At 41.3% G+C, this 144,179-nt stretch overlaps 2 protein-coding genes across 3 annotated transcripts in view; one reads left to right on the top strand and one right to left on the bottom strand.

Moving 5' to 3' along the window:
• Nucleotides 1-69,823: 69,823 nt before the first annotated feature.
• Nucleotides 69,824-126,126, top strand: fam210b (family with sequence similarity 210 member B). The gene is made up of 3 exons (XM_059980459.1): nucleotides 69,824-70,227; nucleotides 113,721-113,902; nucleotides 124,398-126,126. The coding sequence occupies exons 1-3, from the start codon at nucleotides 70,006-70,008 to the stop codon at nucleotides 124,612-124,614; spliced, it is 621 nt and encodes a 206-aa protein (XP_059836442.1). The 5' UTR covers nucleotides 69,824-70,005; the 3' UTR covers nucleotides 124,615-126,126.
• A 9,795-nt stretch (nucleotides 126,127-135,921) lies between these two features.
• Nucleotides 135,922-144,179, bottom strand: part of aurka (aurora kinase A) — a 25,339-nt gene continuing 17,081 nt past the window's right edge. For both annotated transcript variants that reach the window (XM_059978740.1, XM_059978741.1), the window contains 5 exons: nucleotides 143,083-143,274; nucleotides 141,306-141,444; nucleotides 138,338-138,486; nucleotides 137,453-137,627; nucleotides 135,922-136,845 (listed from right to left, as the gene is read on the bottom strand). In XM_059978740.1, coding sequence (XP_059834723.1) covers nucleotides 136,657-136,845; nucleotides 137,453-137,627; nucleotides 138,338-138,486; nucleotides 141,306-141,444; nucleotides 143,083-143,274 — 844 coding nt within the window. In that variant the 3' untranslated portion in view covers nucleotides 135,922-136,656. The remainder of the gene's footprint in view (nucleotides 136,846-137,452; nucleotides 137,628-138,337; nucleotides 138,487-141,305; nucleotides 141,445-143,082; nucleotides 143,275-144,179) is intronic.

Raw genomic sequence — 144,179 nt, 5'->3', positions numbered from 1 at the left:
AGGAGAAGAAGGCTAGCTAGAAGGTGATAGGTGAAGCCAAGTGAGTAGGAAAGGTCAAGGGCTGGAGAGAGAGGAATTTGATAGGAGAGGAGAGTTGACCATAGGAGAAAGGGAAAGAGGTGGGGACCCAGAGGGAAATGATAGGTAGGTGAGAATAGGTAAGAGGACAGAGTGGGGATTAGACAAAGGGGGGAGGGTGGTGGAACTTTTTTTTACCTTAAGGAGAGATCAATCTTTAGGCCATCAGGTTGCAGGATACCCAAATGGAATATAAAGTGTTGCTCTTCCACCCTGAGGATGGCCTTGTCGTGACACGAGGAGGCCATAGACGTTTTCAATTTTCTTTGCTTTAATCCACAAGCAGGATCAGCGAATTTGGGATTTTAGACTAATTTATGAGTAGCAGACATACATTTTAGAAGAAGATGTGAAGGGATGGTAAAATTGTGGTGAATATAGTTAAAGTAAAACTCCAATAATCCAGAAGCAATTGATCGGAAATCCTGATGGTCCAGCATCTGGTTTACTCACTAATCTGAAATGAAGCCTGGAGTCCAGAATACAGAGGATTTGTGGACAGAGTTAGTGAGGAGTGTGGACTGAGTGTGCGGCTAGAACCAGGGCTACAATCCGGGAAACCAGCGTTTAGGTTTGTGGTTGGGCAGTGTTGTAGTTCCCATTCTCCTTAAACCCACAGGCACATTGTCATCCCACTGCGCAACATGTAACAAAATGAAATAAAAGGATATTTGGGTATTAATAAAAATCACATCCTATTGTATGGCAGATGCACTGCCATTATCTTCAGTGTACCTAATTAACATAGTTCTATTGTAGTTCAGAAATGCAACAGATGAAAGATGTACAGTGGTTGACGGTCACTTCCTGTAGAAAGCACCAGACTGTTAATATTAAGATTCACTTCAAAGTCACCACACACTTCTCTAAAAACAGAGACCAGTTAGGAGACAAATCTCAAGGCTGCATAATCAATACATACTTTGATAATAAATGCACATTGAACTTTGAGCAGCTTCTTTCTCACACCTCTAAGAGAACCACAACCTTGCCGTGGTTCTCCGTTTTTAGAGATGACTTGGGGAGATACGTTGGCTGGATTTAGGGCTTAATGCTTTGGCTCTTGGTAGGGTCATCCAAGGCAAAGGTCAAAGGGTAGAAGACAGATTAAGAGTGGTCCACTGGTCCTCCAAGATTGGGGAGTCAGCTCAGAGCTAACAACCCTGACTGGTAAAACAAAGTTGTTACGGAAACAGCAATGCAGAATCCTTCTAAATCAGAATGCGACGGTATTCCAGAGTCTCCACCCAGCCCTTGCTTGACTGACTGTAGTGAAAACTGAGAGGAAGCTACTGACATGATGAAGGAAGCCCTGAACACCGCCAGAGATGGAGGACCTTCATTGCTGCCCTGAACGCCGGTAGCGTAACAGGCAGTATGTAAGTTCTTTTTCACAGGAGGTGTTTTCTTCTTTCTTACAGGAGGCATTTCTTTCTCACAGGAGATGATCAAGTACAGATGGTTATGTGCGAGTTCCATTTCAGAGAACTGGTACGTAAACCAATTTTTCAGAAAGTCACAAGCATCCGTTTTCAATATCTAGCCATATCGCATCTCATTTGGTACCCATAGCTACACATATATTCCATAATTCTTTTATTGAATGGCTTCTATATTCATTCAAATACCACAATAAATTTATAATTACTATCTTGAAATATTGTTTAAAATTAATGGGAGAATTTGTTTAAGGCCTCCAGTGTTCCAGGGAGCTCCTGTATAAACATTTCAGTTTACTCAAATGCAGATAGCAGAGGGTGCAGGATTGATTCACAGAAGGGAATCGAGCTCTCTTTGAGTTCTGGGGACATAGAACATAGAAATCTACAGCACATTACAGGCCCTTCGGCCCACAATGTTCTGCCCAGCATGTAACCTGCCTAGAAACTGCCTAGAATTTCCTACAGCATAGCCCACTATTTTTCTAAGCTCCATGTACTTATCTAAGAGTCTCTTAAAAGACTCTATTGTATCCACCTCTATCATTGTCACTGATAGCACTTTCCATGCACCCAACAGTCTCTGCGTGAAAAACTTAGCTCTGACATCCCCCTTCTACCTACTTTCAAGCGTCGTAAAAATTGCCCCCTATAACTATTCACGAATATACATTAAGACTATACATGAATGAACTTAGCATAACAGACTTCACAATGTATTATACCAATAACTAACATTTCTTTTACATCTTATCTCCTGCTGGGAAACTCAAGAGCACAAGAAACAATGTGCAGAAGTAGAGGTAAATTTTACACAACACACACAAAATGCTGGTGGAACGCAGCAGGCCAGGCAGCATCTATAGGAAGAAACGCTGTCGATGTTTCGGGCCAAGACCCTTCATCAGGACTAACTGAAAGGAAAGATAGTAAGAGATTTGAAAGTAGAAGGGGGAGGGGGGAATGCGAAATGCTAGGAGAAGACCGGAGGGGGTGGAATGAAGCTAAGAGCTGGAAAGGTGATTGGTAAAAGTGATACCGAGCTGGAGAAGGGAAAGGATCATGGGACGAGAGGCCTCGGGAGAAAGAAGGAGGGGGGGGGGGAAGCACCAGAGGGAGATGGAGAACAGGCAAACAAACTAAATATGTCAGGGATGAGGTAAGAAGGGCAGGAGGGGCATTAACAGAAGTTAGAGAAGTCAATGTTCATGCCATCAGGTTGGAGGCTACCCAGCCGGTATATAAGGTGTTGTTTCTCCAACCTGAGTATGAATTCATTTTGACAGTAGAGGAGGCCATGGATAGACATATCAGAATGGGAATGGGACGTGGAATTAAAATGTTTGGCCACTGGGAGATCCTGCTTTCTCTGGCGGACAGAGCATAGGTGTTCAGTGAAACGGTCTCCCAGTCTGCGTCAGGTCTCACCAATATATAGAAGGCCACACCGGGAGCACCGGACGCAGTATACCACACCAGTATACCACACACAGGTGAAGTGTTGCCTCTTGGAAGAACTGTCTGGGGCCCTGAATGGTGGTGAGGGAGGAAGTGTAAGGGCAGGTGTAGCACTTGTTCCGCTTACAAGGATAAGTGCCAGGAGGGAGATCGGTGGGAAGGGATGGGGAGGACGAGTGGACAAGGGAGTCGCGTAGGGAGCGATCCCTGAGGAAAGCAGAAAGAGGAGGGGAGGGAAAGATGTGCTTAGTAGTGGGATCCCGTTGGAGGTGGCGGAAGTTACGGAGAATTATGTGTTGGACCTGGAGGGTGGTAGGTAAGGACAAGGGGACCACTATCCCGAGTGGGGTGGCGGGCGGAAGGGGCGAGGGCAGATTTGCGGGAAATGGTAGAGATGCGTTTGAGAGCAGAGTTGATGGTGGAAGAAGGGAAGCCCCTTTGTTTAAAAAAGGAAGACATCTCCTTCGTCCTGGAATGAAAAGCCTCATCCTGAGAGCAGATGTGGTGGAGACAGAGGAATTGTGAGAAGGGGATAGCATTTTTGCAAAAAACAGGGTGGAAAGGGGAATGGTCCAGGTAGCTGTGAGAGTCCGTAGGCTTATAGTAGATATCAGTCTCCAGAGATGGAGACAGAAAGATCAAGAAAGGGGAGGGAGGTGTCGGAAATGGACCAGGTAAATTTGAGGGTAGGGTGAAAGTTGGAGGCAAAGTTAATGAAGTCAATGAGCTCAGCATGTGTGCAGGAGGCAGCACCAATGCAGTCGTCGATGTAGCGAAGAAAAAGAGGGGGACGGATACCCATGTAGACTTGGAACATGGACTATTCTACAAAGCCAACAAAAATGCAGACATAACTGGGATCCATACGGGTGCCCATGGCTACACCCTTGGTTTGGAGGAAGTGGGAGGAGCCAAAGGAGAAATTATTGAGAGTAAAAACTAATTCCACTAGACGGAGGAGAGTGGTGGTAGAGGGGAATTGGTTAGGTCTGGAATCCAAAGAGAAGTGAAGAGCTTTGAGACTGTCTGGGTGGGGGAAGGAGGTATATAGGGACTGGACGTCCATGGTGAAAATAAGACAGTGGGAGCCAGGGAACTTAAAATCATAGAAAAAATTCAAAGCGTGAGAAGTGTCACGAATGTAGGTGGGAAGAGATTGAACAAGTGGGGATAAGACAGTGTTAAGGTATGCAGAAATGAGTCCAGTGGGGCAGGAGCAAGCTGAGACAATAGGTCTACCTGGACAGGCAGGTTTGTGGATCTTGGGTAGGAGGTAGAAACCGTAAGTGCCGGGTATGGAAACTATGAGGTTGGTGGCAGTGGATGGGAGATCCCCAGAGCTGATAAGGTTAGTAATGGTATAAGAGACAATGGCCTGGTGCTCCTTAGTGGGGTCATGATCAAGGGGTAAATAAGAGGAGGTATCAGAGAGTTGTCGCTGTGCCTCGGCCAGGTAGAGGTCAGTACACCAGACAACAACAGCTCCCCCCTTATCAGCAGGTTTTATAGTGAGGTTGGGATTGGTGCGGAGCAGAGCGTTCGGAAGGAGTGAGGTTGGAATTGGAACAGGGTGCAGTGAAGTCGAGACGGTTGATGTCCCATCGGCAATTAGCAATAAAGAAATCCAGAGCAGGCAGAAGACCAGAGTGGGGTGTCCATGAAGAGGAGGAGGGTTGAAGACGGGAGAAGGGGTCATTGGTGGGTGTAGGAGAGTCCTTGTCAAAGAAGTTAGCTCGGAGACGGAGCCGGCGGAAGAAGAGTTCAGCGTCATGGCACACGCAGAACTCGCTGAGGTGTGGGCGAAGGGGGACAAAGCTGAGGCCCTTGCTGAGTACAGAGAGCTCTGCCTCAGAGAGTTGAAGGTCGGAGGGAATGGTAAAGACACTTTCGCCTATCACCTTTCCAGCTCTTAGCTTCATCCCACCCCCTCCGGTCTTCTATCGTTTCACATTTCGCCCTCCCCCCACTACTTTCAAATCTCTTACTATCTTTCCTTTCAGTTAGTCCTGGCGAAAGGTCTCGGCCCGAAACGTCGACAGTGCTTCTCCTTATAGGTGCTGCCTGACCTGCTGTGTTCCACCAGCATTTTGTGTGTGTTGTTGTTTGAATTACCAGCATCTGCAGATTTCCTCGTGTTTGCTCGGTAAATTTTACAGGAAGGTTGCACAACCAGTAAATGCCAGCCTAGATTATTCACTGGTGCATAAATTCCTTTATGTAAAGGTGCCTCAACACACAATCTCCTGTCACACAGTTCACAATGCTATCAGCTGCTTGAATCACTACTCACCGCACTTAAGGCTCTTTATGCAATTAGTCAAGAATATTTTCCTGAGTTCTCTATGACCTTGTGTAGAAAATGCTATTATAAACCAAAGAGGTTTTGGGAATAATGCAGTCATCCAGAGACAAGTGGGTTGCCATCGCCTCTGTAAAATGTTAAAAATATCACAAGCACTAAAATGCACAAAGATGAAGAAAACTTTTAAAACAGCAACATTTATAAATAGAGTTTTGGTGATATATCAAAAGGGTATCAGATTCGAGATCTCCCGCATAAAATGTGAATGTTGGTCATGTAAAACATTTAAACAAATTAATCTTCAGCTTTAAACCTATTATCACAACTATGTAAAAATTGTAGCAGTGAACAGTTTTCTCCACCTCTTCATTTTATCTGAAACACTGGTTGCTTGTAATATTTTCCAGATGAACTGAAGACTTTTACTTGAAAGGTTAATTGGTCTGCACTCATCGTAGATGCTGATGGAGTGTTTCTAAAATATTTGGTTTCTGTATTATGACTGTTTGCTTTCGTTTGAGAAAGGGGGTGAGAATGTGGGTTGTACAGTAGAATAGATAGTTCACATGAAAATTGGGTACCGGAAAATTGCTGTAAGGTTACTAAATCTGTCCTGGTACAGTTAGATCATCTATACCAAATTAATAAAGATATTCTTTGTTAAATTTCTCTTGACTGGTTTCCATATCAGTCAACTTTCTCCAGTTTAAAACACAAGCACAATATAAAATAGAGGCCTGTAATTTCAAATCCTGAAACATTTAAGTCAGAAATAACAATGATCAAGTGGCAACTCTCAGGAGACGGACCACTACCTTACTGAAGCCAGGCAACAACTCCCAGACATTTCCTCTTACCTACACCATGAAGAGGACCACACTCTGGACCATCTGAAAGCTGTCTCCAACACCATCACAGACCTCATCAGCTCTAGAGAACTCCCATCGGCTGCCACCAAACTCATAATTCCCTTACGCTGCACTGCTTGATTCTACCTCCTAGGCAAGATCTAAAAACCTAACTGTCTGGGTAGGCCCATTGTCTCCACCTGCTCCTGTCCCACCGAACTCATGTCCTCATACCTCAACTCCATTCTATCCCCCTTGGTTCAGTCCCATCCCACCTACATCCATGACACTTCACATGCTCTCAATTTTCTCAACAACTTTCCATTCCCTGCTGCTGACCACCTCATTTTCACCATGTATATCCAAACCCTACACACTTCTATCCCCCATCAAGAAGGCCTTAAAGCTCTGCACTTCTTTCTCCCTCCTAACTAATCTCACTACCGACACTTTTCCCTGTAATCAGCCAAAGTGCTACGCCTGCCTATTCATCTCCTCCCTCACCTCCATTCAGGGACCCAAACCACCTTCCAGGTGAGGCAACACTTCACCTGTAAACCACTGGGTTTGTCTATTGTATCTAGTGCTCCTAATGCGGCCTCCTCTACATTGGTGAGACCCATCATAAATTGGAGGATCACTTAGTTGAGCGCCACCACCCTACTCACCCTCTCCTCTTCTTCTACCTAAACTCATCTGCCCATCACCTCCCTGGGATCCCCTCCTCCTTCCTTTTCTCCAAATGGTCCACTCTGCTCTCCTATCAGGTTCCTTCATCTCCAGCTCTTTTTCTTTCCCACCCACCTGGCTTTACCTATCACCTTCCAGCTACCCTCCTTCTCCTCCCCCCAGGATTTTTGTTCCAGTACCTTCCCCCCTTCCTTTCCAGTCCTGAAAGAGAACCTCAACCTGAAACATTGACTGTTTGGTCATTTCCACGGCTGCTGCCTGACTTGCAGAGTTATTGCTGCATTTTGTGAATAGTACACGTAGAAATATCTTTTATTGGTAAAGGAAGTCGTTAATAGATTTTGAAACTGCTGATACAAAGAAATGACGAATGTAGATTAAGAAATTTAGTAAATTAGTGAGTTTGATTCCAGACATTCAGGATGATCAATATGTACCAAGTCATAGGCAGACGCTCCGCCCCTTGGTTCCACTACGTAGACTCTGCTAGGAGAGTGACGCAATACCAGTTCTCAGTACGCTGCTCATTAAACAGACAGCAAAATATTTGAAGAGACTTAGATCATAAGACATGGAAGAATCCCTCTGTTTCTCAAAACTGTTAAGAATCCTGCCATTACAACCATAAGACACAAGAGAAGAATTAAGCCATTCAGCCCTTCAGATCTGCTCTGCTATTCTATCATGGCTGATTTATTATCCCTTCCAATCCCATTGCCCTGCCTTCTTCCTGTAATCTTTAACACCCTAACTAATCAAGGAACTATCAACCTCTGTTTAGTCAAGGACTTGGGACTTGGCCTCCATTGCCGTCCGTGACAATGATTCAACAGGCACTGGCTAAAGAAACTCCTCCTCATCTCTGTTCTAAAGGGACATCCCTCTATTCTGAGGCTGGGCCCTCTGGTCCTAGACTCACCCACTATAGGAAACACCCTCTCCACATCCATTCTACCGAGACCTTTCAATATTCTAGTCCTCTCAAAATGAATGCTAATATTGCATTTGCCTTCCTTCCCATTGACTCAACCCACAAGTTAACCTTTCAGGAATTCTGCACAAGGAGTCCCAAACCCTAGTACACCTCTGATTTTTTTTTCCCATTTAGAAAATAATCTATGCCCTTATTCCTTCTATCAAAGTGTATGACCAAAAACGTATACAATATTCCTTCTGCCACTTCTTTACCCATTCCTCCCATCAATCTAAGGCCTTCTGCAGACTCTCTGCTCCCTTAACACCCTTAACACTACTTGTCTCTCCATCTATCATTGTATCTTCCACTAACTTTGCCACAAACTCATCAATTCTTTCATCCAAATGGTTGAGATACACTGTGAAAATGAGTGTCCCAATTCTGACCTCAGTGGAACAGCACTAATCATCAGCAGCCAGCCTGAATAGGCCTCTTTTATTCCCAATCCTTGCCTTCTGCCAGTCTGCCTATTTTCTACTCCTGCATGTATCTCTCCAGGGATACCATGCTTCTTATATTGTTAAGCACCCACATAAAAGATGCCTTGTTGAAACCTCATCCTTAATGATCGATTCTAACATCTTCCCAGCCACTGAAGTTAAGACTTTCTAGACTATAATTTCCCTTCTTCTGCCTCCATCCCTTCTTAAAGGGTAAAGAGACACATGTGACTTTCCAGTCCTCTGACTATGTCCACAGTATTTCGGAAGGGGAGGAGGAGCAGCCAAGTGTCTTGGTACATATTGGTGCCAATGACATTGGAAGTAAAAGCAAAGAGATCCTGAAGAGAGAATTTAGAGAGGTAGGCAGAAAGCTGAGAAGCAGGAACTCCAGGGGAGTAATTTCTGGATTGCTCCCTGTGCCACATGCCAGTGAGGGTCGAAGTAGGGTGATTTGGCAGATCAATGTGTGACCAGAAGCTGGTGCAGGGGGAAGTGCTTCAGGTTCTTGGATCATTGGGATTTCTTCTGGGGGAAGTATGACCAGTACAAAATGGAAAGTTGCATATGAACCTGACAGGAGCCAATATTCTCATGGGCAGATTTCTTAGAGCTGTTGGGGAGGGTTCAAACTAATTTGGAAGGGGAATGAGAACCAGAGTGAAGGGACACAGCATAGGACAGACGGTAAAAAAGTAAAGAGAGCATACAGTCAGATTGTCCGGAAGGGCAGGCAGATGATAGGACAAAATTGCAATCAGCAGGGTGAGTAAAAATGCATTAAGGATGCAAAATCAAAAAGGGCAACAAATATAGTACTCAAAGTGTTATATCTCAGTGCACGGAATATAAGAAGTAAGGTGGATGATCTTTATGGACTTTCACAGATTGTCAGGTATGATGTTGAGGGCATCACTGAATCATGGCTGAAGGATGGTTGTAGTTGGGAGCTGAATGTCTAAGGTTACACATTGTACTGGAGGGAAAAGAAGGTAGGCAGAAGGGGTGGTGTGGCTCTGCTGGTAATGAATAGCATGAAATCATTAGAAAGATGTAACATTGCATCAGAAGATGTTAAAGCCTTGTAGGTTAACTTGAGAAACTGCAAGGGTAAAAGGGCTCTGATGGTGGTTATATACAGGCCTCCAAGCAGTAAGTGGGATGTGGACTACAGCTTATAATGGGAAATAGAAAAGGTGCGTCAAAAGGGCAATGTTATAATAGTCACGGGAGATTTTAACATAAAGGCATATTGAGAAAATTAGGTTGGTAAAGGATCCCAAAAGAATGGATTTATTGAATACCAATGAGATGGCTTTTTAGAGCTGTTTGTCATTAAGCCTACTAGGGGATCAGATATACTGGACTGAGTATTATGTAATGAACTGGAGGAGACTAGGGGATTTAAGGTAAAGGAACACTTAGGAGTCAGTGATTACAATATGATTGAGTTCAACTTAAAATTTGATTTTAAGTCATCCTAAATAAGTCTGACTTAGCAGTATTTTAGTGGAGTAAAGAAAAGTATAGTGGTATGAGAGAGGAGTTGGCCAAAGTAAATTGGAAGGAGATGCTGGCAGAGATGACAGCAGAGCAGCAATGGCTTGAGTTTCTGGGGGAAAAAATGAAAAGATATAGGATAGATGTATTCCAAAAACAAGGAAATGGAAAAAATAGTACAACCGTGACTGACATGCAAAGTCAAAGCTAATGAAAAAGCAAAAGAGAGGGCATACAACAAAGAAAAAATTAGCAGGAAGAGAGAGGATAGGGAAGCTTTTCAAAAGCAACAAAAAGAATCATTAGGAGGGAAAAGATGAAATATGAAAGTAAGCTAGCAAACAATATCAAGGTGGATAGAAAAAGCTTCTTCAAGTATATAAAAAATAAGAGAGAGGTGAGTGTGGATATAGTATCACTAGAAACTGAGAAATAATAATGAGTATCAAGGAGAAGGTAGATGAACTAAATGAGTATTTTGCCAGGTGTTGAAGGGTGTGAGGGAAGAGAAGTGAGTGCAGTTACTTTTACAAGGGAGAAGGAGCTCAAAAAGCTGAAAGACTAAAAGGTGCATTAGTCAACCAGACCAGATGAACTGCACCCTAGGATTCTGAAAGACGTAATATTAGAGATCGTGGAGGCATTAGGAATGATCTTTCAAGAATCGTTGAACTCTGCCACAGGACTGGAAAATTGCAAATGTCACAACACTTTTTAAGAAAGGGGGGAGGCAGCAGAAAGGAAATTATAGACACTTACCTAACCTCAGTGGTTGGGAAGATGTTGGGAGTCAGCTGTTAACGATGAGGTTATAGAGTATTTGATGACACAGCACAAGATAGGGCAAAGTCAGCATGCTTCTCTTGAGGGAAAATTTTGCCTGTCAAACCTGTTGGAATTCTTTGAGGAGATTACAAGTAGGATAGATAAAGGGGATGCCATGGATATTGTATATTTGGATTTTCAGAAGACCTTTGACAAGGTGGCACTCATGACTCTGCTTACCAAACTAAGAGCCCATGGTATTACAGGAAAGTTACTAGCATGGTTAGAATACTGGCTCATTGATAGGAGGCAGTGAGTGGGAAAAAAGGATCCTTTTCTGGTTCACTGCCAGTGACTAGTGGTGTTCCGCCGGGGTCGGTGTTAGGACCACTTCTTTTTATGCTGTATGTCAATGACTTAGATAATGGAATCTTTGTGGCCAAGATTGCAGCTGATATGAGGATGGGTGAAAGGACAAGTAGTGTTGAGGAAACAGGAAGCCTGCAGAAGGACTTAGACGGATTATTAGAATGTGCAGGAAAGTGGCAAATGAAATACAATGTTGTAAAATACATGGTCATGTACTTTGGTAGTAGAAATAATTGTGCAGACTATTTTCTAAAAGGGAAAAAAATCCAAAAACTTGAGATGCAAAGGGTCTTGGGAGTCCTTGTGCAGAACACATTAAAAGTTATCTTGCCTGTGCCGAGGAAGGCAGATACAATGTTAGCATTCATTTCAAGAGGTCTAGAATACAAAAGCAGGGATGTGATTTATAAGGTACCGGTGAGGCCTCTCCTTGAGTACAGTATTGTGAACAGTTTGGGGCTCCTTCAATCAGAAAAGAGGTGCTGGCATTGGCAAGGGTTCAGAGAAGGTTCACAAGGATGATTCCTGGAATGAAAGGGTTATCATATGATGAACGTTGGATGGATCTGGGCCTATACTCAATGGAATTCAGAAGGATGAGGGAGGATCTCATTGAAACCTTTCAAATGTTGAAATGCCTAGACAGAGTAGATGTGGAAAGAATATTTCCCATTCTAGGTGGGGAAGTCTAGGACAAGAGGGCCCAGCCTCAGGATAGAGGGGCATCCATTTAAAACAGAGATGCAGGGAAATTCTTTAGCCAGAGGGTGGTAAATTTATGGAATTAGTTACCACAGGCAGCTGTGAAGGCCAAATCGTTAGTTTGTATTTAAGGCCGAGATAGATCAGTTCTCGATTGGATATGGCATCAAAGGTTATGGGGGGAGGGGGAAGGTCGGGTCGTGGGATTGAGGAGGAGAAAAGAGGTTCAGCCATGATTGAATGGTAAAGCAGCCTGGCCTCATTCTGCTTCTATGTCTTATGGTCTTATGGAACTATTCCAGAATCTACTGATCCTTGAGAGATCGTTACTAATGCCTCCACAATTTCTTCAGTTACCTCTTTTGTCCATCTGGTCCAGGTGACTTACCTACCTTCAGAGCTTTCAGCATCCCAAACACCTTCTCCTTAGCAATAGCAACTAACCTCACTTCTGCCCCTGACACTCTCAAGCATCTGGCATACTGCTAGTGAAGACTGATGCAAAGTAGTTATTAAGTCATATCTTTTCCCCTCATTACTATCTCTCCAGCATCATTTTCCAGCAGTCCAATGTCCATTCTCATCTCTCGTTTACTTTTATATATCTGAAAAAACTTCTGGTATCTTCTATGATATTTTTGGCTCACTTGCCTTCATACTTTGTCTTTTCCTGTTTCATGGCTTTTTATTGCCCTCTGTTTTTTAAAAACTTCCCAATCCTCTAACTTCCCACTATTTTTTGCTATATATTACATGTCCTCTCTTAGCTTTTATCTTTGACTTTGACTTCCCTTGTCAGCCATGGTTGACTCATCCTTCCCTTAGAATACTTCTACATCTTCGGGATGTATCTTCTCTGCACCTTCCAAACTTGCAAATTTGGCCAGCTCCTCTCTCACGCCTCTGTAATTCCCTTTACTCCACTTTAATTATGATACATCTGACTTTATTTTCTCCCCCCTCAAACTGTTGGGTGAATTCTATCATATTATGATCACTGCCTTCTAAGGATTCCTTAGAAGGAATGAAAGGATGAGGGGTCTTTAACTTGAAGCATTGACTGTTTTTTCTTACAGATGTTGGATGGCTTACAATGTGCTTCAAGTATTTTCTGTCCTATTTCATACTTCCAGCATTTGCAATGCTTTGACTTTCCTCTGCTTTGATTGTGTGTGTGTGTATATATATATATATATATATACACACATATGATGATCTTGCAACATGACTTCTCTATGAAACTACACAAAAATACTCTGCAATATTTTGTAGCTTTGAAGGAAATGCTTGTAGACTTTTTTGCAGATATTCATGATCATTTCAAATTTAATCTGTTCACTTGTTTCCTTTAACAGTTTGACTTCCTCCATTTTGCATCGCCTCTGGCACTCCACTCTCTTCAGGAACTTAATTCACTGCTGTCTGTGACTCCTAAACAGCCAATAACACTACCTTGATGGCAGTAACCAGGTAATCATCAAATATTACATCAAACTGGTCTCTTACTATGATCATTTGGTGTGCAAGAGCATTTTGACATGATTACCAGTACAAACCAAGCAACTTGTGGACTGCAAGTTTGAACAATATCACCAAGATTATACTGCTAATTCTCCTACTTACTTACTTACTGATCAGATGATTCCAAGAGTTTCCCTCAATTGCTTTTCCATGGATTATTGCATTTTTGCTCTACTGTTGCCTCTCTGTCTTCCTCTCCATGTTAAGCTGCACCAAGTTCATGAATGTACAAAAATAACTGTACATACTAACTTTGCAGTAGAGATAGTAGTAGATTGTGGGGTCACTCTGTATCTAAACAAAGAGTTAGTTAGTAAATCAGTGATGCTATCCTTGTCATGAGTACTGTACTCCCCTTTTATTGTAAGCATTATTATAATCCTTGAACACTGGCCTCTTCAGGGCTACTTTTGACACATGTACATACAGGGCTGTCTGCTAGCCATGGGAAGGAGGACGTTCAATGCCAAATTATTGCATAATAATTAAATACTGTAATGCAAAGTAAAAGGTGGCCTATCATCGGAGGAGGTTTTGTTGCTGGTCCAAATACAAGAAAGACCCATCTCAACTCTTCAGTGGCACACTGCAGCATCATACAAGTCTGACTTTTGGCCACTTTCAGTGTGCATTGATGAGCACAAGGAAAGGATGCTTGACTTGCATTCTTTGTTACAATCTGTTCATAGATAGATTCCTTCTTCTGACCTTGCACTCTAATGGAACAGCTGTTTAACAGGATACCTGCTGGCAAACCCTAACATTGACTCAACGATTGAGGTTACATAACGCTGTAGTGTTTCTGAACCAAAGCTTTAGGAGTTGTCCTTTGATTCTAGACAGCTGCTATCATCATGGCAAATAAAGCAGAGAATTCCATGGCTTTCTTGGCTGCCAGCTCTTGGAAAATCACTGTCTTATTTGCCAAATAAAATTTGGGGCTTTTTGTAGCAGACAGCTTTTAGTAGATCCCTTTATCTCTCAGAGTATCACAAACCTGTCTCTAAGTGCACAGCCCAAACACTCTTCACAGTTACACTGCTATGAACGGTCTCTGATTGTACTCACTCATGGTTTGATGTTGCATTTTAAACCTTTGTCTTTCTGCTGCCTCAGATGCTGTGGACCAAAGCATTCACTCAACAGTGAAGCACATCTAGAAAAAAGGCCTTTCTCTGAAACTACCCAGATTAGTGAATGTGTGTGATGATTCCATAAGTAATTCAGCTCTCTTGCTTTCTCTCATTACAATATCAATATTCGACCCAAGGCCTTTAAGCCCAACAGTATTATTAATTATAAAACACACTTCCATCAACCAAGTGAAGGGTGCAAATGATTCACATGCTTTGTAAAGGTTGGCTATGAAGCCAGTTTGTGTCTGAGTGATTAACTTCCTCTTTTACCTCCCTAAGTAGACTCACTGTGTTCAAGACGCCTGAGTTTCCAGTTGTATCCCCAATTTTTTCCACTAATTGTAAGCTTACATTATTAATTGAGATACAGCACAGAAGAGGCCCTTCCATTCCTTTGAACTGTACGACCCAGCAACCCCTGACCCCTGACTAACCCTAGCTTAATCCTTGGTCTGTGGGAGGGAACAAGAGCAGCTGCAGAAAACCCACTCAGTCCACAGTGAGGACATGCAGACTCCTTACAGATGACGTCAGAATTGAACTCTGAACTCCGACATCCCAAGCTGTAATGGTGTTGCAGTAACCGCTATGCTACCGATAGATACGCCATCTTCCTTGCCTTCACTACTTCAAAAATCGGTTGGTCCAGCTTTAAGAGTGGCTGCTGCTATTTATATTGAATCTGTTCACTTGCTTCTTTTAATAGTTTGGCTTCTTCCATTTTGTACCACCTGTGGCACTTCACTCTCTTCTGTAACTTGACTCACTGTTGACTGTGATTCCTAAATAGCAATTGATTCTATCCTGATGCCAGTAGTTGAGTAATCATGATATATACAAAACAAAATGGTCTCTCACTATGATTGTTTGGTATGCAAGGGGATTTCTGCACGATTGCCAATACAAACTAAGCAGCTTGTGGACTGTAAGTTTGAACTATATCACCTACTTCCTTTGACTACATAACTTATTTACATAACATATGTATGATCCAAAATTACCTCTTACCAAATACATGCTCTAATTTGTCATCAGAACTTTATAGTTTTTCCCCTTTTAAAGCATAAATCCAGTTCTCTTTCAAAATTTTATTTTTCTTTCACCAGCTCAGGAAATGCTTCCCGATCTGAAGCAAACTGACAACAGAAGCAAAGTTCACCTTGTTTTCAACATATTTGCTCCACAACTCTTGTGTAATGGGTTCAACCCTGACCTCATGTGCTGACAGGGTGGAGCTTGTACATTCCCCTTTTCTCAGTTAGTTACCTCCCACACCCCACAGGCAAGCAGATTGGTAGGTTAACTAGAAGTTCTCAGTACATAGGTGAGCAGGAAAATAGTGGTAAATATGTGGAGAATATAAAAGGGATTCTTGCTGGCTGGCACAAACCTAGTGGGCTTTGCTTTATGTCGTTCGAGTGATTTTTCCAGAATCTTCTTCCCTCCTGAGCGTGTTGCTCTTTTGAAGCGTTAAATTATGATTCAAGTGTGAAAAATAGAAGCCTCATTAAAATGGAGGTGTCAATCTTCCCAAAGCCCCTGAAATTAGGTTGGGTGCTGTCTTTTATTCAGCCTCCATTAAAGATTTTTAACACTTAGCATTTCCATTTCCCATCCAACCCAAACCAACCTTTATTTTGGGAGGAGGGCACAGAATACCAAGAGGGGCCTTCTGAAATTGCCCTGCCGCAATCTATTCAAAGAGAGAACATCAATTTCAAAACAAAAATGATTTACTTTATTCCTTAGTTGGTTGATATGGTAACTTTCTTTTCACACAGTAAAGCTCAGTAATTCAGCATACTCAGAGCTTTGGTGGTGCGTGATAGGTAGATTTTCTGGAAAATTAGGTGATATTCCAACTAATCCTCTGATACATTATTAACTCCCTTGTTTTAGATACAACACAATAGTAAAATAAACTAGAAAACCTAGAAGTGTGGCAAATGGGAGTATTAGTGAGATTAAATGGAGGTTGGGATATAAGACCATAAGACATAGGAGAAGAATTAGGCCATTTTGCACATCGAGTCTGCTCCGCCATTTCATCATGGCAGATCCCTGATCCCATTCAACCCCATACAACTGCCCTCTCACCATATCTCTTGATGCCCCGACCAATTAGAAATCTAACAACTTCCACTTTAAATATACCCAGGGACGTGGCCTCCACCGCAGTCTGTGGCAGAACATTCCACAGATTCACCACTCTTTGGCTAAAAGAATTCCTCCTTAATTTTGTTCTAAAAGGTCACCTCTCAATTTTGAGGCTGTGCCCTCTAGTTCTGGATAACTCCACCAGAGGAAATATCCTCTCCACATCCACCTTATCTAGTCCTTTCAAAATTCAATAGGTTTCAATGCCATTACTGGCATTCTTCTAAATTCCAGTGAGTACAGGCCCAAAGCTGACAATCATTCCTCATATGTTAACCTTTCGTTCCCAGAATCACAGATATGGGGACCTCATGAGTTTAAAGGGAGTAGAGGAGCTGAGACATAGTATATTTAAGGGAGACTGGAAAGCCAGGAGCAAAATCATCAACATATGCAATCAGACAGCAGACTGTCAGAGTTTTACTGACTATCATTATTACAATACAATTGTATAGCAACCTGGACTAAGGTGTGAGATGGAACCAAAGTTTGTAATAAATATTTTCAACTAACCTAGTTTTGACCAACCACAGAAAAGGTGGAAGGCTCTTAAAAGGATCAAATGAAGATATTGCTGCTGTGACAATTTGCGCAGTAAACCCATATAAGGAGATCTGCACGAAATGGCATGGATCCCCTCATCAAGCCAGGCACAAAATAACAACACCGTTATCTACACAAACCTGACAAGGTAATTACTAAATTAAACTCTCTTTTCGTGTGACAGGTTCACTAACTTCCAGCTACACTTGCAACTATTACTTAAAACATACATCACAAAAAAATATTACTGTTGAAGTATGATAGCAATAGCATATGAGGAAATTTCACAGAATCTGCACTGTGCAGGAAACTAGTAGCAGAGTACAAGCTATTTATCCAGTCAGGAATCACAGATTGAATGCAGGTTTATTCACGTGAACCAAGAATATTTTTGCTTAATCCCTTGAATAGCTGAAACAGCAGAAACAATAATCATTGCCAAAAATTCAGAACAACAAACATTGTCCTCAAAGTTCAACATTCCATGCCATCTTGAAACAGCAACTGTTATTTGATTTTGTGTGGCCTGCTACCAATTGAATGTTCCATGGAAGCAAATGGAAGTACAAAGTAGGCTTTCCAATAATTATTAGAGATTATTAGAGATAAATAAAACAGAGGTTTATGCACCTTTTTCATCGCACACTCTTGAATTCTCTCCCTAATCCTTGTAAATAATCACTTTTCTCAGTGCTTAGTTTTCCATCCTGAAGTTTCTTTCTTGGTTCAATATAACTTTTTTTTGCCTGAACACTGCTGCTCTGAAATAATTTGTCATGTTAAAATGTATTATTTCATGCAATAGTTGTTGCTAAATTTATTCAAGCAGTACAATGGCTAAATGGCATTGAATAAGACACTAACATTCCTCGATATCACATTTAACATATTGAAATGCTTGCCTCTGTGCTTAGAACTTCCCATCTGTTTTTGAAGCAACGATCTTCAACAACATTTGTCTCTCACTTCTTCTTAAACCATGGTATTCATTTACAAATAACTACGAAATCCTTAGCATCTGACTTTGCCTCGTTTCAATGGAAGCCCTTATAGTCTGCTGCCTTTCATTACTGGCTCTATTCTTCGTTGGACGTGATCCACTTGGAATAATTAGTCTGCAGTGAGTTCTGATACATACATAAGAAATAGCTCAATAAAAAAAACACTGTTCCCAATCCCTTCTCCTCTGAATAAATTCCAGTACATATGGGAGAACAACTTATCAATCTATTCACAAATGGTTAATTCTGCATCAACAGCTTTTGAAGTTCAATATTTGCACAGAATTTCACTGGACTCACTCCTCCCTTCCTTACGTCTAAGCTCATGGGATGATATATATTCTCAAAACAAGGAAAAACAACTCTGATGTATTTTTCTTCAGTCTTAAGGTTTTTTAAATGTCACAATGACACTAGACATGTAGCTGAAATATCTTTTGAGAAAGTGATAAGTATTCTTCCCGTGTGTCAGATGCTGCAGAAATGATGGTCAGAAATAGTATTATAGATTAATGCCCGCAGGAGTTAATTTGTCCACCTCCTCAGGGTAAATGTCAAGATCAAAATGTGGCTTTAACCATTTCCCAATGATTACAATTCAGATAACAGCAACTTCACACAGTCTCTTTTTTTATTGCCTTCCTCGTGTTTATTATGTATTGCACTGTACTGCTGCCACAAAGACATATGCCAGTGATATTAAACCAGATTCTGAATCTGATATTACCACAGTCATTCACCGTAGACTGCACTGACTATGCAGTCCTTTTGATCTACCCCTTAACAAGGTATCAAGGACAGCACAGAAACAGGCCATTCAACCCATCTAGTCAATGCTGAAACCACTGAACCTGCCTACATCCAACAACCGGCACTGGGACTGTAGTTCTCCATGTCTCTGCTATCCATGTACCTATCCGAACTGTGACAAAAAATCAACGAGGATCTGAATATGATCTTGGAGTTGTAAGATATGTAACATTCAACATTAAGGACTACCGAATTGTCTGGCATTTATCTGGCAGGGGGTTAGTGCAGAGTTTGGAGCTCATCCTTCGCAGTGGTGAAAGGGTTGCCAACCCCATTCATAAACTCGTGAGTCCACGCACAATGCGCTGTCGGAAGACCCACTGCTGCAGCTTCTGTTGCGATGCTCACAGCTGCCACTGTATGTCTGAGAGCTGCACTGGAAGTTCAGTCTGCTGCCAAGCAAGGCCAGTTTACTGACAGGTTGAAGAAAACCAAACTGCTACACTGGTCAATGAATACCCTGTTATCACCGCATTGAGCTATTTGTGGAACCATGCTGTGCATGAATTGGCTGATGTATTTCTAACACAACATCAACGATTGCAGTTCAAACTTTGTAGGCAATACACCACTCTGGGATATCCCCTTCTGTGGTGCTATGGTACCAGCATCAGGCTCTGCAATGAAAATTCATCCTTTATGAAGGCACTAAGCATGTAACACAGGATCAAATGCACAATGAACCCCACTTCTGCAATTTGAATTTCACATAACATGTTTAACACAAAGAACAGAGGTCAAACATAAACCTCTGTTGGCAAGGCCATCCCATTATGAGGGGCAATGATATTGCTATTGTCAGAAAATGCAGAGAAGGCTTCACCCAAAAGCAGAGCAGCGGAGACAATTTAGCGGTGAACGATGACTTTTAATAACAGACTGCGAAATAATATGCCACGATGGCCACAAAACAAGAGAGAACAGAAACTAAACACAATAGACAACAAGGTAAACTTTAGGCAGTGAGAATGGAAGCTAGAAACAACTGGTTGAGGCCTGCCAGTCCAATGAATGAACAGGGACTGTGGATGAGAAGTGGGGTTAAATAGGTTGCTGGTGATGAGTCTGGAACGGGCAGCAGGTGAGTCATAATAGCTGAGTGGAGACTGAGGTGACTGCATATGCAGGCCTGACACTTACTGCCTTATTATTATTGCATGTACTAAGATACAGTGAAAAGCTTTTGTCTGGGTGCTATTCACAGATCATTCCATACAGAAACATATTGAAGAGTAAAAGAAAAAAAATACAGAGTTCTAAATATAGTGTTATAGTTCAGAGGACGGGGAAGTAAAGACATAGTCAAAGGAGGGGAAGCTGGTTGGAATGATGGGCAAGGTTGAGTTCACAACTCTCTGCAAGTTTCTGCAGTCTTAGACTGAGTATTTGCCATACAAAGCTGCAAAAGGTCAAGATAGGATGCTTTCAATGGTTCATCTATAAAATGGTCAATTTACCTACAGACGCAAGCCTCACTGGGAGGTCTTCAAAAGAGTCCTTAATATGCAGAGGAAAGTCTGAAATGTCTGTGGGTTTGAATCCAGGCACGTTTATAATAGCAAGAAACGTCACACTGATTTTTAGCTTCTCTAACTGAAGTGGTTACTGATGGTGCTTCCGATTGTATGTTAGTACTTATTATTTTGTTTTGCCTCCCTAAAACAAAAGGGCATTGGAAAGGAGCTTTTCTGGGCACTTAATGTGCATGCCAGTCTCTGCTGGAAATCATTTGCAACAAGTCAACTTGGCAAAATAGTAAGAAGCGTGTAATAAAAGAAACTTGGCTGCTGACGTATTAGACTCTCGGGAATCATCCCTCAACTGTCAGCTGGAAGCTATACCTCACACTGTGCTTTCCCATTCATGTAGCTAAACCACATGACACACCTTTGTCTAGATCACTGCTTTGCTCATATTCCTAATGGGATCATCTGCTCTGGTGAAAATTGCAACTGTTACTGCGGGTCCATATGATTAACAGAGCAGCTAGTTAAATGAGTAAAGAGTTTTTTTAAAAAAAACATACAAGATAGTTTCCTTACTTGGGTGAGGCAATGGAAGCATAGAAATGATGTGGCAGGAATGCATCAGCAGGAACACTGCATCCATCTCTGGTCTTAGTATGTCATAGTATTAGAGATCTGTCCAAGAACATCACCAAAAGAGGATAATTTTAGTTACTTAAAAAGACTAATCATATTCTAGCTGTCTTCTGTGGAACTAGAGAGAGACGGAGGATTTAATAAAATCATTCCTAAGCAGAGTGGAAATAGGAAGTCTTTCACTTTTCACCAAGAGTTATTCAACTAGAGAGTTTACATCTGAGGAAGTTCATAATAAATGAAAGGGATCTGAGCTAGGGGTTCCGCTTAGCACCTGAAAGCTTTAAAATTAGAACCCCAAATCACAATTACAATGTACTTGGATAAGCACCTAGTCAACAGATTACGGCCCAAGAGCTGGGGAGGGGGTTAGGCCAAAATTCACCAGTTTTCAAACATAAACTTGCTAGATCCTTCTGGACTGTGCAAGCAAATAAACTTACAAAATATATAACTGTCAGTATATTATGCATGAACAACAATCAAGAAGGTTCGAGTATCTCTCCCGAGGATTACGTACGTATACCATCTAGACTAACAATTTATTGGAATACCTGATTGTTCGGCACTGTCAAAGTTACCTTCTTTCCGACCCTAGCTGAATTTTCAGGTCCACGTAACAGATCCCACAGTTTTATTTTAAAGAATAGTAAGGAATTCCTACATGTGTTTAATCCGATATTTATCCCTCAATCAAGATTTTACTTGATCGCTTGCACATTGCATGTGCTTTGTACAGTGTACATGGTTCACTGAAACAGGGGCAACACTTCAGAGGTATTTCATTGACACAAGAGGAGCAGGAATAGGCCATTTGACCCCTCAAGTCTGCCCCACCGTGCAATATGAACATGCCTGATCTGCCCTCAACTCCTCCTCTGTAACAGATTTCAACAGTCCTCAATCCCCTGATCTTTCAAAAATTCATGCATCTCCGCTTTAAGTGCTTCCAATGATCCAGCCTCCACAACCCTCAGGGGTAAAGAATTCCAGCATATCTCTCTCTTTGGTTTCTACATAGTTTGGCTTCAAATGAGTGGCCTCTTATCTTGAAATTATATAAGACATTCAACAAGCAAAAATATCACATCTACTTTATCATGCCCCCTTAAGATTTTACATATTTCAATAAGCTCACCTCATCCTTTTAAACTACAAAGAATACAACCCATCTCTCACAGGAGACATAAGAATCTGCAGATGCTGTAATCTGAAGCAACAAACAATATGCTGGAGCAACTCAACAGGTCATTCAGAATCTGTGAGAGGAAATATTTCTCAGTATTTTGGAACAAATCCCTGCATAAGGGCTCAGACTGGAAAGACAAAATGGCCAGCATAAAGAGAAGGGAGTGGTGAGAAAGTTTTCTGAAGCAATTAGTAGACTGGGAGGGGTGTGAGATGGCAGGCAGGTAGTGCCAGGCAAGAGAGGTGAGCAGGGGTGGAGTTAGAAAGCTGTGGTAGGTGGAGGCAGACAAAGAAAGAAAAGAAAAAGATCAGATGGAGCAAGGTGGGGGAGGGGAGTGTGAAGATGGGAGAAGGCTGTTGGAAGGAGATAAACAGGAACACAACTGCCTGGAGGAATATTTAAGGTGAAGTGATTTACAAATGGTCGAAGTAGTAAAGAGATTTTGAGATTGAAAGGTTGCAGGAAGCAGACTCAATAACAGCTTTCAACGTGGAGTTGGCTAAGTCTAAGAATCATCATGTTGTGCCATGTTGTATGAAGTGGATGATTGTTGGTGATTTCTATAAAAATGGTTTGCCTTTGCCTTCTTCTGGGTAGTGTCTTTACAAGACAGGTGACTGCATTCATTATCAATACTCTTCAGAGATTGTCTGTCTGGTGTCACCAGCCACCTAACTAGGACTTGTGATGTGCACAAGCTGCTCATAAGGCCATCCACCACCTTGCCCCATGGCTTCACGTGACCCTGATCAGGGAGACTAAGCAGGTTCCTCAAGGGTGACCTACAGGCTAGCAGAGGGAAGGGATGACTTATACCTCCTTTGGTAGAGATGAATCTCCACTGCGTCACCTAAGTATAAGGGGGAAAAAAATTAGGTCTATCCCGAGCAGACAATAAAGTGGGAATCATTAGCCAGCCCTCTCAGAATGTAGAATTAGAGCAGGTAACAGTACAGAACACATGCGATGGAATTGGAGATGACTGAGCTCAAAAAGCTCATGGAAGCTCAAAAATTATTTCACTAATTGTTTGAAGAATTTATAAAATGACATTGGAACTTTGTGGTGAATTAATGGGTGGTGTGGAACTGAGGCACACAGATATGTAAGTAATACCCATTTTTGTACTGAGCTGACTTTGTTTTTCATCTTGGTAGCTGTGGGAAATCCAGTATAGAGCAGGAGTAGGATATTATTCACAGTACACATTCCAATGATGATGATGCCTTGCACAATCATTCCCAGGCGATGTACTCGCATCTCAAAGAGCCTGATGCAGTAAATCTGAAACAAGGTATTTTCAGAAAGACAGTTCACAGCTCCCTTTGCATCTGTAACCAGCAAAGATAATTACAGACTGCAGCAATAGGTTATACTTGTGTCTCATTTCCATAGCTCAGATTTTGGATATTGTGCATTTAAAACTCAACCACAGAATTAAAAAAAACTGTTTCCATGGCATTATTGGCAAGCAGCTTCTTCAACAGTTCGCAGCACAGGTTCATCTACTATCACTTTTTGGTAAGACTTAGGGTTCGCCCCTTTATATCAAGCACAGTGGGAAAGAAAGCACACATGAACTCTCACTTGAAAAAAGAATTATCACTACACTGAGGATGGAGTTTTCAAGTGGGTGGACTTCATGGAACAGCTTATGTGAAAAACTCCGTTGAAGCCGCTCTGTTTGAACCACAAGAGAAAGTTTTTAAAATAAACCTTGTTTCACAGGCTACCAATGAGGTTTTTAAAACACACAATTTGAATAATATTAGTCATTCGACTAAAAAGTAACTGACACATGCAATAATTTTTAGCAAAGGGACAGTACCAAATCAAAGAATGAAGAGCTTCACATTTCACATTAGCTCTACATTATGACATACAACAAGCTGGAGGAACTCGGCAGGTTGGGCGGCATCCGTGGAAATGAGCAGTCAACGTTTTGGGCTGAGATGCTTCATCAGACCCTTCGAAGGGTCTGACTACTCATTTCCACGGTTGCTACCCAACCTGCTGAGTTCCTGCAGTTTGTTGTATGTGTTGATTTGACCACAGCATCTGCAGTGTGCTTTAAGTTAGCTCTACATTATGTGTGTGCTCAACAACCCACGAATCTTTCAACATTAAAAGCCAAAGTCAAAGCACGACGTGGTGGTGATCAGATGTAATGGAAAACAAACACATGACAAACGAGGAGACTGATGCTTCTGCTGAAGCAGTAGTGGTCACTTTATTGTGGCTCATCAGAATGCTGACGTTTGTAGCCTTACTCAATCAGCTTGCAGCATATCAGGCTCGACAAAACTATATCATATAAGAGCAGTTGATGTAAAAGCATTCTGTGCCTCTAGTTCTGGAACTCAGAGATGGTCAGGAATGGAACAAAAACGTGCCATGGACTGAACTTAACTGAGGCCAGCAATTCACTAATAAACCATGTGCAGGCTGCATCTCAGCTCATCATAGGCTTCTGTGCAAATGCTGAAGTCTGAGATAAGCAGGTGGTCAATTGTTAAAGTACCTGGAGTTCTACCCACCAGTAGTCTCACTATCAAGTCAAGGTGTAGAAACTAACGTGCCAGACAAAAAGGATCTGTTTGCATTCTCCAACAGGGAGAGCAGGCATAAGAATCACAACACCATTCCTGAGTTCCCATTCAACTCACTGGGTCTGTTTCCCATGCTCTCTTCAAACTGACAAGAGTCCCACTTCCCATGTTCCCTTTAAACCTGTTGGGTTTGCAAGGAAATAATAGGATGTAGCATCTATAAGTATCAAACTAAATATGTGCTAGTGTATGCATAACATCTAATAGTGTGGAAAAATCTGAAAGTCCAGTACTACCAATATCCCAAACCGCCCAGAAAATCAATTATTTCCTCTTCCTACAATAGACCAGTGCAAGTGAGGTTTGAGGATGGGGAGTGTGAGGTGGACTACTGCAGGTGGTAACTTTAGGCAGTGGAGTAGACCCATGATGAACTGGCCCATGGCAACCTAAACTAATGCAACATAAGCATTTAAGAAATAATTATAGTGTTACAATTCAAGACCAAATTGGTTGAGGTCTAGCAGACTTATTTTCTTAAAAGCAACAACATTTTAAACTATCAAATGAATCATTCCTGAGCTCATGAAATATGGCACCTTAATGCTGTCTCTAAATTTATTGTCTTTGCTTTTACGTTTTCCTCTCTCTGGTATCTCATCTAAACAACCATCCATCATCGGTTAGCCTGGATTTGGATATTAGTAGTCTGTTTGACTGTAAGCATCAAGGCTTTGTCTGTGTTTGCTCAATGATAACTAGTCACTTAAATCCTGTTTGATTTTCTTCTCAAAAACTAATTTATGGCCAAAAGAGAGTATTAAAACCTCAGCTCACATTCCCATCCCCCCAATCGACTGCTACCAGAGCTGAGGCCAACTAACAGTGTAAATCACAGACCAAGGCTAGGATCTACATACCATTTATTTCTGAAACTGAATCGGAATCAGGTTCAAAATCACCGCCATATGTTGTGAAATTTGTTAACTTTATGGCAGCAGCTTAATACATGATGAATACGGAAATAAATTATAGGAAGTATATATATATATTAAGTAGTTAAATTAAAATAAGTAGTGCAAAAACAGAAATAAAAAAGTAGCAAGGTAGTGTTCTAATACATAATTCTTGAGCTTAACATAAATTTGGATATAAATTTGTTAATCATGAGTGCCAACACATTAAATTTGTGATAATGTCCAGTCATGTGCTATAACATTATAATAAATTCAAATAAAATTGCAGTGCCTAATTAATCACGAGAAACTTTGGTTATGTATAAAGTGGGTGCTCTCCCACAGCTGAGAGTAGTTTGGTCATATCTTAATCCTAACTGGATAAGAGTAGAGTCATTTTTTAATGCAGCTTTACTTTGTGTCTGTAAAATGAGGAAAATGTTGTTCAGTTACGTATGGAAACAGAATGTCTGCACCTCTAACCAGGTTCCTCTTTCACTTTGCACCCTCACAACAGGATCTATGGGTTACAAACCACAAGGTTCTGATGTAGTCATCCCAAATGAATTCCTGTTTTAGCTAAGTACAGTTTAAAATTAGTCTTAAAAGTGGTTTCCATTGGGTCTGGTTCCATTTTCAGCAAGCAAAACCCAGATCTTTTCTGTTTACTCCCACATTTTGGGCATTTTCTCTATACTTCCTACAGTGCTTGTCAAGATTTTTTGATGTCATTTCCTGTACACAAGTGTAAAGAGTATTAAATAATTGTTACTCTGTTTCTGATCCAGCACAAAAAAAACATAAAAGATAAAGAAGGAGTAATAATACTTTTAAAACTCAATAAATATGAATACATAAGCATGATAAAGACTGCAAATGCTGGAAATCCAAAGCAATGCAACACAAAATCCTGGAGGAACTCAGCTGGTCAGGCAGCATCTATGAATAAACAGTTGAGCTTTTGGGCCAAGGCACTTCTTCAGAACTGAAAAGGAAGGGGGATGCCAGAATAAAAGGGTGGTGGGAGGGGAAGGAGGATGGCCAGAAGGTGATAGGTGAAGTCAAGTGAGTAGGAAACTTAAAGGGCTGGAGAAGAAGGAATCTGATAGAAGAGGAGAGCAGACCATGGGAGAAAGGGAAGGAAGAAGGGGGACCCAGAGGGAAGTGAAGGCAGGTAAGAAGAAGTAAAAGGCCAGAGTGGGGAACAGATGAAGATGGGAGGGGAGGGGGAAAATTTACCAGAATGAGAAACCAATATTCATACTATAAGTTTGGAGGCAACCTAGGTGGAATATATTGGTAAGAGGAGGCCATGCACAGACATATCAGAATGGGAATGGGAATTGAAATTAAAATGCTTGGCTACTGGGAAGTTCCGCTTTTGGCGGATGGAATGGAGATGCTCGATGAAGCAGCCCCTCCCCCACCAATTTACGATGGGTCTCTCCAACATAGAGGAGGATGCATCAGGAGCACCGAACACAATTGACAACCCTAGCAGATTCACAGTCGAAGTGTTGCTTCATGTGAAAGAACTATTTGGGGCACTGAATGGAGATGAGGGAGGAGGTGATTGGACAGGTGTAGAACTTGGGCCTTTTACAGGGATAAGTGCCGGGGTGGGGGGGCAGAGATTAGTGGGAATGGACAAATGGACAAGGGAATGAACCCTGCAGAAAGTGTGGTGGGGGGGGGGGGTAAGATAAAAGTATATTTAGTGGTAGGGTCACTTTGGTGATACATGAAGTTGTGGAGGACGATGTGTTCAATGTAGAGGCTGTTGCGGTGGTTGGTCAGGACAAGAGGAACTCTATCATTGTTTCATTGGCAGAAAGATGGGGTGACCATGGGTGTTCAGGAAATGGAGAAGATGTGGGTCAGAGCAACATCAATTAGTGGCGAAAGGGAAACACCATTCTTTGAAGGAGGAGAACATTTCTGACATCCTGGAAAGGAAAGTCACATCCTGAGAACAGATGCAGCAGAGGCGAAGGAACTGAGAAAAGGGAACAGCATTTTTACAGGCGACAAGATGGAAAGATGTCTAGTCAAGATAACCATGGGAATCAGTAGGCTTATAAAAGATGTCAGTTGACAGTTTGTCTCCAGAGATGGAGACAAAGAGATCGAGAAAGGGGAGGGAGGTGTCAGAAATGAACCAAGAAAATTTGAGGGCAATATGGAAGTTGGAGGCAAATTAGTCAACAAGCTCAGCACGGGTCCACCAATACAATCGTCAACGTAGCGGAGGAAGGCTTGGGACATGAACAGTTCTATGTAGCCAACCAATAGGCAGGCCCTGCTAGGGCCTTTGTGGATGCCAATGGCTAGACCTCGAGTCAAGAGAAAGTGGGAGAAGCCAAAGGAAATATTTTTTGAGGATGATGACCAGTTCTGCCAGACAATGGAGGGCGGTTGTGAAGGGCAACTAGTTGTTTTTTTCATTGAGAAAGAACTTAAAAGCCTTCTTGATGGGGATAGAAGTGTATAGGGACTGGATATCCATGGGGAAAATGCCATCAGGAAAATGTAAGTTAATAAGGAGATTGAGAGTATGAGAAGTGTCACAGATTAAGGGCAGAGTGGAAGTCAGAGCAAAAGCTGATGTAATTGACGAGCTCAGCATGAGTGCATGAAGCCACGAATGCAGTCCTCAGTGTAGCAGAGGAAGAGTTACAGAGTATTACCGGGAATGGCTTCAAACATGGACCGTTCTATGTAGCCAACAAAGAGTCAGCCATAGCTGAGAGCCATGCAGGTGCCAATAACTACCCCTTAAGTCTGGAGAAAGTGAGACTTAAGGAGCCAAAGGAAAAATTGTTGAAGCTGAGGATATTTCTGCGAGGGTGGCGGTGGAGGGGAATTGGTAGTTCTTCTGTTAAAAAAGTAGCTGAGAGCTTTGAGGCTTTCTTGTTGGAGGCTAGAAGTGTGTAAGTACTGAACACCCATGGTGAAAATGAGGTGGTCAGGGCCTCATTTTCACAATGGATGTTTAGTCCTTATACACTTAATACATAAGGTAGCTTATATACATAGATTGATTGTAGGTCTATAAGGTGATGCTAAGCTGTACTGTACATAAGATGACAGACAGAAAATAATAAAATAATGAAGTTAGTGGGTGGAAGTGTTCATCAGCCTTACAACTTGGGGAAAGTAATTGCTTCTGAGCCTGATTATCCTGGTAAAGATGCTAGGTAACCTCCACCCTGATGTGAGTGGGACATACAGCCCATGAGTAGGGTAGGTGGTGTCCTTCATATTCCTAGACCTTATCCGACATCTTTCTGTATACATGTCCTTGATGTCCTTGACGATGGTGTCAGTGATGCGTTGGACAGTTTCGACAACCTGTCCAGGAGCCCTCGTCTGTGCTACAGTGCATCTTCCATACCGAGCAGTGATGCTCCTTGTTAGGATGCTCTCTGATGCACATCGGCATGGATATGTAAAGTCCAGCTCTCTTCGGCCTCCCCCGAAAGTAGAGGCATTGGTGAGCTTCTTTGACTGTGTTCTGGGACCATGAGAAGATGTGTGTGGTATGAACTCCCAGGAGTTTGAAACTGCTTGCAATACTGTGGTAAACTACATATACCTGTCTGGACATGCCCCTCTGCTGACTGCTCCTGTGGCTCCTCCCACAGTCCCCTGTATAAAGGCGATTGGAGGCACTGCTCCTCCCTCAGTCTCCGAGATGCCGTGCTCCGTTTTGCTGCTAATAAAAGCCTATCGTCCACCTCCCATCTCTGAGAGTTATTGATGGTGCATCAATTTTATTAGCAGCAATTTTAAAACATGCAGAGCATTTTACGACCAGGCCGACTGGATCTCAACCCACAATCCCAGGAAGCCGGCGATGCTTTCAAACTCTGGCTAGCATGCTTCGAATCGTACCTGGAGGAGATTAATGTAACCGACCCTGCCACGATGTGCAGGGTTCTCCTCTCCAGAGTCAGTGCAAGGGTCTACTCCATGATCAGGGACCAAATGGACTACCAGGGTGCGATGGATGCCCTCAAAAGACAATACCGGTGACCAGTGAACACCGTCTACGCAAGACATCGATAGCAACACAGCAGCAGTGGGCGCTGAGCGCTGAGTTTGTCCGGCCCTACAGACACTCGTGCGAGCCTGCGACTGCAGGGGATTGACAGCGGAACAGCATGCAGAGCTGCTAGTAAGAGATGCCTTCGTTACGGGGATCATTTCAGTGTATGTGCACCAGCAGCTGCTGGAACACGCCAATCTTACCTTACATTCGGCGATCGAGCTGGCCGACACACTGGAGGCCGCTCTGCACGATGCTGACGTTGTCCAGGCGCGCGATCTCCCGCTGGCCCCGTGGATGTTGCAGACCCCGCAACCCGCCGGCGAATCGACCTCGGCTGCTGCCAGTCGCGAGTCCGTGAAGTCCCTGCAACCCACCGTTGAGTCAACCACGGCTGCTGCCAGTCGCAAGTCCGCGCAGTGTTACTTCTGCGGACTCGAAAGGCACCCCCGAAAATGCTTCCCGGTCCGAGAAGCTACCTGCTCCAGCTGCGGAAAGAAGGGCCACTTTGCCAAGGCCTGTAAGTCCAAACCACGAGCGGGATCAAGCAGCGCCGTGTGCGAGGCATGGGGGCAGCCATCTTGGTCACCGCCATCTTGCCTGCCCACTGCGTGCAAGGCATGGGGGCAGCCATCTTTGTCGGCGCCACCTCACCCTGCCTCCGACCCACTGGTGCTTACCGGGCACCAAGACGGCAATTCAACTCTGGCCTCCGTGACCCTCGACCAAAGGTCTCCACACCAGCTCGCAAGGTCAATGAAGGACATCTTGGCAGAGGGGCACAGGACTAGCTGCCTGTTTGATACGGACAGCACTGAGTGTTTTATTCACCTGGACACAGTGCAACACTGCCGACTCGTGACACAGCCGATAAGCCAGAAGGTCACCATGGCTTCTGGATCGCATTCCACAGACATCTGTGGTGGGGGGTAGGTTGTGTAGCGACATTGGTGGTGCAGGGCACAGAATATCGGGACTTTGCGTTACTGGTCATGCCTCAAATGTGTGCCCCTGTGCTACTGGGGCTCGACTTCCAGAGCCACCTGAAAAGTGTGACAATGGAGTATGATGGGCCCCTCCCACCAATCATTGTCAGAAATCCTCAGTTTTGTGGGGCTTCGTCATATACCCCGCTACTGACCACACACACACACCCACCCGCATATCCCACCCAGCACCATGCCAACAGTCGCGCTACTGACACCACTTGCAGCCTCTTCACCCTCAAGATCCCTCCCCCACTGCTGTTCGCCAACCTGACCCCCGACTGTAAACCTGTGGCAACTAAAAGCAGGAGGTACAGCATGGGGGACAGGTCCTTCATTAAATCGGAGGTGCAGCAGCTGCTCAGGGAGGGGATCATTGAGCCAAGCACAAGTCCTTAGAGGGCCCAGGTGGTCGTTGTTCAGACAGGGCAGAAAAATAGGATGGTCGTGGACTATAGCCAGACCATCAATAGGTTCACACAGCTTGACGCGTACCCCCTACCCAGCATCGCGGATATGGTCAATCAGATAGCTCAATACAAGGTGTACTCGACCATAGACCTGAAATCCGCTTACCATCAGCTCCCCATCTGCCCAGAGGACCGCCCCTACACCGCCTTCAAGGCGGTAGGCAGGCTCTATCACTTCCTGTGTGTCCCCTTCGGTGTCACGAATGGTGTCTCTGTCTTCCAGAGGGAAATGGACCAGTGCCAACTGAAGGAAACGTTCCCATATCTGGATAACATCACCATCTGCAGTCATGACTGGCAGGATCACAACACCAACCTCCAATGATTTTTCCAAGCGGCCAAAGCTCTTAACCTTACCTATAACAGGGACCAGTGCGTGTTCGGAACCACCTGACTTGCTGTCCTTGGGTATGTCATGGAGAACGGGGTCATTGGCCCTGACCCCGACCGTATGCGCCCCCTGTTGGAACTCCCTCTTCCCTCAGAGCCCTCAAGAGGTGCCTGGGCTTCTTTTCCTATTACGCCCAATGTGTCCCTCACAATGGGTCCCTCAATGGGTCAAGTCTACCGCATTTCCCTCTCAGCCGAGGCCTGCCCGGCCTTCAGCAGCGTTAAAGGTGATATTGCTAAAGCAATGATGCATGCAATGGACGAGACCATTCCCTTCCAAGTAGAGAGTAACGTCTCCAACTTTGCGCTGGCTGCTACCCTCAATCAGGCAGGCAGGCCAGTAGCATTCTTCTCTCATACCCTTCAAGGCCCTGATATTCGGTACTCCACAGTGGAGAAAGAAGCCCAGGCCATAGTGGACGTTATTAGGCACTGGAGGCACTATCTCGCCAGCAAAGGGTTCACCTTGCTGACCGACCAGCGCTCAGTTGCGTTCATGTTTAGCAACCAACAGCGGGGCAAAACCAAAGATGATAAAATTTTGCAGTGGAGAATGGAACTCTCCACCTACAACTATGATATCCTGTACCGGCCTGGAAGGCTCAATGAGCCCCTGATGCCCTATCCCGGGGAGCGTGTGCCAGCGCGCAGCTCAACCGGCTATACGCCCTCCATGCAGATCTTTCCCAAATGGGGGTCACCCGATTTTACCATTTCGTGAAAGCCCAGAACCTGTCTTACTCCCTTGTGGACATCAGGACGATGACTGGGGACTGTCAAGTCTGCGCTGAGTGCAAACCGCACTTCTACCGTCCTGAAAAGGCAGAACTTATCAAGGCCACCCGCCCCTTTGAGCGACTGAGTGTTGACTTTAAGGGCCCCCTTCCCTCCACCGACCACAAAGTCAACTTTCTCAACATAATCAACGAGTACTCATGGTTCCCCTTTGCCATCCCCTGCCCCGACACCACTGCCGCGTCCATCATAAAAGCCCTGCGCCAGCTCTTCACTCTGTTCGGATATCCCTGCTATATCCACAGTGATAGAGGGTCCTCGTTTATGAGTGACGAGCTGTGCCAGTACCTGCTGGCTAGGGGTATTGCTACTAGTAGGACCACGAGCTATAATCCCCGGGGGAATGGACAAGTGGAGAGGGACTATGCCACTGTGTGGAAGGTCACACTCTTAGCCCTTAGGTCAAAGGGATTGCTGGTCTCTCGCTGGCAGGAGGTCCTCCCCGAGGCACTCCTCTCAATCTTATCCCTGTTATGCACATCCACCAATGCAACCCCTCATGAGTGACTCTTTTCTTTTCCTAGGAAGTCTGCCACTGGGACCACCCTACCAGCTTGCCTAACGTCCCCAGGGCCAGTGCTGCTCCGGAAACATGTGAAGAGCAATAAATACTCCCCGATGGTCGAGAGGGTTCACCTACTAAATGCGAACCCCCAGTATGCCTACGTGGTCTTACCTGATGAGCAGGAGGACACGGTTTCCGTCCGCGACCTGGCGTCCACAGGAGCACCAGACCCCTACCCCGAACACTCCACGGTGACTATGAACCCCGTACCCACCGATGTATATACCCACGAGACACCGCGCACACCAAGCCCTACACAGACTCCTCACGACACTCCCATACCGGGCGCCTCGCACACGCATGAGGGATTACTGACACCTAACGGACTGGCACCTCACGTCAGGCCGGAGCCAGCACAACTACCGTCACCGGTGCAATCACCATCGGTGCTACGTAGATCGCAGTGGCAGATTCGACCACCTGATAGACTTAACCTGTAAATATACTTGTAAGAAATTTTGACCCATGAGAACTCTCTTTTAAAACAAAGGGGGGGGATGAATGTGGTGAACTATGTATACCTGCCCCTCCGCTGACTGCTCCTGTGGCTCCTCCCACAGACCCCTGTATAAAGGCGATTGGAGGCACTGCTCTTCCCTCAGTCTGCAGGATGCCATGCTCCGTTTTGCTGTTAATAAAAGCCTATCATTCACCTCCCGTCTCCGAGAGTTATTGATGGTGCATCAAATACCACTGCTGTGTTGTCGATATAAAGGGGGTTGCGAGTGTTGCGAGTTCTCCTGAAGTACATAAGCATCTCCTTTCCTCGTTGACATTAAGGAGAAGGTTATATGCCTGGCACCAGGCCTCGAGTTCTTCCACGTCCTCTTTATAGGCCATTGTTGTTTGTGATGATCCCCCCCCACCCACTGTGGTACCATCAGCAAACTTGATGGTATAATTGGTCAGGTGTTTTGGCTGTGCAATTATAAGTGAACATGTTTATTTTACGTGTGATTTTACAAAGTGTTTTCTTTCTTCCGGCTCCCAGGGTCCCCTTGTTCCTTTCCAAGATGTGATTTAGATGATGATTATTTACTTCCATGACTCAGGGAAACGTCGGCCCGGAGTCTCACAATGCTGCCAAGTGGCTCTTCCACAGATCTTGTTACTTACCCATGATAAGGATTTGCCTTTCACTTCTGCCATCTTCATAGCAGCAGAAACAGATTTTGAGCAGCAATACATGCCAGCAATTGCATTATTTCCTTTCTATTCTGTACTTGTTTGGCAATAATGACATCACTGGAAAATGTTTGGATGTCTTAGGATAACTGTCATTTAGAAGGCCATTGCATCTTGGCATCTGTGGGAAAAACCAGAAGGCAGAGGTGTAAGATACTTGTCAGTAAATCCAATTTGGAATTCAGAGGAAAGCTCACAGAGTGGAATGCATTACCACAGGCAGGAGTTGAGTTGATTAGTCTGATTACCCATTGATATAGTGAGGGAAGCACAGAGAGATTCTGGCTTCTGGCCAGAGGTATCTGGACAGCCGAATGACCTGCTCCAAAGACAATGGTGGATAGAGGGTCTGGGATTGGACACTGCCACAAGGTGTCCCAAGGTGAGATCAGAAAGATCAGAAATCACTTGTGGAACAGAAGGACAAAGACTTACTTCATCCTGCTCCGTAGTATAAACACAGAGAGCCTCAGGATCATTCAACCCTGTTTCGGATTTCACAGAAGGATTTAGGAAAGTTGCAACAAGAGATTGTGGTGGCCAAGCATTGATAGCCTTCTAATCCATTCACATCAGCTCTTTTTATTATTATGAAGCAGAATTTACAAAGGACTGAATCATTCACCCACTACCAGGAAACGAGAGCTGGGTTTCGATTGTCAACAGGTTAGTTGATGGAAGTCACGTCAGAGACAGTGAAGTATAGATGATTGTGTTGATAATGTATAATGAAAATACCTCTTATGAAGCATAAACAGTGGCATGAACTGACACCTGCGAATTAAATTCTACACAATATATAATCACCTCACCATTTCTCCAGGTAGCGACACATAGAATTACTGTGGTGCCTGCGCAGTTTATCCTCAAATAAATTGAAAATGATTTTGTTGAATAAAGCTATGCAGTAGAAGAAAAGTGGATTACCAATAAAATCCATAGAACTATTTTAGCTATACACGTGGTCCAAAATAGGAAGCATTCAATGGTAATTGATTTTTTAGAGCAGTTTTGGGTGTCACAATTAGTAGAGCTGCTACTTCATAGTTCCAGTGATGGCCATTTGTCTTTGCCCATGTGGACTATGCACACTCTCCTTTCATGGGTTTCTCCTGGGTGCCCAGTTTCCTGCCACATCCAAAAGGCATGGGAAAAAGTATGTCAATCAGTGACTGTATACCACCCCTTGTGAGTAGGTAATTGGTAGAACCTAAGGGAGATGATAGTAACATGGGGAGAATTAAATGGGATTAGTGTAGAATTAAAGCAAATAGGTGCTTGACAGCCAGTGCAAGTTCAATGGGCTGATGGGCCTGTTTCGATGTTCCATTACTCGGTGATTCTATGACTGATACTGAAGGCAAAATTACATTGCACAATCAAGTTGTAGCTGCCATACAACTTGACAGATAAACATCAAACATAGAACAGTACACCACAGGAAAGAGCCCTTTGGCCCAAGATGTTGTGCCATACTAAGTAAACTCGTAATAAATACCAAACTAAACTAGCCCCTTCTGCCTGCACAATGTCCATATCCTTCCATTCTCTGTACATCAATCTCCCTATCTATGAGCCTCTTCCATATTTTCCTACATTTTCACTCTGGGCAGAACATTCCAAGCACCTAAAATTCAGTGTATAAAACTTACCATGCACATCTTCTTTGAACTTACCCCCTTTCACCTTAAAAGCATGCCCTCTTGTATTAGACATTTCAACCCTGGAAAAAAGTGATAAAGGCTGTTTACTCTATCTGTGCCTCTCATAATCTTAAAAGTTTCTATCAGATCTTCCCTCAACCTACACGGCTCCTGATAAAGCAATCCAAGTTTGTCCAACCTTGCTTCGTAGCAGGTGCCCTTTAGTCTAGGCAACATCTGGGTAAAACTCTCCTGCACCCTCTCTAGAGCCTTGACGTCTTTCCTATAATGGGGTGACCTGTCACAGGCTGACCAGTGTTTTTTAAAGCTGCAAATAACTTCCTTACTCTTCAGCTCATCGTAACCTCCTGACTCTTGACTGATAAAGACAAGCATCCCATGTACCTTCTTTACTTCCTTATCAACTAATGCAACCACTTTCAGGGAACTATGGATTTGGACCCCAAGATCCCTCCATGTACCAGTGCTAAGGTCCTGCCATTAAATGCGTAATGTCCAAAAGACCATAAGACATAGGGGAAGAATTGGGCCATTCCCCTCATCAAGTCTGCTCCACCATTACATCATGCCTGATTTATTATCTCTCACAACCCCATTCTTCTGCCTTTTCCCCGTAACTGTCAACCTCCGCTTTAGAGATACCGAATGACTTAGCCTCTACAGCCATCTGATGACGAATCATAGATTCACCACTATCTGGCTAAAGAAACTCCTCCTTATCGCTGTTCTAAAGGGATGTGCTTCTATTCTGAGGCAGTACTTTCTGATCCTAGACTTCCTCACTACAGGAAACATCCTCTTACTACCACTCTATGTCTTTAAATACTAGTAAGTCTCAGTGAGATCTCCCCCTCGTTCTTCCCAACTTTGGCAAGTACAGGCCAGAGCCCTCAAACACTCATACATCATCCCTTTCATTCCTGGGATCATTCTTGTGAATCTCCACTAACTCAACCTGCAAGTCAACTACAACCACTGATATCGCAAAGTGCAACACCTCACACTTGGCCGAGATAAACTCCACCTGTCATCCCTCTGCCAAAATCTGGAACTCATCTATATCCTGTTGAATCCTTTGGCTGTGTCTACAATAGCATCAATCTTTATATCACCTACAAACTTACTAACCCACCCATCCACATTATCATCCCTGTCATTTATAAAACAAACAGCAGAGGTCCCAACAAACACGAGGAAATCTGCAGATGCTGGAAGTTCAAGCAACACACACAAAATGCTGTTGGAACACAGCAGGCCAGGATAGCATCTATAGGGAGAAGCACTGTCGACGTTTCAGACCGAGACCCTTCGTCAGGACCCAGTACAGGTCCTTGTGGAAAACCACTAGTCACAGGCCTCCAGCCAGAATATGTTTTATTATTCAATTACCTTCGTCTTCTAAGGGTAAGCAAATTCCAAGTCCAAATGGCCAAGTCACAGTGGAACCCATGCATCTCAGGACACAGACACACTAAAGCCAAAGTCCACTCTGTAGAGAAAACAAACAGCAGCCAGAGGTCCACACAGCAGTTACAGGTAGGATTATTCTCTGTTTCCTGGATCACCGACAGATCAATCCATACCTGGGCTCACTGGTGTCATTACAAGGTATCAGATTGATCAAGCTTCACCAAGCTTGTAGGGAGGGTCTGTCTCCTGTCACTGAGGTATTCTCACTTCATTGTCCTTCCTGTGGACTGTGGGCGGATCTTGAATTGACATGCAGATGACTTGATGCATGCACTCCACAGCTGAAAATTGCAAGGGTTTGGCACCTTCTGCCGAGATTGCAGGCAGTTTCCCTCAGCGTGATCAACTGTTCCGAAAATATTGCAAAAAATAATTTCAGGTTTAGCAAACATAAAACTGGCTCAAGTCATTATTCTGAGCCGGAGTCTGCGATGTGTGAAGTATTATCAGGTCATGGGCCTGATAGGAAGGCAGCTTGTTATTCAGGATCAAAAGTTGTTTTCCACTGGTAACAGTTCCAATTTTGCACCAGTTATCTTATGTCAAGTAAGAAGATGAGATGAGATAGCAGAAGTGATTCACATTGCCCAGAGCATCTTTATGAATATCATTTTTAGGATGGGGTGCACAGTAACATTACAACTGCTTCCATGATGCAGTCACGCTGAATTTGGCGCAAACAAGAGAGAATTTGTACATTGCGATCTATAATTCATCCATTACATTTAAGAAAAATGTGCAATCAGATGCACATTGTATTTCCCTCATAATCAACTGGATGGTTTTTTAAAGATCTAAAATCATCTGACTTTGCGCCAGCTGTTTTCGATCCTGAGTTTAATTTGTACACCAAACTGATAGTTTTGAAAAGCACACTTGAGAAGTTCAGAGAAACAATTCTAAACTACAAACTTACTAAAATGCAGCTTTGCTACTTGGCAAAGCAGAGCGTATTTTAGATGGTGCTTCATTCTTAAAAAGGATGCTTGACTTTTATCCCATATGGGGCCCTTTGAAAAGGGAGAGCACTTAGATTCAGGCTTATAGACAAACTGGCTAGAAGATCTCATGACTCTTGTACAAAGCAGGTTCTCAACAGGTTCTTGCAGATTCCATTTCTACTATATCATTGGCTTACTGCAGTCAACAAATCCTACTTAGGCAGGTGTCATTCACACCATGTTACTTCAAAGAAGCTTACTGTTAAAGAAATAAAGGTCATGGCACATTCATCTCTGAATCTATACCGGCCTCAACAGGGGCTTGTTATATAAATCAAATGCAAGCCACAACATGCTGAGTCTTGAGGTAAGGAGAGGTGTACTGTGTGTTGATCCATTGTATTCAGTCTGTCCTTACTGATTTCAGTTTTATTGTTACCCAAATTTATATCATTTGTTACATGTTTTCTGAAATTTTACATTCTATTATTAATATTTCTCTAATGTTTACTCCTCTTATACAAATGCCTTTCTGAGACAGAAGCATTGTTCAGTGTTCATTGGCAACCTCTGGTGCTGTATTCATGCATATGTTGTCTTTATACAAGCAAGAATGCTCTTGAAAATCTCTGTAAGATATGATGCTGAAAAATAGCATAAGCATGCTATATGTTTCTAGTCCACAAGCATGCTATGTGTACCTGAAGATGCGTCTCGGCACGAAATGTTGACAGTTTATTCATTTCCATAGATGCTGCCTGATTTGCTGAGTTCCTCCAGCGTTTTGTGTGTGTTACTTGGGATTTCCAGCATCTGCAGTCTTTCTCATGTTTACTAACACCTCTAATTAGGATATTCCTCTGCATCTGAATTCTCTGCAGCAGCATAAAGGAAGAAAATGAAAACAAGGAAGAAATGGAGTGAAAAAAAATAATATTGCCAAAGCAAAGATAATGAGATAACGAGAAGCAGAAGAAGAAACAGAAGGAATTACTAACAGAAAGCTATGCAAAAACTGTTTTAACATTTAGATAGAATGATTGAGACATTACAACAAAACATTAAAACCAAGCATCTCAATTCCAGGAACAATGATATTACTGTAATAGATAGAAACCTAAGACAACAAATGATCTTTCTGCCTTGATGTCCTGACAACTTCTGACTCTAACGTTGCCAGCATCTGCGCCGGCTTCAAGTCATCTGCTGCTGAAGCCCTCACTCACGTACGTCTAACCTTCTGAAATTATTCCAGTGCTTTCTCAGCCGACATCCCAACCGCTAAACTTGAGTTGATACAAATAAAATCTTAGTGACCCTTCCTGACCATCTTGGCTCGTCATGTAAAGATTAATGATGGAGAACACCAACTACCTTATAGATAGAGTTGTTCGATATATACGGTTGTTTTGATCGTGATTAAAACAGACAGCAAACTGAGGTCCTTCCTCTTTGCCTACAACTTTAAGAGACTTATTTATTTATTTGGAGGTCCAGCACAGAACAGGCCCTTCTTATTAGCCTACTAATTGGTGTGTCTTTGAACAGTGGGAGGAAGCTGGAGCACTCGGAGAAATCCCACACAGTCATGGGAAGGATGTACAGACTCCTTACCGACGGTGCCGGAATTGAACTCCGAACTCTGATGCCCCAAGTTGTAATATTGTAACACTAAGAACTAAGCTACCATATTACAAGTCTGTTCCTTTATATAGCTTGAACAGCTTTGCAATTATCCTTAAAACATTTTACATCTTACATTTTCTTCTGCAGAAAAAAATCTGCATACTTATTTTGGTAACTGATTTTCAAACATGAGATGAGTCATAGGCATTCATGAGCGATGTACTCTTCCTACAATGTTCTCTTTTTCAACTACAGTTTACAATGTAAAGACCACTCTGAATGTTAAATGATTTTGGTTAGAATTAAATTAATTTACAGCATTTCACTTGGAACTAATATATTTAACATATGACACAATTTTCCCTAGACACAATCTAATATTCCCCTTGAAATCTTTTCTTTCATTATAATTCAGCACAATCCATCTCAGTATTGTCCATTGTTGTCTAACCTCATCCCTCATTCGGTTAATGTGTCTCACATGCTAATGACAAACAGGCTCAGATGCATGCTCATTAATACAAAGCGTCTTCCATGAAATGAAAAGCAAAATCATGGGAGAATAGGTCTAACCAAAGGCAGATGGTATAATGCCAGAATCAGAAAAGGAGAGGTTGATTTTCTGATAAACTTCATTTTCTCTCCATAAAGACGGCATCAGATTTGGATTTCCATGCTATTAGTCTCCAGAATAAATTTTAGCCTATCTTTAAAAGGGTTTAGAATTATTACTGAATGTAAACAAAAACATAGGAACTAATCTTTACATCAGCCTCCAATGCAAAATGAGGGTGGTTTTTCTCAAACAACCTGGATAAAACAATAGTATGGGCCTGAATTTCAAACATTTCCATTGGAGCTTTGGCTTCTTTCACACAGAATCCTACAACCCAAAAGGAGGAAGGCTACTCAAACTGCACCAATTCTTAATCTAATTAGCTCCATTCCCAAATCAGGCACTCTAACTCTGCAAATATAGTACTGTGAAAAAGTCTTAAGCACGTATATCTATATATATATATATATATATATATGTGTGTGTGTGTGTTTGTCAACGTGGAGCAGAGAGCAGGTTTGTAAATCTACCAGGGGAGATGTGTGGAACAGATGGCAGGGCAGGAGTACCGGGGTGGGAGGGCAAAAACACACCCAGCCTCGAGACACCAGGCAAGGTCATTTGATTCCAAACAATTGGTTTATTGATCATTACAGAATGTCTCTCTGGTGCTTCCTGCTTCCTCCCCTCTCCCTTCCCTTTTTCCCAACCATGATTCCCCTCTCCCTGCTCCCTTCCCACTCTCAGTCCTCAATAGAGACCCAGATCAGAATCAACCAGGTTTACCAACACTCACATATGTCATGAAATTAGTTCATTTTTGCTGCAGCAGCAGTACAGTGCAATACATAAAATTACTACAATACTGTGCTGAAGTCTTAGACACTCTAGCTATATATATAAGTGCCTATATATAGTTAGGATGCCTAAGACTTTTGCACTATACTGTATTTTTTATGGAAGTAACTCCTCAGTCTTTTTGAGGTACCCTTTCAGATAACAAAAACATAAGGCTTGAAAATTGATGAAGACTCCCTTACTACTGCCCGGCGATCTCTAATGGCTGCCTTACTATTCTCTGGTAATTGTGGCCTTCCTCTCACAAATAGATCAGGCATGCTAGTTTGAAATCACTTGAGATTGTGGAAACAAGTTACTTGTGGAGTATAAAGCCAGATTTTAAAAGCAAATGGGGCCTGTTGGCACTTCCTGCAGAGCTTGAGATCGTTTGGTTTATTCAGCATTTGGCAAGTCCAAGGAAGCTGGGCATAAGCGGAGCAGCCATTCTGTGAGTGAGGTAGAGGTAGATTGTGCTACTGAGGCTTTAGTAGTGATTACATGGAGTAGAGTGGAAATACCAAGTCAGTGATGTTTTCCTCATGCAATATGAAAGACATCAGGGAGACCTCCAGCCCCTCTGGTTGTTTGAGCTGCAAGAAGTGCACGAGTGCAGTCCTTACAAACGGTGTTAGAGAAAAGACGCTGGAGCTGGATGACCATTGGTTCATTCAGGAGAAGCTGGATATGAAATTGACTCCAGGATGATATATTGCCTCCCAGATGCCAGAGTCAGGAATGTCCTCTTATAGGTGCACAGCATTCTTAAGAGGGTGGGTAAGCAGCTAGAAGTCGTGGTACATTTTGGAACCAATGACTTAAATGAGGTCCTGAAGAGGGAATAGAGGAAGCTGAAACACAAGACCTCCAGGGGGTGGTTGAAGAATTGGTGTAGGTGGCAGGCTTTCAGATTGGTGGATCATTGGGAGCTCTTCTGGGGAAAGTATGACCTGTTACACCTGAACTCACGTGGGGTCAGTATCCCCACGGGTAGGTTTTCTACAGCTGTTGAGGAGCGTTTAAAATAGTTTGCCAGAGGGGTGAGAACCAGAGTGCTAGGTCAGAGGATGGAGTAGTTGGTGTAAAGGTAGATGCAGTGTGTAGCGAGACTGTGAGGAAGAATAGGCAGTGGATAGGATATAATTGTAGTCAGTTGGATGGGTTGAAATGTGTCTATTTTGATGCAAGAAGTATAAGGAACAAGGCTGATGAACTCAGAGCATCACCCAGTACATGGAACTCCAGCACTGCGGCCATTAGAGAGTTTATGTTCACAAGGGCAGGGATGGCTGCCAGATATTCCACATTTAGATGTTTCAGAAGGGACAAAGAGGGAGGTAAAAGAAGCTAATCTGAGAGTGTATCACCCCTGCAGAGAGAAGATGTCATGAAGGAATTGTCTACTGAGTCACTGTGTGCTGGAAACAATCGCCCTATTGGGAGTATTCTACAGTGCTCCCCTATCCCTCACCAACCACGCCCCCCCCCCCACTTTCCTGAATAAGACAGTGACACCGCAGAGCATATAAGAAGGCAGATTTTGGAAAGGTGCAAAGATAACAGGTCAACTCCCAAACGTTTAGCATAGCCTTGGACAGGGATAGGAGCAGGCAATATGGGAAAGTATTTACTGGGGGAGGACAGATTATGATCCTATTTGGCAAGAAGTTGGTACGGTAAATTGGGAACGGATGTACTTAGTGAAATGCACGACAGAAATGTGCAGGTTATTTCATTTGCATAGGGGTCTGGATAGGTTTGTCCCATTGAGGCAAGGAAAGGGTGATAAGCTGAAGGAAGTATGGATGACAAGAGATGAGGAACACTTAGTCCAAAGGAAGAAAGAAGTGTATGTTCTGTTTAGGAAGTAAGGATCCGACATGGCTGTCAAGAGTTAGAAGGCCAGAAGGAGCTTAAGATTGGACTTAGGAGAGCAAGAAGGAAAAGGCTTTAGTATGTAGGATTAAGAAAAGCCCAAAGACATTCCACACGCATCTGAAAAACAGGAGGATGACAAGAGTGAGAGTAGAACCAATAAGGGATAGAAGAGGAAACGTGTGCCTAGTGTCAAAGGAGGTAGCAGATGGAGCGTGTTCTGCCTAGAGTTCAGTGACTAGTGGTGTTCCACAGGAATCAGTTCTGCAACCTCTGCTCCTTGTGATTTTTATAAATGATATACATGAAGAAGTGGAAGGGGTGGGTTAGTAGGTTTTCAGATGACACAAAAGTTAGTGGAGTTATGGACAGTGTTGAAGAGTGTTGTAGGTTACAATGGGACATTGACAGGAAGGGACATTTGGGCTGATAAGAGGCAGGTGGAGTTCAATCTGGAAAAATGTGAAGTGAAAAATTGGAAGGTAGAGCCAGAAGGTGGAATACAGGGTTAAAAAAAATCTCTATTACAGGGTAAAGAAGTAAACATTCTCCCTGATGACTACATCTGCAGGAAGTGCACCCAACTCCAGCACCTGACCGAGAACGTCGAGGCACTAAAGTGGGAGCTGGATGTACTCAGGACCATCTGGGAGGCTGAAAACCTCAGGGTGAGTCTTTTACTGAGGTGGTCACACCCAGGGTGCAGGATTTAGATAGTAGATGGGTAGATGGGTGACCACCAGGAGAAGTAATGAGAGTATACAGTCGGTGCAGCATTACCCTGTGGCAATTTCTCTCAGTAACAAGCATAGCCCTTTGGCTAATGCTGGGAGAAGAGGGGTTGACCTATCTGGGCAATGCAGCAGTCAAGCCAGTGGCACAGACTCAGCAGGGAGGGGTAAACTCAAGCAGAGCATAAGTGATAGGACACCAGGCTCTGAAGGATGTGTTACCTCCCAGGTACTAGGGTCCAGTATTTCTCAGAGCGGCTGCAGAAGATTCTCAAGAGGGATAGTGAACAGCTTAAGGTTGTGGTGCACATTGGCGCCAATGACATTGGTAGAAAGGGGGAAGAGGTCCCGAGCAGTAAGTGTAGTGAGTCTGGGTTGAAGAGCAGGGCCTCCAAGGTAGTAATCTCTGGATTACACCCAATACCACCTGCCAAACAGGTCAGAAATAGAATGATAGAACAGATGAGTAAGTTGCTGAGGGAGTGGTACAGGGAGCAGGATTTCACAAGGGGTCCAATTTCACAATTCTGGATCATTGGGAGCTCCTCAGGGGAAAGTACAACCTGTACAAAAAGAATGAGTTACACCTGAAAACAAGGTGTCCAATATCCTTGCGGGCAGGTTTACTAGAGCTGTTGCGGAGGATTTAAACTATTTTGGCAAGGGAAATGGAAACTAAGTGATAGGGTGGAGGGTGGGGCATTGTTATACAAGTTGATGCATTATGTAGTGAGACTGAGATGATAGGGCAAAATTACAGAGAGTGAGATGAGTTGAAGCGTAACATGGGGGCAAAACTAAAAAGGGTGATGAAGTTGTTATATTAGAAAGCACACAGTATACATAATAAGGTAGGTGATCTTGTAGCGCAGTTAGAGATTAGCAAGTTTGAAGTTGTGGGCATCACTGAGTCATGGCTGAAAGAAGTTCATAGTTGGAAGATTAACACCTAAGGATACACAATGTATTTAAAGGACAAGCAGGTTGACAGAGGAGGTGGGGTAGCTCTGTTGCTAAAAAAATTAAATCAAAACCTTAGAAAGAGGTGACATAGGATAAGAAGATGCAGAATCCTGTGGGGTAGAGTTAAGAAACTGCAGGAGTAAAGAGACCCTGATGGGAGTGATACACAGGCCTCTGATCAGTTGTTGGGATCTGGGATACAAATTACAATGGGAGACAGAAATTTTTTTTAGAGCAGCTTGTGGTTGAGCTCATTGGAAAAAGCCAATTCTGGATTGGATGTTGTGTAATGAGCAAGAATTAATTAGTGATCTTAAGGTAAAGGAACCCTTAAGAGGCTGCGATCATAATATAAAATAATTCACCTTGCAGTTTGAGAGAGAGAAGATAAAGCCAGATGTACCAGTATTAGAGTGGAATGACGAATATTACAGGGGCATGAGAAAGGGAATGGCCAAAATTGATTGGAAGTGGACACTATCAGGGGTGATGGCCGAACAACAGTGGCTGGAGTCTCTGGGGCAATTCAGAAGAAGCAGGATAGATACAGCCCAAGGATGAAGAAGTATTCTAAAGGGAAGATGTGGCAACAAGGGAAGTCAAAGACAGCATAAAAGCAAAAGAGAGGGCATATAATATGTCAAAAATTACCAGCAAGTTGGAGTATCGTGAAGCTTTTTAAAACCAACAGAAGATAACTAAGATAGCTATAGGGAAAGAAAAGATGGAATATGAAGGTGTGAGTGAGTGAGACCTCCTTTGGTCAGGGTCGACCACGGATGTTGTGTCCTAGCTTTCTAGATATGCAAGCCTGGATAGGATGATAAGGAGAGCAAGCTATTGCCCATGTAGCACGCTCCCCTTCACCACGCATCTGATGAACTCGAAGTAAGGGAACCCAATATAGCTCGGTACCAGCAATAGTGCAGGAATTGCTAGTCAGCATTGAACTCAATGCTGGACTACCTTGGGGGCTCCAGCTCCAGATTTTTCCCTGGGGTTTTACTCCCAAACCATTCCCCATGAGTGGGTATAACCACAAGTCAGTGGAGGATTGGGATCAGAGCTTTCCTTCTCTTAGATCAGCTGCCAACCACGGCTGATGAGCCGCATTGCCTGAAGTGACTGGTTTTAAGATGCCTATAACTCACCTTTGCCTCTTCTCCTGTCAGTAGAAATGGTTCCACCAAGCTTAGTAGCTAAGCCACACATGAAGGCCAGGAGCTGGACTTGGATGTCAGAGGCTATTTGAAGCACAGCCATCGGGACCCTTTAATAGGTAGTGGGAGCTTGTCCCCATTCCCAGCCCTCGCTATAACAACCATCAGGAACTTTAAGGAAATATGAAAGTAAGCTAGCCAAAAACGCTCTTCAGATATACTGTATAGAGTAAAGGGGATGCTGGAGAGGTAATAATGGGTAACAATGAAATAGAAGATGAACTTAACAATCAGTTCATTATTAGTCAGTCTTCACTGTGGAAGACATCAGTAATGGAATTCTTTGAGGAAATAACAAGCAGGATAGACAAAAGCAGAGTCAATGGGTGTTGTTTATTTGGATTTTCAGGAGGCCTTTGACAAATGAAGCTGCTTAACAAGATAAGAGCCCATGATATTACAGGAAAGATACTAGCATGGATGGAAGAGTGGTTGACTGGTAAGGGGCAAAGAGTGGGAATAAAGGAGACCTATCTAGTTGGCTGTTGGTGATTTGTGGTGTTTAGCAAGTGTCAGTATTGAGACCACTACAGGTGCACAATTGAGAGCATCCTGACTGGCCGCATCACTGCCTGCTATGGGAATTGTACTTACCTCAATTGCAGGACACTGCAGAGAGTGGTGCGGACAGCCAAGCACATCTGTAGATGTGAACTTCTCACTATTCAGGACATTTACAAAGAAGGGTGTGTAAAAAGAGTCCAAAGGATCATTGAGGACCAAAGTCACCCCAACCACAAACTTTTTCAGCTGCTACCAACCAGGAAATGGCACCGCAGCATAAAAGCCAGGACCACCAGGCCATCAGTCTTCAGATGATACAAAGATAGGTGGAGGGGCAGGTAGTGTTGAAGAAAGCAGAAACTATGGAGAATTGTGAACACATCTCAGCATATCACAATTGCCAGCCTCCCATTTGTAGACTCTATCTATACTTCTTGGTGGACCAAGGAGAACCGAGCATAATCAAAACCCACCTTAGGCATTCTCTCCTCTCCCATTGTGCCAAAGTCTGAAAGCAATTACCAGCAGGCTCAAGGACAGCTTCGATCTCAGTGCTATCGTACTCCTAAACAGTCCTCATGTATGATAAATGGATTCTTGATCTCACAATCAACCTTGTTATGATCTGTACTTTGTTTATCTGCACTGCACTTTTTCAGTAGTTTTTACAATGTATTCTGCATTGTTATTGGCTTACCTTGTTCTATGTCAATGCACTGTAATGATTCTGATCTATATGAACAGGATGCAAGACAAGCTTTTCACTGTATATTGATATATGTGACAATAATAAACCAGTACCAATTCCTTCCAGTCTTCAGAAACTTCACCACTGGCTAACAATGATACACATATCCTTGCGAGCCACACGAGTTCTTCTCTGGCTCCCCACAAAGCTGGAGGATATATCTGGTCAGGCCCGGGGAATTTATCCACCTTAATGTGCTGTGAGGCGACATGTACCTCCTACCTGGCAATGTAGAGCTCCTCCAAAACATTTCCACTTGCTTCTTTTCTCTCGTGAACAACCAGGACCGACCTCCTCAACATGCAGCAAAGAGAAATATTTGTTAAAAACCCCATCCACCTCCTATAGTTCTACTGATCTCTAATAGGATCTATTCTTCCGGTAGCCACCCTTTTTCACAGCAAATCCATTGAAACCCCTGGGAATTTCCTTTACCTTACCTCACTTTGTCTTCCTGATTTCCCTCGTAAGTGTATTCTTTTTATAGTCATCGAGGGATTCACTCATCCCCAACCTCCTAAAGCCAAAAACTTAAAGAGATTCTGCAGATGCTGCAAATTCAGAGCAACACACACAAAATGCCAGTGGAACTCAGCAGGTCGAGCAGCATCTATGAAGATGGCTTTCTCCCCCTTCTTTTCCAGTCAACTGTTTACTTCTCTCCACATTCTTTTTAGTTAAAAAGCAGGTGTTAACTCCATCATGGACGGTCCTGTTACGTATCCCATAACTGGATAACTTACCAGCAAAGATAGAGAGGACCGTTGAAGTCTGATGTCACTATTTTCAAACATTTTTATTTATAAAGGGGCACAAAAGTAAGGTTAATACAAACATTCAGATAATGCACGTCGTCAATACTCAATCTAAAGCGCGGGTATAGTAATAATCATCATTATGAAATAAGCTCTACTGTTGTCTAGGGGATAATATATTGTCTGTTGGAAATATAAAAGTCACTCAGAAGTCTGCAGGCTTCAGCCTTTTGGGAATCGCTGGGTTTCACGTGGGGCGACAGAGAGAGAGAGAGAGATTGGGGTGAAGAGAAAAGACTTGCCGGGTCTTTATAAAGCTTCCGTTGAATCGGGGGAGCATTGGTTCCCCCTCCCCTATGTTAGTTAAAAGCTGTTTTCCGTGATTCCAGCCACAAATTCCAATCCCGGAATCTAACGCACGTGGCTTCCTTCAGAATGGCTTCCTGCTATGGCGGGATCACTCTCGTGTCTTCTTGGTGCGTCTGAAGGGGCTGTCCCCCTGAGACCCTCCTTTATACTTCCTCACGGGGTCGCAGGTGTCAATCAGGTTGGGATGATGCAATCTCTCTCTCAACCAGCCCACCTTGCCGGAGGGCTTTTCACGTGGTCTCCATGAGACAATAGTCAATGTCGCCTTATTTTGCATCCCGGGTGGAACGTGCTATTCGGCACGTTTCTCTCTCTCCCACTTCCTGGGTCTACTGACCCCACCTCAAGGGGTGCTCTTGCGATTCTCACAAAGGAGGGGGCTGGGTTCATAACAGTCCCAAACCATGCTGTGAAAGGAGGAGAGTTGCGCATGGGGCTAGCAAACCCATCCCACAAAAATCCAGCAGAAGCTCCAAAGCCCTCATCCCTGGGAGAGGAAGGATCTTCACCTAGACTTGAAGATGGGCTACCCCTGGACTTGAAAGATTGGCCCAGGACAGAAGACTATGGCGAGTTGCTGTCTGCAGTAGAGGTGATAGGCTTAAGAAGAAAGAGCAGGTGGCTGCAGTGTAATACTAATCATAAGAGTCAAACAAGCAGAAAGCCCAATGTTCCTTCACCTTTTCTTAAAGTAAATTGATCAGTGTCAACTACTTGTTTCTTTTTTTCGTAAGCCTTCTATGAAATGCAAGGGGCCTAGATATTTTTGATGAAGGAATATTGATAGGTGCTCAGACCAGACTGATGTTCACCTTCAAGGACTCTTAGGTGTTCCCACAGCAACATCTTCCGAGGCCCCAGAGGAATGTCCTACCTGTTATTAACAGGTTTGATGCTTGGCAGTATTTAAGGTTCAAGGTTTCATGTTCATATTATTGTCAAAGTGTGCATGTATGATACATGAGAAATCAAGAGTTCCGGGGCAGCATGTTCCTATTAGAGTGAAGGGTAAACTGGCAAGTTTAGGGAACCTTGCTGATTAGAACTATTGAAGTAGGGTTTCTGTTATTTCAAAAAATACTGCCAAATGATACATCATTCTGCAGTCTCTATATTGCACATCTACGTTGAAATCGGGAAAAGTAATACTACACACATACAAAGTAGCATAAACATTAAATTTACTGGCATCCACAGGTCACTTGTGTCATTCCACTGATCAGAGCAATCAATAAACAAAAGGAATTTGATAGTAGTCTATAAATCCCTGTTTCAAAGATGCCAAGGTAAGCAACCAGTTACTGTAAATGACCCCTCAGTATACTGTAGGTATATGGCAAAATAATCATAAGGGAAGCTGACGAGTACTTGCAAGAAAATACACCATTTTCAGAAATACTGAGGAATAAGTAGAAGGAATGAGACGAACCAGATTACTCTGCAGTGAACTGGCATGGACACAATAGCCTCTTTCTTTATCATAGTAAGTAACCTTGTAGTAATTCACATGTGATGTTCTTACAGCAAAGTGGAAGTGCAAGGTTACAATCTATTGCTACCATAAAAAATATGACTTTTCAGGCTGGCGTTTGAGGATATTTTTGTTTTTATCAGTTGGAATCTGAGTCCTGTCTTTAGTTCAGCAAACACTACATGGCCTTGTTCTTCCTAGTCTTGGTATTATGATCAGTTCCAATCACTGCATTCCTCTCATTCTGACCTGCTCTCATCAGATTTCCTTTGGCCTTCCACTGATGGCCATTTTATCATCTGCCCAGCTCCTATCCTCTGCAAGACCTCCTGAATCTCTTTGCCTAAACCTCTTCTTTTAATAATTCTTTAAAACCTACCACTTCGATCAAGCTTTTGATTATCTAACCCAACATGTCCATTGGCTCTGTGACAATTTATTTACATAATTCCTGGGAAGCGTTCTATCATTATAAAACTACCACACCAAAAAATAAACAAGTTGCTGCTGTTAATCATTATGTTAGAGCAACAGTCAATGATAGAAAAGCACTAGATTATTGTCGTGTTATGAACAACTGAGGTAAGTTCATTAGTTGCACAGGAGGACAGAAATGCGGATGTCTTTATATTAGACTAAACAATGACAAAGCACATTTGGAGCCCCGCGTGCTGTTGCAGGAATGATAACAACTGCATTTACTCCTATCGTTTCTTATGAATCAGGTTTCAAGTCAGAGATGGAATGGTCAAGTTACAGCTTAAAATCAGAATAGGGGATGAAGGTAGAATCCATTCTTCTTGCTCCATGGCATAGTACAAAAACTGCCAGGGAATAACAGAAAACAGAAAGAGGGAAGTAGGTTTTCAACCAGCACTCTCAGCTGATTCAATGGGATCAACTGATTAATGTAAATATAACAAGGTTTCCTGAAAGCTGTTATCCAGCGTCTTGTTTCTACATGTTTCTTCCACTACTGCTGAAGTGAACTCCTCTTATATCGACTTACTGCTCTGATGTTTACTTATTTATGGATGTGGAAGCTAGAATCAATTATTTATATCTAACTGCTCATGAGTAGACTTTGGTGACAAAACTATATTTTGAACTAATGAACACCTCAGTATCTCACCTTGTTCTTATCTTCTACTCTACCAACCTTTATAGAAAATAGATCGCTCTTCCTTCATTATTTATGATCCTGCCAGGTACTTTGTCCCCCGCCTTCTGCTTCATGAAGACTCCCTCTGTTTCACTTCCCAATCACTATCAACATAACTTCCCTTTCCCATGGCAAGCTCCTGTGCAGCCACAAGAAATGCAATATCTACCCCTTTTCCTCCTTCACTTCCACCATCCAGATCCCTACACATGCTTTTCAGGTGAACAAATAATCTAGTTCCATTTCTTTCAATTAAATGTACAATGTCCACTCTCTGCAGTATGGCAAATTGGGTAGTAGTTCCATTCAGTTCACAAATGTGAACTCCAAGCCTTCTGTCACCTGTCATCTTAACCCTACCTTCCATCCTTACTGTCCAAAGTGCTCAGTATTGTTCTAACAAAGCACACACACAAGCACTGAAAAATGTTCCTCACTGTTTCACGGTGTTCCAGGCATTGATCGCGTAGATAGCGTTTTTACCCAGAGCTGTAATGGCTAACACGAGGGGGCATAAGAACATAAGAAATAGGAGCAGGAGCCGGCCAACCAGACCATCAAGCCTGCCCGCCATTCAATAAGATCATAGCTGATCTGTCAGTAAACTCAGCTCCATCTACAAAGTACCTGCCTTTTCCCCATACCCCTTAATTCTCCTACTATGTAAAAATCTATATAACTGTATCTTAAATATACTTAGTGAAGAAGCCTCAACTGCTTCCCTGGGCAGAGAATTCCACAGATTCACCACTCTCTGGGAAAAAGTTTCTCCTCATCTCTGTCCTAAATCTCCTCCCCTGAATCTTGAGGCAATGTCCCCTAGTTCTAGTCTCACCTACCAATGGAAACAACTTTCCTACTTCTATCTTATCTCTTTCAAAATTTTGTATGTTTCTATAAGATCCCCTCTCATTCTTTTGAACTCCAGAGAGTATAGTCCCAGGCGACTCAATCTCTCCTCATAGGTTAACCCCTTCATTTCTGGAATCAACCTGGTGAACCTACTCTGCACTGCCTCCAAAGCCAGTATATCCTTTCTCAAGTATGGAAAACAGAAGCGCACACAGTACTCCAGGTGCGGCCTCACCAGTACCTTGTATAGTTGCAACATGACCTCCCTGCTCTTGAATTCAATCCCTCTAGCAATGAAGGCCAACATTCCATTTGCCTTCTTAATAATCTGTTGTACCTGCAAGCCAACTTTTTGCGATTCATGAACAAGCACTCCCAAGTACAACAGCACAACAGCATGCTGCAATCTTTCACCCTTAAATAATTCCTTTGAAAGTGGATGATCTCGCATTTACCAATATTGTATTCCATCTGCCAGATGTAGTTTTTAGGTGCTTGGAAGTAGATACACAGGGTATGTCAGGGGTAAGTTTTTCACACAGAGAGTGATGGGTGCATAGAGAGACTCTTAGATAGGTACATGGAGTTTAGAGAAATAGAGGGCTATGCGATAGGGAAATTCTAGGCAGTCTATAGAGTAGGTTACATGGTGACCCAACATTGTGGGCTGAAGGGCCTGTAATGTGCTGTAGATTTCTATGGTCTATGTTCTAAGACCACAAAACATGAGAGCATTGTTAGGCAATTCATCCCATTAAATCTGCTCCACCATTCCATTATGGCTAATTTATTATCCCTCTCTCTCAACCCTGTTTTCCTGCCTTCTCCCCATAACCTTTGATGCCCTTACTAATCAGGAACCTATCAACCTCTGCTTTAGAAATATCCAATTAACTGGCCTCCACTGCCATCTCTGGCAATGAATTCCACAGATCTACCACCCTCTGGCTAAAGAAATTTCTCCTCAAGATTAGCTTTTGTTATGGAGAAGACGAGGAACGATCTTCCCCTATCTCTCTCATGGTAAGTTATTTGTTGCTGCTTTTGTTTAGAACCTGAGCATAACCTTCCTGGACTCCAATGTGCAAATGTTATAAAAACTGAAACTTACTTACTTATTGCCTGTACTACCATTGACACTTAGGGCAGCAATGAAGGTCCACCATCTCTGTCGGCGTTCAGAGTTTCTTTCATGTCAGTAGCTTGATCTCAGTTCTCACTACTGTCTGTCATACAAGTCCAATGTGGAGACTCAGGAATACCATCACATTCAAATGTAGAAGGATCCTTCATTGCTGTTTCCATAACAATTTTATTTTACCAGTCAGGATAGTTAGCTCAGAGCTGAACCCCTGAACCTGGAGAACCAGTGGACCACTCTTAGCTTAGCTTTTACCCTTTGACATGTTTGGCATGGGTGACTCTATCAAGAGCCAAGTCACAAAGCCCTGACACCAGCCAACATAGCTCTCCGGGTCATTGAGAAACGCAAGCCTCCAAACCACAGCAAGGTAGTGGTCCACGAGGAGTCACAACTGAGAACCTACAATATAAAGTAACAAAGTATCTGACCCAAACCCAACTCATGCCCTGAACCATTGGCAAAACACCATCTGATCCCTCGATATACAAATTGATCCGTCTAATACACAAATCAATCCAACACTAATCCCAAACTGAAATAAAGCTTTCTACATTTCCAGCTCCCTTCAATTGATAATCCTCCTTATTTCTTTGTGATTTTTATTACATTGTGCCATATTAATAATGCTATAGAAATGAAAGCTGTTACTTCAAAAGCAGATTCAGCTTTCATTGAAACAATGTCAGCTCATTAAAACCTCTTATTACAGTTAAACAGTCTATAACTGTTTGCTATTGAGGGAGTGCAGCGTAGGTTCACAAGGTTAATTCCCGGAATGGCGGGACTGTCATATGTTGAAAGATTGGAGCGACTGGGCTTGTATACACTGAAATTTAGAAGGATGAGAGGGGATCTGATTGAAACATATAAGATTTTTAAGGGATTGGACACACTGGAGGCAGGAAGCATGTTCCCGCTGATGGGTGAGTCCAGAACTAGAGGCCACAGTTTAAGAATAAGGGGTAGGCGATTTAGATCAGAGATGCGGAAAAACTTTTTCACCCAGAGAGTGGTGGATATGTGGAATGCTCTGCCCCAGAAGGCAGTGGAGGCCATGTCTCTGGATGCATTCAAGAGAGAGTTAGATAGAGCTCTTATTGATAGCGGGGTCAAGGGATATGGGGAGAGGGAAGGAACGGGGTACTGATTGTGTATGATCAGCCATGATCACAGTGAATGGTGGTGCTGGCTAGAAGGGCCGAATGGCCTACTCCTGCACCTACTGTCTATTGTCTATATAACAGCACAAGATGGTTGAAAAATATAAGCTCAGTAACCACGATATACATGTCACATAACAAGAATATGCTGCATTAGAGTTGGCTATAAATTTGATATAATAAAATGTTGGCAACTAAGTCGCCTTTATGAATAGAAAAAGTAATACCTGTATGTTATCTAACATGGTTCTGCAACACAAATATTGTATACCTCCCCTAGTGTAAATCCACAACCTCAGAACTAAAACCGGCTTGGAATTGGTGAAACTATTATGTTCAGTTAAACAGAGAAATATTCACATTCTTCAGAACTGGAATTTCTCCTAGTTATATTTATTCTCTCTTATTCGTGCCAAGTTTCATACATAAAATTCACAACAGTATGAAATTAATTCATTGTGATCTACGGTATGGAAATAGAGCTTCAATAATAATTGCACTTCATATGAATCAAAGCAGTGCATTGTGAGAGGTGAGATGAAAAAGGAGCACACTTAGAAACAGAATTAACATGCTAATATATTCATTGAAACATATCTGGCCCTTGAGAAATCACAAAAAGAATGATCTCATTATTGTGAAATTATTTAACACAAAAGAAAATGCTGATTTTTTTTGAATGGGTTGGTCAACAGAATGATTTACATTTACCTCCGTCGAAACCAACAAAAATAATGTTTAACTACATGGTATTCATAGCCACAGCTTATCGAAAGGTAGAGACCAAAGTCTGAACTGTATAAGGAAGTAAGATTTGCTTGGTCATTAATAATAAATTCACTGAGACATAAAGGCCTCTTTGTACAATGACTGACTGGAGCTTTGAGTTTAATCAATGCATGTATCTCCTGGAGAGAATTAACAGTGTTAGAATTATATTTCATATCTTTGGCTGAACATCCTCTCAGTGCTGCCATGAGATTTGAAGAGATTGAGGTCAACAGTTCAATTAGCATTCGACATATGAAGAAATTTGCTATTTAATAAATGAATGAGATTTTAGAATGTGTTCGTCTAAATTTAGTAAGTCAAGCAGAAAAATTATTCTTATCAGCTACTGAAGCAGTTAATGGATTCCAATAAATTACATTGACAGTCCTTCTTAAACCTCCTCCTTTCTTTGGAGTCTTTAATCATTGACCATGAAAACACTTTGAATAATATGAAGGGCTGCTTTGCAATTACACCCCTGATAGTTGACATTTAGTGATAAAGAACGTGATTTTAAAAATCAGATGAGTTAGCTCCTACTCTCTGGGACATACATAGTCCTTAAAAATTGGACAGGCTAAGAATATATGCATATTAATTTAATCAGAATATCAAACAGTAGTGGTTGCCCATCATGCCTGAAGATAACAGGAGACCTGTGGGGGAGAGTTTTTAATGTGGAAAAGCCATTGCACTGGGGCAGTTCCACTCTCTCAACTTCAAGTCCAGTGGTACAAACATGCTTCACAAACTGGGGTCTTCCTTAGTGGCAGTGGGTGATCATGGCTTTCCATGTGCTTTGTCATGCCTTTCGCTCTCTATGGAGCATCGCAGCACCGCCTTCCTAGTTATTGGATCTCATCTGCCCAGTCCGCCAGAGCTGGCTTCGCATGCTGGGACAGGCAGGTCCCTATCTCCCCTCAGCTGGTTTAGCCTGTCTGTCGGTGCAGTGTACCAGGGTGTGTTCACTGTGCCACGCAAGCAGCTACTTGAAGCCACAGGGGAGAGCTAAATATCCATTGGGGGTCAAAGGTGAGTGAGCTGCCCCAGAATGGGCACGACAAGCCCCTTCTACGGAGATGCTACCCTTCAATCGGCATCCCACACACCCCACATTGAACAGTAGAGCATAGGAAAAGGCTCTTATGCTGAACAGTATAAATTAGTAATCAAATGGCCAATGAAACTAGTCCCTTCTGCCTACACTTTGCCTATATCCTCCCATTTCCTGCGTATTCATGAGCCTCTTGAATTCCTCTGTCCTATGTAACTTCAGCACCGCCCTCGGCACCACTTTCCAGGTACCCAACACACTGCCCTGTACATTTCCTTTGAACTTTATCACCTCACACCTTAATTGCATGCCCTCTCATATTAGATGGTAACCCTAGGAATAAGATACTGGCTGTATAGTCTATCTATACCTTTCATAATTTTATAAACCTCCATCAGATCTCCCCTCAGCCTCCAACACGCCAGATAAAACAACCCAGGTTTGTCCAATCATGCTGATTATTCATCATCATGCCTTGACTCTCCAAATAATGGTGGATGCTGCCCCTCAGAATTCCCTCCCAAAAGTTTCCTACTACTAAGACAGGCTCCCCAACTGTGGACCCCCGGCCAGTGGATACTTTGCTTCTTGGAAAATGGAACATTAGCCACCCTCTTCTGAAACGTCACCAGTGACTAACAGTAAAGCAAATATCTCTACAACGGCCTCCGTGATTTCTTCCTTGGCCTCCAAGAAGATCTGAGGTATACTTGATCAGGCTCTGGGGATTTGCCCTTATTAATATGCTTCAGGGCTACAAATACCTCCTTCCTCAAAATATGTGCGCGATTCAGGATCTCACTACTTATTACCCTAATTTCTTTGCCAGCCATAATAGTCTCCTTCATAAATACCAAGGAGAAATAGGTATGAAAAATCTCAGCCATATCCTGCAGCTCTACACACAGGCGGCCCCAATGAACTTCAGGAGGACCTAGTCACCCTTTTGCTGTTATTAGAACTGAAAAACCTCTCAGAATTATCTTTAACCCTGCCTACAAATCTCATATCTTTTTACTTGCCTACCTGATTTCCCTTATAAGCCTTGTGTTAAACATTTGAGATTTACCAAGTGATTCATGTGAACCCAGCTGCCTAGATGCGATGTACAGTACACTCAATTTAATGTTCTGGACAAGCCTTCAATGAGGAGCCTTGTCAAAAACCTTATTAAAATTCATGTAGATAACATCCACAGTTCTACTAATATCACTTCTTCATAACAGCCTTGCACACAAAGCTATGTTGGTGGTCCCTAATTAGACCATGGTTTGCCTGTTGCTCATAATTAATAAGGATCCGTAATAATCCTCTCCAGACATTTCCCTACCACTGGCTTGAGACTCACTGGTCTATAGTTTCCAGGAATATCTCCATCATCCTTCTTAACTAACGGAACAACATTAGCTAGTCCTCTGTTACTCTGCTTGCAGCGAGAGATGACATGAAGATATTGATCAAAGTCCTAAAAAACTTACTTGTCTCCTCTCTTCACTTTCTTCACTTTAGTGTTCTTTAAGAAACTTAACACTACCCCTTTTTATCTTCAAACGACTGAGCATATTAGCATGCTCCACACTTGATGTCCCTATCCTCCATTTTCTTTTTTTTGGTAGCTGTTATCCAACAAAACTCTTATATTTGCCTGCAGCATTTAACGTAGCAAAACCTCCAAATGAGTTTACTATCATTATCTGTCAAGACATGACATTGAACTACCTGTGGAGTTATTAAGGCAATTCACTAAAACTCTAACCGTTAGGTTAAAAACTTGTTGATTTTTATATAATGAATTAAAAAGAAAGGAGATATAGAGAAGCAATGCCATCAGGGATGAAATTGTACTGTTTAAGAAAAGAGATTAAATCTGAGGAGATTAGAATTCACAGAACCAAGCATCTTGCAAAGCTGTGGGGCCAGAGGAATTTACAGTTATTACATAGTGAGCAAGAAAAGACTACGGGAGTAATTTAGAACAAGGGTGAGAATTTTGAAATGTAAAATTCAAGCACAAGGACAATGGGTAAATGGGACTTTAGGTTAGTTGGAGCATTACGAGGTGAGATTTGATAATCTTAGTTTATAGGGGCGTAATTAATTGACCAGAGTGCATTGGATCAGGCAAGATTAGAGGTAACTGATACAGGGAGCAGGGTTTCAATATCAGATGAGCATTCAGAACTAGATTTAGACAATGTTATGAACATAAAACAGCCTTTGGCCAAACAAACAAGGTGAAGAAGGGTAGCACTGAAACAGAAATGGGCATTACCAGAATTGACATGGAAAGTAAAGCTGACTTTTTGGATGTTGACACTGAGAGAAAGCACTTTCATAAGAAGTAGGAAAGGGTCAGGAGTAGATTATTGGGGAACACCAGTGGTAATGCCATTGAAGCAATAAAATGAAAGATTCTAGGGGATTCACAGTCTAAGAACAAAAGGGAAGAGTAGTCCATCCAGTAACAAAGGCAGTAGATGATAATGGTACAGTTAGCAAGTTCAAAGCTACAGACAAGAAATATGAGGAGATTTGGATTACTTTTCTAATTGATACATACTGTACATCTTCATACCTTGGGAATCATTTTGCTATTGTGGCAAATCAGACAGAGATCTAATTGGAGAAAGTCAGTTTAGGTCAGAGCAATATTGTGAGTCAAAGGACCAGTTCCAGCACTGTATTGTTCAATGTTCTAGGCTCAAAACTGAAGCAGGAAACTCTGGGAAAACTTTTTATGAATTTGGAAAGGTATGGCACACCAGGACTGAAGAGGGAGAGAGATATTGGAGATGAGGTGTCAGTTTACTGGAACAGAAAGGTTTGTTTTATGAAGGATGGGTTCTGTGATGACAGGTACATTACCTGAAGAGATCACAATGTTAAGCGGGTGAGGACAGGCAATTGCATCCCTCAACACGCAGAAAATGTTGGAGGAAATTAGTGGGTCAGGAAGCATCTATGGTGGAAAAGGAACTGACAGCATTTCAGGCTTTGGCTGTTAATTTTCCTCCATTGTTGCTGCTTGACTCGCTGAGTTCTTCCAGCATACAGTATGTGTTGATTAAGGCGTCTGCAGTCACTGTTGTACCTCTTTTATATTCCTCATTCCTGAAGAGATGTAAGGCAGAGAAAACTGTGTGTTGCAATAACTATAGAAATAATATTTTCTAGTGTGAAAAGACTCATTTTAACAGCACTTTTGTGTACAGTAGACTGCTACTTTAAATACAGTAAGTTTCTAAAGACTTTGAAATATAGTTTTGCCTTACATATTATTAACATTGCTGAACTTGCAAAACTACATTTCATTCTAACATTTCTTCAAAATTTCCAAGGTTTTAAAATTAAGTGACAGCCTACCAAATATACACGTATGTAGAACCATTTAAAGACAAAGCAATAAACCTCGGCTAATCTTTGAAGGCTACTGTATTGCAAGACTCTAGTTTTCCCCTCAAAATAATAACTGTAAGTACTCACCACCTTTAAATTGTAATACTATCCCAGCATATTCCAGGCATTTATCTTTAGATAGCATCAATGTGATCAAAGTGCTTCCAAAGACTTGGTTGGGGGAAGACAGTACTTCAGAAAATGGATGTCAACATCATTGATCGTTCCGACAGCAAAGTCACACCAGTATTGGGAATTGTCCAGCAAAACTCCCTTGACTTCATAAACAGAAACAGAGATGACAATGACTATAACAATGGTGATATGCATGAACTACAGCTTTCCTCTGAACTAAAGGTAATGTGCAGAAAGAACTGGAAATTCCCCAATCACCTTCACCTTTAGTTGAATGCCATGGTTGCTCCAAGCTCAGTCAGTGAGCTGCACATGATGCTTGTATCCATTAACTGAGCCTGAACTGGAAGCCATCTAACTCATTCACTTAAACACTGAGGAGAAAGGGCCTTTTGTTAAACATTCTATGAGAAAAGGATCCACAACAAAATGTAAGAGTGGATCACATTGAAAGGCCTGGAAGTCACTTCTCAGCAAAGGCAGACATCAACGAGGAAATTCGCCGCCACTCCAAGTGCGCCTTCAGACATTTGAAGAAGGGTGTATGAAGATCAAGGCCTCAATCCAAGCATTAAGCTCACAGTCCACCATGGGGGAGAGCTTCTCACTTTCCTGCATGCTGCCAAGGAACTGATAATCAACAGAGAGCATTGGAAGTGTATCACCAATCATTTCTCTACAAAAGTCTAAATTTTGGCTAACAGACCAATAGTAAGGCAACATCCCAGGTACCTGGGTTTCCATCGTACTCAACCCAGTCCAATAGAGAAGACATAGTCAAGCAAAGTTTATTGTCATTTCGACCATAAACTGCTGGTACAGTACACAGTAAAAACAAAACGATGTTCCTCCGGGACCCTGGTGCTACATGAAACAAAAAAAAACTACACTAGACTATGTGAGACAGCACAAGGCTACACTAGACTACGTAAAACAACATAAAAACTGCACAGGACTACATAAAGTGCAGGGTAGTACAATAATTAATAAACAAGACAATAGGCACAGTAGAGGACAAATTACAATATAATGATAAATGATGCAGATGTCAGTCTAGACTCTGAATATTGAGGAGTCTGATGGCTTGGGGGAAGAAACTGTTGAGAGCCTGAATGCTTCAGTACCTTTTGCCAGATGGCAGGAGGGAGAAGAGTTTGTGTGAGGGGTGCGTAGGGTCCTTCAGAATACTGTCAGCTTTTCGTGTGCAGCGTGTGGAGTAAAAGTAGATACTAGAAACCAATCTCCCAAAGTAAGTATTCTACTCTGTTCAATGATGTCAGAGAAATTGCTCCTGAACTTCCTAAGCATACTTAACATTGTCACTAATGTGAAGCTAATCATAATTGAGAATGATCAGTCACTCTCAGAGAGCTGACAATGGCCAATTCATATGCTGTGAAGACTCCAACAAAAACAAGAAAGTAACAGCAATTGTACTTACATATTGAGCTATCCATTGTCAGGTTCACAATAATGGAGTGAAGCTGGGCTATCAGGAAAACAATCATAAATTTAAATGTTGTAAAGTTAATGTACTCACAGAAAAAAAAACAATGAAAGATGAAGAAGCTATAAACAGCTTCTACAATTTCGGCCAGAAAAGCGAGCAGCTGAGTATTTCCAAAATAATCATTAAGTTTGAGTGACAGGCTGATTATATGATCATTGCAATGTTGAGCGACAGTAGATAATGCAACTGGATCCAGTCTTTCTGGGAAAGATGGATTGCAATGCAAATAGCAGCATATTATTCCTGCAATTACGCATATGATATACTGCATAATAGTTTAAGCTATCAGTTGGAACCTGAGATATGCTGCATATTTTTACAAGAATTTTCCTTTGCCCAAATTACAGTGATTTATTAGGTTACAGCTACACTATGAGTTGCCTGAAGCAAAACCATAATATAGCAGATGAAATATAATAAAGGGAACTCTGAAGAGAAGCATTTTGGTGTCAAGAATAAGAAGAGGAACTGGGTATTAAATTGCTCAGTTCTATAAGGGATGCAGTTAAAGAAACAGGCAGTTCCCCTGTCAGCCATCCTCCCCTGCAACAAAAGGGATTACTAACGTAGCTGACAAGGGAAGTCAAAGACAGCATAAAAGCAAAAGAGAGGGTATATAATACAGCAAAAATTAATGGGAAGCCAGAGCATTAGGAAGTTTTTAAAAATCAACAGAAAACAACTAAAAAATAGTAAGGAAAGAAAAGATGGAATAGGAAGGTAAACTAGCCAATAAAATAAAAGAAGGTACCGGAAGATATTTGAAATATATAAAGAGATGTGCGATAGGTATCAGACTGCTGGAAAATGGTTCTGGAGAGCTAGTAATGGGGGACAAAGAAATGGCGGATGATCTCAAGAAGTATTTTGCGTCAGTCTTCACTATGGAAGACATCAGCAATGGAATTCTTTCAGGAAATAATAGGCAGGACAGACAAAGGCGAGTCAGAGGATGTTGCTTACTTGGATTTTCAGAAGGCCTTTGACCAGGCGCTGCACAGGAAGTTGCTAAATAATCTCAGTATTACAGAAAAGCTACCAGCATGGAAAGACTTGACTGACTGACAGGAGCAACAGTGGGAATAAAAGCAGCCTTTTCTGGTTGGCTGCCAGCGACTAGTGGTGTTCCACAGGGGTCAGTATTGGGACCTATAGTGCAGGAGTTTAGGATCAGAGGGCACGGCCTCAGAACAGAAGGACATCCCTTTAGAACAGAGATGAGCAGGAATTTCCTTAGCCAGAGGGTAGTGAATATATGGAATTCATTGCCACAGCCGTCTGTTGGGGCCAGGCTGCTTGGTATATTTAAAGCAGAGGTACTTGTTTAGTAAGGGCATCAAAGGTCACTGGGTGAAGGCAGGAGAATGGGGTTGAGAAGCATAATAAATCAGCCATGTTGGAGTGGCAGAGCAGACTTGATGGGCTGAATGGCCTAATTATGCTTCTACGTCTTATAGTCTTATGGCTTAGGTACACAAGTATAGAAGAGTTACAAAACCACTTGAAAAGGCTATTAAAAAGGAATATGGACTCCCTAGTAATATAAAGAAAGGTTAATATTTTTACTAAATATCTAATAAAATGCTGTTTACATTCTCGCCCTTGATAAAAGTCAAAACTGGTCACAGTACTTTAAGCAAAATGTTTGACAAGGTTAAAAGAATGTATTGGCAAGATTTCTGGAACGGTAATAGGATACTTTATATAGAGGAGCTCAGTATGTTCTTCTTAGCCCGGAGATCATAATTTGTTGCCTGTTCGTAATCCTGAGACCTTTTGATAGGTTAGATCAGGAGAATTTATTTACAGTGGCTAAGAGCCAGAGATCACACGAAGAATCGTTCTTTTCCATGAGTTGTGATCTGTGATGAACAGCCTGAAGGAATGATGGAAACAGATTCAGTAAAATCTTTCCAAGCAGAGGTGAATAAATACAGTAAGTGAGGATTCACAGAGATAAGAGGAAAGAGCTAGCAAAGGTATGGCGGACAGAACCCCCATTCACATTGCATCATTCTCTACCATATTATCTGGTTTTCCAGTAAGTTTCAAATTTATTGTTTTGAAAACATGTTATTTCCTGCCTTGAAAAAAAGTACTGGATTTTACTAAAAGTGAGGGGAGGTTGCCAGCAGCACACCAAGCAATTCAGTTTTGAATGGAACACCATAGTTTGGCTGATAAGAATGAAATACAGACATGGTTTTGGCTCAGTTCCTGGGAGAATTCCAGCATGCCCACAAACACGTCTGTAATTCAGCCCCTAGCCATCTACAGTTCTTTATCATCAAGGATTAAGGTTATGAAACCAGTCACCAAGATGAACACTAACAAAAGTGGCATGATTGTTGAATATAACACGGGTAAGTGTCAAGATACGTAATTCAATATGCCAAGGCCTTCTAGATGAATACATCAGATGCCCAAATGGAATGTTTACCTTCCCATGCCAATGGATATTTGCATAATGATTAAATGTAGCATTTGGCATTTTGCCTCATTTGGTGCATAGACTAATTTATAATCCCATCAAATCAAATATATGTTTCCTTTTCATTTTACCTCATCCAGAATATACACATTTAATTTCAACCCTTGACCTGATTGATAGATATGCATTTTTATACTGATTATGCATCACAGGTACACTATATGCACTCCACAAGTCACATATGATTCTTGCAGAGCTCTCACACTGATCTTCAAAATTCAAAGTACATTTATTATCAAGTATGCATACATTATACAACCTTGAATTTGTCTTCATACCGGCAGCCACAGAACAAATAAACCTTAAAAGAGTGTATTTAAAAAAAGACTGTCGTCCACCTAATGCACAGAGAAAGACGAAAAAATTGTGCAAACAATAAAAGTAAGCAAATAGGTTCAGAACTGAAGTTTTATGAAAGATACGAAGCCAGGCATCACTGCAGTCAGAGCAGGCCACAGCCTCAGTTCAGCGCGGAGTTGTGTAAACATCACGGAGCAACGAGTAGAACCTGTGGTAACTTTTACTTTACAAAAAGACCACTCGACAACTTGATGACCAAAACAGCATCTTTATCTGGGATGGCAAATGATATTTACAATACAGAGGCTTCCAGGTACCTCGTGTGGCATGGGTGGAGGAACTATATACAATGCATACTGGGAGTAAAAAGAGCGGAAGTAAAGACCCCGCCAACCCCAGATCCTGCCTCTTGCTACCAACAGCTCCCCGATTAGTATTAACTTACTTTTAATAATACTCACATTACAACAGAGCTGGGCAGAAATGGCCCTCACCTCACCTCCTGTCCCGATACCCTGCCCTTTTCAATCAGGTCCAGCACTTAAATCATCCAAGCATCAGGTTGTTCCTCGATATCATACTGATCTTGTAGGCTGAATCCCACCGCCACAATCAGCCTGTATCCGACCTTTCCAGTTCAGTCTGGTGCTTAAATTGATCAGGCATCATTACTTTCCTTGCTCTTGGTGAAGCCATGACTGTGCCTTGACTCTACTGATTGTTATTAATGAGGTACAGTATTCAGTAGTTTTCTTTGTTTTGTATTTTGCTGCTGATAAGTAGTTGCTGACTATCATCAGAACCATCTTAAACACTAACAAGATAATTTTTAGCTACAGGTTAGTAACATTAACTAGTTATCGATGTTAAACAGCCTTTTTCTTTTAAAACGGACTCAGCCCTGAGATCCCAATTCTGCATTCTCCTAATCACTCTGAAAATGTTTTAATTTGCACAAATGTAATTCACATTTCTAAAATGACTTCTTTTGTAGGTAAATGGCAGGGGAAATAAATGAACAAAAGGCTGACATAAAGACAAAATTATTTTTTATTCTTTTCAGATGAATAGCAAGGTTCTTTCAACAGAGGAGGAAAGACTGTTTGGCTTATCAAAGATGCTAAATAAACACAATGTAATTGATTCAATCTGGAGCTAAGTTATCCTACAACGCCCAGCAACCTTGATTACAAATTTCAAATTCAATAACAGAAGCTTTCATTCTCAAAAAGGAGTATTCAAGAGAACACAGTCTTCTCAATTATGATGTCAGGGGCAGATGTTGAGATGAGTATATCCTCTGATAATCAAGCGGTTCAGGGAAGTTACATAACTAACAGAATATCTCTTGCTACATCCAAAGCACAGTTTTGCACCCTTACCCAAGAATTTACAGGGCCTTGTTTAAATATTTAGCCCCAAACCATTTGTTCACATAAATGAGTATTACAACCAGGGATTTTGATTAATTTAACAGAATTTTTATTTGTGAATTGCATGTTCCTTGTTTCACATAGATCTCAAAAACAGGGAGAATTGTAGAGCATGAAATCTAAAACCTGAAAAACTGAAACATCAGCAGCTCAAAAATATTCACCCCCTTTGCTCAGTCCTTAACGGATCCATGTCCTGCAGCTATTATCACCACTAGTCTTCTGTGCTAAGTCTCTATTGGCTTTGGACAACATGATGGAACACGATTTGTCCATTCCTCCTTGAAAAATTGCTCAAGCTCTGCCAGGTTAGTTGGGAAGCGGCAGTGGACAGCAATCTTGAGGTCTCGCCAGAGATGTTCAATCGGACCAAGGTCACTCAGGTGACTGGGCCACTCAGGGGCATCAGTTTTCTTCATTTAAAGCCACTCCATGGTTGTTCTAGCAGTGTGCTTTGGGTCGCTGACTGGCTGAAAGATGAACTTTCTTCCCAGTTTAAGCTTTTTTTAAAATCCAGGATCTCTCTGTGTTTAGCAGCATTCATCTTCCCATCAATCCTGACCAGATTTGCAGTCACTGCTGGTGAAAAGCATCCCCGTAGCATGATGCTGCCTCCAGTATACAGTAGGAGTGGTGTTACCCAGCTAATGTGCAGAGTTAGATTTATGCCACACGTACCTCTTAGTGTTGAGGCCAAAAACATTCCACTTTAGTCTCATCCAACCACAAGACCTTCTGCATCTTTACAGTTTCTTCTAAGGGACTCTTTGCAAAGTCTTTACAGGAAAGGATACACTTTAATTTTTAGCCATTGCATCTTCCTTACAACTTCCATAAATACCTCTTAGTGCAAGGCCCTAAGAGATTTAGCAGCCAAGAACTTCATCTTCAGTTGCAGCCACTGAACTCTACAGTTCACTCAGAGTGACTGTTGGCATCACAGTTGCCTCTCTTACAAGTGCCATTCTCCTCTGGTGACTAAGCTTATGGAGTGCCCTGACCTAGTCAATGTAGCTGTGTTTTCATATTTTTCACTTTTACATGATGGACTACACTGAGCTCCAAGGTATGTTCAGTGCCTTTGAGATGGTCTTGTACCCTTCCCTAGATTTGAGCTTCTCTAACATCATTTCCCTGATTACATTGAATGCTCTTTTGTCTTCATGTTTGGTCTATTGAAAATCTACCATTGGACGTTACAGAGAGAGGGGGTATTTATTTAGGTGATCATTCAATTCTCTACATCAACAAATTGGATGAGCTGTTAAGGTAATATATAGTATTGCACCTGAGGAAAGTTTGTGTAGTAATTACGAAGAGGATGAATACCTTATCAGCCTCACGATTTAGTTTTTTTTAAATTTTAGTAAATTGTGGACAGGTTCTGGATTACTTTCTTTTGATTTGACATGATGGACAATGTTTTGTCAATTAGCTCAAAAAATCCTACTTCAATATATTTTAAATTTAGAAAATGGGACCGTAAAATGTTGATAAAAACACAAAATGCTGGCAGAACTCAGCAGGCCAAACAGCATCTATGGGAGGAGGTAGTGACGACGATTCGGGCCGAAACCCTTTATCAGGATTCACTCATGTTGCCTTTGAATTCACTACTGCGAAGCCTCTTCCAGTGATGCCTACACTGAAGAAGTTCAGATCTTCTCTCTGACAGGAGTTCAGCAAGAGCCTCTCTCTCTGTTCCCAACCTACTATTTCTTTGGCCCTGAAACTTTTGAACTTCACTCCTGATGAAGGGTTTCGGCCCGAAATGTCGTCACTACCTCCTCCCATAGATGCTGTCTGGCCTGCTGAGTTCTGCCAGCATTTTGTGTTTTTATTTATTTCCAGCATCTGCAGATTCACTTGTGTTGCCGTAAAATGTTAAAATAGTTCTGGGGACTGAATAACTTTTCAAGGCACTGTGTATCATGGCATTGGATGTGATTCAAAAAAAGATTCACTAGATCACTTGCTGGAATTAGAGGGGTGTCCTATCCAGAGTAACTGAAGAAAGTAGATGATTTACATTCTCAGGATTTTCGCAGAATTTTCAGTTATTTCGTTGAAACGTACCTCGAGGGTATGACAGTCTGTTCCCACTAGTGGAGGAATCTTGACTGAGGTGACAATAGTTACTAGATTATGGGGTCAATCAATTAAAACTGGCTTGTGTAAGAACTTCTCCCAGAGGGTGTTGAATCTGTGGAATTTTTAACCCAGAAATTTGTAAAGACTGGATAATTGGGGTACTCAGAGAAAGGAGGTACATTTTTAAAATGTACGGTGTTTGGAAAACTGACACAGATGAAGAGGCAGAGCTTGGGGCAGATTAGCCGTGGTCATATGAAAAGGTAAGGCAGGCTAGAGGGGCTAAGTGGCCTGCTCCTACTCCTATTTTTGATATATTTTCTTGCGGCTAAAGAGGTCAAGAGATATGGGGAGAGAGAAGCAGGGTGTTGAATTACAATGATTAGCCTTAATCATATTGAATGATGGAGCAGATTTAGTGATACAACTGGTGTACCCCTGTTCTTAATTTCTATAATTCTATATATCTGTATCTAACTTTGAAGTTACCTGGCTGATGGTTTAACAAGGCAGTCAAGAGGGAGAGAGAGCTCAAAAATGAAGATTAAAAAACTGTGAAATGCAAAGCCTGACACATCAGACCATGCTGTTGGAGAATGAACGGCAGAGTAATATTAGAAATACAGCAGGAAAACCTGCCTCATTTGACACAAGCAGAGAAAGTAAGCTTTTTAAGTTATTAAAATGAAATTGTTGAATGTGATATAGATTGCTGAAGATATCGATGCAGTAGACACGGAGATGTTCCTCAAGCCCTGTTGTAACAGGACAGGAGGCCACAGACAGGTCAGTCAGCATGGAGGTGGGATGAAGTATTAAAGTGGTAGGTAAGAGGAAGCTCAGTGTTGCCACCGTAGACTGAATGTGGGTGTTTGCCAAAGCATTCAGCTGGTCTATGTTTTTTTTCCAACTGTTGGTTATCACACCATGAGCACTGAAAGCAGTATATTAGACTAAAGGATTTCAAATGAATTGGTTATTAAAATGTTAAAGAAATTGAGCATACATTAACAGCCAATTCAGAAGATAAGAAGGCACGCTGCTTCACTTCAGCAGTACAGAACTCCAGGCACTGGGATGTGAGCCAGTTCACAAGGTGCATTCTGTCAGAGCACATACCTCTACTTATTCTGACCCACCTGGCTCAGTACCAAGCCATGTATAACACCGAGCTTCTCAAATTGCATAGGTGAAACTTTTGGCTTAAAGAAAAAAAATGGCTAGTATAGACCTCTACAGATTGAAAATATGGTGCTAATGCAAAATTATGGATTGAATGCCTAGGCTTGCCAAGACTTTACAGTGTGTGAATTCAAACAAACCTTTGAATTTAAAAAATCCAGTCCAAATTGGATGACAACTAATATGCACTTGATTTATATTTTAAAATCATATTTAATACATATTTTACCTTCTTCTTAAGCAGTTCTTCACAGTAAAGAATTCTGAGGTGACAAATGTATTAAGCATCCACGGATGCTGCCTCCTATTGGTGGGGAGTGGATGGTTTGACTTATGCATTCCTTCTGCTATTTCTGCTCGGAGCCTATAACTGCTGTCTTTATGAAGACTCAGAATGTGTTGTCTCTTCCCAGAGCTTCTCTAACAATTTGAATGGGGTCTTGCCAGGAATCCTGTTGAGTCAGTCAGCGGTTATGCATATTTTCCAAGGAGGCTTTGAGGACATCCTTGTTATGTTTCGTTTGTCCCATGGAAATCTCGGGCAGTTCTGTATTGCTGCTCGGTGTGGAGTATCCATTCATATAGATCGATAGTAAGAGGATGATTTGAATACCTGGGCATATTGAAGCTAGTGAACGAGATCAGACCTTGAAGCAGAACGTATTGACCCGAGGGAGGACACTGACACTGATTGCCCAATTTGCATATGTAATTGGAGGAATGAATGGGGTGTAGTGCCGATGATACGGGTCTACTGTTTAGGACAGGGAATTGTCCATATCTCTGAAGATTACAGGGGGACGGCATCACGGCTGTTTTTTGATTGTGCGCTTGAAGTTTGGCTTGCAGTCAGTCCGGCACTTTCCTTCAGATTCCTGCATGGTGTTTTGGTGAACGAGAAGCCGTATTATTTCTGTTCGATGAGCCGGATTAACGTGCAGCCCGCACAAATGACCTAGTTGCAGTAACTGGATTGAATTATTACCTCCGCTGTTAACACGCGGGAAAGGAGAGTGACAGATCCGAGTCGAGAAAAATGTGGCTGAGGCTATTATGTCAGTGCAAAGGGGTTCGTGACCTTTGCTAAAGATTCTTCCAGCAATAACGCTCCGTTGCACTTTAATCTGTGCCATGACGCGACCAATTGTCCTTTACTTCTAAGGTAATCCCTTGCTGTTGTGTAAACACTGCGGTTTGCAGATTTACAGTCGAAAACGCATACTGTTCGGGGTCCGCAAAGTACATTTTAAGAGTAAATAAGCAGACCCGGTGTACGGAATGTAAATACCCCGGTTAACTTGTACTTTTGTTACTGACTCCGTCGGTGCCTTGATCGGGAGTTTGCTGTGAAATGTGCCCACGTCAATCAGCAGAGATCCCGGCCAATGGTGCAGCTGGTTGTAAATTGCTTTGTGGGTGGGAGGAAGAGGCGGAGGCGGGACTGCTGTGCTGTGACAACAGCTGAATCACGCGGAGTGGTGGCACTGAGTGCACAGAGAGAGCGAGAGTGAGCTGTGGCGTCCGAACCGCTCCCTGGGAACGGCACTTATTGTGTCCACATCGAGCAAAGGGGCTGGGCAGGAGGAATAGTTGCGAGTGTGTCCTTAATAGGGTCGCAGATACAATGCCCCCACACTTTCTCCTGCAGTCCAGGCAGACCCTGATGTTGTTGAAGTGTTTGGGGAGAGGAGCCCGCGCCTGGGGAGTCGACGCAGCTGTCAGGAAAGGAGCGTGCACCGCCCGAGGGGATCACAACAGCCGGCTAGCCCGCACCCTGACACCGGGCTGTGCAGTCACGGACAGATGGTCGGACGCTCGCTTCGGTGCATTAAGAGGACTGTGCACGGTGAGAAAAGCGGTGTAACCTTCGGATCATAATCCTTGCGAAGCTCTCGCTATCATAACTCCACCGCGGTAGTGGTCTGCTGGCCACAAAACATAGCGAAGGGTGTCAAACACTTTGCTTAACGTAAGAGAACCCTCGGGTGGAAAGTTTGTTATTTTTATTTTCTAAGCGCTGCCGGATTGATCTTTGAGTAGCAGTCAGACATGTGCTTCCAGCAATTTTCGGTTTGCTTCGAGCTTGTCTTGCGGCTGCTTTAAAAAATAGTATTAAAGCAACAAAAGGCAAAAAAGAAAATATGAAAAAGGTCAGGCTGAATTCTTGGTGTGGTATTTATTAGTTGTAAAATGCTGCGCATTTGCTCGTCCAAGATCAACAGCGAAATACAGTAGTGAGTTATGTGTTCCTAGCGATTTAGAAGAGGTGCACAGATGTCTCTGGACTCCCCTCAGGTCCGTCCACAGTCTGAAGCCTGAAAGAAAGCGAATGGGGAGGTGAGCTGAGGAGCGCTTGTTTGTAAATTAAGGTGTGGTTTAGTTCACTCTGCCTCACTGTTTCAAAATAGAACCAAACTCTTTTGTGAAGGGGAAAAAAATACAACAAACACTCAGGCGTTGTTTGCATCGCATTGGAAAGCAGAAGCACTGCGCGCCATGAAATGTTTGGGTACGGAATTTGTATATACTGTAGTTCAGTACCTAGAATTTCAGATGTTTTCAGGAGGTCTGAAATAAATATCAGCTGTAACTGACTACAGTCTGCAGTCCATCTGTTTATGAAATTCATAGCAGAAACATGAAAAGTATTGTAAACCACCGTCTGATTATGGGGCAAACACGAGGAAATCTGCAGATGCTGGAAATCCAAGCAACACACACAAAATGCTGGTGGAACACAGCAGGCCAGGCAGCATCTATAGGGAGAAGCACTGTCGACGTTTCCGGCCGAGACCCTTCGTCAGGACGAAACATCGACTGTGCTTCTCACAATAGATGCTGCCTGGCCTGCTGTGTTCCACCAGCATTTTGTGTGTGTTGTTGTCTGATTATGGGGATCGTTTTACTTCATGGTAGTGAAATCTAGTGCTTTGGCACAAAAGTTATCTGAAACTCATTTAAGATCCGCGAGTTTACAGATAATACAGTAAGAAAGGAATGCACTGAATGAAATGGTAATGGATTAATTACTGAAGGTTTGCAGATGTGACGTGTTCCTTGTCCCTGGGTAAAAAATGAGCGAGGTGACAGACAGCAGAACGATTATTAAAGGAATTAAAACACATAACTACTTAGTTTTCTCAAAACAGTATGATTCATACTTGACAGAGTCATTGCTTTTTGTTCATCTGATAATAGGTAATTCATAAAACTCTTTAATTTGGCCTGTGAAAGTTACTAATTTGTGTCAGGTTATTAGAAAAAGGGAAATTTGTGTTCTGGTAACAAAGTAAAACAATGAGTTCATAGATTGCCGCAGTGTGCCCCTTGCCACAATAGGTCTACAGCAGCTCAATCTCACTGGCTCTCCACTCGGCCTTGGATCACTTGGACAATAGTAATACTTAGGTCAGGCTGCCTTTTACTGATTACAGCTCAGCATTCAATGCAATCACACCTTCAGTTCTAAACAGCAAACTCCAAAACCTGGGTCTCTGTTTCTCTCTGCAAATGGACCCTTGACTTCCTCGCCAGAAAACTACAGATCAGAAATAACATCACTGACAGTCAACGTGGGTGCATCTCAGGGATGCATACTTAGCCCGCTGCTGTACTCTCTGTACGCCCACAACTGTGTGTCTAGGGACAGCTCAAACGCCATCTATAAACTTGTCTATGACACAACTATTGTTGGCAGAATTTTAGATGGTGACAAGGAGGAGTACAGGAGCAAGGTTGATCAGCCGTTTGAGTGGTGTAGCAGCAACAACATAGCTCTCAATAGTAAGACGACAGAATTGCTTGTGGACTTCAGGAAGGGGAGGTCCACCACAGTCCTCATTGAGGGATCAACAGTTGAGAGGGTGAGCAGTTTCACGATCCTGTGCGTCAGCATCTCTGAAGATCTATCTTGGGCCCAAGGTATTGATGCAGTTACAAAGAAGGCACACCAGTTGTTGTATTTCATTAGGAGTCTGTCACTAAAGGCATTTTCAAATTTCTACAGATGTACTGAGGAGAGCATTCTAACTGTTTGGATCACTACCAGGTATTCAAGGGCCACAACACAGGATCAGAAAATAGCTCAGCCAGCTCCATCATGGGCACTAGCCTCTCCAGCATCGAAGACCCCTTCAAAAGGCAATGATCTAAAAGATGGCATCCATCGTTAAGGTCCCCATCGCCAAGACGTACCTCTTCTCTTTGCTATCATCAAGGAGGAGGTACAGGAGCCCAAGGACACACGCTTTTCAGGAGCAGCTTCTTCCCCTCTACCCAGATTCCTGAATGGACAACGAACCCATGAACACTACTCTTTCCTCTTTTTGCACTACTTATTTAATTTATATAGTATATTTATTTATTGTAATTTATAGCTTTTGTATTATATGTTGCAGTGTACTGCTGCAGAAAACAACAAATTTCATGACTTATATCAGTGATACGAAACATGAATCTGATTCTGATTTTTTTCTTCTGCTGATGACACTTTCTCATTTATTTTTGCTGTCCCAAATTTTCAGAGTCTTTGCATTGATAATTCTGAATGAAATTATTTAACTGAGGGCTGGTAGTTCTATGTGAAACTTGTGACCCATGAAATTGATCTCCCTTGTCATGAAAGTTATGGTCAGAGTGTGGATCTCAAACAGAAACAATTAGACAACCGTGATGTACTGCATCTTGGTAAATCAGAGCAGAGTACTCTGAGTTGAAGCCATCTACAGTTTGGGATGAACTAGATTCTTTAAAACAGATGCCTGCAAGACAGTGGAGGCTAAGTACAGGATGTAAGCATCAGCAAAGTGGAAGCAAGGATCACACCCTGCAGCCCTTAGTACCTTGTACTGTGGGTTTGCTGTCGTTGAATTTAGTGTCTGTTGGGGCTAGGGCAGAGTGAAAGTTTGAATCCTGACTTCAGGTCACCATTTGGTCATAGCTCCTAATACAGGCTGCAGTCACAGAATGCAAATACTGATCCTACAGTATTGGTGATGCCCGATGTAGATTGGGGAACTGCTTTGAACACCTTCGCTCTGTCTGCCTCAACACGTGGGTTCTCTTGGTGGCCACCCATTTTAATTCTACTTCCCATTCCCATTCTGACATGTCGGATTATAGCCTCAGCTACTGCCACGATGAGATCACTCTCAGGTTAGTGGAGCAACACCTCATATTTCATTGATTTCTCTAATTTTCTGCAATTTCTCCTCCTCTACTTGCTTTTTTTTCCATTCCCCGCTCTAGCTCCCCGTTTATCCCTTTTCTTCTCCTCACCTGGCCATCACTTCCCTCTGGTGCCCCTCCTTACCTTTGTCCCATGGTTCATTCTCCTCTCCTATGAGATTGCTTCTTCAGCCCTTTACCTTTTCAGCTTCTCACTTCATCACCCTCCCCTTTACCTATCACCTCCCAGGTTTTGCTACTTCCCTTACCTAACCTTCCTATTCTGGCTTCTTCCCTCTTCCTTTCCAGTCCCGATGAAGGGTCTTGGCCTGAAACATTGAGAGCGTATTGCCCTCCATAGATGCTGACTGACCTACTGAGCTCTTTCAGAATTTTGTGTGTGCGCTCTGGATTTCCACCATCTGCAGAATCTGTTGTGTTTATCATCCTACAGTAACATTCTTTTATTCTCTCCATATTTCATCAACTTCCTTCAGTTTTACCTTTCTCCTGCACACGGGTCAATTTACAGTGGCCAATTAACCTGTCAGCAAGCTCCATATAGTATCAGAGGTCAGGGTTGAACCCAGTCTCTGAAACTGTGAGGCATCAACTCTTAACTGCTGTGTCACTGTGCTGCCCTGATCTGATCTTGTCCTGGCCTGATAACTCAGCACAGTACGTGCTTAGGCAGTGGATCACGGCAGGACAAACAACATGACATATTTCTCAAATTATGGCAGCATTGAGCAAGATAGCTCTATTATTCTGTTGACAATGATGTACCCTACCTAAATTAGAAGCATAGCAAAATTGCATACATGATTTTATTTTCCAGCCTTTGAACACTGGTGCTGGAGGAGCTCAGCAAATCAGGCAGTATCTACGGATGTCTGTATCTGCAGAACTTCTTATGTTTTGGGCACCACAGTAGTGTAGCAGTTAGCACAATGCTATTACAACTCGGCTGCTCTGCATTTCGAACTTCAATTCCAGTGCTGTTCTGTAAAGTCTCTGCATGTCCTCATCTTGGATCACATGGGCTTTCTCTAGGTCCTCTGGTTTCCTCCCACAGTCCAAGCACGTAATAGGTAGATTAACTGTCCTGTATTTAGGTTAGAGGTGCTCGGGATTGTCGGGGGTTGCTGGGCGGTGTGTCTTGATGGGCAAGAAGAGACTACCCTGTGCTGTATTGCTAAATAGAAATAATGATGCATCAATCTATTTTGATGTGGCTAATCAACAAATTTCAAATGCAGGCATTTTTCCCACATCCCATCACTGACTCAGGAGTAGTTTTGGGTATTTATGATGGCTGAAGTAAAAACACTGTTAGACTAAGTGGGACATTTGTTCGGGAATGAGGGGTTTCTCATGCGCCGATGCAGAAAACAAGTTAGCTGGCAGGTTATGTATGGTCGCTGTTTCATTATAGTATGGAAATCCCACAACTGATGTAGCATTCCACATCACATCAGATACTAAGCTATTTGATAAACAGAGTGCTGAAAAATGTATAGCGAAGGTTCTTCCGTGAGAAAAGTTGTCTTGCTGTATTCAGCTAAAACCTGACTTACATTTATAGTACATTTATAGAACATCACTGAAGATGTGTCCAGAGGCATCAGTAGATGTATGTACACAGTAGAGATGTCAAATATCTTAAAAGAGATAACTCAAAAGCAAGCAATTATATCAGAAAGTGTGTAATTATTTTGTAAAATGCTCCATTTGAAGTTAATATTTCCTTACATCGGCACTTTTGTTTTAATGCTGTCATTGTGAAGTTCCTTTTTCTCATGGCAAACATGAGTAAATCTGCAGATGCTGGAAATTAAGGCAACACACACAAAATGCTGGTGGAATACAGCAGGCCAGGCAGCATCTATAGGGAAAAGCGCTGTCGACGTTTCGGGCCAAGACCCTTCGTCAGGAAGGGTCTCCCTATAGATGCTGCCTGGCCCGCTGCGTTCCACCAACATTTTCTGTGTGTTACTTGTTTTTTTTTCATTATAGCTGGAGAGATGTGCTTGATTTGCATCGAGTTTGTTGTGCCTGTATATCCTGATGTAGCTCAGTATGTGGTAACTTTGAGATAAGAAAGCCAATCAGAAGACTTCATTTTTCTATGTTGATTCCTTCTTCCCCCCCCCCCACCCCCCACAGGGGAAAAGTGCCCTTCTTGTTTCATAAGTTTCTTTCCTGTAGTGAGAGTGGCCATTGGTTCTGAGCTTGATATTAAAGCAATTTTGTAAGGCGTCAGCCACTATTTGGGTGCACCACTTTTGCCAGAGTCAAAGGTGATGTGGACCGAAGACGTAACTGAGCTGGTACTCCAGTATACGTTTTGGATTAAACATGAAATTCTACATCTGATATGTGGGTAGATCCCATGACACAGCTCAGAGAAATCACAGCTCTGTGAGATTCATTGGTCTCTTGAATAAGACTTGGAAACTGCATTGGGTTGGTGACGTTATTTTTTTTACGTCAGTGCTTTTTAGATGCAAATTGTCAATTGTGCTGCATTAAAACTGTAACTTGGTGGATGGAACGGGGACTTTCTTGGCTATGAAGTGCTTTAGGACATCCGGAGGCTGTGAAATGAACTATATAAATGGAAGTGTTCTGATGTCAGAAAGAAAGAAATATGTGCACATGTTGCTGTGAAGACTGAATTGCCATAAAAATCTATTTCTTGCATGATGTAGCTGGAGCAATTGGGTATAGGTATGATGTTTACACTTGAGTAAACACAGAAACTGGGTATAGTTGAATCACAAAAGGCCTATATTGAGGGTGGAGATTGGTATGAACTGTCCAACTGATTCATGCTTAGCTATGCGAAAATTGCAAGAATTATTTGCAACCAGTCGCAGATGAGATCACAAATCTTGTCTGCCCTCTCAGTTGGGCACAGAAATTCTGCAGCATCTTTCTGAAGCGGATGGTCTGTTTTCATCTCTCAACCAACTTGACGTAAAATAAGATTACAGATTATCTGTAGGGTGGGTGGGTGGTTATCACATTGGACAAGGGATTTTTATTGCACACAAAATCAGATTTTTGTGTTTCGTATGTTAATTTAAGTAAATTTCAAAGGGGTGTAGAGAGGGTGAGCAAAGATTCAGCACACATATTCCTGAGTTAGCATATGTGGGGAGATTGAGTCATCTTGATCTCCTGTTGTGTAGAGTTGAGAAGAATGAGAGTTGACTTCATTGAAAGGTTAAAAAAAATTCTGCTAGGGCTTGATGGGTTAGATACAAGGACAATGTTTCCTTTGCCGGGTGGTTTCGAAGTGAATGAACAACTTCACGACATGAAGTGGCCCATTTACGGAATAGCTTCATTCACAAGGCAATGAATTTGCTACTCCCTAGGTATGAGAGGTTAAGTTATTGATTGCATGCAAAATGTAGAGATCAGTGGATATTAAAGGATTCTAGGGCACAAAAATGGTGTTGAAGTATAGAGTAGTTATTAGGGATAGCTAATGTGGTATCCCGAGGTCGTGCCTCAAGAGCTTGATTAATTGTTTGAGGAACAAGAAAACATATTGATGAAGTCAGAGCAGTAGATGTGGTGTATATGGATTTTAGTAAAGCAATTAATAAGGCTCCCAATGGTAGGCTCATTCAGGAAGTCATGAAACATGGGATCCAGGGGAATGATGCATGGATATAGATTTGGCTTCCCCAGTGAATGCAGATGGTGGTCGTAGATGGAGAGTATTCTGCCTGCAGGCCAGTGACCTGTGGTGTTCCGCAGTAATCAGTTCTGGGATCCCTGCTCTTTGTGATTTTTATAAATGACTTCGATGAAGAAGTAGAAGGGTGGGCTTGTAATGTTTCTAGATGACACAGAGGTTAATGGCGTGGCTAGTGCAGAAGGTTGCCTTTGGTTACGAAGAGATATTGACAGGATGCAGAGCTGAGCTGAGAAATGGTAGTCCAGAAAAGTGTGAAGTAATTCACTTCAGAAGGTTGAAGGTGAAGGCAGAATACAGGGCTACTGGCAGGATTCTCAGCAGTGTGGAAGAATGGGGGAATTTGGGGTCCGTGTTCATAGATCCCTCAAAGTTACTGCACAGTTTGTTAGGGTTGATAAGGAGTTGGCCATCATTAGTCAGGGAGGGGGAGGTAGGGGGTATTGAATACAAGAGTTGCAAAGTAATATTGCAGCTCTGTAAAATTTTGGTTAGACCACGCTTAAGAGTACTGAGTTCAGATCTGCTCAGCTGATTGTAGAAAGGATGTGGATGCTTTAGAGAGAGTGTAGAGAAGATTTACCAGGGTGCTGCCCGGATTACAGAGCATGTCCCATGAAGATTAGTTCAGCGAGCTGGGGTATCTGTCTTTGGAGAGGAGGAGAATGAGAGGTGACTTGATAGAGGGGTACAAGATGATAAAAAGCTCAGAGTGAACAGCTAGAGATTTTTTCCCCAGGGCATAAATGGCTAATATGAAATTGCCCAACACTACCTCAGTTGTTCTTAAAAATGATTGAATGATGATGCATCAATGGGAATGCTTAAAAAGTATTAACTTGGGATTTAAGGCAAAGTGACCAGTTTGGGAACAGAAGTGTGGCCATGTAGTGAAGATGAGAAAAAAAAGACGCTAGATGAGCTTTTGCACGTTCAGCAAGGAAATCTCCTTGCTGTTGTATGTGACCTGATTTGATCCCACTGGGACCCTGTACAAGACATCATGGAATAAGTTTGAGAATGAGCCTGCTTTGGATTCTGGCAAAGAGCAGTTTGTGACCCAGCATTTGGATAGGACTAATCTGTAAAAGGAAGAATCAGGGTTTACGTGTAGTTTGCGACATGTTACTACAGTTTGCAACTAATGACAGTGCTGTTGCTGTGCTTATGTATTCAACATGACATAGCCTTGTCCACCATCATAACAAATATGTTAACCCATTTTAAGATAAATGCCTGAAATATAATTAAAGATCATATAATTTATCTAATACCAGTGGGGAATTGTGTAGTATCTGCAGTGCTAGGAAATCATAATTAAAAGAAGTAATAGTTCTGAACCTGAGGCTGCCATTGCTAAAATGTTTGTATAGGAAACCGTGGTTGCATCGGTTAGTGAAAGGATCACACTTGTTTCATCATGAAGCACTAAGTCTGATTGTCGTCATTGTTGGTGGTGCTTTTAAGGGGTTGCTTTTCTCGTGAATGTATTTTCCTTTCATGACATCTTCATTTAGCTTCTTGCAGCTGTGTTTACGGGTGATAGAGCAAACAGCTTACCAGGAATCGTTGTTTGCCTGGCTACCCATACAAGGTCACGTTCCCGTATGCGGAGGTTCCTGAATTCTTTTTCATAGAATTTTGACATGTTTGATGTAAAATGAGACAATGAAGTTCGTTATCCATACCTGCTGGCTAAACGTTTAGACTCCTAAGATCAGAATGTGGTGCCGAAGACAATTATATTTGGCACATAATCATCAGCACTGATGAACTGATTATTTATACTATTACCTTGGAGTCATACTGGACAGATATAAAGGTCCTTTGTCCTGCAATTCTCTCCTCGTTCCCATCATCTTCCAACATGTTCTACCAGTCACCTACACAGCAGGAGCGATTTACAATGCCCAGCTAACCAACCAACCCACACATCTTTGGGATGTGAAAGGAAGCCAGAGCACCTGGGAGAAATCCCTGTGGCCACGGGGGTGGGGATGATCATGACTGAACCCCGGTCATTAGAGGCACAAGAGATTCTGCGGACATTGGAAACCTTCAACAGCGCATACAAAATGCTGGAGGAACTCAGCAGGTCAGGCAGCATCTATAGAAGAAAATAACCAGTCGATGTTTCATGAGTCTTGTAAAGTCTCTGCCTGAAATGTTGACTGTTTACTTCCCTCCATAGATGCTGCTTGACAGGCTGAATACTTACAGCAATGTTTTTGTTGTCCTGGTCACTGGCGCTGTGAGGCAGCACCACTGCACTTCTGTGTGGCCCTTCTTATTCTGTGCATGACTGAAAGTCGTATTGTTCACCACTATGTTACAGAATGATATAACGATGTCCTCAGATTTTCCTTCTGTGCATTTCCCTACACAGTCTAGACCAATCTATCATGGAAGAATTCTGCACTGACATGCTTAATAGCTGGAGTTCAAGGTTTTAATGTTCAGTTTATAAATTGCTTTCTGGCACTTAATAATGTATAGTAATTTTTAATGGAACTAGTTATGAGATTTAATATCAGATGCATTCCATGTCCTATCTAATTTATAAGCCTAATGTACACAATTTGATAGCAGCACAGGATGTATATGAATAGTGGTAGAACAAAGGAAGGATATCAGCAGTTCACTGTATGGACTTCACTGTAAGCATTATGTTTTATGAAGCCCAGTTTTATTACAATGCAGCACAACAATTAGTCAGTCAAGAAAAGCTTGTCATAACATTCAAAGCTTTGTTGGACTAAGATCTGGCAAGCTGAAGTCAGGCCTTTCACACTTGGCTGTCCGAATAATAGAGTTAGAATTACTATTAGGTTAATGAGCAGTGTGGATGAATTCCGCTTCATTGTCGTATGATTAGATGCCCTGGAAACGTGCTGGGGGACAAAAAGGAATTCTTTGATATTACTAACTGATTGATACCAACACTGGATCCCAGCAAAGATGGCAGTAACTGAAAAAGCTATTCTTCCGTCTAGTTTTTGAAATGTAAATACTTAAATAACGATGTAATTGCTCCTGTTAAGGGCCATAAACTTGATAAACATTGCAGACTGGTAAAGAAAATATGCAGGAACAGTTTTCAATCAAAGAACAGGGAAAAAAGATGTGCTGATAACTACCAACAACGAATTCTTCTCATGAACAATTAGCCTTCTCAACCAGTATTTCAAGAAAGTTTGGTGATACAAAAACCAAAACTAGTTTTGTAAGAGCAATCATAATTGGCACTAATAAGCATCCTATAGTAACATAGAATACCAGGCTGTTATGGCGAAAAAACCAAATTGGATACAGCAATAAAGAGGAATTTCACAAATATCATGTCACAGCCATTGTAATGATTAGCCACGTGCTGACAATCTTAGCATAAATATTCCACGATGAATCGGGCCAGAACTGTACAAACTGCTTTTGTTTTACAGTGAGAGGGCACTTCCTGGTTCTGTAATGTCCTTGTAAACACCACCTCTCACCTGCCTAGGGATATGCATTGAATATTTTTCAAAAAAGTGGTCTGTTATTTTGTATTTCTAGTGCCCTTTTTAAAAGTGAACATGCATTTTAGTTCAGTGGTGTTATTATTATCAAGGGCTCAAACTGGGATTGCCTACACCTGTTTCATACCACAAAACAAGTTAGTTCAAAAATTAAGCTTTATCAAAATGGGTCAAGAGTACTTTGAGTGATTTATGTTGGCTGATTTCTCCACTGAGAATTTAGGAACCTGCTCACTGATTGCTTGGTGGTTTTCCAAAGTGTGTTGCATTGGTAATTTGAAGGAAACTGTGCATAATGACGAAGCTATCATGGCTGACGTGGAAGTAATTTGTCATTCTCCTCTCAATTAAGTTTGGCAAGTTGCCATAGGCGGTTAAAATCTTTTATGTACATTATTAGCTATTCTTCACATACCTCATCTGAGTAAAGATGTAGCCTTTTAATGGCTTACAATGTTTGCTGTGTGAGTTAGTGTTTGACATAAATTGTATGCATAATCCTAACATAATCCCTTTCGGTGTAGGATTGGTGGGTTTTGTGAATAAAGAAGTATCAACTTTTCAAGGCAAGTTTTAAGTGGGGAGAAGAAGCCACCATTTGAGTTAATGACTTTAAATGATTGCTGATTTTGATAAGGCATAAATAACGACCTAAACCCAAATTTATCTTTCAATATTACAATAACACAGGGTCTAAATAAGGCCACAATTTGAGAATCTATTTTCAAATCTCTTGGTATCTCTCCTTTCAGTTAGTCCTGACAAAGGGTCTCGGCCTAAAACGTCGACAGCGCTTCTCCCTATAGATGCTGCCTGGCCTGCTGTGTTCCACCAGCATTTTGTGTGTGTTGTTTGACAAACGTGTGTAGTTTTGGTGTCCTTACCTTCAAAAAGAGGTACTTCATTCGAGGAAAATGCATTCAAGATTCAGCAGATTAATTCCTGAGATGACAATGTCAGCAGAGAATGAGTTTAGAGGAATAAATAGAGATGCGGTAGTAATGCACAAAGTTCATACAGAGCTTGAGGTTCTGGAACAAAGGTTTGCAGTCATAGAATGTGGGGTAAAATATTTAGGGCTGAGATTGAGATTATAATGAGGGATATATGATCAGTCAATGATTGTATTGAATTGGGCTCCAATGGGCCAATGGCTTGCTCCTCCTATTATCTGTTTTCACAGGGTCCTTTTATGCCTTCCTGAGGGGCAGGCAGGGCTTTAATGTCTCAGCTGACAGATCTTGCCTCTGACAGTACAGCATTCCCTTAGAAACATTACCCTAGTTCATGAGTTTACAACATTTGAAATGGGATTTGAAGCCCTCTCTTAAGAAAGAAAGGCCATCAGAAGTAACCTCATCTCAATGGACTTGGTGCATGTGTTCTCAAGAGCTTGAACTTTCTTTCATCATCCAATATATTCAGCAAAAAAACTCTTTGTGGACTATTTTAATGAATACAAATAAATTGCTGAATAGCATCTTGGCATGGCTTTGATAAAATGTGAAATGTAAATTATTGCTGACCGTGCATGCTTTTAAAAAATTTTAATGCCCATTTATAGTGAATTAAATTGTTCTAAGTTGCATCTAAGGAAATAGTCTTTACATATAGTTACTCCTGGATAAGGAAAAGGCATGGAATTAGCACTGAATGCAGAGATCTATTTGTGAGTCACTCTGGAGACTAATAGAGAATGTTAATTGAATACGCTTGAAAGTAGTGACATTGCAATACTCAAAGATTTATTGGATCTATTTGCAGTGATAGGTACGACATACTGTACCTTGAAGGCTGGCTCATCCTGCATGTAGAAGAGATGTTTTAGATTCTAAAAACGGTCTAGAAGAACATTCTAAAAAACGTAATTGTTGTAACTGCTTGTCTAATAGCTGCAATTAGTGCAGGTTCTCTGTATTATGCTTTGGGAATCTGTAGGATTTTAAAAAGAGGATTAAATTGAATTGACTTTATTTCCTATATGTTTCATATACACAAGGAGTAAAAATCTTTGTTACATTTCTGTCTAAATGTGCAATTTATAGAAGCATAATGTGATAGTCAGTCATGCGAACTTTTGAATATCTTCCTGGGTTTTATGCTTCTTAAATCAGTACAATGTAGGGCATCCTAACTGAATAAGCCTACCTTCAGAAGAAAGAACACGTCTATATTTAAGATATTTCCATTGAAAACAATTACCTTTATCTTATCTTTTATTTTTAATTATCTTAACATTCTGATCAGTTTGCCCTTATTTGAGTCTGCATCATCAATTCCATGAGTAATTAATCTTATGGAACAAATGAAATACTTGTTCAGAGTAGAATTACTGTTTCTACTCTTGTTAAATGTCTCTGAAACTATTGGTTAAAGACAACATAGCTGATCAAAAGTCACCATTGCTAAAGGTGAAAACTGGGGATTGGAATTTCAGTTGCAAGGAATTACTTCCTTTTCCTCCTTAAACAATGAAGAACTCAAAGTGACCTCATTTAGTTTCCTAGATCATGCAGCTAATTGATAGAAGTTTTTAATATATCAAAGAGATAATTGTGTGGAACATATACCAAAACTTTAAATTTTAAATTAAGTAGATTGTGAGAATGTTACCATCCTTAAGAGAAATACAGTTGTGACCACTTTGTTCACCAAGGAAGGTCAATAAAGGTGACATTATAAATGAATTCAGGAGAGAATGTCAGTGGATTAACGAAGGCAGGCAGGTATGTTACACTGAACTACCATCAAGGATTTGTTTTTGCAACAATAGAAAATGTGAACGATTAAGAACTTTGATCCAGAATTAGAATTTTTAGTATCACAAAGATGAATTAAAATCTCTGTTTAATTCACAAGGATAACATGCAGGTAGATGAGTTTTCAATCGTATTTTCATAAGTTACAATGGGACATTGAGGGATGCAGGGCTAAGAAGTGGCCAATGGAGTTAAACTCAAAGAACTGTGAAGTGATTCACTTTGGAAGGTCAAATTTGAAGGGGCAGAATATGGGATTACTGGCAGGATCCTTAGCAGTGTGAAGGAACAGAGAGATCTTGTGTTTCACAAGGTGGTTAAGGAGGTGTCTGGTGTGTTGGCCTTCAGTAGAGGATCAAGAGCTGCAAGGTAATGTTATCCTGTACCTGTGAGGGGTCTTGATAGAGGTTTATGGGATGATAAGAGGCATAGACAGAGTGGATAGCTAGAGTCTTTATCTCATGGTGGAAATGGCTGAGATAAGGGGGCATAACTTGAAGGTGTTGGGAGGTAAGTATACGGAGTATATCAGAGAGGGACGAGTGTGTGGAATGCCCTGTCAGTGATGGTGGTACAGGCAGATACATTAGGGACATTCAAGAGACCCTTAGATGAGAATACGGATGACAGAAGAGTGAAGATCTATGTATTAGGGATTGATTTTAGATAGGTTAAAAGGTCAACATGACATTGTGGGCCAAAGGGCCTGTTTTGTGCTATAGTGTACTGTACTGTGCTCTAAGAAAAAGCAAAATGAGTCTGTTTCAGAACATGGTTGCCTAACTTTCATCTAAATTTACCCCAGCAGCTAATAGATTACTGGGTTCTTTATATGGAAGCCAGCTTCTCTGAGATCAGAGCTGCTAACAGATTCTATGGTGGATCGTGGGCGCAGCCTAACCTCTATACTCATCTGTGTGAGTAGATGCTGGTTGGTGTCGGGAGAGTTTGCCCTCCCCCTTAGAAGATGAAGCAAGACGGAGGAGGGGAATGTGTGTGGGCTTTGGAAATATATGACACATTTCTGTGGGGGTGTAGAATTGTAAGGCAGTTATATATGTCTGGGGGTGGTATATGTGTGTGGGCATGGAATGTGGGAAAGCTGTTACACACCCGATTAGCTCATCGATCATGTATATTGTAACAGAGGTTAATCTGTCACTAGGAACCATGAAGGTGAAGGGCAGAAACAATGAAGCCATTTAGGGAAATCAGATAGGTGGGAAACTTTTTTTAAAACAAATAAAAAGCTATACTGATCCAGCTGTCTTTCTGTGGTGAAGGGGTAGTATAGCTGCACAATATCAAAGTTTTTGTTGTCTTTGTGATGTGGTTATGTATCACGTAAAAAAACCAAAACTGCTGGCCTGCCTTTTAAGATTGAGGTTGTGATAAGGCTTAACAAAACCTTTCCTCCTATCATTTTACGTGGCTCTGCCCACCTGTGAAAGAGGCAGTTTTCTTTTTGTTTAAGCTTCCTGGTACCAATTCTTCCCAGCTGGCTGAAGAAAGCCCAAACCCTGGAGCAATCAGTGAACAGAAATTTAGAAAGCAACAGGTCATTTAAAAAATTTGCTTTGCACTTGATGGGACATTTTGTTGTTTGCCATGTACACCTTGAATGAGAATGACTGTGGGATAATTAAGCAACACATACAAACTGCTGGATGAGCTCAGCTGGTCAGGCAGCATCTATGGAGCAGAATAAACCGTTGATGTTTCAGGCCGAGCCTGACCTGCTGAGTAACTCCAGCATTTTGTGTGTGTTGCTTTGGATTCCAGCAACTACAGAATTTCTCATGTTTATGTAGAATAGTGAAGTTGCTGATGACACGATTGTTGGGGATACCAATGAGGAGAATTGTTGCTAAAGGACCAGAGGACGTAGATCAGCTGGTAAATGGCAGAGTCATGGCAGGTGGAATTTGATCCAGACTAGTGGGAGGTAATGTATTTTGAGTTGTCTAATATTGGCTGGACAGGTATAGTAATCAATAGGCACTTTAGAAGCATCGATGTACAGGGGAACTTCGGGGCCCAAGTTGAACGTGGAGTCACAATCTAAAACTAGAGGACAGCTTGTAGGCAAGAGTGGAAAGACTTATAGAAGATCTGAGGGCTAAGTTTGTCCACCGCAAGAGGGTGTATGGAACAAGCTGCCAGAGGAGGTGATAGAAGCAAGTACAGTCACTATTTTAAAATACATTTGGATTTAAAAAAATGAATAGAGGGATATTGGCCAAATGCAGGAAAATGGGATTAATGTAAATAGGAATCTTAGTCACCGTCAATAAGTCAGACTGATGAGCCTGTTTTAAATCTGTACGTGCCTGATTCTAATTTAGCTGGGGAAAAATACTTAATCTTTATAATGGCACAGGTTTGTTTGTCGTTGGGTGGAGTGGTTGTTATGGGGATGTAGAGAGCAGGGAGGGTGGAGCGAAGGAAAGAGAAAACCAAATGCAGAGTCACTCAGTGTGGGGAAGAAGGCCCTTAGTCCACAGCCATATACATTAGTTTGCTCAATATGTGCCATGTTGTATGACGTGGGTGACCATGGTCTTTCCAGGACCATGATTATCCTTGGCATATTTTTCCACAGAAGTGGTATGCAATTGCCTTCTTCCAGGCAGTGTCTTTACAAGATGGGTGACCCCAGTCATTATCAATACTCTTCAGAGATAATCTGTCTGGCACTATAGTCGCATAACCAGGACTTGTGATATGCAAACACAAGAAAACCTGCAAATACTGGAGATCCAAACAGTACACACAAAATGCTGGAGGAACTCTGCAGGACAGGCAGCATCTATGGAAGAGTAATCCATGTACCCATCCAAATGTATTTTAAAAACAGTGATGGCACCTGCCTCTGTCATCTATGGAAAAGAGTCCTGATGAAGAGTCTCAGCCCAAAATGTCGACTGTTTACTCTTTTCCAGAGATGCTATCTGGCCTGCTGAGTTCCTCCGGCACTTTGTGTGTGTGTATTGCTTGTGATATGCTCATACGACCATCCTGCTCCCATGGTCTCACGTGATCTTGATTGGGAAGGCCTAGCAGATGCTACACCTTGCACAAAGGGTGACCTGCAGGCTGGCGGAGGGAAGGAGCATCTTACACACCCTTTCATAGAGACTTATCTCCACCCCACCACCCATGTTTACTTAAATCCTATATAAATCCCATTTTATTCTCTGCACATTTCCATTTGCTCTCTTGTTGTCCACCTCCACACAGCAGGCAATTTACAGAAGCCAATTAATCTATCAACCTGTGTAAGTTTGCACAATCGAGGCAGCTGGTCACACGGAGAGTGTGCAAAGTCCACATGGACAGCGTCAGAGGACAGGATTGAGCCCAGCCTCCAGAGGAGTGAGGGCAGCAGCTTTATTAGCTCCAGCCTACCCCCTCTCCAAAGATGCACAGCTAGAAATGGTACGTCCTGGTGAATCTCTTCTGCACTCTTTAAAGTGCTGCCACAGCTTGTTCAAAATAGTGTTTATCTTATGATTTTTAATTTTGTTCTATATTGATTTATTTTTACAATCTATGTAAAGCACTTTGAGCCTGCACCTTAATGCATAATAGGTGTTGTACAAATAAAGGTTATTATTATTAAGTCAATGTTCTCCTTTCCATACTGTGGTGACTAGAACCACACACGATATTCAAAGTGTGACTAACCAATGTTCTGATGTGCCGACCTCTTGTACTCTGTAGTCCTGTCTCTGAAGTAAGCAAAAACCACCTTCACTACCCTATCCACCCATTTTTATGAAGCCATGAATTTACACCCCAAAGACAAGCACCAAGCACATTTTGTTTTGGTCCACAAATGAGGTTGTGCTCAAATTCTAATCTAGCCAAAAGCAAACAAGAGCCCAGACGGTATCTGATAACAGGCTCTGCACTATTAGTTCTGAAGTCTTTGAAAATGCTAATTGGCTCAAGCACAGGGCAGTTCAGAAGGCAAGGAATGGGGTGTGGTGACAAATACTTGCTGGAGGCAGACAACACAGGGGAATGTTTGAGGGCTGAGCGATATGAGAGCAGCATGCGGAATAAGTACTAAGCACATGAACTGCCCTCGTTTCCTCGTCCCCACCAATAATACATTCCAACCTGATTGCTAAAACAGATGTAAAACTTTCAGGGACAGGGCTCTTTTGATCATGTTCCAGCATACAAGTTCTTATTTATTTTAAGTATAGGTTACACATCCTTAAAGGCTGTCCATCAAGTAAGAATAGCATGTTAAATTATGTAGAAATAAATTTTGTTACTCTACAACATTACTTTCCCGATTTATTTCCAGTCCTGACTTTCCTCAGATCATTTTGATGAATCTTTGGGAACTTTCTTTTGCTTCTTGCTGCCCCTGACTTTTTTTATATTTCACCCTATATTTCTGTAGCTCAACTCTTTCCTCCTTTTAAGATGCTCCTTAAAATCCCACTCTCGTCAATCACTGCTTAGTTGTCTTTACATTTCTGCTTTTGGCAATTTGTAGGATTTTCATAGCATTTGTGTGAAGTCTTTATCATGTAACTAGCTACCAACATGACAGCCACTCTTATTTTGGGTTTAGTTGACAAGGAACACATTATACTCACAAAGTTCACTACAAATGTCAACACCTCACTATTGATCTGCTTCTGTGCCTGGCATCTGTCATGTGTGCTTCCTGGTTCCTGGTCACATGTCTGCTCTTCAGTCTTGCATCAGCAGGTTTATTCAGGCAGTAAACTGGCTGAAAAACCCAGCACATTTTGCCTAAGTAACTGGATCATAGAAGCGGATAAATAGGGCCTTTGAATTTGCTGTACCATTTAATGCAACTGGTAGTACAACCTCACTCACTGCTCACACCTCTTGAAGTTTTTCATGTCTTGAGAAGTTACTTGGCTTCCATAATGTTTGCTGCTAGAGAAATCCATTAAGTTCATCACCTGACGAAATAGCCCCTCATTAGTGTGCTGAATGTCTCACTACCTATCCTGTGACCAGGCCCCTTTCTCAGCCGGTGAAACATCCTCCGTGCATATGTCTTGGAATTTTGTACTCGTCTATAAGATCACCTCACATTTTTCTGAAGTCTAATGATCAAAGGCCTTGTTTATTAGACTTCTAGATCTAAAGGCATAAGGGACTGCAGATGCTGGGATTTGCAACAAAAAAAAACAACCTGCTGAAAGAATTCAGCTGGCCTGTTAGCATCTGTAGAGGGAAGTTGACATTTTGGGTTGAGATATTTTACAGGACTGTTTTGGATGAAGGGTCTCTACCTGAAGTGAAAAATGTCCATTTCCTGCCATATATGCTAACTGATCACTGAGTTCCTCCAGCAGCTTGTTTTCATCCCAAGGATCTGTCTGGTCACCATCTGTGGTACTCAGTCCACAGCGAATAAATCATTTTTGAGGATCACAGGGAATTTTCTAGGCTGGCTTCCTTAATTTGCCATGGTTTAAATACTATGCTTTCCATTGCTGCTTTTCTCAATGATCTTTATTAAAATCTTTATTAAAATCGCCTTTATATGCAAGATGACCGTACAATGAGAGTACTTTTGTCTTCAGGCCCTGAATACAAACACCTCTCCATTGCTGCTACCCATCACTATTTCTACACCCGACTCTCACTCTCTCCCTCCCTCTCAGGCACAATTTCACCCCTCTTTCTCCCTCTGTATTACCTTCTCTATATATTCCTCTCCAAACATTTGCAATGATTGCAGCCCACCAAAAAGTTCCGAAAGGCCGAGCTGTTTTCAAAATGTGCACTCTCTCTTCCCGCCCCCAACCACCTCTTCCTCCCAATTAGTATTTGTCAGAATTCTGAGGATCTTTATAATAATTACCAACTATTGCAAATATCCTCAGAATTATTACTCATTTTACTGTTTCCCCATTTCACGGTTTCCTTTTTGCTCTCCCTATATTTCCATTGTCTACGCCCTGTACTCCCTTCCGACCGGGAGAGTGTTCGGTGAATTATCCTGCAGCCCCTCTTCTAGCCTCAAGGTTGCCGAAAGCACTTCTTGACTGGTGACTGTAAAAATATAGGAGACTATATTTTAACAAAACTCCTCAATGCTTTTACCATAAAATTAGTACTTTAATTTTTTTGTCAAACATGTCAAAGGCAATCTATGTACATGGCAGACTATGGGAGGTGAAGATATGTCACTACTTTTTGCTGGGATTACCTGCTGACAAAACAGACCAAGTTGAATTCTGTCCCTCTGTGGTTCACAGTTGAGCCTTATAATGTGTGGAGAAAATTCCTAAATGTTCATTATGTCCAGTGTGTTGGTGTTGGGATCCCAAATGTACCTGCTTTTGTGTGGCCCATTTTTGTTCCCTTTCAGCTAATCAAACACTCCTGTACTTTGTTTAGCTGTTTTTCATTTTAGTAATCTTGGAAGTACAGTCGGCCCTCCCTTGTTCGCAGATTCTGTCTGCGTGGATTCAAACAACCACGGATCGGGAAAACCCAGAAGTTCTCAGAAGAACCCAGCACTTGTTGTTTGAACATGTACAGACTATTTTTTCTTGTCATTATTCCCTGAACAATACAGTATAACAACTATTTACTTAGCATTTACATTGTATTAGGTTTTATAAGCAATCTAGAGATGATTTAAAAATACAGGCAGTCCCCGGGTTGTGAACATGTTCCATTCCTGAGTCCGTCTTTAAGTCGGATTTGAAGTCGGAACAGGTACATACGGTATTATTTAGTGTCAGTTAGTCAAACGTTTGTCTTATTATATAATATATATTTTACCTTTCTATGCATATAAAACACTAAAGAAACGTACGTACTTCAATAATTAAACCACTGCATTGCTTAGTAATAATTGTAGCCTTCATCGGGGCAGGGCCTTTCACATGCTCTATTAAAATTGTTCCGATCGTTGACCGACGTAGCCTAACACTTTTCCAATGACCGATGACATTTCAACTCTTTCCAATTACTTTATTACTTCCATTTTATTTTCAATTGTGATCGTGATTATTTTCATGAACAGAAACATTGCGGATTCAGAGCTCCGGCGCCAGGTCCTAATGTCCACCACACTGAGACAGGTTAAATAAGGGACTTGAGCATCCACGGTTTTTGGTATCCGCAGGGTGTCCTGGAACCAATCTCCCACGGATAAGGAGGGCCGACTGTATGTTCAAATGTTAGGTTTTTGTTTTGTCAATGCATTTAACTGTTCTACCTTTCTGCCTCACAACCTAGATATCTTGCTGATTTTTGCTCCAAATCTGTAGCAAATGAGGCTTCAAATTCACTCTGCTGGTTGATTTTTTATAGTTGATTTGGGACCTGGTATTTTTAATGTTGCCTATGTCATCTCTTCCCTCCCCCCAGCTGCCCAGTATTAAAATTCCATCTCAATTGCTTTGAGTAGTGTCCTCGACTGACTCTCAGAAAGTCCCATTATTCTTGGAATACTACTAAAGTACATACTTGGATTCAGGAATGTTTAATGTCAGTTTCGGTACACAAGTGGAAAGTGGAACCTGTGTGCCTACAGCTTTCTTTTAAAAACCTTCAACTTCCACTGGAGTTGCTTGTGATCTGCCCCAATCATGGTCTCTGATACAGTGCTGGAATAATCCACTTAATGTCAGACGATGTCCAGTCCATCTCTCCTGAGATTGTAGAAGTATGAACACTGAGTCCAGGGAGCTGACTGTTCTGTGAGTAATGCCTCCTCAAGAATTATAGTTTGGATATATTCTGCACCACTTGATTCTACACAGATCCCACCTCCTAATCAAACATCAGGGATCCAGTTCAGATTGTATTAGTTCTGTGGTTCCCCTTGAAACCAGCCAACCCTTGTCTCTCAGGGCACACTAAAGTTGATTGAGAATAGAAAACAATCACAAAGTTTTATTCGGATTCCAGCGTTTGATTGCTGAATGTTGCCCATTACGGTCATTATGCACCAATTCACCAGTGGTGTTGGAGTGTTTTTGAGCTGCACCTCTATATGATGACCCACCATGTCTAGACATGGTAATGTCCTGTGGCAACAATTATCTGTATTTTTCTTTAGAACTCCTCTAGCAACTGTAGTTTAAGGTTTCTTTGTTTATTAGAGCTCTCTCTTCAATCACATAGACCCAGTGGCCACTTTATTAGGAATACCTGCACATTTCATTAATCCTTGTATCTAATTAGCCAATCATGTGACAGCAACTCAATGCAAGATTCAGAAATAGTGTCCAGCGAGGAAGATGATCAAAACTTGCAGGTTCTGGACCAACTGGAAAATTTTGCTTAAAAACAGGAGATGGAATTGAACACACAAAATGCTGGTGGAACACAGCAGGCCAGGCAGTATCTATAGGGAGAAGCGCTGTCGACGTTTCAGGCTGAGACCCTTCGTCAGGCCCAAAACGTCGACAGCGCTTCTCCCTATAGATGTTGCCTGGCCTGCTGTGTTCCACCAGCATTTTGTGTGTGGTGGTGTTTGAATTTCCAGCATCTGCAGATTTCCTCGTGTTTGCAGATGGAATTGAATGCAGGCAGGTGCAAGTTGTTCCATTTTGGAAGGGCAAACCAGGGTAGGGCTTACTTGGTGAGCAGTGGGGCTCTGAAAAGTGTGATGGAACAGAATGATCTAGGAATACACATCCAAAATTTCCTTGAAAGTGGCACCACTGACAGGGTCATAGAGAAAGTTTTTGGCACATTGCATTCATAAATCAAAGTATTGAGTACTGAAGTTGGATGTTGTGTTGAAGTGGTATAAGACATTAGTAAGGCCTAATTTGGAGTATTGAGTGCAGTTTTGGTCACCTACCTGCAGGAAAGATATCAATAAGATTGAAAGAGTACAGTCGGCCCTCCTTATCCATGAGGGATTGGTTCCGGGACCCCTCGCGGATACCAAAATTCACGGATGCTCAAGTCCCTTATTTAATCTGGTTTAGTGTGGTGGTCTTTAGGACCCAGCAGAACACCAGACCTTATTTAACCTGTCTCAGTGCGGTGGACATTAGGACCCGGCATCAGAGCTCTGAATCCGCAGTGTTTCTGTTCACGAGAATAATCACGATCACAATTGAAAATAAAGTGGAAATAATAAAGCGATCGGAAAAAGGTGAAATATCATCGGTCATTGGAAAAGTGTTAGGCTACATCAGTCAATGATTGGAACAATTTTAAAGGATAAAGTGAGAAAGGCTCTGCCCCGATGAAAGCTACAATTATTACTAAGCAATGCAGTGGTTTAATTATTGGGTTTTGGGCTTTTGGGTTTTTGATTCTCCACATCAACCCGGCACAGTGGAGAGCGCACTCAGGAGTGGTCTGTCACTGGATCGAACTTGGGAACTTCCCAAGCCCGGTGCTGAAACATTTGTTCTTAAGTGTTTTATATGCATAAAAAGGTAAAATATATACTATATACCAAGACAAACGTTTGACTAACTGATGCTAAATAATACCGGATGTACCTGTTCTGACTTACTTAGTAAGAGAACTTCCTTTTTTTCCATCCTGATCCATGATAACCCACGCACATCCTCCCGTATACTTTAAATCATCTCTAGATTACTTATAATACCTAATGCAATGTAAATGCTCTGTAAAATAGTTGTTATACTGCATTGTTTAGAGAATAATGACAAGAAAAAAAAGTCTGTTACATGCTAGAACAACAAGTGCTGGAAGAGCACTTCCGGGTTTTCGCGATTTGCGGTTGGTTGAATTCGCGCATGCGGAATTCATGGATAAGGAGGACCAACTGTACAGAGAAAATTTACAAGGATGTTACTAGGGTTGAGGATCTGAAATATAGGGATAGGTTGAATAGGTTAGGACTTTATTCCCTGGAGCATAGAAAAATGAGATGAGATTTGAAAGAGGTATACAAAAATATGAGGGGTATAGATAGGGTAAAAGCAAGCAAGCTTTTTCCTCTGCAGTTTTGTGAGACTAGAACTAGGTCATGGGTTAATGGTGAAAGGTGACATGGGGGGAACAACTTCAGAGGGTGGTGAGAGTCTGAAATGAGCTTCCAGCGGAATTGGTAGATATGGGTTCGAGTTCAATATTAAAGCAAAATTTGGATAGGTTCATGGATGGGAGGGGTATGGTGTGGGTGCAAGTCAATGAGACTAGGCAGATTAATAGTCCAGCATGGACTAGGTGGGCCAAAGGGTCTGTTTCTGTGCTGCAGTGTTCAATGACTATAAATTCAATGCCGTCTTCAACTGTCCATTTGGTTTTGTAACAACCATCATTCAATGTTTTTGTCTGGGTCAGTGCTCACAAAGATGCAGGGTTTAGTTTCCGGGAAAGTTCACAGGAACAATAAGCACAGAAGAAGGCCATTCAGCCAGTGTGACAATTCAGCAAGGATACGTGACCTTGATGACATTGCTGGCAATCTCATTTTTGTCAGTCCTGACTCATTGTGTGAATTATCATTGTTGAGAGTCGAACAGACCAAAGATAACATGCGGCAAATGATTACCTTTTAATGCTAACCTTCTCTGTAGCTATAACAAGTTTTGTCCAGGATTGTTCTCCTACAAAGCAGAAATGGTCTAAATGCTGAGCTCAGTCAGTAAGGAAGCTATTGCTTGGGTCAAGAGACACATAAGTAAATATCTACATGTGTAACCAATGTGCACATAAAGTTAATACACAAGTGTAACTTTATTTTTTTTTTGCTGATTTCAAGTTCAGAGTTGGTTCTTAATGTTCCAGCGTAATGTTTTTCAAAACTCTGTGTTGTGAAGAATTTGGCCGTTTTTTTCCCCTGGTGCCATTTAGATAGCATGTTGTCCATATCTGCTCTAAGGCGGTTTACGTGAAAGCTTGTGAGAGTAGATAAGGTGCTTGCTATTTTCCAGTGCAGAAGTGGAACAAGATAAGAGAGCAAATGGCAGACTATGTGCAATACAATGCATTGTTGCTTCATCCAGGCTGTGAGGGTGATGCAGAAAACTACAGGATGAAACGAATGCGAACCAGAACAATTTAGAGAGGAAGACGAGAGTTGCATTAAACTCATCACAAGGAAACCACATCAAGTTCCATACAGTGATTTCTGTTTTTAAGGAAATAAAATGAGGTTTCTGATATTTTGTTTAATTTAAAATATATTTGTATGATTGCTTTTGATGGACCCCAACAGTGCTGATATAAGCCATCATACCCCTAACAGCTCAGTGTCCCACTGGAGCATTCAGTCTCCGTATAGTTGTCCCGTTACACTAATCTCAGTAAAATTGTCCTGGATTATAACAGGTATCCAGTTGCTTTAGACATCAGTTTGGTTGGGATTCTGAACAGCATGTGAGAAGGGTTTCGATGTGGGACTTACAAACGAGAAACAAGTAACGGAGCCCAGGACATCCAGGAATATGGGATAATGTGTGAATTGTTTTTTGTTTCTATTCCTGAGTGGTAAGAAATCAAACTCCTAAAATTTGAAGTCAAGCATATCAAGAGCTGAAAGTTTTCAACTCCTCTTATTATTTGGCTAACTTTGATCAATGTTACACCAGTAACAGTTAGTGCTGCTGTATCACAGCTCTGAGGACTTGGGTTCAATATGCTGCGATCTGTGTGGAATTTCCATGTTTTCTCTGTAGTTATTCAAGTTTCTGCAGGCGGTCAATTTTCCTCCCCCAAGTTTAAAGATGTGTGGTGGATTAGTCAGCAGCAGCACATAACCTTTTTAAAGTAGGCAAGTAGCAGAAAAAAATCAAAGAGAAGTTGATCAGCACGTGAAGCAGTTGTAGAATTACAGAGGGAAAGGGAACTAGGACAGACAGAATTGCTCTGATCATTGCCAGTGTGGTCCCATTAGGATGAATGGCCTCCTGTGCCTTTCAAAATGAAGTAATCCCAAAAGAGTCATTTATAACTAATTTGGTATTGGAAACCTAACTTCATTCACAAAGTTATATTATCAATATTATAAGGAATTGTTTGACTGACCCATATGTCATACCAGCTTTAAGTACACATTTTTGTTTAAAGCCACAAGAATGATGGACTGAATGGCCTCATTCTGCTGTAATACTCAGATTCTATTATCTCTAGGATTTAATCAAGAGGATTAAGTACAGTACCTAGGATTTAATTGAACTGCAGCATTGCAACCTGTAATTTCTATTGCCTGTACAGTGGTGCAGAGAGCAGTTTTGAGTTTGTTTGATTAAGAATACCTTTTCAAGGTAGGTTATGTTCCAGTTTTAGAGCAGATGCATCACTTGGTGTCTTTTGGGATGGTGAGACACGGATGCCCTGCTGATTCTCAGATTACACTGAGACAGGGAGGCCCTCTGTTTAATCCTATTCTATCCTATCAACAGCCTGCTCGCGTCTCCACCTCGTTCTGGCCGATGCACAGTGCAGCAGGCTGGTGCTCTTGGCTGAGCAGCTCTTGCTTTGATAAATTGCCAGGAAGCGACGTTGCCGGGTATGGAGAAGAGCACATACGGGCATCTGGGTCACTGCTGTTCAATGCTAACGGCGGCAGCACTGAATCTGAACTCCCAGTGTAAATTGCTGACAGAAGTCAAACACAGTTTGCAATTATTGTTGCCAACTGTCTTTTATCTATGAACAAAATCCTGCAGGCGATTTCATTTGTAATCTGCATAATTCTTCCTGCTTTCAAATGTCAGCTCAGTGATACTTTTACTAACATTCACAAATGTACTTAAGGTAGAGTTGGATAAATATTTCAGGGAATATTTCAAGGAGGTGAGTCCATGGCCAAATCAGCCATGAATTTATTGACTGGCGGTGCAGGCTTGACAGGCCAGATGGCCTCTTCCTATTTCTTATGTTCTTATGTAAGAATTGCGAATTAAGGGGAATGGATGCAGCGTAAACTAACCATAATCTTGTTGAATGGTGAGGCCGGTTTGAGGGGCTTGATGGTCCAGTGCTGCTCCTTTTCTCTTCTGTTAACAGGTTCTAAAATGGAAACGTGCTGTGCAGCTTAAAACAGCCACAGCGGAAGACCTTGTGGTGTTTGTAATAGGCCAGTTTATGTTCTGCACTGTAAAGTTTAACCACTTCTCCAGTGTTTTTGTCAATGTAGATGGGTGGGTTGGTAAGTTTGCGGGTGATACCAAGATAGGTGGAGTTGTGGATATTGTAGAGGAATGGCAAAGAGTACAGCACAATGTAGATCAGTTGCCGACATGGGCTGAGAAACGGCAGATGGAGTTTAACCCAGATAAATGTGTGGTGTTACACCTTGGTAGGGCAAATGCAAGGAGACAGTGTACTGTTAAGAACAAGGTGCTTAACAATGTTGCTGAGCAGAGAGATCTTGGGATCCAAGATCATAGTTCCTTGAAAGTGGCTACACAGTTCAATAATGTAGTTCAGAAGGTCTGTGGAAGGCTTGCTTTTATTAGTCAAGGCATCGAGTTCAAAAGTCTGGAGGTTATGTTGCAACGTTATGAAACTCTGGTTAGGTGAAATCTGCAGTGTTGCATACAGTTGTGGTTCCCCGCTATAGGAAGGCTTTGGAGAGGATGCAGAAGAGCTTTACCTGGATATTACCTGATTTAGAGGGTATGTGCTAAAATGAGAGACTGGATAAACTTGGGTTGAATTCTCATGAGTGCCGGAGGCTGAGGGGAGATCTGATAGAAGTTTACAAGATTATGAAAGGCATAGATAGAGTGGACAGAGAGTATTTATTTCCCAGGGTTGAGATGCCTAATACCAGAGAACATGCATTGAAGGTGAGAGGGGTTAGGTTCAAGGGGGTGGGGTATGAGGGATAAATATTTCACTCAAGAGTGGTGGACGCCTGGAATGTACTATCTAGTATGGCGGTGGAGGTAAATACACTAGAAGCTTATAAGAGACATTTGGATAGGCACATGGCTGTGAGGAAGATGGAAGGATGTAGATGTGGTGTCTGTAGGAGGGATTAGTGTTTGGGTGTTTTAGATTTGCCTTTTAGCAGGTTCAGCACAACATTCTGGGCCAAATGTTCAGTTCCTGTGCTGTACTGTTATATGAATCATGTTACAGATCGCCCACCAATCTTGCATCTTATCTATTGAAGTGTTGCTTAAATGATACTATTGTAGCTGCCTTAATCACATCATCTAGCAGCTTGTTCCATGTACTCAGCACACTCTGTGAAAAATCACTGCTTTTAAATGCTGAATGCTTTTTTCACCATCCTGTCAACCTATAACACGGCTTTCAGCAAACGGTGGACTTGTACTTGTAGGTCCTGCTGTTCCATTACACTCCCCAGTTTCCCACCATTCATAGTAGAAATCCTATACTGGCTTGACTTTCCAAACTACATCACCTCGCACTTACCAGTAATGAAATCCATTTGCTACTCCTCAGCCCATTTTCTTAACAGATCAAGATCCCCTGTAATCCAAAATACTCGTCTTCACTATTCAAACATTTCCTGGTCATCCACAAAATTACTGATCAAGCTTTGGACATTCACACCAAATCATTCAGAAGTTTCAAAGTTCAAAGTAAATTTATCCAAGAACTGAGAAGTAGATGCCCTCAGTGAGTTCTTGATGTACAATGCAGTATGTATATCTTGGTATGTGAGAAGCTCCTACAAAATGTATGGTATGTCATTCAGACAGACAGACATACTTTATTGATCCCAAGGGAAATTGGGTTTCGTTACAGTTGCACCAACCAAGAATAGAGTAGAAATATAGCAAAATAAAACCATAAATAATTAAATGATAATAAGTAAATTATGCCAAGTGGAAATAAGTCCAGGACCAGCCTGTTGGCTCAGGGTGTCTGACACTCCGAAGGAGGAGTTGTAAAGTTTGATGGCCACAGGCTGAAATGGCTTCCTGTGACGCTCAGTGTTGCATCTCAGTGGAATGAGTCTCTGGCTGAATGTACTCCTGTGCCTAACCAGTACATTATGGAGTGGATTGTCCAAGATGGCATGCAACTTGGACAGCATCATTTAAAAGCTTGTCATAGACTTCCTCAGATTCACCTTGAATACATTTGCAACCAGACAGCAATTATTCATATGAAATTATCCTTAAAAAGACATCAGCCTTGAAGTAGCAATCATTGTTCAGAATCAAGTTTCCAGATGCCACATATGCTTTGAATGTTGTGCCTGTGGGAAATTGGTATCACCAGTGGAAATGGTTCTGGTGATACTGTACGTTATTTTGTCGTCTGTTTCTATAAACTGTTCAGTTTTAAAGGTTGCATTTTTACAAAAGCTGGAATAAGTCCTTGTACATTATACTGAAGATCAGAGTTTAAATATGTTATCCACCGTTTTTAGATTATATGTGTTATGTTTTGTAACTCCAGAAAATAATCAAAAAGAGAAACACGGGAGCCTGGGGTAACTTGTGTACTTAGATTTTTTTTTAGTGAGACACTCAAATATGATTTGGTGTCGTATGGTGTTTGCCATTTCTGATTATTCTGACAGATAATCCGTAATAAATTATGTAAATAACAAAGAATGCTTAATCAAGCAATATATTTAGAATATTACTCAAATATTATTAAAATATTAAATACACAGCACTCCTCCCTGTTCAGCTATAAACACCAACTCAATATAGAATGTACCTCAACTCAAATATGTAATGTGTTGTTCTCTAGGTAATAGTATATACTACAACTACAACTACTATGCAGACATTCACAACATAGTAAATTTTAAATTGTCCCACTCAGGCCTAAACATTTAAACACTGTGGACGATTTCTTACTCTTGTGGGGTAACGTTTTTCCTGACAAAGGGGGAATCACTTTGTTTAGCAGATGAGACTTGTGAATGTGAAACAATGTCAGATACTGGGGCTTCCTCTGTGGAGGTTGTTGGAGATGACGCTGGGACAGCAGAAAGTGTTTCTAACAGCTTTCTTCTGGACGTGACAGGATCCCGAACAATACATGGGAAGCTGCTCGATCTGCTGATTTATCCAGGCCGCTGGGCAAACCTTCAAGCCAATGCTTTCATATTGACCATGCCTAGATGATTGGCGTATAGCTCCTCCAACACTTCAGCTCTCAGCTTGGATGGTACATCAAATCTCAATCCTCACATAAGGCAACTCTCGTCAAGGGAAGGTTCATTCCAGTCCTGGTAAAAATGGGGAAACTGGAATTTCTGCTGCATATTCCAGCCACTTTAGGTGGTCATGTAGACCTGAGAGAGTGTGCTGTCTTTTCTGGTTTCCCTTTGGATCATCCCTGCCGCATTAGGAAGATTGTTGATTTGCATTAGTGAGAATATGACAAGAGGAGTGCCCACTTGAACGGTACAATCCATCAGCATTTCCATGATTAATCATCCTCTTGAATTTGATCTTGTAATTGCATCCTTCACAAAACAGAGCTGCTGTTCATGCTGCTGCTGTTAGTGGAAAAACCTTCTGTGGATTGAAAAATGGACACCAGTGGCTGATGATCAGTAATGAGGGTAAATTCTCTCCCATACAAGTACTGATTGAAACAGTTTACACCCCAAATCAGAGTCAAGGCCTCTGTCAATCTGTGCATAATTTTTCTCTGCAGCGTTAAGGGAGTGTGATACAAAGGCTATTGCGTGTTCACTTCCATCACTTTTAACATGACATGGGTGCACCTATTCAATAAGGTGAGCTTCAACGGATGATGAGATCATAATGAGTGAGTACAGTGTCTAGCATAACCACTTCCTTTGTTTTTTGGAAAACATCCTTACACAGACTTCCCTTTGTTTTGATACCGCTTATGAAAGCCAAATTGTTCTGTAATCAAAAATGGTTTGGGTTCTAAATGTTCCTGTATTACTTTCAAAATATGAGCAAAGCTAATTTCTGCTGGTTTGCTTGGAGTAATCAAACTGCTAGGCAAACTGTGTGCCTTTCTACTTCTTAACTCAGCATCACCAGTACACATTTCATTTACTTCAAAATACTGCTGAATTTATGCAGCATACGTCATCCAGTTAACTGTTGTGCAATCGAATGCATCTATCTCTCCAATGTAGCCAGCCATTTCTTCTTCTTATTTACTTATTATTATCAGCAGGTACTCACTGTATATGAACCTGTGAATTTCATCATTTTTTTTGCCATTTTTAACTCTACCATCTCTCTCCCCTTCCCAAGAAAAAAAACGTGCTGTGCTTCAACATGTAGGTTGTCATTTCAGGCTCATTTTAAAACTTCCTTGTCACCACTGTTATGTTTTGTGACTCCAGAAACGAACTGAAAAGAAAAACTCGGAATCTGGGAAAATTCATGTAGTTTATATTTAGTAAGGCGATTGCATATAATGTGTGGCATAATGATGTATGCCATTCACGTGCTTCTTACGTATAACCCATAATGAATTATGTAAACAACAAAGAATGCTTTATCGGACTCCAGACTGTGTAATGGTTTCTTTCCCCAAGCTATCAGACTCCTCAATACCCAGAGCCTGGACTGACACCTTACTGCCCTATTGTCTTGTTTATTATTTATTGTAATGCCTGCACTGTTTTGTGCACTTTATGCTGTCCTGGGTAGGTCTGTAGTGTAGTTTTTTTTCTGTGCTGTTTTTTATGTAGTTCAGTCTAGTTTTAATGCTGTTTCATGTAACAACATGGTCCTGAAAAAGTCTTGTTTTTACTGTGTACTGTACCAGCAATTATGGTCAAAATGACAATAAAAAGTGACTTGACTATACTGTATTTACAATATTACTCTAATATTAAAAAATGATTACTATAGATTGTGCAATTTTACGTATTGACCCAGGCTTGATGCAAATAGATTTATAGCTATTTATATGATATAGTCTCTCCCACAACATGTATGGCTCCAATCTTCCCTCAGAAAGTTTAAATTCCTTGTGATATAGAAAGCAATTTGATCCATTGAGTCTATGCTAGTTTGTATACTCTTGAATTCAATTTAAGCTCTTCACTACATTAACAAAGAAGCTGAGAATAAATATTTTCTAAAAATCTTACGTGAACCAAATAAATAATTTCCTTGTCTTCAGGATGCCCAGAGTGCATTGTCATCAATGACAGATTTATTAAAAGCAGTACAGCTGAAGATCTTCAGTTTGAAAGCATGCAAATTTTACGAAACATGATTCTTCAGGAAATATTTATGAATATTAACAAGTCAAAATACATTTATTGTATTTAGTTTTTGGAAATGTGGCTATAGTTTCACTGCTTATTTGTTTAAAATGCAAATAGCATTTAAAAATAACTCGGAGAACACAAAAATCACAGCTATTAAAATTGTCATACGTAATAATCCCATTAACTGACAATCCCTAACCAAATAATTGCATCGAGCTATTCTACTATATATGGTTTGTAGGATCTGTTAACAATGCACAACAATGTTAACTTGTTTTAGTAGTTGAATATTAAAGCATGCAGATGCTGGAAATCTGAAGTAAATACTGAATGTATACAGCGCACTCTGCTGGTGAGACAGCATTTATGGGGCGAGAGAACAGATATATTATTTCAGGTTGATGACCTCTGACATATCATTCTGTTTCCTTCTGCGTTATTGCTGCCACAGCTCATGAGTATTTATAATAATTTCAGATTTTATTTCTAATTTACAAGTGGTTGGGGAGTTCATATTAGCCATGAAAGTGACAGGACTTTTCTGCTTAAAAAGACATCCTGGTTGGTAGTACTAACCATGTTATGCAGTAGCAACTATGTATTCTACTTCTTTACCAAAATTCAGTTCCTTGGATGTGATTAAAGCTTAATTTTGGAAGTGGTGTACCATGTGGCTACAGGCTAAGAATAAATTGCCATGCACTCTGCTCCTTTTGAACAACATGAAACATAGAATTGTACAGCACAGGCATACACTCTTTGGTCCATAATGTTGTACTGAGCTAATTAAACTAGTAATCAAAAGTCTAATTACCTCATCCTTTTTGACTACAGAAATATTACCTCTCCATTGTCATATTGCCAGAGGGTGGTGAATTTGTGGAATTTGTTACCACAGGCGGCTGTGGAGGCCAAGAAATTGGGTGTATTTAAGGCCGAGCTTGATAGGTTCTTGATTGGCCATGGTATCAAAGGTTAGGGGGAGAAGGTCAGGGAGTGGGGCTGAGGAGGGGGAAAAAAGGATCAGCTAAGATTGAATGGCAAAGCAGACTCAATGGGCCAAATGGCCTAATTCTGCTCCTCTGACTTATGGTCTTATTGGCTTATATTCATGTGATTCCCTAGAGCTTTCAAACAAGTCATATCATATTTGTCTCCACTACCACTCCTGGCAGCTTATTCCAAGTACCAACCAGTTGCTGTGTAATAAATAAAAAAAAACTTTGCCTTGCATATCTCCTTTGAATTTGCCTCCTCTTATCTAAAATGCATGCCTCTAGTTTTAGATATTTCCATGGAAAATAGATAGTGGCTGTCTGCTTTGTCTATACCCTTCATAATCTTAAAAACTTGTGTTAGGTGTCTCCTCAGCTTCTCTGCACAGAAAACAATACAACCATGTCCATTTTCTCTTCCTAGCACATGACCTGTGATATAGACAAAATCCTGGTAAACTCTTTTGCACCATCTCCAATGCCTCTATGTCTGTCCTATAATGGGGTGACCAGAATTAAATGCAGTGTTCCGGAGGCAGCCTAACCAGAGTTTTATAAAGCTGCAATGTAACTTCCTGACTCTTCAACTCAATGCCTAGACCGGGGGTCGGCAACCTGCGGCTCCCGAGCCATTTGTGGCTCTTTCACCTCTGTGCTGCGGCTCCCTGTGGCTTTGGGAAATAATTGGTCAGTATTTAATTAAAATGTATTTTATGTTAGTTTGTTAGCTTTTGAAATGTAATTCTAAATTTGAAGATTATGGTGATCTTGTACGATCTAAGTGTGGCGACACATTTCCTCACAATTAGCCAGCATTCCGGCTAAGGGAGATAGCCTACGGGGGTTTGTGAGTACGCGTCTTTTGCAGCATCTGCGTCCATGGGGGCTGGGTTGAGGGAGGCTTAAAAGCAAGGCTGTTTAGTTCGAATAAAGTTACCTTTGACTGCAGTCTTTATTTTAGCGCTGCGTGTAGCGCTACACCGCTACAACGTGTTTTTTATCGCTATTAATATACATCACCACTGCCAATGCCTGACACCCGCCAGTGCGCGCTTTCTTTTAATTCTTCGATCCAAGGTAGGCTACCTATGTAGTAACCTTCAACCCAACGTCTTTTTTTCGGAGTTCAAAATGTTTTTGTTGCATGCAGAAATGTAATTTCGTTTTCTCTGCAGGAGTTCATCAATTTCAAAAATGCAACACATTATAGTTTGTTTATACATAGCATAAAGGCAAAAAAAACCCGTTGTATGCAGTGTTATTTCATTTTGTGGCTCCCAGTGTTTTCTTTTCTGTGGGAAATGGGTCCATATTGGCTCTTTTAGTGGTAAACGTTGCCGACCCCTGGCCTAGACTAATAAATGCAACAAAGCTGTATGCTTCTTTACTACCTTATCAACATGTGCAGTTACTTCAGGGAATTATGAACTTGACCGCAAGATCCCTCTATACATCATTCTGTTAAGGGCCCATGTACTGTCCAACATAAAAATGATGCCAGAGCATCTTCCATCATTTGCTAAGGGAGGACAGGATTTTGGTTAATTCCTCATTTGAAAGAGGGCACCTCCAACAGTGTAGAGTTACCCTTGGACTGAATTCAGAAATATTTGGCTGTCCTTCATGGTCAAATTGCAAAAGAAAACCTTAAAGTTGACCAAGTTAATTTTGGCAATTTACCTCCATTAAAACTTGTTCAAGGCAGTCATTAAAACAGTGCAGGGCATTTTCTAAAGTCTGACTTTTGCCCTTATTAACAAACATGCAGAAATTTTCATGATGCTACATTGAGCCTAACAGAGGTCTCTTGGTCATTAATGATTTGGCTTGATCTGCTTTTCTGCTCCAGAGATCAGCAGCATGAAGTCACTGCAGGCAGCTATTAAAACTGCTCTCTTACGCATGGGAGAGCACTTTATCCATGGGTGAGATCTCCCTGAGGCCATTTCAGGCTTTTTACTTAGCCCCTTGTGAAGCAGTTTAAATGGGGTGTTTGCAGGGGGTACTGTGGAGAGGAATAACAACAAATGTATTGGATTTTATTGTCTCCTCATCTTCTAAGTTAAAAGTTGTCTTCCCACCTTAGAAGTTGTGCATCACACATAACAGGGATCATGAGCTTTAATAATATTGAAGCCATTTAGCTATAAGATTCCAAAGGAAAGTTAAAGGTTAAGTATAGACTCACTCTGTGTATTTTGACCTTCTGTTAGCTGTCCTCAGGAGTCCCTACACAGACTCAGTTCTGTATAAACAATATTCCCAAAATACCTTTGGGCGTTTATGGGAGGGGAAATTTTTTGTCCAGTCTGAATAAGTAGAACTCTTAGTCAGGTGTAGGGGCTTGACGGATTTGTAAAGACCAACTTCAGTCTTTAAGTAACATATGTGGAAACTACAAAAATATTTGGATTCCAAATGATTAATATGGGTGGGTGGGGGGGGGAGTCACTCCAAGTTTCTTGTATGTTCATTTTCTTGTTTTATTAAAACAGGAAATGTAGGAAATATTAAGCTAATTAGGTCAGAACTGCTGAGAGAGACATTTTTTGACAATGATCTTTCAGTAATATTTCCTCCACATTTGCTGTAAATTTCTAGAAACTGTAATATTTTTATTTGTGTTGGTTCTGAGATGGGGAATGCAGGGCACTTTTATTTGACTTTGCATTCTAATTGGGTGCTTTGCAGGACCTGTGGAGTGTTACCAACTTCTTGTTTCATTATTCTCCCTGTCCTCACTTAACGCTAGACCTTGAAAGACAGTGCCACTGTGTGGAAATTAAAGCGATCTTAACTGTTAACAGTTTCCTGTGGTTTAAAGACTCACTAAAAATGGTAAGTTAGCACAGTGATGCCATTGTGTAACTTACCTCACTTACGCTCTGAAACCACAGAAATAATTTAACTCCATTTTCAAACAGATGTTGGGGTTTGAAGAATAGGCTCGATCTGTAATGAGACTGATCACATACAAACCTCTTGTCATCCCCTTGAGTCAGATATAGTCAGATCAACCATGATCTCACGCAATGGAATAATAATTCCACATTCCAGTTGCTGACAAGAATCTATCAGATTTTGCCTTGGAAAATTTTTGACTCTGTTCCTATTGCCCTTTGATAAGAAATTTTTCCCATCATTTTTTACAAGACAAAAAAAAACATGTCAGCTTTGTCTAAAGCGAGTGACCCCCGATGTATAAATAGTAACCCCAATTTCTAGGTTCTGCCACAAGAAGAAACAAACTACTCCCCAAAATTTAATATCAGGCTTGAGCAATCCTCCACAGAAGTAAAACAGGATGTCACAATGTTTATAATGTACTAGAATAACACTGAAGTCTATTAAGTTGTACTGTGGTATTCTGTTCCCTAAATTTCAAGGGAACTATAGGGTCCTTTCAAACACAAGCTGTCTGATTACTTACCCATGAAAGGTTAAGCAGGATCTGTGGTATTGCATGTAGCCAATTAGACATCTCCTTGGAGTAGCAAGAGCAACATCTATGTAAGAGCAGGAACCATTGAGAATAAAGTAGGTCTATTGTGTACGAGTTTCACTTGGACCTATAAAAAGAAGTGAGCTTCAAGCAGAGCAGCCTTTTTGGTAGTAGATAGAGTCAGTGTGGGGAACTGGTGCAGGAGGCTTTAGCGGGAAGAGGTGGAGCTAAGGCACTGAAAGCAATATTTGGATTGGTCATTATATGAATCAACCAGTGTAGGAGTGTCTATCTTTGGCTCGAGAAGCTTTGCCAGAGAGGCTTTGCAGGTAAGTACAGGTAAGTTTCTTTTTCATAGTTGTTTACTAAAAATATGCCACCTCACAGCAACTGAAATAGAATAGGGATTCAGAATCAGATGATGTGGGAGCTCCTGGACCCCATTGTGATTCCTGGTGACCACATCTGAGGCAAGAACTGGCTGTTCAAGGAACTCAAGCTCAAAGTTGGGGACAGGAATCTGAGCTTCAAACACTGCAAAGTGTCAGGGAGGGGACGAACTACCGAGTCACTTTGTTTCAGGAGACAGGCACACTGATTCAGTCTGTGGCTAGGGACAAGAGGATGTGAAGTATAAGGATCCAGAAGGTAGTAATGGAGGAGCCTCAGCTCTTGAGATTACCCAACAGGTTTGAGATTGCTCCTCACTGTGAAGATGAGAGTGGAATTGTAGGAAGGGTGAGCAACTGAAGCATGGTTCACGTAGGTATGGGGGAGGGAAGAAAAATGTAGTTGCAATTGGGGATAGTTTAGTCGGGTTAGACACAATATAGGGAAGTTTGTGGTCATGCACACTGGTAGAAGGAATGAAGGCTTAAACAATTTTTGAGACAGAGCAAATCCAGAAACTGGGGAGTCCTAGTGCAGGAATGCCTAAATGCTAGCTTGCAGGTTATGTTGATAGTAAGGAAGGCAAATGCAATGTTAGCATTCATTTTGGGAGGACTAGGGTACAACAATGATTATGTAATGCTGAGATTTTATAAGGCAATGGTCAAACTGCATTTGGAATATGGTGAACTGTTTTGGGGCCTCATAACTATGAAAGGATGTGCTAGCATTGGTGAGGGTTCAGAGGTGGTTTGAGAATTATCTTAGGAATGAAATGATTAACCTATGAGTAGTGTTTGATGGCTCTGGGCCTGTACTCACTGGGGTTTATAAGACTGAGGGGATCTCATTGAAACCTAACTAATATTGACAGGTCTAGATAGAGTGGATATGGAGAGGATGTTTCCTATAGTGGGAGAGTATAAGACCAGAGGACACAACTTCAGAATAGAAGGACATCTCTGTTTAAAAAAAAAGATGGGGATGAATTTCTTTAGTGAGGGGTGGTGGATCTGTGAAATTTAACATAGTTGGCCATGGAGGCATGGGATTGTGTGTATTTATAGCAGAGGTAGATAGGTTCTTGATTAGTAAGGGAGTTAGAGGTTACAGCCAGAGGGCAGGAGAATGGGTTAGAGGTAGAAGTTAAAGCAGCAATGATCAAATGTCAAAGCAGACTCGATGGACTGAACGACTGAATTATGTTGCTCTGTCTTTTGGGCTATGCTTTCAAATTAGGTTGTTGACAGTTAGGTAGCTGACAGGCTGATCAATGTCTTAATAACTTAATTCAATGAGACGTCAGTGCTCTTTAATCCAGCATTAATGAAGCAGTCATGATTTTGTGTGATAGGTTCTATTAAGCTACTCTGCTTTGCTCAACAGAAGTGCAATCCTCCAGTCATTGATAGCTTTCAAATGCAACTCACTTCTGAACTTCTACCTGCAGTGTTCCAATCTTTAGAATTTTCCACCTGTAAAATTAATTTAGCTTAAATCTCTGCAGTGAATCAGAATCAGGTTTATCAACACTGACATACGTTGTGAAATGAGTTGTTTTGTGGCAGCAGTACAATGCAATACATAAGATCATACTACAAGTTACAATACTATAGGAAAGAGTACAAAAGAAAGAAGTAGTGTAAAAAGAGAGCAAAATAGTGAAGTAGTATACATGGATTCATTGACTATTCAGTAATATGATGGCAGAGTGGAAGAAACTATTCCTAAAGTATTGAACATGTGACTTCAAGCTCCTGTACCTCCTGTCTGGTAGTAATGAGAAGAGGGATCATCCTCTGTGGTGGGTGTCCTTATTGTTGCATGCCACCTTCCTGAGGCATTGCCTTTTGAAGATGCTGAGGAGGCTGGTGCCCATGATAGAGCTGACTGAGTTTACAACCCCCTACAGCTTTTTCCTATCCTGTGCATTGGTGCCTTTATACCAGATAATGATGCAAACAGGATGCTGTCTACATCTGTAGAAATTTGCTAGTGTCTTTGTGACATACCAGATCTCCTCAGACTCCTAGTGAAACATAGGTATGCAACACCTTCTTCGTAACTGCATCAACATGTTTGGCCAGGATAGATCTTCAGAGATTTTGACACCCAGGAACATGAAACAGCTCACTCCTGAGGTGTGTCAGAGATCTGCTTCCCATTCAAAGATGATTGCTTCTCATCTGCAGATTTGGTTAAACCATTTGTGAATGGAGAACCAATAGCTGTCCTGTTACAAAAAAAAACTTAAAAAGAACTTCTGCTTCCTTGCGACACAGGAGGTAGTTCAGCCCATTGTGTATAGAGTAGTTCAAAATATAGACCCTTTCGTTGCCTGTCTTGTTATGTACTCTTCCTGTCGTACTCATCAACTTCTTACTGGGAAGATGCATGCATTAGTGTTACTATGTTTATTTTACACAAATAAAGCAGCAGCAGGAATTGAACCTGGGTCACTGGTACTGTAAGCATTGTGTTAACCACTATGCTACACACCACCCAATTAACTTTTTCCTTCAAAAAGTGTAACTTTTACCCTGCTATCTGTCTACACTAAAGCAAAAATTCACAGTGGCCAGGTAATCCTCCATGATATTTAAGAGGAAACTGGAGCACCTAGAGGAAACCCACGTTTCCGGGGAGGTTATGCCACCTCCACACAGACTGTATGTAACATTGGCATGGGATCTATGGCAGTGGAGTGCTGAGGCAGTTGATAGACCACTAATTTAGCTATGTTTACATATTCCCCTAAATTCGTCCAGAATTTTCTTAAAGAACTTAATGTAAGTTAAGTATCCTCCACTGTTGTTGCTTGGGTCTTTGGAGCCTCCATCTTCCTGTCACCCCACCTTATCTGAACACCCTAACCCTCTGCCCTTCTCTGACTCCTCCAACTTTCCTCCCCCCTTCAATCCCAACTCTAATCCCTGCCGTGTTGTTCCGCAAATCTAAGATCGAAATAGAATAGTCATAATGGGTGGATGCTGCAACTAATTGGTTTTGCTTGAACAAATGGACCCAAACTTTATAGTTACTTCAAAACCCACTTTATTGTTAATACAGAGAAGAAATAGAGAGTTGTGAGAAACGTGTTATATTGTACACCACCTACACCACTGATAGGTAGGGCTAACTTAAGCAACCCCTAGTAGTCTGCACTGCCAAATATACTTAGCAACGTCTGTGTGGTTCCTGAAGCAGGCGATCGGCCGTGGGCCGGCTAGGGTGGAAGTCCTTGGCGAGTTCAGCTGCTTGGCCCGAAGGTGGAACCCAGGCAATTGGTCTCCCCAAGAAGGGACTTGCCCATCTTTATAGCACTATTACCACCTCCCAGTCCAGCTGGAAGGGGCTAGGCCTCCAATCCGACGCTTACATGACCCCAACAGCCAGTCCAAGACCTGGTCAGGTATTAAGTCAACATACATCCACCACACCTGCAAGTACCAAGGTCGATGTGACCTTCAACACATGGCCTCTGCCTCCCCGGGGCAATGCATCCTATTAAGCTTACAACCAAACAATGTAAAAAACATTTTTAGAGACAAGGTAATTGATCGCTTTAATGCAAATCAGCACTTTTAGCTTGTTCTCAGGCACGTTATCCGGTAGAACAGGGTCACATATTGTTCTCCCCTTACCTAGTATCAAGGGTCAATCTGCCCAACAACATAACAGGCCCACAAATTCCTAATTGTTAACTATTTCTTTACCGTATCCATTTTCATACCCACTCACCCTACCCATATACTATACACTTACCTATACATGTGCCTTCACCATTCTCCCACTGAACTTGTGTCCTCATACCTTGACTCTATTCTTTCCCCTTTGGTTCAGCCCTAGCCACCTATATCAGCATCACTTCTCATGCTCTTAAAACCTTAAAACCCGTTGCTCTGGGCAGATAGGGCTCATTAACCAGGGATGGTAGCTCATCTAGGAGAGGAGAAAACTCCAATTTCAAACCTACGCTGCCTTATGGCCATACCTTTCACAGGAAAGGCTTTGGGAGTAAGCCCCGAGGGAAAAATCCGGAGTCAGAGACCCGAAGACGACTGACTGCTGTACCCATCACCGGCACAGCAACTCCTACGACGCTGCTGGCACCAAACTGTACCGATTTTCATCGTTCCTTTGGACCTGTCATCAGCATGCGGTGGGTGTCCCACTGCATGGGCAACAGACGGATCTCAATACCAACCCTGCCCTGGCTTGTGCCCTGGAGAAGCCACTCCCAGTGACTACCAGAGGCGCAGTACCCATGGTCGACTGCAACCGACAGAGGCCATGGCTGTTCACAGTGAGATTTTGTAGCCCATGTGGTAATCTTTTCTCCCCTCCGCCCTCTCTCAATAAGGGAGCTGCTGTCACCCACTGGACTTTATCTGAAAGAATTGTACTGACAGCCTGTTCCTCTGGGGCTAATTGCAGTGTATATGCATGACTAATTTCTAGCATTATTTGATTGTGAAGTGTATCTGTGTTCTTCCATTTCCCCAGCTTGGTTGAGTGAATATTGTGCATCCATTATGTTAATCCAGTTTAACAAATTGTTCAGCATGTTGTATGTCACTCTGATATTACGCATTACCTGATCACCTTGCTGTCTCAAATCTAAATTTTGCATTAGATTTGTTGTGCTCATTTTTCTTCATTGACATTAAAGTTGCTTGCTTTTTCTGTGTTGCTTTGATGCCTTGCCAGTACATTTGAGCGTACAGACTCCAGTTAGTCTCCTTTGTTGCACAAGACTTCATGCATATGGTTACTTCGAATAGTTGAATAGTTTATTGAGAGTCAAGATGGAGATTGATGTGTAGCATGCTAACTTGTGACTTGTGGCGGCATTTCTAGTTAATACAGCTTTGTAGAGTTTGGTTAGAACTTCCTCTTTGTCAATGCAGATTTACCATGTATAATCATATACTGATGGCGTGAGCTAGTTTTTTTTTAAACCTTGCCTTCGCACGGAGATTTCTGCTGCTGTTCATTGTTCATGTTTATTTTCAGAAATGCCTTGGGGCATTTTGCTCAATTGAAACACAATACAAGTGCAAGTTGTTAAAAAGTCCCAAATTCTGCTTTCAAAAAAGTTGATTTTTAAATAATTCACAAACACAACAGAAAATATATTGCAGTGTTGTACCGTATTTTTGAAGGTAGGTTACGTTCTTAGTTTTTTTTAACATGAGGAATAAGTTTCTTACTCAAAGTTTTTTTTCTGCTACTTTGATCCTAATGGTGGTGAAAATGTTTAAATGTATGTCTACTGCCCTCACTGTGCATTTGTACACACATATGCAGTGAGCTAAACAAATCCACAAAAATCACCCAAGACAGAAGCTTTCTTCAGGGTTTTTAATGAAATTTCTTCTCTGCAAAACTTCAGAGAGTTAAGTAAAATAAGTATTAAATTCAATACAGATTCTTTACATGCCTGAAAATTTTAATACTGTTGATTATTCTCACAGCAAGTGTTAACCAAGGTAGCGTTTGCAACCCTCCGTAACTGTGCAGTGTAAACAAGAGTAAATTTGTGGCACAACAACAAACTTAACTGTCATACTTCCTTCAAAATATATGTAATGTTTACCAACATTACCAATAACTTAAGACTCACAGAAATTGCTGCTTCAAGGGCAATAAAGAGTGAATGGAGATGTATGTCTTCCCACCTTGTGCTTCAAATAGAATAAAAACTAACTCACACAGGAATTGATACAAAAAAACAGCTTATGTATAGAAAGTAATGTTCAGACAAAATGAACTACTCATCTAGAAGCTAGAACAGTACGTATTTTTTCCAGCAGCAGTTTGGCCTCGAAGCATTGGGTTCATCTGATAGATCTGGAAGCTAAAACGTACTTAGGCTGAAAGAGGGGGAAGAACCAGGAATTAAAGAGTACTAGGAAGAGCAGTCCACCATTTAGAGGATGGGTTGGTGAACAGTGCTTAAAGAACAGATACCTTTCCTACTAAGGCAGGTTACTCTCCCTCGTCTGCACACTGCCTGTCTGGAGTCTGATTAGGAATGGCTCTAGGTTGTCTACAAAGCAGAATAAAATTTATAGGGTCTTGCTGAAAGTTGCGGATATGTTTGCTTTGAACTCTGGTGATGCTGAGTGATTTGTTTTTATGTCCCAGTTAATTGCTTCAAATGTTTATGCTCTCCACAGTTCTGTGTTGTTATTAGATGGTGGATGATTGCTTGAGATCGGGGATGATTCATGTGTTGAGAGTTCAAAGTTGTCCAGTGAAGTCACTGTGAGAGCCGTGGTCTCCTTCACAGATAGGGCAAGTGGGTGGGTAACTTGTCCTGCGGAGGCACACTCTGCTTGCTGCTGACGCATGGTCTCTGTGTACTCCTTAGGAATGACCTCATGAGTCTCAATAGCATTCCCAGTGCTCCTTGTGGTACCTTATGTGCCAAGATGTGGCACTGCGATGTGATCTGGTGTATCTGAAAACTAGACAGGAAGTTGTATTTAAAGTGGCTCATTTTAAAATTCTATTCTCATATTTCTTGAACATCTGCCTATCTGATCAAGTTTTCAATCAAGTAGAAACACAAACACAAGAGCACCAGTAATGATAACAGTGAATGTGGGACATAAATAGCTTACCTGTCCATCTCCAGAGGGAGAAGAGTCAGGTAACCAGGTTTTGAAGAATTATTTTTTTTGTAATCAGCTTGAAATGTTTCCCTGTTTGGATACAAATTTCTCTGCAGGGTGCTTCTGTCACATTCTGCTTTTCAATCATCTAAAAGTACAGAGGGAAATCCTTTGTCCCATCAGATTTATGCCACCTCCTAGAAGTGCATTTCCACTTGTTGCAATCAAACCCAAGCTGCAGAAGCAGTGACTGTTGGAGGTCTTGGCCTCTCCTTATGTGTCATATCGTCTTCGTTTTTCTTTCTCCCTTTCTGAGTTGGTGACTGAAGTCTGCACCGAGCCAGCAAATCCTGAACCAGAATGCTGGAGTCCAAAATATGTTGAGCAGAATATCTTCCGGCCAATTGAAGTACTATTGTGTTATGGATTGAACCTTCACAAGGCTTTCTTCCAATTTCTGAAATCAGGATGTGATCCCTAATTATGTCTTTTTGTTATTCCCCACAGGACAAACTTCCTTCATTTCTGGTGTAATGACTAAATTTGTCTGAGGGAATCTCAATTTAGATGGGGATCCTTGTTGCTTTCTTTCTCTGTTCCAGCAATAACCTTCATTCTCACTCTGTCTCTCCCCCAGACAGTTTGCAGAAACGGAACAAGTGGGAATGAAGTCAGAAGATCTGAGAGCAGTGATTGTAAGAAGCTCAACAAATCCCAGCAGCTGAAACAAATCTTCAAAGAATATGGGGCTGTAGGAGTGGTATTTCACACTGGGATATCGCTGGCTTCACTTGGCATCTTCTATCTAGCTGTTTCAAGGTGAGTCTTACAAAAGATCATCAGACCTTATGAGTTAAAATCGTCTATGAGGGAAACTTCCCACGGCCACACCATGTTGACCTTCAAGTGACCATTTACGTTGGTCCTACTCCGCACTTTATTCTTGATGCATTTACCCCTCCCCACCCCTAATTATTCTCACATACTTACATAAGGAGCAATTCACAGAGGCCTGTCAATCTAACACACACACCTTTGGGATGTGGGGAATCCAGAGAATCCAGGAGGAATCCACAGGGAGAATTGTGTGAATTCCGCACTTATAGCCCCAAAAGTCAGAAAGGAAGCCAGGTTGTTGGAGCTTTGAGTGGAAGCTCTACCAGCTGTACTGCTCCACTGCCTTTGATATTGTGTGTCTACTGAATACAGGCAGCGCTTCAAAAATGTACAAGGATATCTTGGGGGGGGGGGGGGGGTTGTCTTATTTTCTACACCGCACACATTGTCCTACCAGAGAGAGCTTCAGCCCAGATACGCACAATTGATGTTCAAAGCTTCATGTTAAAGTTGAGAGTCTTGATTATTTTTAAGTGAAGTGGGACTAAGGATTTGATACCAGCTGCACTCTCTGTCCTGCCCATTTCAATGTTCCATTGTTTATGCGTTGATAACAACACGGTGGATGAGCGTTTGTGGTACAGAGGAAAAGCTTATACTGACGATTATGGAGGTGTCAGGCAGCAACCACACCGGCTGCGCCATGGGGAATAAATCCCCCATGTGACTCAGATATTGTTAATATCTTTCCATATGTTCCCCTCGCTCCCTTCTCCAATGGCCACTGGTTTGCTGTGGCACTGATGCCAAATAGCTTGGGTAGCCATGCGCAAACTCCTGCAAGCTGCATGTTTGAATATTGTATACACTGAAGTTGAAACTGATCCTACCCTCACCACCGATTACACGGCAGTAATCCTAGCTCTGTTTAGATAATGCAGCTAAGGTAACAGTCTTGTTTTGTTAGGTGTGGTACAACAAGCTGCAGACAGCACCTGTTTGCTTACACAGACACTAGGAAAAGCCAGGTGCTGGCTCAGGTTTTCTGCGGAGACTGAAGCTTCATTTGCAATTGTAGAACGGGGAGGTGACAAGACAGACAGACAGACATACTTTATTGATCCCGAGGGAAATTGGGTTTCATTACAGCCGCACCAACCAAGAAAAGTGTAGAGATATAGCAAAATAAAACCATAAATAATTAAATAATAATAAGTTAATCATGCCAAGTGGAAATAAGTCTAGGACCAGCCTTTTGGCTCAGGGTGTCTGACACTCCAAGGGAGGAGTTGTAAAGTTTGATGGCCAAAGGCAGGAATGACTTCCTATGACGCTCAGTGTTGCATCTCAGTGGAATGAGTCTCTGGCTGAATTTACTCCTGTGCCTAACCAGTACATTATGGAGTGGATGGGAGACATTGACTGTTTATTCCTCTCCATTGATGAAGCCAGATTACAAGAATATTCTTTGAATTTATTTAACTGGTAGGTTATGAGCAGTTAGCTACCAGATTGTCTACAGAACATAACTGATTTCACAGGTAATACAGCAATTGTGACTATTTTTGGAATACATGTTTTTGAAGGTGAATAGGCTTAAAAGGAAAAATTTGTGTTAATACAGTTGTGTAAAGTACTAGTGCCCCATCTCTTGGTTTCACAAGTAAACTTTAGTTGCAAAATATACAGTATGTACAAAAAAAATTGTCATTTATTGGTGTTAATCCTGCTTTTCCCAGTAGCACCATTGTTTCTCGTGGCCCCCTTGGATAACGTATGCTTTCATTGTTTGAGGGGCTTCCTTACTTGAAGTCAGTTTCCACGCCCAGTAGCGGTAGGACCTTAGACTGTCCTCTTTTGCACAGAACATTTGCATTAGCTGCATTAGGTTCAGTACATCTGTCAGTGTGTACTCCTGCAGCTTGGAATATGCTGTTTGGCATCATTCCCTTATGGACATCTTGCAGTCTTGAAAGACCTGCAAGTTTTAGGCAGACCAAGGACTGTTTTTCACTGAGTTAATGATCTTCCAGAATCACTTGACGTCTGCCTTAGGGTGTCCATCTATGCTTACTGTCTCTGTTATAAAATTATCAGTTCACTAGCTTGTTTAAGCACAACAATAATTGTAAAACAAGCTCTAAACATCTGTACTGGAGAGGGAGGGTTAACTTGAAAAGATGCAGTGTTGTTCCAAGGAACTCAGATCTATTTACCAAACCGGTGATATTTTTCCAACTTCCTTCTTGTTGATTCTATCAGTGCAGTTTTGCTGAGCAGAATTTCAGGAAACTGGTGACCATTTTTGGTGGGGGTGGGGATGGTAATTGTCACTTTCCTGTCCTGCTTAATAATGTTGTATGTTGTTGTCTTCACTCAAGCTGTGGAATGATAATGTTTGCCTCCTCAGTCAATCGTGCTTCTGTGTCTTACAGTTTATTTTCTTCAGAGTGGTTAATTCATTGTGTCTATACTTTTTTTACATTTTGGACTTTTTACTACTATTTTAACTTTGATTTTATAATATCTTCCATTTGGCAGACAATGGTTGTTTCACTCCTATCTGTTTACTTCTGTTAAAACAAATGAGGGTTGGTTCTGGTAGGAACATATGATGCTGTGAAATTCTGCTGTTTTGCAGGAAGCCTGATTTAAGTCAAAGGAAGATTTGTATTGTTCCTGGCCATTGTGGTGATTACTGCAATTACTTAAATGTCAGCAAATTTTAATTGCCACTTATAGATTTTAGGTCTCAAAGTATCAAAAATTATTTAATTGGAACAGCATGGTTGCTTATTTTGCCTTCGTAACTTTCGGCTTTTGAGAACATTTCTGCCAATCCTCTGCATTGTTCCTATCTGTTACCAGACCATAAGGGTGGTGCTTGGGAATCATTGCCAGGTGCTTGTCAAAGAACAAAGATTGCTCCCCCTACATTGATAATCCAATTCACATCAATCTGAGTGAGTTCAGGTTATAAACTATATAATCACAAGGCAAACTAAACCCATGTCTATGTGTCTTCTATAGCTTGGGGTCTCAAATCCCATGCTGTCCCGAGTCCATGGCTATCCAGTGATGACTGAGAGAAAAGATGCTCATGCTTATGTAGCGGAAAAAGAAGTAGGACCACTCAAGGATAAAGGGAGAACATTTATCTAGATATGGGTGAGGTTCTTAATGAATGCTTTACATTGACACTTACCAAGGAGAAGGATGTGGAGGATAGGGGGATCAGTGCTGAGTACATTGATGTGCTAAGGCATTTGAGGTAAAGAAGGAGGTAGTGATAGGTCTCTTAAAGAGTGTTAAAGTTGATAAAACCTCAGAGCTGTTGGGATATACCCCACGTTATTTACAGAGGCAAGAGAAGATATTACTGGGGCCTTAGCCAATGTTCTCTGTAGCCACAGGTGAGGTCAGACTGGGGAGTAGCTGATTGATGCACCATCAATAACTCACACTGAGACGTAAGGCGAGATATCGGCTTTTATTGACTGGAAGAAGGAACCAGGAGTGAGTGTCTATCATACAAGGTCTTGGAGACTGAGGCTGAGCGTCAGGCCGCAGATCTCCTTTATACAGGGGCCTGTGGGAGGAGCCACAGGAGCAGTCAGCAGGGGCGTGTCCCGACAGGCACATAGTTCACCACATTGATGTTGTTCCATTATTCATGCAAGAAACCAGAGACAATCCTAGAAACTATAGATTGGTGAGAATCTTGTCACTGATAGGGAAGTTACTGGAGCTTAGGGGTAGGATTTAAAAGCATTTGGAAAACCATGACCTAATTAGGGAGAGCCAGCATGACTTTTTGTAAGGCAAGTCATGTCTTATTAACTTGATTGACTTTTTGGCGAGATGATAAAGGTGATTGATGAAGGCTATATACTGTATATGCCTCAATGGACTTTATTAAAGCAATTGACAAGGTCCCTAATGGGAGGCTCATCCAGAAGATTAAGATGCATGGGATCCATGGCAAATTAGCCATTTGATTCAGAATTAGCTTGCCCATAGAAGACAGAGTGTAGTGGTTGAAGGGACTGTAAGTTTTTGATTACTGATATTTCACAGGGATCTGTACCCTGTGATATATACAAATGATCTGGATGAAAATGTAGATGAGTAGATTAGCAAGCTTGCAGATGATATGAAGATTTGTGGTGTTGTGGATAGCGTAGAAAACTGGCAATGAATACAACAGGATATAGATCACTTGTAGATATGGTGGAGAAATGACAGATGGAGTTTAATCTGGACAAATGTGAAGTGTTGCACCTTGGTTAATGTAAAGAGACAGGACTGTTGAGGGCAAAACCTTTAAGTGTTGAAGAGCATTGGGATCGTGGGGTGCAAGTTCATAGCTCTATGAAATGCCTATGGAGGTTGATAGGGTGGTTAAGAAGGCATATTGCCTGTTTGCCTTTATTTATCAAGGCACTGAGTTCAAAAGTCAGGAAGTTATATTGAACCTTTATAAAACTAGTTTGGCTGCATCTGGAATATTGCAAACAGTTCTGGTTCTCCCATTATAGGAAGGATGTCAAAGCTTTGCAGGGGGTGCAGAATAGTTTACCAGGTTTCTGCATGGATTAAAGGGCATGTGCTATAACAAGAGGTTACACAGACTTGAGTTGTTTTCTCTGGAGCAGTGAAGGTTAAGGGGAGATCCGATAGATGTTTATAAGATTATGAGAGGCCTAGATAGAGTGGACAGACAGTACCTTTTTCTTAGGGTTGAAATGTCTAATACCTGAGGGCATGGATTTAAGGTGAGGGGGGTAGATTCAAAGGAGACGTGAGGGGCAAGTTTTTTTACACAGTGGTGTGTGCCTGGAATGCACTCTGTGAGGTGGTGGTGGAGGCAGATACATTGAGGACTGTTAAGAGATGTTTAGATAAGCACATGCATGTGAGAAAAAAGGAAGGGTGTGAGCATTATGTGGACGGATTAGTCTAATTGGCCATTTGATAATTAATTTAATTGATTCGTCACAACATTGTGGACCAAAGGGTCTATCCTGTGCTGTACTGCTGTGTTCTACTTACAGTCCTCAATGCAGTATTGGCAAAGTATTTTATGTGATTAATTGATGTAAAGTGGAATTGATTGGTTCTTGTATCAGCGAATTCCCATAACAGGCTCATGTTTTTCTCATGTTCTCGCCCATTCTTGTCGCCGATTGGTGGGCTGGCCATTTGGATGATCTGTTAGTTTTTATACAAAGGATTTGTTGGAGATGTTTGGTGCTTGCAAGCTTTTGTTCCTTTTTCTTTTCATGTTTTCATTGAAGATTGATGTCTTTCTTTCAACCACCAATGGTTTTCTGCATTCTCTGGCTATCTGGAGAAGAGTAATTTCTGAGTTGTATTCTGATAATAAAATGAACCTTTGAACCTTGTAACATCATGCAAGCAGCAATAAGATGTGTTTGGTTTTGGGAGGATTATTGAGGTTTTACAAGGTAAAACGGTAACAGAATGGAGAGTAAAGTTTTACAGTACAGAGAAAGTACAAAACAAGCAGGCAGTAAGCTGCAAGGTCACAAAGAAGTAGATTGTGAGCTCAAGAGTTTATCTTGTCATGCTAAGGAAATGTTCAGTGAGATAGAAGCAGCCCTTGACACTAGTGCTTGTGCTTTCAGGGTTTTGTATCTTCAGCTCAGTTGGGGAGGGTGGGATCTTCGATTACGCTAACCACTTTACTGAGGCAGTGAGAAGTGCTGACAGCCCACGGAGGGGATGCTGGCTTTCATGATGTACTGAGGTGCGTACACAACTCTCTACAGCTTCTTACAGAGGAGTTGCCCTACCAAGCTCTGATGCTATTGGATAGGATGCACTGATTGAAAAATGGTTTGGCTCAAATTTGTTCAGCCTCCTTAGGAAATAGAGGCACTGGTGAGCTTTAACTTTCTTGGCAATAACATCAATATGATTGGACCAGATCAGGATATTACTGATATTTATTCCTAGAATCTTGAAGTTCTCAACCTTCTTGACTAAAGCATCATGTTGCATATGGGTCACCCTCTTTCCTGATTTGAATGACTAGCCCTTTTGCTTTGCTTACATTGAGGAAAAGGTTGTTTCCACAACACCCGTGTAGCTAGGCTGTGTATCTCCTAGTGGACTCGTTGTTATCTGAAATATGGCCGACTGTATTGGTATCATCTGAAAACTTGTACTTGGGTGTTAGAGCAGGATCTGGCTGTGCATTCAATAGAGTACAGGGTGTATGGGTGGTGGGGGGGGGGGGGGGGTGCCAGTGTTGAGATTAATCAACGCAGAGGTGCTGCTGCCTGTACTTAATGACTGTAGTCTGTTGGTCAGGAGGTCAAGGAACAAGTTGCAAAGGGAGATGTCAAGTCTCAGGTTCAGGAGATTAGAAATTAATTTGAATGGAATTACAGTATTGAAAGCAAAGCTTTGGTCAATAAACAAGTCTAATATTGGTATCTTTACTGTCCACATGTTCCAGTGTAGGTCTAGGGAGGTGGTGTCAACTGTAAGCCTATTTCAGCGATAGGTGAATTACAGTGGCTCAAGGTTAAAAATTCAAAAGAAATTTATCATTCAAGTACATTTATGTCACCATATGCAACCCTGAGCTTAATTTTCCAGCAGGCATTCACAATAGAACAAAGAAATACAATCACATTGATGAAGGGGCAGCACGGTGGAGTAGTGGTTAGCACAACACTTTACAGTACAGGTGACCCAGGCTCAATTCCCACCACTGCCTGTAAGGAGTTTGCACGTTATCTCCATGATTACATGGGTTCCCTCCGGCTGCTTTGGTTTCCTCCCACAATCCAAAGATGTATCGGTTGGTAGGTTAATTGGTCATTGCAAATTGTCCCGTGATTAGGCTTGGTTTAAAATTGTGGGATTGATGTGTGGCGCGTCTGGAAAAGCCGGTTTCACACCGTGTGTCGATAAATAAATAACTACACACAAAGACTGACAAAACAACCAATGTAAAAGACAAACTGTGCAAATGCTTAAAATATAATAATAAATAAATAATGCTGAGAACATGACTTGTAGATTCCTTGAAAGTGAATCCATGGGTTTAGGAATCTGTTTGGTGTTGCGGTGAGTGAAGTTATCCACGCTGGTTCAGGAGCCTGATGATTGAAGGTAAAAACTGTCTGGAAGGCTGGAGTTAATGTATACCATGACCGGTCCTTTGAAGCACTTCATGATAATGGATGTCAGAGCCACCGGGTGGTAGTCATTAAAGCATGTTTCCTTGTTTTTAAGTACTGAAATGATAATGATAGTTTTAAAACAGATGGTAGACTCAGATTGAAGTGAACAGAGGCTATAAAAGTCTGCATATACCCCTGGCAGCTGATCTGTACAGAATCGAAAAGCACGGCCAGGGACACCATCTGAGCCAGTTGCCTTTCAGTTCACCCTCCAAAGATTGATCTTGCATTTGGAGCAGTGGCTGTGGTTTCAGGTGCATTTGAGGCTGTTGGGGTGGGTGACATTCCAATCCCCTTCTGTTCAAAACACCCATACAATAAATGAAGCTTACTGGGGAGGAATGGGTTGTTGGTGATGCTGCCTGACTGTATTTTGTAGCCCGTTGTAGCACATGCTCTCCATCCGGTTTGGTACTCTAGTTTTCAATGGTAGTTTCTTTTGATATCTTTGAGAGATTTACAGAAGTGGTATCTCATTTTCCTGTAAAGTTCAGGGTCACTTGATTTGAACACCGCAGACCAAAACAACAATAGGGTGTGGATGACAGCAGAATAGCAATGGCTGGTGTTTCTGGGGGAAATTTGGAAGATAGATCCCAAAGATGAAGTATTCTAAAGAGAGGATGAGGCAACTGTGGCTGACAAGGCAGCCTAAAAGCAAAAGAAAAGACATATATAATAGAGCAAAAATTAGTGGGAAGTTAAAGGATTGAGAAGCTTTTTTAAAGACAACTGAAGATAACTAAAAAAGACATGAGGAGAGAAAAGATGAAGTATGAAGGTAAGTTAGTCAATAACATAAGTGGATACCAAAATTATTTTCAAATATTTTCAAAAAATATATATATAAATAAAGAATGGATTATATAAAAGAATGGATATCATACTGCTGGAAAATGACACTGGAGAGGTAGTATGGGGGGGGGGGGGGGAAGGCAGACAAACTTCAGTATTTTGCATCAGTTTTCACTTTGGGGATTAACACTAGTAGAATGCCAGAAGTGCAAGAGTGTCAGGGGGCAGACATGATTGTTGTTGCTATTACCAAGAACGTGCTTGGGAAGCTGACAAGTTTGAAGGTAGCTAAGTCACCTGGACCAGATGGACCACACCACAGGGTTCAAAAAGAGGTAACTCAAGAGATTGTGGAGGCATTAGAGGAAGATCTTGCAGGAATTACTATATTCTGAAATCATTCTGGAAGACTGGAAAATTGCACATTTCACACCACTCTTTGAGAAGAGAGTGAGTCAGAAGAAAGGAAATTAGAGGCCAGTGGTTGAAAAGATGTTGGAGTCCACTGTTAAGGATGACATTTTGGGGCACTTGTGGGTACATGATAAAATAGGCCAAAGACAGCATGGTTTGCTCAAGGGGAAATCTTGCGTGACAAATCTTTAGGAATTCTTTGAGGAAATAACAGGCAGGATAGACAAAGGAGAGTCAATGGATATTGTTCATTTGGATTTTTAGAAGGCAAGATGCCACACAAGAAGCTGCTTAAGGAGAGTCCATGGTATTACAGGAAAGGTATTGGCTTGGATAGAAGATTGGCTGACTGGCAAGAGGCAGAGTGGGAATAAAAGTGCCAGTGACTAGCGGTGTACTGCAGGAATCATTGTTGGGACCCCTTCTTTTCATGTTATATGTCAATGATATGGGTAAAGGATGAAGGCTTTGTGGCCAATGCAGAGATAAGTGGAGTGGCAGGTATTGTTGAGGAAGCAGGGAATCTGCAAAAGACTTAAACAGATTGGGCAAATGAGGAAAGAAATGGCGGGTGGAATATAGTGTAGGGATGTGCATGTATGCACTTTGACGGAAAGAATAAAGGTATGAACTGTTTTCTAAATGGGGAGAAAATTCAAAAATCAGAGGTACAGGGAGGCTTGGGCGTCTTAACCCTGAAAGGTTAACTTGCGGGTTGAGTCAGTGGTAAGGAAAGCAAATGCAATGTTAGCATTCAGCTCGAGAGGACTAGAGCACAAAGCAACGATGTAATGCTGAAGCCTTTAAGGCATTGGTCAGACCGCAATTTGGAGTATGGTGACTAGTTTTGGGCCTGCTAAGAAACGTTGTGCTGGCATTGGAGAGAAAAGGTTCATGAGAATGATCCAAGGAATGAAAAGAGTAACAAATGAGAAGTGCTGGATAGCTCTGGCCTGTATGTACTGGAGTTTAAAAGAATGAGAGGGAACCTCATTGAAACCTAACCAATATTGAAAGGTCTGGATAAAGTGCATGTGGAGAAGATAGTTCCTATAGTAGGGGAGTCTAGGACCAGAGGGCATACCCTCACAGTTGAGCGACATTAACTTAGAATAGAGAATAGAAAAATTTTCTTTAGCCAGAGGGTGATGAATCTATGGAATTCATTGCCACAGACAGCTGTGCAGACCAAGTTATTGTGTATATTTAAAGAGGAGGTTGATAAGTTCTTGGTTAATCAGGGTGGCAAAAATTATAGTGAGAAGGCAGGAGAATAAGGTTGAGAGGGCTAATAAATTAGCCATGATGGAATGAGAGAGATGACTCTGGGCTGAATGGCATAATTTTACTCCTATGTCTTATGGCCTTGTAAAAGATCCTTTAATTTGTTTGAGAAGCTATACATTAAATCTCAGGCCTTTTGGCTATTGTATTCAGAGAAATAAAAATGTTCTATCTGCTGTGTTGTTTTCTCTCAATGATATTTTAGTGATTTCTTATGGATATGTTTCCTTGACATGCTACACGACCGCTTAGCAGCTACTTTTGAATATGTGGGCCTTTATTACTCAGTTGGAGGTCTGTGCAGGTTTTTGTGGACACACAAGATACAAGCGCCATTCCATGATTTCAGCATAACCCAGACTGCAATGCAGTAATGAGGGAGTGCCCCCGTAACTGAGAAGCCGTACTCAGGGGAATGGTTCCTCTCATTACAAGCAGAGGTCTGACAGTAATGTTTAACTTCCAGATCTTATGGGCACTGCATTAATCACTGCCGTGCCAAAATTGGCTCTGAAATTTTCTTGTCACATCTAAGTTAAGGCTGAAAAGATTAGTTAAACATCCAGATAATAAAGCATGCATAAAGGGTAGAACCCTTTGATCAGCCCACGAAGCTGGTAAGCAAAATAAATTAGCTCCAATTCAGATTAATTTAAAATCTATAATGAAAGCACTTGATACTTAATCTTTGTCATAAATGATTACTCATATTTGTGTAGTCCACTGCTTTCAAGCTATTTGTTAATCATCCTTTTATTTCATTTCAGTGGTGTGGATATGACTGCAATCCTTTACAAGATGGGATTTAGCGAAGCAGTGGTGCAGTCCAGGATGGCAGCTGGTACCAGTACCTTTGTAATAGCATATGCTGTTCACAAAGTCTTCGCCCCACTACGAATAAGCATTACTCTGGTTTCAGTGCCTCTTATTGTGAGGTACTTCCGCAAAATGGGTCTTTTTAAAACTTATCCATCAAAACCCTGAAGAAGTACTGAGGATCCTCCTTTAAGGACCCAAGGAGAGATATGAAATATGAAACTTGCCCAGTTGTCACTACTCAAACCTGAGAACTGCTGGTTGTTTGAAGCTTGCTGGCATTAAATGCTGAAATTGTCTTAATTTCCACACGATGCAGAAGGTGCTTTGCAGCAGAACAGTACGCCTAACTTTCAGCAACTGCTGGATAAATTTATTCCTATTGACATTTTTTTTGTGCTGCAATTTTCAGATTATGCTCACAGGGCAATATGGTTTGAGAGCCTATTTTTAAAGTTAAACAAAAGGCACTGTAATGATTACAAACAGCAAAAAGATAATCTTAATGGAGAGAACCAAATTGCTTGCTTTGTCATGATTCTTGAAAGCTAATGAAATCACATTTTGTTGGGTATATAACATTATAACATTTTTAATTCATATTTATTCACATACGCACTAATCAGGATTAGTTAGAACAAAACCATATTACTCATTTGTCCAATAGTAGTTTATCTACTCAAGTACCTCTTACTGATCAGCTGAGTTCATGCTAAACATGCATTTGGACAAGTGGTTGTGACTTTTCTTCGTAATTTTCCTACAGCAAGTTGTTCATGTATCTATGGTACTTAAGGGAAATTAAATGAAGTGGTGTAATTTTCAGAATATCAGGACATCTCAATGTGTCAGGCTGCTTGAAATTCCCAGTTATGTATGGACAAAATTATGTTTGTTGGTTCAAAGTACTAGAGAGCATGGGGGAAATAAAAAACCTAATGTTCTCAAGAGTGCTATCTAGAGATATACTGTATAATCATGTTCCAATAAACCTTTGATTCCAAAAAAAAATTATGAAGAGTTAAATGCTGCTAGCATGAGCAAGCTTTGTACCAGGTCATAGTTTGATTACATTACAGCTTTGTTTCTTAAATGCTCCAAGGAGAATTTTCCAGGAAAGATTTGGCTCTCCCATACAAACCAACTTGAGTAAATAAATTACTTCCTTTCTGTTCAGCTTTGGCATAATGGCACTCTTTGTAATTCCATTGTAGGACAGATTAAATATGAGAAGTTAATTTTAAAGCTCAATCACAAAACCAAATGAGAATGTATTTGGGCAAAAGATGAAATCTTGAAGTACTACATAGCAAAGCACCAATTGAAATAAATGCATTTCCATGAAGAATCCACACAGGCGCCTCACCCAGGTTCCTGTATATGCACCTGTTTTGATATTTTTAATAATCTGAAAGATCTGTAGCTGATTGAGATTTGTAAGAAAACTGTGTGTACAGAATGAGTTAAATTAGCATAACTGAAAATGATGTTTTATGTAATTGTTAACAATTAGTTTCACCACAATTTGGTGGTCTGGAGAAGATTTAATATGTTGCAAATTTCTGGCCCATATGCGCATTTTACTACTGTATATTTGTTTATCCATTGATGTAGAAGAGTGACTGATTAGTTTTATAAATCAGTACCAAAAATAAAATCAGTCAAACACAAATATACTGCCTGATGGAGCTATTCTTAAAATAGATGTCTGTTTAAATTACTGGATTAGCACCTACTATTCTGGACTACTGATCCATAAATAAATAAACCTGAAGCAGACAGGGCTGCTGTTCTGGGAAAGAAACCAAGACCATCCAGTTGGTTGACTCTCTTTCCGTTCAGGGGCAATTAGTGACGGATAACATTGCATCACCTGAACAAAATGTGCCCAATTATTTTAAGGAAGATTAAGCTACTGCAATTGCTAACCCTCAAGGTACAAGTCTTTCAGCTGTTAGTATAAAACCATTGACCTTTTGAAATTTCCCCAAGCTAGACTTCATCTGTTTTATGCATTACCACCCCTAAATATGGAAATATGCCAAGAGAAATTTACAAGGTTGAATGTAAAGCTGGTTAATAGTACATTTATGCTAAATCTTCCTTGTGGGTACCAGCCCGACAAAGGTATAACAAACAAGTAGCATACTGTACTCAAATATTTAACAGACCACAACAGAATCTGCAACATTTCAAATATTGACCTTGAGTTTGCTTTCACTATATACCAAATGCTGTTGCATGACAGAAATTAAGTTCATGCTTGTTGAACATTTCTTCCCCAGGGAAGATGTAAAAAGAAAACTCCACAAAGCAACAGTGCCATGACGTCAGAAAAAGCCTTGCCAAGCTATATTGAACCTTAACATATTTAATGTCTAAGAGTAATAAGGCTTAATCTTAAATGCAAATTAGCAAAAATGTAGCAAAGTCCTTTCAAGTCATTTCCCTCCATAAAATGAATAAAGTACACCCTAATCTGGTAATTGGTTCCAGCATCTAATTGTAAACTGTCCATTCACACTCCCTCACTTTACTATTGCAAACAGCCAACTGCACTAAAGTTCCAAAGTTACAGTACAAATGTTAGCAGTTCAGTGGAAAAACTTAAGGACCCAGAAAACTGTGTCAGCAGCTAATGCATGTATTTAATTGCAATGGTGTTCTGGCTTCAAGTTTTAAGTAGGGACTAATACAGCTGCGGACTGTTCAAATCTTGAAATAGAAACTAAAATCCTTTAAGAACCGTGTATAATTTTACAAGATCTTTACATCGCAATTGAATTAATGCCAAGTACAAGTCAGTATATAAAGAGTTCACCATTCTTTGAAAGAATTCTCATCATTTAATTAACTAACCAGCGTATATAAAGTTTCAAGTGATCTGAGGGACAATTTTTTATTCCCCTCCCCACCAGCTTCTCAGCTGAATATCCAGATGCTCAAGATTTGATCCTATCATTGCTGCTCAGCTCAAACATAATTTCAGCCCACACTACACTAAAGCAAACATTCACAGTAAAAAATTACCATGCTAATATTTGTAGGTCTAAAGCAGCACTAATCAAGTTATTAAACAATGTCATAACATCTAAACTGATTTAATTCATGAGAATAGTTTGTGTAAATTTTGTATTATGAAACTTACAAATCAGAGTGGCTAACCTTTGAAGAGTTTCATTAATTTTGGCATGTTAAATGCTTAGAGCATCAGTCACCAACCATTGGAACCAGATTTCTCACCCACCACCCCATTAGCTTCCACATTCAACACATCAATGTCCGTAACTTTCGCCATCTTCAATGAGGGCATACTACCAAACACATCTTTACTCGTCCCTTCCGCATGGATCTCTCCCTCAGTGGTATCCCCTGTCCACTTATCCCTGCAAGTGGTAGTCCGACTTCCATTCAGGGCCCCAAACAGTCCTTCCAAGTGAGGCATCACTTCACCTGCAAATCAGTTGTGGTCATCCTACTGTATCCGGTGCTCACCGATTTCTACCCCTTTTACATTGGTGAAAGCCCACAAAGATTGGGGGACCATTTTGTTGAAAACCTCCACTCTGCAAAAAAATGAGATTTCCCAGTCGTCAACCATTATAATTCAGGTCCTCATTCCAACATGTTGGCCTATGCCCTTCTCTTCTGCCGTGATGAGGCCACTCACAGTTCAAAGTAAATTTATTATCAAAGTACAGACACGTCACCACATACAAGCCGGAGATTCAATTTCTTGCAGGCATGCACAATAAATCGATTATAGAGTCAATGAAAGGTTGTACCAACTAGGGTGTTCAACCAGTGTGTAAGACAACAAACTGCAAATACAACATTTTTAAAAATAGTAATAATAAATAAGCAATAGAGGAGAGATAAAGAGTCCTGGAAAGTGAGCCCATAAGTGTGGGAATATTTCAAAAAGAGGGCAAGTGAAGATATCCCCTTTGGTTCAAGATCCTGATGGTTGAGGGGTAATAACTGTTACTGAACCTAGTGGTGTGAATTCTGATTCTCCTGTACCTGATCTTGGTAGCCTCATACCCAATAGCATGAACATTGATTATGGTTTTCTGCTCCCCTTCCCTCTTCTTCAATACCCTACTCTAGCCTCTCATCTCTTCTCAGCTGCCTATCACCACCTCCTTGTGCCTCTCTTCCTTTCATTTCTCCCATGCTCCACTCTCCTGTATAATTAGATTCCTCCTTCTCTAGTCCTTTACCTTTTCCACCTATCACCTTCCAGATTCTTACTTCAACATCTCCCCCCCCCCCACCCCACCCACCAACTTGGATTCACCTATCACTTTCTAGCTTGTCCTCCTTTGCCTTCCCTCCTCCCCCCCACCTTATTATGTCCAGTCCTTTTGAAGAGTATTAGTTCAAAACATCAACTGTTTATTTATTTCCATAGATCCTGCTTGACCTGTGGAACTCCTCCAGCATTTTGTGCAAGTCATAAACAATTATTTATAAACTTCTTGACTGAATTGGCATCCAGTGAAGCTGTTTATATTAAAAAAAAAGGAAGACAAAAATGCTGTGTTACTCAAATCAGTTTCTTTCCCCCAAAACGCAACTGATTTGAAATAAAATTAACCTATGTACAGCAAGTTTATATCAGGAACTGTACAAATCTGAAACTGAACAAATTGATTACCTAGAAGTAAAATTATCCATTCCTCTTTATGAAATGATGATAATAAATCCTTATCAACTGAGGAAAGGTTCCGCTTTAGTCAAGGTGGTTCAGTCACTTAGCGTTCACGATGAGGTAGTAAACTGGATTAGACACTGGTTTTTGCTGATAGATGGTTGCTTCTCTGCCTAGAGACCCGTGACTAGTGGTGCACTACAGGGATTGGTGCTGGGTCCATCGTTGTTTGTCATCTGCATTAACTATCTGGATCAGCAAATTTTCTGATCACTCCAAAGTTGGAGGCATAATGGATAGTGAAGAATGTTATCAAAGCTTGCAGTGGCATCTGTATCTGCTGAAAAATAGATGGAATTTAATGCTCACCATGTAAATCTCCCAAGGTGAGTGTTAAAAAAAAGGAAAGCTGGGAATATAGATCCATAATTCCTTGAAAGAGGCATCATACGTAAGTAGGGTTATAAAGAGCTTTTGGCACACACAACATCGAAATTTACAGCACATTACAGGCCCTTCAAGTCACAATGTGCCAACCATGTAACCTTCTCTGGAGACTGCCTAAAATTTCTTTAGCACATAGTCCTCTATTTATGAATAAAAGGAATAAATATAGGAATTGGGATGTCATACTGAAGTTTAATAAGACTTTGAAGCTTCCTACAGGAAAGATGTCAATAAGATTGAAAAAGAGTACAGAGAAGATTCACAAGGATTTTGCCAGGAATGAGGATTCCAGATGGTTGAATACATAAAAACAGCATAGAAAACCTACAGCACAATACAGGCCCTTTGGCCCACAAAGCTGTGCCGAACATGTCCTTACCTTAGAAATTGCCTAGGCTTACCCATAGCCCTCTATTTTTCTGAGCTTCATGTACCTGTCCAGGAATCTCTTAAAAGACCCAATTGTATCCTGCTCCACCACTGAAGCCGGCAGCCCATTCCACCAAGTCACCGCTCTCTGCGTAAAAAACCTAACCCTGACAATTCCTCTGTACCTACTTCCAAGCACCCTAAAACCGTGCCCTCTTGTGCTAGCCATTTCAGCCCTGGAAAAAAGCCTCTGACTATCCACACGATCAATGCCTCTCATCATCTTATACACCTCCATCAGGTCATCTCTCATCCTACAGCACCCCAAGGATAAAAGGCCACGTTCACTCAACCTATTCTCATAAGGCATGCTCCCAAATCCAGGCAACATCGTTGTAAATCTCTGCACCCTTTCTATGGTTTCCACATCCTTCCTGTAGTGAGGCAACCTGAACTGAGCACAGTACTCCAGGTGGGGTCTGACCAGGGTCCTATATAGCTGCAACATTACCTCTCAGATCCTAAACTCAATCCCACGATTGATGAAAGCCAATGCATCATATGCTTTCTTAACCTGTGCAATGAGTCAACCTGTGCAGCAGCTGAGTGTCCTGCGGACTTGGACCCCAAGACCCCTCCGTTCCTTCACACTGCCAGGAGTCTTACCATTAATACTATATTCTGCCATCATACTTGACCTTCCAAAATGAACCACCTCACACTTCTCAGCCCAGTTTTGCATCCTATCAATGTACCTCTGTAACCTCAGACAGCCCTCCACACTATCCACAATACCACTAACCTTTGTGTCATCAGCAAATTTACTAACCCATCCCTCCACTTCCTCATTCAGGCCATTTATAAAAATCATGAAGAGCAGCAGTCCCAGAACAGATTCGTGAGGCACACCATTGATGACCAATCTCCATGCAGAATATGACCCATCTATAATCACTGTCTTCTGTGGGCAAGCCAGTTCTGGATCCACAAAGCAATGTCCCCTTGGATCCCATGCCTCCTTACTTTCTCAATAAGCCTTACATGGGATACCTTATTAACTGCCTTGCTGAAATTCATATACACTACATTTATTTCTCTACCTTCAATGTGTTTAGTCATTTCCTCAAAAAAATTCAGACCCGTAAGACATGACCTGCCTTTAATAAAGCTAAGCTGACTATTCCTCATATTACACCTCTCCACATGTTCATAAATCCAGCCTCTCGGGATCTTCTCAATCAACTTACCAACCACTGAAGTAGACTCACTTGTCAGTAATTTCCTGTGCTATCTCTACATCCTTTCTTGAATAATGGAACTTCTGCAAACCTTCAATCCTCCCGAACCTCTCCTGTCCCCACTGATGATGCAAAGATCATTGCTCAGCAATCTCCTTCTTCACCTTTCACAGTAGCCTTGGGTACATCTTGTCCAGTCCTGGTGACCTAACCAACTTGCTTTCCAAAAGCTCCAGCACATCCTCTTTCTTAATATCTAGATGCTCAAACTTTTCAGTCTGCTGTAAGTTATCTCTACAATCACTAAGATCCTTTTCCATAGTGAATACTAAAGCAAAGTACTCATAAGTACATCTGCCATCTCCTCCAGTTCCATACACACTTTTCCACTGTCACACTGGATTGGTCCTATTCTCTCACATCTTGTCCTCTTTCTCTTCATATTTGCAGAAAGCCTTGTGGTTTTCCTGAAGCCTGTTCACCAAGGCCTTCATGGCCCCTTCTGGGTCTCCTAATTTCTTTAAGCTTCTTCCTGCTAGCCTTATAACCTTCTAGATCTCTATCATTACCTAGTTTTTTTTTAACCTTTCGTAATCTCTTCTTGACTAGATTTACAACAGCCTTTGTAGACCATGGTTCCTGTACCCTGCCATCCTTTCCACCTCATTGGAACGTACCTATGCAGAACTCCACACAAGTATCCCCTGAACATTTCTTCTGTAATTTCCCTGAGAACATCTGTTCCCAATTTATACTTCCAAGCTCCTGCCTGATAGCCTCATATTTACCCCTTACTCCAATTAAACAATTTCCTAACTTGTCTGTTTCTATCCCTCGCCAATGTATAGAAAAGGAGATAGAATTGTGATCACCATCTCCAAAATTCTCTCCCACTGAGATCTGACACCTGACCAGGTTCATTTCCCAATACCAGATCAAGTACTCTCTACTTGTAGGCTTATTTACATATTGTGTCAAGAAACCTTCCTGAACACACCTAACCAACTCCACCCCATCTAAACCCCTCAGTCTAGGAACATGCAATTGATATTTGGGAAATTAAAATCTCCCACAACAACCCTGTTATCGTTACCTTTGCAGACTGTCTCCCTGCCTGCTCCTCTATGTCCCTGTTACAATTGGGTGGTTTATATATTAAACACCCAGTAGAGTTATTGAAAATCAGGCACACAGTGTAGCCCATACACACCAGTATAAATCAGCCTAAGCCTTCCAAGTCTCTGTAATGGCCACATCATAGCTTTAAGTACTGATCCACACTGTAAGCTCATCCACATTGTTCATAATACATCAGTGGTGTGCAGGTGGAACAGGTCAAAAGCTTCAAGTTCCTTGGGGTGAATATCACAAATGACCTGACTTGGTCTAACCAAGCAGAGGCCACTGCCAAGGCAGCCCACCAGCACCTTTCCTTCTTGAGAAAGCTGACGAAATTTCACTGTCGGAGCAGTGCTGTCAGGATAATCAAGGACACAACCCACCCAGCCAACACTTTTTGTCCCTCTTCCTTCCAGGAGAAGGTTCAGGAGCTTGAAAATTCATACAGCTAGATTTGGGAACAGCTTCTTTCCAACTGTGATAAGACTGCTGAATGGATCCTGACCCGGATCTGGGCCATACCTTACAAATATCTGGACACGACTTGCACTACCTTACTTTCCCTTTTCTATTTTCTAATTATGATTTATGGTTTAAATTTTTATATTTACTTCAATTTGTACTCCAGGGAGCATGAAGCGCAGAATCAAATATCGCTGTGATGATTGTACACTCTAGTATCAATTGTTTGGTGACAATGGAGTAATACTCCTTGCATTAAAATAGACACTTCTCAAACCATCCCTTCTCTATCTGACTATCCTCCCTCTCACACTGTCTCCAAGTTTTCTTGATTTTCTCTTGCTACGTCTCTTCAGTTTGGTTCCCACCCCCGTCCCCCCCCAACAATTCTAGTTTAAACTCTCCCCAGTAGCCTCAGCAAACCTCCCTGCCAGGACATTGGTCCCCCAGGATTCAAGTGCAACCTATTCTTTATGTACAGGTAGCTCCTGCCCCAAGAGGTCCCAATAATCCAGCAATCTGAATCCCTGCCCTCTGCTCCCATCCCTCGGCCACACATTTATCCTCCACCTCACTCTGTTCCTATACTCAGTCTTGTGGCACAGGCATTAATCATGAAGATGACTACCTTTGTGGTCCTGCTTCTCAACAACTTTCCTATTCACTGTAGTCTGCTTTCAGTAACCCCTCCCCCACCTCTTTTCCTGCCTATATTGTTGGTACCAATACTTACCATGACCTCTGGCTGTTCTCCTTCACGTTCACAATATCCTGAAGTGGAACCAAAAGCATCCCAGACCCGAGCACCTGGGAGCAAACTACCATCAGTGCTTCTTTCCTGTGTCCACAGAATCACCTATGACTATAGACTCCCCTATCACTGCTGCAATCCACTTCCTTTCCCTACCCTTGAGCCACAGGGATGATCTCTAGCCTGACTCCTGCCCTTCCTTCTCCTGACTGTTACCACGTTTCCCCAGGCCCTGGCATAACTACCTCCTCAGCTTCCCTGACAAGACAAAGGTCATCAAGCTGCAGCTTGATGCACCAGGTGCATATAAGGTCATCTGGGAGTCTCTAGGACTTCACACATCTGACACTAATCACAAAACACATGCCTCACACATTTGTCCTTTGTATTCTACACAGGCAACCTAGCTCACCTCAACCCATCACCAAAGCCTTTCTTCCCTGCTCTACAAGGTGTCTTATAAACCTGTTAAACTTGTTTTCACTGGCTGATTTCCATGCGCTTGCGCAGTCATGCCCCAATCAAACCACTGAAGAGTAGTTTAGGAATTTGTTGCCTAGAGCTTGAAAAATATTTTATAATATATAAAAAAGACTCTTGGCATACAGAATTGAGGGTAAATGCAAACTTCTTCCATTGAGGTTGAATGAGATTAGAACTAGAGGTCATGGTTAAATGATGAAAGGTGAGATATTTAAGAACATGAGAGGGAGCTTTCCTTAGAGAGACATTAAATTTGGATAGGTACATGGATGGGAGGAGCACAGAAGGCCAGTCTGGTTGCAGGTTGCTGGGACTAGCACTATAGTGTGTTGTAGTGTTCTATGATTCTATAGCTGAATGCAAAGGACAGATAAGGGCTGAATTATACACAAAAAGATTCTACAGATATTGGAAATCCAAAGAAACATGCAGTACTGGAGGAATTCAGCAATTGGGGCATCAATGAAGAGGAATGAATAGTCGACATCTCAAGCTGAATCCCTTCATCAGGACTAGAAAGGGAAAGATGACATTTGGGGAGGGGAAGTACAAACTGATAGGCAATAGGTGGAAGAGGTAAAGAGCTGAAGGAGGAAGAATCAGATGGAATAACAGAACCTGGGGAAAAGGAATGGGAAGTAGAATTAAAATGGGTGGCCACTGGGAAGTTATGCCTATTGGTGGATGGAGAAAAGGTGCTCAAAGGCATAGACCCCCAATCTCACTGATGTAGAAGCTGCTGCACTGAGTGCCAGCTGTAGTAGATGACCCCGACTAACAGACTTACAGGTGAAGTGGCACCTTAGATAAAAAGGACTGTTTTGGCCCTGAATAGTGGTTTTGGGTGTGAAGGAGCCATTGAGATGTCAGGAGGGATATCAGTGGGGAGGAATAAGTGGACAAAAGGAGTCATGTAGAGATATCCCTGTGAAAAGCAACTTGAAGGAAACATCAGATACTTATTCCCCTGCATAGATGCCTAACCTGCTGAGTTTCTCCAGCATTTTGTTATCATTCACTATGAAGATCAATTAATCTTTTGCATTCTGCTTTTCATCAGAAGTACATCAAATCCATCAAGGATACCCAAAGTTCTAAGACTACTCATAATTCAAGGACAACCAGTTCATGAAATATACAAGTCATTTACATTTCACCAAGAGTGAAATCCAGCAAGGTTTCATTCAGCAGCAGCACAAATTATCCAGCCTATAACAGACTGGGTCAAGTTCAATTATACTGCATACAATATTTGACCAATCAAGTTCAAGTTTAGTTATCAACCATACACGAATATAGCCATATGTAGTATTCCTCTAGGGCCTAGGTGCAAAACACATTACCAATAGCACAGTGCAAGTAATACATCAATACAATTTCAGAAAAACAGTCAAAGTATAGCCCACATCTGAGTGGCATGATTGTAGATTGACTGCAAGTTGTTTTGGTCCAGCTTATTTTTCCACTGAGCACCAGAGGGCAGCACCAAGAGGAGTTGGACCAGCTCTTAACTTGGTATAGATTCCAGCATGTCCAGAGGCCCCTACTCTCCTGCACTGCCTCAGCATCTCCTCCCCTGGGTGACTGCCACAAGAGATCCCATGGCACAGGCCAAGTCCTCACCACAACCAAGGCAATGCAGCTCCCTTGCCTTCAGTCTCACCAACGAACAGTGAACTGGACTTGCAGTATTCTACATTACCAATGTCCAGAGTTTTGTCATTACAGAAACACCCAACACAATCATTTGCTGTTTGTTGGACAGTACACCCATTTTGTCAAAGTGGTGGATGAACAAATACAGCTTTGATTGGAACTCATGTGCCTGCTGTTTTACTGGATTAGAGTTAAACTTTATATGCAATATCTGCTCTATAGTTTTCTCTATTCAAAAAGCCTATAATCAGCGAAAGGAGAACGCCCAAGTCCTAAATGTAAATTACATGCAAGTGGGCACTGAAAGAAGAAGTCTTTATTTTACAGCTATGATTAAAATATCCATGGAGGTTCATTGTATACAATACTAAAAGGCTTCACAGATCGAATTAACAAAATTAAATTCAACCTTTCAATACATCAAATCTTGTCATTAATGGTTGCGGTAATTTGTTTTATTTTACACAAAGGGTGTTACTGCAATTCAAATTTTAAATGTCAAACTTTAGAAGTTTAACAGCACAAGATGGTCATTATTTAACATATACAACCTGTGAGCAACTTAAGCCAACAATTCAAAGAGCTGGCTATAGGCAAAATTAATGAAACATCCCAGTTCACCATACATCAGCAACACAGATTTTCTCATTTAACCAGTCCAAGTCAGTCAAAGGAGTTGAATTCTAATTTAAAGTCAACAGGCTTCACAAACCAGAATTGAAGCAATCTCACCCCTTTTGAACAGCATTCACATCTGAGGTACACTCACAATTCGGAGTTAATTTCATTCACTTGTAGAAATATTTTCAGTAAACTGAATGAACGCCATACAAATTTTCCAAGACATTTAATAAAGATTAACATTAGTGGTGTTGAGGAGTATTCTACATCATGCCAGATTTTAAGTGATCTGTTGAAACAATAATGGCTAGATCCCAGCATTTCAGACTAGACAATAGTGCATGCAGGCAATCAAAAAAAGTTATTGCACTACTATGTCTCAAAACCAGCATGCTTGTTGTCTTTGTGCTTTAAGAACTGGGATTTGATGATGGCAAAGGTTCCTTTTTTTGAGTGGTTGGCTTAGTGGAATTTTTAACCACCCATGAATGTTCAAGTACTTCTTTCAATGCTAGCCGTTGGTTGGGGTTGTGCTTAAGCAACCGACTGATTAGATCCTTTGCCCCCTCTGTTACAAAGGCTGGAAATCTAAGATCAACCTGAAAAGTTAACAAGATATCACTATAAGTAATCTTTGAACAAGCAATACAAAATAGTTCCGAAGCATTAACAGTTTCACACTTTCTCCAGTAAGTCTTTTACCATTTTTAACCATCTTTGAAATTCTTAACTTCCACAAGATAATAGTTATGAGCGTATTGTGCAAAACATGCAATTTAGACTTGCATATATATAGGAAACAAAACAAATAACAAATACTGGTATTGGAGTATTATCACAAATCCAAATAGTAAATCAACATGCCAACTTCCCCCTTTTTGGTCCTGGAATTAAGACATTTACCAATCCGCCTAAAAAAAACAAACTGATTCAAACACGCAACTGCAATTGCTCAGGCATAGTTAATATTGAGAGATAGGCCAAAAGAGAATTATAACACCAAATGAAGTGAAATCCAAGCAAACAATTGGTCCTGAAACCTACTAAATCCCACAAATGGAAAAAAACATCGTCTCCTCCTCCAAATGGTAATTCCACTTGCACTCAACTGGATACAAAAAGAATCTCACCTGAAAATTCAATAGCAGTCAGAGGACATTTGGTCCCTGCAAAAGAAAAGAAAAAGAGAATGCCCAATTTACTTACTTTAGAAATTCTCCGAAAGGTTTCTTGGCGATCAGCTGCTTCAAATGGAGGATGACCTACTAAAAATTCATAGCACAAAACACCAAGGCTCCAGAGGTCAACATTCTCATCGTGCATTTTTCCTTCAATCATCTCTGGTGGCAGATAGTCCAAAGTACCACACAATGTTGATCTCCTGAAAGTAGAAAGGATATTTTAGATTAATGCACATTAACTTTTAGTTAGCTATACTCTATTCTGGGGGAAAAATATTCAGATAAGGCAAGTGCATCACATTCCTAATTTTGCTCAAATCATTCAATAAAATTACTTTGCTCAGCTGAACAGTATAATATTTAAAGAATTGATTAGCCAAGGCAATAGTATACATGGAAACAAACTATCACAGCAATTAGTATTGTGGATCATTCAATGTACAAATGAGAAATGTGGGGGACTTTCCAACATTCCTTTTGGATCATTGATTTAAATATATATCATAACCAATTGAATTTCTCTTGAAAAGAATGCCAATAACTATGGGACAGATTTAAAATAGTTGATATATGAAAATGTGAAAGCACTCTGGCATCTATTGCCCAATAGAACAGCAATTGTAGTAACTGCCACTATGGTCTATAAAGTAACTGGGTTCACTGGGGCCATAAGGGGAAAAGATGAAATTTGTCAAAGAGGCTGGTGTAAACATTGGAAGGTTGAGCCATACTAGGACACCAGCAGGCTTTGGAAATTAACTGGATTAGACAATCTCCAAACCAGAACAAAGGCTCAAAGAAAGTGTAATAAGAAAATTTAACACCAACTGTTGGAAATCATTAACACTGAGATGCATTAACTTCATAAATGTGTCAAAGGATAAAGTTACAAGCTGGAGAAACTAGATACCTGGATGCCGGAGCATGCACAGACCATCCAAAATCAGCAATCTTCAGTTCTCCATTTGCTCCAAGCAGCAAATTTTCTGGCTTAATGTCCCTATGAATCACCTTCTTTGAATGGCAATATACGAGTGCATCAGCCAGCTCAGACATGTACTACAAAGGAAAATTGATGAGTCCAAAATTATTAACCTGACAATATTTAAAGAGGTGATTTAAACAGATCAAGAATGAAGAAAAGCACTTTGCTAGCAAGTGAAACTAAACCTTCCACTATTTTCATATTTAGACTTCATAAAAAAAAATCAGTGCTCATATCAGCTGAATCCAAAACAAAAGCTTTACTTTTCTTTAATGATATGAACTCCCATATCCTGTATTGAAAAATTCCAAAAGGAGACAGATCTCAACGTCATTTTTCCACAACTTCCAGTAAATCTTTCCTCTTACCTCTCAAAGGCTTTCATATCCTTTCCCAAGTACCTCAACTAGAAATGCACGATGTTACTGCTTCAATTGCTTCAGTATGGCAAAGGCTATAATTTTCAATTTTGTATTTAACTTAATGAACACCCAGCAAATCTGGAATAGATCTACTGTCCCAATACCTCTTGAGAATGGTATTCTTGTAAAACATTCTTTGAAACAAATTGTAACATGTAAAATTATGTTAATTTTGTATGTAATTGAAATCCCATGCCATCTTGGTCCATATTCTAGCTCATCTAGATATTTGAAATTGCTCATTGTGCTGCTGAAATTAATATATTCACAAACACACCAAGAGAAGCAATAATCTAGTTTGGCCTTAGTAAACAGCTACTTTTCTTCAAATCATAACCAACCATTAAATGTTGAGAGGTTAAGTGTTAACGTCTTTGAACTGTATCAGACAATTAGGAAGGCAGATGGTATAGTGGTATTTTTAAGTTGATAGGTTTTAACTACAAGCTAAAAATATCTTACAATTAATAAAGATCCTGGTGTATAGAGAAAGGAAGGGAAGCCCAGTGCACATGAAAAGATTAATTGCTACAAGGAATTGCAGTGCAAATTCAGACTAATCTTAGGGACAAGTCTGTTATAAACAACTCTGAAGGCTAGGACTTTCACTCAACTTTGAACAGTGAGGGTCTGAGGGAGATAAAGGATTTTTTCCTGATTGAGGAGTCAAAGTTGAGAGTCTGAAAATTGGGTTAGGACATTTAGAAACAAAATTGGGAAAGGTGAGGAATAATTAAGTTTTGGAATTGTCTGCCTAAGGATCTGGAAGATAAATGACTGCAATCAAAACACATCTGTACTTTTCTTAATACTGAAGGGCAGCAATTTTAGAGTTCACCTTTTTGAATGCCAGAACAGGCAGATGGAGCCAAATAGTCTGTTCATGTTCTAAATGTTTTCCAGCAATCATAGTTTAACCTGATCAAAAATTAGCTCATGTCAAACACCCTTTGCACCACAATCTTGTTATATCAAAAATTTAAAAATGCCAGTTTACCCAAGTAGGCAATTTGTCCTTTACCAAAGACCATAGAAGCGGTCAAATAAACTGCCCAATTTGTAGATTCTGGATTTACACTTGCTCTGCTTCCACCACCCCCTCCCACCAACCCTCATTGAAAAGGTTTTCATCCTTAGAGTTTAGAATTTAACACTGATTTATCACCAGCCAGTTCGTCTGGTCCTTTTGTTCCCCCTTGTACATAGCAAGAATATGCCTAAACCAGTCCTGTTTTAAAGGATGTCCATCATTCAATACCAGTGGAAACTAAAACAATTATTATTCCTACAATCCCCAGTTTTTACCTCAGTGAAACAGGGCACATCTTATTGAGAAAACAAAGTGATTATTCAAATAGAAACTTAAATTTGCATTGACTTGCTTTGAAGATGAAATATTCTATCTCCAGACAAATTCAAGTACACTTTAACCGGTAATGTGCTACCAGAATGAATTTTTAAAGCCTCAGCATCACAGAAGCTTCCAAACTTAGCTGTTCAGTACTATACCAAAGTTAAAGTTTGATCACGTGGCAAGTTGAATTCCTTGACCAGCTTCCCCAGTCATCTAGTACTTGTTGTAACCGTAGATATCCTTCACTGCCCACGACAATTTTGGCAATTTTGAAAACATCATGTAAGCAATATTGCCATCAACTTCCATTATTTACTGGACACAGCACTGATCTCTGAGAACCACCTCCGATCACAGATCTTCAGTCTGAATAACAAACCTCAATCACCATATCATTTTTTCCCCTAGGAAATTGTATCCAATTGGCTAGATCACTATGGATCACAATCTAATCTTATAAACTAGTCACTCTAAATTCCATAGACATCAGCCACCACACCCTCCCAAATCATCTCCGTTACCTCGTCAATAACTGATTGGGACATGATATGCCCACCCACATACAAAGCTAGAGGTAAGAGTACTCTCTGGATGTAAGGGGTGACAGACTCAATGTCCTATTTGATAGTAACTGGAGTATCTTGCTTCACCTGTACAAGATATATTTGGACAGTGTGCAGTTCTAGTCACTGTACTGAAGGATTAAGTTAAAGGGTGCAGAAAAAATTCACAAGAATGGTGCCAGGACTGCAGGGTTTGCATTAGTGTTTTTCCAAGAGCCAACTGCAGGTAACTCAAGGTTAAAATCATGATGGCCATAGACAATGTCTTTTCCCCAGGTAAGGGAATCAAACTAGAGAAAATTGCTTTGAGGGAGATTAGCTTCTCCTTCAATTTTCAAAGGAGCTGCCAGAGTAAATGACGGAGGCAGGTAGAATGACAATGTTAAAAAAATACTTGTGGTCTGTTTCATGGATAGGAAAGGGCCAGAGGGAGATAAATCAAATACAGGCAAATGGGACCAGCTCAGGAAGAAACTTTAGTCAGAATGAATGAGTTGATCAAGAGGTCCTGTTTCCATACTGTACAACAGAAAATTGCTCAAGTAATCTCTTACCGTAGCACTTCGTTTGTCATCAAATTTTCCACATTTCTGCAGCTCTTTGTAAAGTTCACCACGTGGAGCATATTCCAAGATCAAATACACTCTTGAAGCATCATGGAAGTAGCCAAATAATCTTAAAATATTAGGATGCCTGTAGGAAACCATTTAACATTGCTGAAAATGTAAAATTTACTAATAAATATAGGCAGGACAGATAAACTTTATCCCAGAGTGGAAATGCCAAGTACTAGATAGAAGATAGTGAAGGAAGTTTTCTTTTTAATTATTTAAAGTGCAAATGCTTCAAATACTGCTACAAAGGTGGAAACACAATAGCAGTAATACTTAGAGGCATTTAGACCAGCAGGGAGTAGAGGGTTATGGACAATGCGCAAACAAATGGGATTTGCATAATAGTCAGACATGGCGGCAGGGCTGTTCTAAAGAAAGCCTTAGCTTCTAACAAAATGTTTTGCACACCAGATTCCTATATTGAACTATAATGGTAAATGAAAATTAGTTTAGAAACAGCAATGAAAAATAACCAATTGAAGACACCCATTAACCCAATAGGCCATACCCAGAGTGAATTTTGGTGATATTTGTGCACTTTTGCCAATGATTCTATAACTCAGATTTATATCATTTTTACCATCCTAAATACACCATGGTCACTAACAGTTTATATTTAACTGAAATAAACAAATAATTTGGAAAAAACTACACACCTGCAAAGCCAGAACAAGACAGTAATAAATGCACAAGCTTTCAGTCAAAGGCTGGTGCTAACCAGTATTAGCAAAAAGTACTCAAGTTATACACAAAATAATATTCATTCAGACCAAGGTAGCAGCATGTAGGATACCTTCTCCATCCCAGTCAGCAGATGGTTTTTTAACATGTTGCTTGTTCTACAGTCATTCCGATACACATTGCACAAAATGAACACAGTTGAAGGGACACAATATCCCAATAATTAATATTTCAGCGAAGAAATAAAAGCCAGCAGTCTCAACAAGCAGCTATTTATCTATTCCTGTGTACTGGATTTAATTTCAAATCGCATTGGGAACGTAGATGTCCTCTAAATAACAATGACTTGTATACAAGGATTACACTTACAAATTCTGGCATTTTAGATCCAGGTAATTTTTTTTTAAATTCCACCTGCAGCAACTACCAATAGCCTAATCTCCAATAATGAATGCAATATTCTATTTAACCACAGGGTGCTGCATTGCACACATGAATATTTTAAATAAGCTGGTACTGAAACCAATTGTTCCTCACACAGTATGTGCAGTCAAGCTGACTGCAGTAGATTATGAAGTTCAGCAGATTGTTCCTGTGGATCATTATTGGCAACGATATGCATTACTTTTTCATTGGCTGTTGATTATTTGATTATAGATTATAGGGAAATCTTTACTTATTATTACTTTCAAGGAAAAAGAAGCACCACTCCTTTAAGCAGAGACAATTTAAAATTTTGGGTCACTCAAGAGACTCATTAAAGGCTGCTGCTTGCAGACAAAATTAAATTGGAAATGAACTTAACCAAGGACCGTGAAGAATGACAAAGGGGAAGATTCACTAGACCCAAAAAGCCTTTTGTCTAACACTCATGTCAAATGTATTCTTGACCATCCCATCTGTTTATATATAAAAAAAAATCACTAGAAAATTTCCATGGAATAACCAAGTAGCACCAATGGATTTTGGTACATACAAAATGACGAGACCTAGAAATGTTCATGCATGGTTTATAAATCTGTGTCCTCAAATGTACCTGAGATGTGATTGAATTTCAACTTCTCTTCTGAGTTGGTGTTCCACAGCAGCTTTCTCAAGTTGAGATTTGAAAAGCACTTTTAATGCCAAGATAAATCTGGACTGTCGTTCGCGGGCCAAGTACACATTTCCAAATTTACCTTTTCCAAGTGGACGCCCAATTTCAAAGTCGTCCAAGCACCACTGTTTTCTAAAAACAAGGTATGGTTGATTATTAATCAAAATTACAGAAAATCATTTTAAACTATTTAGAACAGTTTACCATTTTAGAAATTCGATGCCCAATCCTCTACATCCACATTTCTGAGAAATCAGGAAGACTCAGTTATAACAAAAACCAAAAGATCATGGAATTAAAAAAATCCATGCCCTCATCAACGTGAGCATCCATTTTTGCATAATATTCCCATTTGTTCAAATACAACTCTATTTCAAGTAACTTCTTATGATATTAAGAAACAGTGAGCATTGTCAGAAGAATGCGCAATTATGTGCATTTCACTGTCAAAGTTGATAGGCTAAACCAACTTGATTAACTTAACATTTGTGATTATCAATTCTTTGCAAATCATCTTAAAGCATCAGTTTTAAAACAACATGGTTACAAGTCCAAGCTTTCCTGAATTACTTGGTTAAAAATTTCCAACTATACCAGAAATAAAAAGTGGCCCAAAACTAATGCAGTTAATTAGAATTTATAAATATATCAGTACACATGGCTCCAAGTGTATTTTTAACAAATACAATTGAGTTGCAGGAGCCTTGACACGATTTAAAGAAAAAATTAGCCAGCCAATTAAGAATCAATTTCAAATCAAGATCAATTTCTACATCATTTATTTTCAGGAAAGATACAAACCTTGGTAGATGGAAAAGACTAGGTAGATTTATAGACTGTCCCCAATTATGAAACTCCAACCAGCAGGATCGACTGCATCGGCTCACAAGCTACTTAATATTCTTTTTACACCTTTTGCTACTTTAGGCCAATTGCTTCTGACTTCCTTCAATCCCAATTGTATATCTGAAAATCACCTATTTTGTACTTGCACATTATTTGTTGTTTTTTTTTAAAAATCTGTTTTTGTGCACTTA

This window comes from Hypanus sabinus, chromosome 9 (genome assembly GCF_030144855.1).
Source record: "Hypanus sabinus isolate sHypSab1 chromosome 9, sHypSab1.hap1, whole genome shotgun sequence".
NCBI classification, from domain to species: Eukaryota; Metazoa; Chordata; class Chondrichthyes; order Myliobatiformes; family Dasyatidae; genus Hypanus; species Hypanus sabinus.
The sequence above is the reverse complement of the archived record's forward strand: the minus strand, read 5'-3'. Positions and strand labels throughout refer to the sequence as shown.

What these genes read in the sequence shown, in the direction of transcription:
- fam210b (XM_059980459.1), top strand. Translation starts at nt 70,006, where the DNA reads ATGCCCCCACACTTTCTCCTGCAGTCCAGGCAGACCCTGATGTTGTTG. An exon ending in CATTAAGAGGACTGTGCACG is followed by an intron (nt 70,228 to 113,720) that starts GTGAGAAAAGCG and finishes TCTCTCCCCCAG; the next exon opens with ACAGTTTGCAGAAACGGAAC. An exon ending in TTCTATCTAGCTGTTTCAAG is followed by an intron (nt 113,903 to 124,397) that starts GTGAGTCTTACA and finishes ATTTCATTTCAG; the next exon opens with TGGTGTGGATATGACTGCAA.